The sequence below is a fragment of the Cupressus sempervirens genome, chromosome 10 (assembly GCF_028749045.1).
Source record: "Cupressus sempervirens isolate cs-2001-9-10 chromosome 10, ASM2874904v1, whole genome shotgun sequence".
NCBI classification, from domain to species: domain Eukaryota; kingdom Viridiplantae; phylum Streptophyta; class Pinopsida; order Cupressales; family Cupressaceae; genus Cupressus; species Cupressus sempervirens.
The window spans coordinates 734,289,639-734,433,817 of NC_143127.1; the positions used below are offsets into that span (position 1 = coordinate 734,289,639).

At 34.6% G+C, this 144,179-nt stretch overlaps 1 protein-coding gene across 1 annotated transcript; it reads left to right on the forward strand.

Annotated features, from left to right (window-relative positions):
• Positions 1 to 140,130: 140,130 nt before the first annotated feature.
• On the forward strand, positions 140,131 to 140,924 carry LOC149535943 (auxin-responsive protein SAUR78-like). The gene has a single exon (XM_089804403.1). It carries the CDS (start codon positions 140,355 to 140,357, stop codon positions 140,760 to 140,762), a length of 408 nt encoding a protein of 135 aa, XP_089660529.1. The 5' UTR covers positions 140,131 to 140,354; the 3' UTR covers positions 140,763 to 140,924.
• The last annotated feature ends 3,255 nt before the right edge of the window (positions 140,925 to 144,179 follow it).

A 144,179-nucleotide genomic window follows, 5' to 3' on the forward strand; every position in this document is an offset into this window, starting at 1 on the left:
TAGTACCAAAGTTAATAGCAAAAGATTGGGCCATTGATTGAAAGGTCATGGTGGAAAAAATGGTTTTTAGTCCAATTAAAATTGTTGATTTTGATGAGTATGACAAGGTAGATCAAGGAATGTGTGGAGACTTAAAGAGCTTGATTTCAAAAAAGCATGCTTTGATAACCCTCCATTTGCAAAGGTTATAAGTTTGTGGTGAAGAATTTGTTCATCAAATTCATTGATTGACAAATTTTATAAAGTCTAATACATGGGCAGAGGGTGCACCGATTAAGGGTGGATATGCATGATTATGTTGTGAATTTGAAGTTGGTTTCCTCAAGCAAATGCATTTAAATGTAAGCAATGTATCACTACCCTTTTCATAGACCATTTGTGAGACAATATATTGAGGGCACTTTATTGAGGGGATGAAATGGTAGACAGTCATGCATCACCTATATTAGAAATTTTCATGATGAAATTCTCTGTCAAGTTTCTTTGCAAGATCACCAAATTCAAAAAACATATTTTTTTCATTCTCTCCACTAATGGAGACTGCTTAGACCAAACTACCTGATACTCTCCCAACCTTGTACAAAATATGGAGATGTTGCATAATTGATGTTGAGAATTGTGTCTTAACCTTGCAAGCTTTTTTTGGAAAACTCTAGAAAAGTTTAGCCGAAAAACTCTAGAAATTTATAAGATAATTCTATAATTCATTTGTTGTAGTTTTCCACATGTTTATAAGTTGGAAAAAGGTGTATGAGTTGTTAAAAATGTGTCTAATCTCTAGAACAATGTAGAAAGGCTATTTTTAGAGTGTAAACAACTCATTATATGACTTTTATGAGGGTCTAAACTAGAGGACAGAATTATGGATGAAAATGATATTCTTGGAGTTACAAATTACAAGTGGGTAACATGTGACATGGTTGTTTTGCCCATGGTTTTGGCCCATGGTTTTGTAAAACCACAAATGGTTTCCAAGAGGCAAATCTCTATAAAAGGAGGGCTTGGGGAGATGTTCAAATCATCAAGTTTAGTTTGCAAGACTAGTGCTAGAAGGAGTCTCCCTAAGTCCAAGTCTGAGTTTCAGTTGTGGTGATGCACTCCTGTAAGAACTTACATTGCAAGTGTATTGTAATCTTCCAAATTTGAGATTACATTGTGTAGGTTTTGGAGGGTGGAGTTTTTCTCCCAAAAGGTTTCCCCAAAGTAATCATTGTGTTATGAGTTCATTATTATTTTAATTATGTTATTATGCATTTCTTGAGATCTCTGCAATAGTTAGTTGAATTTGCATAATCGTCCCCACAAAGACTAGTGTAGGAAGCTATTACACACACCTTAGCTTCCATACAATTGAGGGATTAAATAAAAAATGGATTGATATGGGTGTTGTTGAGTTTTTGTGATGACTTCTCATATGAGCATTCTACTACCACAATGAGAAAATTAGACCGGTGTTTCCAAATGATAAATACTTTGATTGGGTGTGCACTTTATGATGGACATATAAGTATTAAGGTGGAGCTTGATATGGAACACTCTTATAATGATTTCCACACACCTAATGTAAAGTTAGAATTGAGCGCAATGGAAGATGAAATCCCTCATCCATGGGTTGTGAAGTGAGATGTATTTTCATGGAAGATGTGAAGATTGAGGCCAATTAATAATTGGTGTAGTCTTGAGTTTGTTCTTAGATGGGGAAGGAACCAAATTAGAAGTTGATTACAAATTGGAATCCTTGTGCTAGTATTGATAAGATTCCCTTAGCCTGATTCATTGCATATGTTATAAGAAAGGTGTCACAATCATGATGATTTTATCTAAGCTTTTAAGAGCCACCATTATTGTGTTCTTTTCACGATCTGTACACACCAAAATCAAACAAATGGATCATTCTTTCCATCCTTTTCTATGCAAGCATTCCTACCCAATTTACCAATTTTAAACATAATTATTTGTAATTTTGATGAAAGAAATGCACTGAGAAATCATGAATGAGATCTCATGGAGCTATTGAGATATGATGAAGCATCATTCATGTGGTAAGATTTCTTGTTTCTAGTCCATACAAATGATATAAAGTAGATTGAGTTGAATGTATTTTCAACCCATTGTTTTGCAAAATTCAAGAACACAACCGAACTGCTCTACTTTTTCACCATTTTTCTCTAAACATATCCAACATCAATTATGAGGAGGTCTAAGTCACTTATATAGATGTGCATATGGAGTGTAGAAACTAAAGTTAAATATTTCTTGAATCCTATTGCCACCATTAAATGGTTTCTCACAACCTCATGAGAATGTATGTGGATACCTTTAAGAGGAATGGAGATGTAGTTTTCTCACATGGGAACTTGTTTCAAGTAATTGGTTTGTTGTGCTACAATGAACCATTGAGAGGTGCAAGAAGGTTGTAAAGGTTATTCATTTGTAAGGAAGAGGATTGACCTATAGAAATATGTCAAATTTTAATCCCACATTGGCAGCGTGAGAAGGTATTTAGTTGTTTTAAGAAATACTTCTCGTATAGCAAATGTATAAAGCATATGGTTTATGACGCAAGGCATTATTTACTTGAATGGGGCCCATGGGCTAGGTGGAAGATGAAGATTAAATTTTGTCCATCTGCCCAGGTGACAAAGCAATTAGGTGGATGAATCACAACACTCCATGTGGCACATGTATCAAGGAGGTGATATGGCTATGGGTGGCAAGCGATCGTGTTGTCACTGGTGATGTGATAGATTTTAGATTTTATAGAGAGGAAGTGATGAGTTGACAAATGGCATGCAAACCAAGTGACTTGGCAACCATGTGGCAAACAAAATGAAGCATGACAAGATGGCAGGATAGACATGTGGTGGAATGTCACAATGTCCCTTATGATGTAGTGATGTTTCAGTGGCTTTGTGATAAAACAACATCATAATACATGGAAGATGAGTTCTTTTAGATCAGATGCACGAGATTTTTCCATGTGGTAGATGATCAATGAATTTTGCTTGGTCAGCTTGGGAAGATGCTGAAAACATAAGAAATGTGACAAGGCGATCCAATCAGAAGATGACATGTGGCACCATGTAGCAGCGGTTCCAGTGTGATGCAGTAGAACATTGAACCAATCAAGAAGCATCATGTGGCACCTAGGTGGCACAGGGCCCTAGTAAATGCTAATGGGGTAGTTGACTATGTAGTGGGCAGTGAATGAAATGGTGCCACTTGCCAAGTTAGTCAACCAAGTTTGACCTAAAATTGCAAGAGGAGGGAAATTCAAAAAAAATAGAATAATATTTTAACTTCTCTTAAAAATTAGACGTGCATGCTAGCTTTAAATAAAAGGCGATTTTATTATAAAGTTTCAACTTTATAATGAAGTCAAATATTTTAAATGCAAAGGGTTTTGTCTTCATTTTAACCTTCGTCTTCAAATGGATGCCCAAGGCCTACTATTTAAGGCAACATATGACTATCACATATCAATGGAAAGGTCTCAAAGTCTAGTTTCCAATTCACTATTAGATCATGCGCAAGAATTGGTGGGTGAAATTTATTCTTGGATTTGTTTGGCATGCTTCATTTCTCAACTATATTCTGGTTTTCTCTTTCAGTTGTAGTTTGTGATACAATGGTGAAGTGGGTATCTACCAAACTTGGAGAGGGTCTAGTTGATGATGGTATTTTGTCTCCAAATCAATTTAATGAAACTTTTGGAAAAAATTTGGCATCATATCTGATAGTTCTTTCAAAAGGGGGTTTCTCATCATTCTTGAAGAGATATTTTTCAAAGTTTATTATTCATAATGATGGGACTTGATCCGGATTTTAATTGTAGATAGAGGAGAGAAGCTTTTATTTAGAAATGGATGATTATTTAAGTGGATATGTGACATTTCCATATTAGATCCAGGATTTTCATTTTTCTATCTCTTATTTTTCTCTTTCTTTGTACAAGCTCGGTTCCAATCTTTTGGACAAGTTTCCATAGTTGTGATTCTACCATTTTCTCAAAAATCTCTCTTGTATGAATAACACCAATGAAGTTATAGTTTTTAGTTTTGATCTATTTACCATTTCATGATTTTTTCCATGCATCTTGAATGTACTTGTTTTAAGGAAATGAATACAAAGCAGAAAAATCACTTGGTTTCATTTTGATTCTTGTCTCCCATCTCTCTTGTTTACAATTTTTTGGCAATTTGTGGGCAAATAAAATGGATCCCAGTTGCAATTCATTTTGGATTGTATGTTTTGATATGTTTTCTATTGATTGAAAGAATCAAATAAATGTTTGATATGTCTTGACAGGGTTGCAGATTCTATGGAAGGATCTGATGAGCATGAGATTCATTATAAACACTAATGTATGATTCACAAAGTGAATGGATGGATAATTCATATCTAGATGTATGTTGTGATTTATGAAACACCCAATGGATAGGGCACTGATCAGTCATAGGATCTACATTTTTCTTGTTGTTTCGTATGTGGGTTGTGTTGAAATCAATTCATAATCAAAATATTTTCTCTTTCATGTTGTAGAGCTAAAAAGGATACCCACACTTAGCTTGTGAATCTCATAGGTCATGTTAGTAGTTGTTTCATGCATTTTTCATTGCATAAGCATAGAAGGATTTAGGGGTTTTTATCTTCTTAATATAGATTTAGATTTATGTTTTTGCACTGGTAACATAATGGAATCTAAGGTCTACCAACCTAGGTTTTGTAGAGTCCGAAGTGAAGGAGTTTAGCCTTATAGTAGGCTTGGGTTCTAAAAAAAAGTGTATCCATCATAGGAGTTAGCTTCCCTTAGATTTATTTATTTTTAGCTTCCTGGTAGTTAAAATCATTGTTAAATCAAGAGCCAAAAAAATGGTAACTCTATTGGAGACTGTATTAAACTCTCTTAGTAGACAAACCTTAAGAATCTAAAAGGAGATTTAATACAATGAGAAGAAAGGCACAAAGAATTTGTTACAATAGTAGGGTTGTGATGTATGTTCCATTTCCTTGCTAAGAATTCATGTCCCCTAATAATTCTTTATTCATTTACAATAGTAGCTTTGAGAGTTGAATATAAATTGTATTATTTCCAATGAATTCATCATCAATCAGTTTAGTTGTGTGTAAAGTATTGTTGTAAAATCCAGAGTTAAGAATGATCAAATGTGTTTTTTCTCTTTTCCAAGCATGTAAATCTTCACATGAGGTTTGGTGATCTAAGTGTTTCCCACAAATTGAAGGTCTTGTTCAAATTTGTTAAGTAATACATTGTGTCTTAAAATCTTGTCTCACAAGTGTGAGTGTTGACTTTGAGATCTCTACACTAGTTGCTTTGTTTTATGTTAAAGACTTCAAGGACTTGGAATATTTTGTGAAGGGGATCTAAAGTTTTTGTGATTAGTTCTTGGGAAGATAAGAGAAGTTATGAATTCTTGATTTATAAGTCTAAGTGTTGTTTGCTCTTGTTGATCTTATGGAATTTAAGTGTTGAGAAATTCAATCATAGTAGTGATTTCATTGTCCTCATTCAAGGAAGTGATGACTCTACATAGTTCATCTATTTCAAATCTGCAACAGTGCCCAATCAATAGATCAAGTTTCAACATCAACAATTTTTTCTCTCTATGAGAATTGAGTGGTTGAAAATTGGTACCTCTATTTGGGGTTTCCAACACTAGGAAGAAGAGGTGTGTAAGTTTTGACAATGGAATTAGAGTCCAAATCTAAAAGTAGTCTTCCAAGCTATGAAAATGTTTGTGTAGGAATTATTATATTGAAAAGAGAAATCCATAAAAGGGTCATTGCATTCATAAAAATGAGGATAGGAGAAGTGAAGGATCAGGATGATATTCAATTTTATAAGAATTTTAAGTCAGCCTTGATGGAATTTCCTATTCAGGTAAGACCTCAAGAAGAATCATGGGCTAGTTTACTTTTGTGCATATACATACTTGATTCAATTAATTGACCAGCTGAAATGAGAATGGAAAAGATTCTCTACATTCATGAATTGATGCTCTTGTGCTTGAAGAAGATAGATATTTTGATTGTTTTGATGGTGAATGTGAAAGAGTTGAAAATTCTAGTGAATTTGATGGATCTTATGAAGACAATATATATCTTGATTGTGAAGATAAAGATTCCTAGCTTGTGAATTAGATGAATGTAATCAACAATTTCAAGATAAGCATGTGACTGATATTCCTTTATATGACAAGGTGTATGAGGAGGAAAAGTATTACAATAGTAAGGATTACTCTTCTTGTGATGAAAATGAATATACTCAGGTACCTCATGTTGAGGTATTGTGTAGAGAAGAATAAAGATGTTGTGTTAAAGCTTCTCATTTTTAAGACTACGCTACTAATGCTCTTATTCTTACCATCCAGATTATGTTCATAGCCAAGGAGAGAAGACTTGTGATGCAGTCATAATAAACACTGTGGAGATTTCAGCACTATTGGCCCGTGATTTTGAAAGTTATGCATCTAATGATCATTCAAAGTTGTTATTACCAACCCATGCAAATTCTACTAAGGACCAAAGTGATGTTAGAGCTGTAAGGTATAATGCATATCTGGATTTTTCTTCCTTTCATGACCAATATACATATTGTGAAAAGACAAAAAATGAATGTGAGGTACTACATAGTAACATTGCACATAGTGAAGACATATTTACTCTTAACTTATGTGATCAAGAGAGTATTGATGATGATATATCTAGTTCTAATTTTGATGTCCCTCATACTGACCATACTTTAGTGATTTGTAATGACTAAGATGATAGAGAAGTTGTTCCTTTATCAAATTTTGAGAAAGTTTTTTTATAGTGGTTTACATTCACATGTGATTGACTTTGAAAGCTCATGTGAAGAAGATGATGGTACTGAACATTATAATTCAAATTGTGAGTTGTCCTCTTGTGCCAATAAACCTTATTCCAGTATGATTGATGCATTCAAGGTTTTCCATAATAACCTTTATGATGATAAAGATGAGGTAAATCAAGCTTAAGAATGAAACTTATTTCATGACATTTCTTTTACCTTGGTGACTAATCCATTGTTTGAGTGTGAAAAAATTTCAACACATGTTAAATTTAATTGGATGAGTGAAAAGGTTTCAAATGGGGAGAAATCAAATTTCATATACCCTTCACATCTGGTTGCACAAAAGGAGTTTCAAATTCATGATGTATGTAACTCATTAGATCAAGTAGAGTATGAGGCCTTCATGTTTCCAATTAATAGCATGCATGAATCATATGTTGATGATGAATTTCAGTTTGATCTTAGAATCTAAGAGCATGCTGATCCATGTTTTCATAGTGAGAAAGTTGTAGATAATGATCCTAGCTTTTCTATGCACTATGAAAGCGAAGACATTGATTTGGTTTTGCCTAATGAGTTGGATGAAAATGTTGATATGGTTGGTGAAACTGATATGAATGACATTTTCAGCTTTCCTCAAGAAGAAAGAAATAAAAATCAGGTTTACGAAAGAGGTAAGTAGTTGTATTGAAGTTTTGGTGCCCTATGGCCATCATTTGTACAGTTAGAGAAGTAGTTTCTTGTTTTCAATAAAGTTATTCAAGAGAGAATTTTTGGAGCAGTCTACTTCATCCAAATATCTTAATCCTTGTCATTCCCACAAGGGACATGCATCCTTAGATAGAGCTAGTGTTGGGACTCAAAATTGCAACATTGATTTTGAGTACCAATCTAAGTCTAAAGTGAGACCCTATTAATCCTTTTCATGCATATGTACTCAACCATCAATTTGAGGCCTGTGATATGTTTCAAGTGTTTGACATATTTCATTTAGTATATGCATGCATCTCATAATGATAAATTTCCATTCCATGTCGTTTTGAGCATTTGAGAAATTTGCATTTTTGTCGTAGTGTCAAACAATGATGAGAAGCCAAGTTTGCAATCAAATATCTTGCACCCGGTTAAGTGCCATGACCTGCCATCTTTTTTGTGCCTAGCATGCCTATCAAAGAACCTATGTTTTATCTTTCAAGTCATTTTGACATGTTTTGACAAAGTTTTGAATCCCTCAAAGTTGGTTGTTCATTTGTTGTCATGTTGATGCACATTGTTTAGAATTATGAGAAGCCCTGTTTAACAGTGAATATTTTATGAACCATTAATCATTTTGAAGAAATGGTCATACCACTGCATTTTAGTCATAAAATACATCCTATGTTTGCATTTCAAGGTCTGATGAATCCGTTTGATTATTTTCCCAAGATGATTTGATTTACAAAAACTTAAAATTGTCGAGTTGTCTTTTTGACAATTTAGCAAGTAGCCCTTTTTGATTGATCACAACTTTGACCCATTTGAACAAAATATGAAAATGATTTTTTGATTGCATTCTAGGGGTTAGAGACATGTTTTGTTTGATATTTGAGCTTATAATGGATCCATTTGATTAGTTTTCAAATGTGATTCCAAATGAAATTTCTAAAGTTTTGCTAGTAACCAAATGTGTTGTTTTGTTGGGATCCCTATTCAGGATAATATAATTTTGAAACCATGATAGATGAGCCTAAATGGATTTTTCCATTGTAGTATGCTCTGAAATTACTTCCAATATGACAATTTGCATGTTTTCACAAATCCATATGCATACTTTCCCAGGTCCATTATGTTTGCAAAAAACTTTGTTGTGTCAGCATTCCTACTTTTGTGATTCCCAGGACCCAACTTTAGAGGGTTTCCAATTTTGCCCAATTAGTTGTGAAGAACCCAACTTGAACATTCATACTCTCCATATGAATGTCTGTCGATGCCCCAAGCTTCATATCCCTAAGTTGTTGTTTGATTAGTTTTCAAAGTCAAAACTGGATGTGTTTTATCATTTTCTAACATGTTTGATTGCAAACAATTTTGAAAGGGGCAACTTTGTCAGTCAATATCTTCTGATTGAATTATCATCATAAGGCAAGATTTTGCAAATTGAAAGAATATGCACCAAAGAACATAAATGCAAGGTTTTAGTGCCTGGTTGTTTGATTTGTCATTTTTTAAGGCTAGTTCCAGAGACTCCTAGTATAGAAATGAGACTTGATAAAAAGGTGAAAAATGAGTTTAAAACTATCAATTAGCATTTGATTTTGAATCCAACCAATAAGACAATCTCAGTGGGTTAGATCCAGGTATTTAGTTATTTGAGTTTGAATATTTTTTTAACCAAACTCGATTTGGGGCTTGACTGATTTTATTAGATTTAAAGTGTCTATAACTATTAAAATTTTATAAGAGCACCATGAAATGATTGCCAAGTTAGGTTATTTTGGTGAAGTATTAATTTCTAGTTCTTAACGATTTGGAGTCAATTTTTTTAACTAGAGGGAGTATACAAGTATATGACTGGGCGGGCAATGTTTAGGCTTTATGGTTATATTCCTAAGTTGGAAATTTCTGTTAAGTGGATTACCAAATGTGGAAGGCTCGATTCGGAACCAGTACCAAAGTTAATAGAAAGAGATGGGGCTATTGATTGAAAGTTCATGGTCGAGGAAATGGTTGTTAGTCCAATTAAAATTGTTGATTTTAGTGAGAATGACAAGGTAGATCGAGGAATGTGTGGAGACTTAAAGAGCTTGATTTTGACGAAGTTCATAAAGTCTAATCTGTACGCAGAGGGTGCACCGATTAATGGTGGATTTGCATGATTATGTTGCCAAGTTGTCGATTTCCTCAGCTTTTAAGAGCCACCATTATTGTGTTCTTTTCATGATCTGCGCACACCAAAATCAAACAATTGGATTGTTCTTACCCTCCTTTTCTACGCATAGCACTCCCGCCCAATTTTCCAGTTGTTAACATAATTATTTGTAAGGTTCGATGAAAGGAATGCACTGAGAAATCATGAATGAAATCTTAGGGAGCTGTCATTTGTATGGTAAGATTGCTTGTTTCCAGTCCACAGGAACGATATGAAGCAGATTGAGTTGAACTTATTGGTGGTCCATTGATTTGCAAAAAATAAAGAAGACAACTAGGCTGCTCTGTTTTTTCACCATTTTTCTCTAAACATATCCAACACCGATTATGAGGAGGCCTAAGTCACTGATATAGATGTGAGTATGGAGGGCAAAAACCAGAGTTAAATATTTCTTGAATCCTATCGCCACCATTAAATGGTTTCTCGCAGCCTTATGAGAATGTACGTGGATGCGTTTAAGAGGAATGGAGATATAGTTTTCTCACGTGGGACTTTTTTCGGGTAATTGATTTTGTGTGTTACAATGCACCAGTGAGAGGTGCAGGAAGGTTGCAGAGGTTATTCATTTGCAAGGAAGCAAATTGACATGTGGAAATATGTGAAACTTTAATCCCACATTGGCAGCGCGGGAAGATATCTGGTTGTTTTTAACCTAATACTTCCACACAATGTGTTTAATGCGTATGCTCTATGACGCGAGGCAGAAGTTACTTGAATGGAACTCATGGACTAGGTGGGCAATGAAGATTAAACTTTGATCAGCAACCTAGGTGACTAGACAATCAATGGACTAATCACAACACTCCACATGGCACGTGAATCAAGGAGGTGATACGGTTGATATGGTTGAGGGTGACACTTGGCAAACGGATGTGTTGTCATTGGTGATGTGGTGGTGGATTGTGCCACTTGTCCTCAAAATGAGGCATGATGCATTGATGATGAGCTAGTAGGATGGATAGCAAAATGCGAACGGCTTAAACATCACACACTAATGCTTCATTCCTAGAGTAAAAGTGTTAAATAGTCAAAGTTTGACTTACTTTTCCAAGCTTAATTTCTTGGTTAGTGTGTGATGTTTAAGGCTGGCTAGCAAAATGCTACTGATGATGTGGACAAGTGGTACGACATGTGGCAAGCACAATAAAATGACAAGTTGAAAAAGTGATGTGGTGGATTTCAAAGTTCATAGCGATAAAATGACAGGTTGAAAAAGTGATGTGGTGGATTTCAAAATTCATAGCGATAAGTTGAAAAAGTGATGTGGTGGATTTCAAAGATCACAGCGATAAAATGATAGGTTGAAAAAGTAATGTGGTGTATTTTAAAGTTTATAGTGATAAAATGACAGGTTGAAAAAGTGATGTGGTGGATTTCAAAGTTCATAGCAATAAAACGACAACTTAAAAAAGTGATGTGGTAGATTTCAAAGTTCATAGTGATAAAATGTTAGGTTGAAAGAGTGACACACAAACCGAATGAATTGGCAACAAGACGACCATGAGCATGTGCCACGTGGCCTCAAAATGAGGCATGATGAGGTGGTAGGATGGATAGTAGAATGTCACTGATGACATGGACAAGTGGTACGCAAACATAATGACTTAGCAACCAATGAGCATGTGCCATGTGGCACTCAAAATGAGGCATGACGAGCTGGGACGAGCTGACATGATGTACACGTGACAAAAGGTCGCTGATGACGTGGCAATGTTGACGTGGCTTGCAACAAAGAGACATCCTGACATGTGGTGGATGGGCACTTTTAGATTGAATGCACAAAATTTTTCCATGTGGCAGCCAATCAACAGTTGTCTCCTAGTCGGCTTGAGAAGATGGTCAGAAGATAACCAATGCAACAAGCAACCCAATCAAAAGGTGACATGTGGCACCATGTGGTAGCAGGGCCAGTGTGACTTCACATGGCTCATGAATCAAGGAGGTGATATTATTAAGGGCAACATGTGGCAAGCAGATGCATTGTTGCTAGTGATGTGGTGGATTTCAAAGTTCATAGTCATAAAATGATAGGTCGTTGGTGATGTGGTTGATTTCAAAGTTCATAGTGATAAAATGATAGGTTGAAAAAGTGGCAAACAAACTGAATGACTTGGCAACCAAAGGACCATAAGCATATGCCACGTGGCCTCAAAATGAGGCATGATGAGCTAGTAGATGGATAGCAAAATGTCATTGATGATGTGGACAAGTGGTACGCAAACAGAATGACTTGGGAATTAGAGAACCAATGAGCATGTGCCATGTGGCACTCAAAATGAGGCACAACGAGCGAAGACGAGCTGGCATGATAAACACGTGGCAGAGGGTCATTGATGACATGGCAATGTTGAGGTGGCTTGCAACAAAGAGACATCATGACATGTGGTGGATGGGCAGTTTCAGATCGATTGCACAAAATTTTGCCATGTGGAAGGCAATCAATGGTTGTCTCTTAGTTAGCTCGAGAAGATGGTCGGAAGATAAGCAATGCGACAAGGCAACCCAATCAGAAGGTGACACGTGGCACCATGTAGTAGCAGGTCTAGTGTGATGTGGCAGAGCGTTAAACCAATCAGGAAGCACTACGTGGTGCCTAAGTGGCAGAGGGCCCTAGTAGATGTTGTTGGGGCAGTTGATTGTGCAATGGGCAACAAATGAAATGGTGCCGCGTGTCAGATTGGTCAACCAAGTTTGACCAAAAATTGGAAGAGGAGGAATTTTTAAAAAAAATTCAAAATAATATTTTAGTTGATAGGCTATATGTGGGAACTTTTTCTTGTAAAATTACTTTTTTGGCCGGAAAATTGTTAGACTGGAAAACTATCAACCCTTGCCATTAATTATTTTTCAAATAGTTTTATCTCACTCCAACTTTAACTCTTGTTTTTTTCTATTTATTTAATTTAATTAGCTACTATCTACATTGTTAACTCTTGTTTTTTTTTCTTATTTATTTATTTATCTCCATGTTTAACTCTTGTATTTAATTTATACATTAATTTATCAATACTTTGAACTCTTATTGTTTTCTATTTATTTGGAAAACTAATTAGTTGTAATTTCCACTTTTAGCTCATTTTTTTTCATTTTATTTAATTTTAATTTTTGAAATTGATTAAAGTTTTAGTTTTAAAATTATTTTAGTTTTTTTGCTTCAAATATTAATCTTTAGTTTAGCCAATAGGATATTTGTGGGAGGAGTTTTTTTTTTTTTACTATTTTTTTTTATATTTCACATATTAATTTTTTATAATAAAGTTTGGAGATTTTTAAAAATAATTATTTTGTTCATATATTTAAGCCAATGGACCTTAAATTAGTTCAACTTTTAGCCTTTATAATTATTTTTTAAAAAATTAGTTATTTATTTATTTTTAAATTTTTTTTAGTTTTTTTACATTAAATATTGATTTTGAGTTTAGCAAATAGAATATTTGTACGATTGAAGTTTAGTTTTTAAATTGTTTTAATTTATTTTTTAAATTAGTATAGTTTTTTATTTAAATATTGATTTTTAGTTTAGCCAATATGATATGATATTTGTGGGAGTTGCTATTTTTAAAAATTTCTAATATTAATTTTTCATATAAAAAATTATGAAGATTGTTTTTAAATGATTTTTTTTTTCATATATTTAAGTTGGTAGATTTTAAATTAGTTTTTTAAAAAAAATTTAAATGATTTTATTCATATATTTAAGCTAATAGACTTTAACTTAATAAGTAGAAGATATTTTTCCACAAGTAAAATTGTGATATTGTAACTATGTAGTTTTTGAGTCAAACTTATTGACTCATGTTTAATGAGTAGTGATTTACAAGAATCTATCTCTCATGATAATAAATAGAACACTTAGTAGTCATTGGATCTAGGTGATGCTCACAGAGGTGAAGCACCAAGACTTCCCTTAGTTTAGTTTTTAGTTTTTATAATTATTTTAGTTTATATATTTTTCTCCACTTTATACTTGTTATTTTTTCATATTACTTTCTTGTTAGTTTTTCATAATAGATTTTAATAGGAATATTTTTTAGATGATAACTTATTAGTATATGATGAATTAATTAAGTAAATATTATTTATTGGATTTATTACAAAATTAAATTTTATTTTACTTAGACACTTATCAACTCATCATTGCAAGCATAAAAGCTTGTGACTGCTAGTTTAACCTCTATTAAAAATTGGACGTGTAGGCCAGTTTTAAATAAAAGGGGAGTTTATTATAAAGTTTCAACTTTATAATAAAGTCAAATATTTTAAATATAAAGGGTTTGTTCTTCATTTTTAACCTGCATCTTCAAATGGACGCCCAAGGCCTTGTTTTTAAGGCAACATATGACTATCATATATCAATAGAAAGGTCTCAGAGTCTAGTTTATATTTTTGTCATCAGATCATGTATAGATAGTAGTGGGTGAAAGTTATTCCTAGATTTTTCTGGAATGCTTTATTTCTTATCTATATTCTAGTTTGGTATTTTAGTTATAGTTTGTGATAAAATAGTTAAGTGGGTATCCGCCAAACTTGGAGAGGGTCTTGTTGGTGATGGTATTTTGTTGCCAAATTAGTTTGATGAGACTTTTGGCATCATGTCTGATAATCATTTCAAAAAGGGGTTTCTCATCATTCTTGAAGAGATATTTTTCAAAGTTTGTTATGCATAATGATGGGATTTGATCTAGACTTCAGTTGTAGAGAGAGGAGAGAAACTTTTCTCCAAAAATGGATGAGGATTCAAGTAGACAAGTGGCATTTCTAGATCAGATCCGAGATTTTCATTTTTCTATATCTTCTTTTTCTCTTTCTTTATAGAGGATTGGTTCTAGACTTTTGGACAAGTTTCCATTTTTCTCAACATTCTCTCTTTTATAAACAACAATAATAAAGTTATAGTATTTAATTCTAATCTATTTTGTGTTTTAAATATTTTTCATGCATCTTGAATGCACTTGTTTCAAAGAAATGAATACAAAATAGCAAAGTCTCTTAGTTTCATTCTTATTCTTGTCTCCTATCTTTGTTATTTACAATTTCTTGGAGATTTATGGGCAAAGAACATGGATCCTAGATGCAATTTGTTTTGTATGTTTTGATATATTTTTTAATTGATTCAAAGAATCAAGTAAATGCTTGATATGTGTTGAGAGGATTGCAAATTTCATGGAATGATCTAATGAGTATGAGATTCATTATGAACATTGATGTCTAATTCAAAAAATGAATGGATCGATCATTTATATCTTGATGTATGTTGTAACTTGTGGAATACCCAATGGATAGGGCACTAATTAGTCATAGTATCTATATGATTCTTATTTTTTCTTATGTGGATTGTGTTGAAATCAATTCATAATCAAAATATTTTTCCTTTCATGTTGTAGAGCTGAGAACGATATGACACTTACCTTATGAATCTCATACGTCATGTTAGTAATTGTTTCATGCCTTTGTCATTGCATAAGCATAAAAATATTTGGGGTTTTCATCTACTTAATATAGATTCAAATTTATTGTTTTGCACTGGTGACATAATGGAATCTAAGGTCTACTTGCCTAGGTTTTGTAGAGCCTGAAGTGAATAAGGAGTTTAACCTTATTGTTGGCCTAGGTTCTAACAAAAGTGTATCCATCATAGGAGTTAGATGCCCTTATATGCATTTTGTTTCAGCTTCCTAATAGTTAAAATCATTGTTAAATCAAGAGCAACACACTTTTCACAAAAAAAAATTGTTGACTCACCAAGAATTTTTGAGTTGACTTGTCAACCATTGCCCAAGGTTGACTCATTAAGTGTTTTTTAGGTTAACTTGTTAAGACAAAATAATTTAGCCCTCATTTTTTAAGTGACAAAAGTATATCTAAAATGGATTATGGTTAGGGATCTCACATTGTATGATGAGATAGTAGCTTCTTGCAATAGTAATGAGTTGTAAAGGATTATAAATTGTAGTTAGGTCGTAATCACTAGATACTAAGAATGTTGGACTCATTATTGGTGGATGTAGCCCAAGGATCGAGTGAACCATGTTAAATATTTGTGTCTTATGTTCTCTTCTATGTCCTTAATTATTTTCTAATATTGGTTATATTTTGTATGTAACTGTTATTTTTGTCTTGATTAATCTTAACAAGTAGTGTCAGGGTGAGGTTGTTTTAGTTATCCTCTATAGAAAAGTCTCACAATTGAGTGGGAGTCTCACATTTCAATGGGAGAGATGGGTGACAATGGTAATCTGAAGTTTGAGAAGTTTAACGAGAAGAACTTTTGGTTATGAAAAATGCAAATGAAGGTCTAATATCATATGGTCGCATGAAGCATTTATTTAATATGAAGATGGCAGAAAATAGATCTATTGTTGATTATTTAAATAGATTTAATACATTTACCAATCAACTATCTTCTATAAAAATCAATTTTGATGAAGAAATTAGAGCTCTCTTGATTTTGTGTTCTTTTCTTAAAAGTTGGAATGGCTTGGTAATGGTTGTGAGTAATTCTATTTTTGGATCTAATGCTCTAAAATTTAATAATGTGACTGATGTTATTCTAAGTGGTGAAACTTGTAGGAAAAGCTCAAGTGGATCTAAATTAAGAAGTGTCTCGAACACACAAAATAGAGGCAAAATGGATGAGAGAGGAAATAATTCTAGAAACCAAGAGAAATCAAAAGGAAAATCAAAGGGAAAGAGGTCTCAATCTAGACGACCAATAGATTATTGGTATTATGAGAAACTGGGGCACAAGATCAGATATTGTTGGACAAACAAGGAGGAAAATGTGATATTAATAAATATGAAGAGAATGATTTTCTTCTTTCATTAGAAAATGTTGACAATCCATGGGTCTTGATTTCAAGGGTTTGATTTCATGCTACTCCCATAGAGGTTATTTTCTTGATTATGTCCAGGGGGATTTTGGGAGATAATGAACCCTATCAGATTGTTGGAAAGGGGAAAATTAAGATTAATTTGAAGAATGAGAATCATTGGATACTGCAAGAGGTAATACATATTCCAAGGCTAACTAGGAATTTAATTTCAATAGGGCAACTAGGTGATGAGGGTTGAACAAATACTTTTAAAGATAAAAATTGGAAGCTTTCAAAAGTTTCCTTAGTAGTAAAAAAAGGTGTGAAAGTATTCACCTTATATCTTTGTACAGGTCATATTTTCGTTCTACTCTAATTATTTCAAAGGAAAATTAATATTTAGGAACAATTATTGTATGTTAGCCTGCTTTTAGTGCCCAAGTTTTGGATTTTTAATAAATGAGTCTTCTCAATTTCTTTCATCACATTTTTTTTTTTTTTTTTAGGATAATGACGTTTCTATAAATCATTTCTAATCCAGGAGCATATTGGGTCTTTGAGCAATCTTGCATCAACAAAAAATATTTCCAATTTTATGTACTAGTTTGTTGTTCGCAGAGTAATCATTTTTTTCATGTTGTGTGTAGTTGTCATCGTGTTGAGGACCTATCTTAGATCCTTGTCCTAAGTGAGAATTATTATGTTGGATATTTCTCGAGTTCTATGTTAAACTTTGCAGTCATGTTTCCTTGTTGTTTCCACCTTGCTTAATGTGATAATCTAATTAATGTGGTTTTGATTGTTTATGTGGCATCTTGTGTAGTTAAGAGCCAACTCCTAACATATATGTGGACCTATCTTCAAGTGTGCATGATTTTATATGATCATTAGCACGGGTTGTTTTGTTTACTCTTCCAAGTGTTTCCCTGAATTGTAATTAATGTTTGACTATCTGACTTGTGGCTTAGCTAGCTATAAAAGTAGCTTGGTTAGATGTAGGAGAATAGATAGGGAGAGGCAGTTAGAATATCACAATGGATAAGAAGATAAGAGAAGACATAATGTGCGAGATGAGGCTATGACTTTATATAATTATTATTTTGTTGAAGGCCACAACCCATAAGGCCTTATAGTCAAGCATGTTTTGGTTATTCAATATGTGAAGTGAAATAATTACACCTAAGATATGCTTCATCTAGCCGTGTGTTCTTTGTGGTTTTATTTATCAATCATGTAGCTTCCATGTGTAACTTTGAGTAGGTATAGAAGGTTGTAGGTTAAGTTTATTCCACATGTTGTTATATGACTCATCATGCACTCTCCTTGTGTCAATTGTAAAGAATAAGCATTAGAGAGGCTAACTCAACTTGAACTTTGAACCTCATAGTTTGGATTTAGAGGTCAAAGTTTGAATAGTCATGGTTCAAGATCGCATGTTTAATAGTATAGTTTTGGGTTCAATTTCAAAGTTCAAGGCTCAAGTTTGAAGGTCTAAGTTCAGGTTCAAAGTTGAGATTCAAAGTTCAAGAGTTCAACAATTCAAAAACTCAACCATGACTCAAAGTTCAAGTTCAAGTTCAAGTTCAAAGTTTAAGAGTTTACCAATTAAAAAACTCAACTAGTTCAATAGTTTAGAGTTATTCTTCAAACTTTCAATTCAGCAAGTTATCATATTGAACTTGAACCTCAAACCACACAATTCAAAGTTCAAAGTTCTAAGTGATGGTACAAATTCAAGTTTAGAGTTGCAAGAAACCCAATGGTTTAATTTCCAAGGGTCAACCAGTTCAAATGGTTCAACTAGTTCAAGTGTTTAAATAGTTTAGAAGCACCAAGGTTCAATGTTCAGGTTTGTGGTTCAAGAGTTTAGAGATTTAAAAACTCAGTTGGTCAAAAAAATTTGATTTTTTTTTCAAGTTGACAAGTTATCATATTAAAATTGAACCTTGACCCACATTATTCAAATTCAAAGTTCAAGATCACAGGTTCAGAAGTCTACATCTAAGTTTAGATTTAAAATCGAAATGTGACTCAAGATGTCCAAATCATGAATGCAGTGCAAAATCATCATAGTTCAAAAAGTTTAGGGTCACAGGTTTAGATTTGAAGGTTCAAAATGTGTAGGTTCAAGTTTGTGGGTACAACTATATAGTTTTAATAGTAGTAACACCTAATTACATATTTTCTAAAACTGAAAAAATGGGTTTTAATACAGGGAGAGTAAATTTAAGCTCCATTGTTGAATCTTTCTCATTTTTGGATTTTTTGTCCAAAATTCAATTTTCTAAATAATTAATGATGTGATTTGTGAATTATAGCCAAATTCGAAGGTTATAATGGATTGTATAAAGGTCTATCAAGTAGACCATGAACAACCATGAATTTTCTAAAGACAAAAAAAAGTCACGTTGTAGGGGGCATAACTTTTAATCCTTTTGTTGGACTGAGCTAAAATTTGGATATGTTTTGGAAAACCTAATTCTTTAAATCCTCTACAAACCATTTTGTAGAATTTATCACAAATCAAAAGTTATGAATTTTAGAATGAAACACTATATAAAATGCCAATGATAGTCATAAGATCATAACAACACTTTGTCACCAGCATATGCCACCTGCTCGAGAATACACATGGTATTCCTTTTAATTTGGTAGACACATTTCCTATTATCTATGTAACATTAAGATGGCTAAAATATTAAAGTTTTATAAATGGATAAGAGAAAGATTATTTATGGGAATCAATTTTTATAATTGAAGAACTTGTGAGAGGAGTTAAATATGCTAGAGAAAGATAGATTGGGGGTTCTTCTTATTCTTCTTTTGCAAGTTGTGTGGCTACATGAAAGGGGGAATTCCTTTTAAAATGTAAATGGTAGCAGATGGAAATAAGGGGATTGAGTTTACATTTTCTGCATTTTTTATTGTAATGATAGTAAAAAAAATGATCTTATGGTCACTTTGTGATATTCAAAAATACGGATGAATTTATATTACAAAATGTGTGGTTTGTATATTCATTTCTTCTAATTAGGGTTGATCGTATGGTTGTATTTTTCACATTTTTGAATGTCTTCTTCCATTGTTATCAAGTATATATTGTATGTAATCATGTGGTTCTTATATTCACATCTTGCAAAATACAATATTTAGTTTTACTCATTCCCCCTATAATGTGAAGGACCGAATAAGTAGCCTTGTGGCTATTTGTTCATCTTTTTGTTTGTCCAATTTCTAAATCTTATGATCACATTCATCCCATAGTGATGAGTGAATGTTAGAAAGCCTTGGTGTCTTTTGGTAAAAGACATAAATAGTTATTTAATTCATTGTAGTTTTTTCTAGAAGGAAGTTATACCTCACAATTCAAAGGAGGGTTATCAATCCAATGATAGATGTAATGCTCCACTTGGGAACCCAAAAAAAAAAAACCTAATATGTTACAAAGTTTACTAAACTTATTTTTTTTTAGTTTAAACAACATCAAAGTAACAATAATGCAGAAACAATATATACATACACATCAAGAACACATAATCAATTACAAATACAATTTCAATTCTTCAAGGGTTTCTTTAAGTTGAGTCACTTTTAAGAAAGTTTTATTAATAAGTTTAAGTCTCAATTACAATGTTTATAATCATAAAAATAAATAAACACATATGTAGTCATATAAGCAAATGCATAAGTACAACTAATAATATGAAAGCACTTCTAATGAATAACATACACTACACATGTCATAGGGTATGTGAAAATAGATACAAGTACATCAATATACAATACAATATCCCATAGGATCTCAAAACACATAACACATAGATACATCAAATAAATAGAGGTCTTCAAGATAAGGGGAAGAATGATAATGGTACCATTGTATTAATGAGCATCCAATAAGTAGTAATGTAAGGGGGACCCAAATGGTAGGAATAAACTACCTCCCAACTGTGTGGTCACCTAATCAGGCTCCCACTCTCACTATGTAGGAGAGATAGTATATGATCCACTCATAGATAATCAAATCATAAAATAATCCTAGGCAAGGAATCCTAATAGCCAAAGCTACCTCAAGGGTAACACGACTACTCAAGAAGTAGAGATAATCAAAATCAAAAGGACACTTTTTCCAATACTAACATCTCATACAAATTCAACATACAAATATCAAGACCAAAAATATACAACCATATTGAACTCAATATCAAGTGTCACAAGCACAATGACCAATAGATAACAATTGTCATCAATAAAAGTAAGCTACCAATCACTAACTCTAACAATAAAAACACCACCAATGAATAATTGATCATTTATTAATAAAAGTCAATTGTCAACAATAAATGACATCCAATTAATGAGTAAAAAATCACAATAAATGCACTATCAAAAGTAATATTCAACAAGTACACCACTAGAGGTAAATATATTAAAAAAATCATGAAGAAGACTCAGGCTAGATACTATGGAGTGTCATTAGATGAGTCAACTCTAAGGTTACCCTGGCAGTCTCTCAAGACCCTAGCCCCCTTGTGACTCTATGTGGAACTAGGATACCCTCTCGTGAAGATGAGCAAACTAGTCATACCTCTCAAGATATCATCTCCATCTCATCCTTAGTCTATACAAGCACTCAAGGCATGGACAAGGAAAAATCTCTAACTTGTCTTTTTAATGTATCTCAAGAAAAAGGGCTAGGTAAGATATTTTAATTACTATGTTATCACTTGTTACACAATTTACAATTAGTTATCTTGGCAGCCACTTTGGGCCTTAGCCCCCATTGCAAGTCACTCTCATAGACATGCACCTAGACTACCTTACCAAAAATCACAAACCACAATAGTGTACCATACCACAAGAGTAATATTGATTGAATTTGGTTTCTTAACAGGCAACCCAAAAAATAACACTGGTTCTTGATACTTAGGTTCTTACAAATGCTCAATAGTATAAAACTCATAAAACATAAATTTCAATTCAAATCATAAAGTTTATCATTACATCCAGTCAAATAATCATAAAAGAAATCTCAAAAATGCCTTTAATACACATCCTAACTTGGCCAACTAAACAACCCACAAAGAAAAACTATCAAGAAAATAAACATCACAAGACTATAAATAGAATATTAGAAAACACATAGTTTTCAGCCACATGATTTAATTTCACCAATTTCTCTTGTTTAGTTTGCGTCATAAGGATGTGTTTAGAAATAAAGTAAGAATATACAAGTTAATATAAATTGTTATGCTAATATACTTATTTAAAACAATAAGTATTTAAATATCTAATCTTTTTGTGTATAGAATTATAAATTTAATTAAATTATTTATAGTTTCTCTCATAAAGTTAAATAGATATTAACTAAATGATTACAAAGTGAACTCTACTACAACTTCTCTTAAAATATAATAAAAGTCTAAATATTTTTTTATTAACTTCTCTCTTGCATTAATAATTATAAAATTATTTATATGCAATTAAGAGTTTAATTAAACTTAAATAATCACTAATACTAACATTCACTTTATAACTAAATGAATAATATTTATTTAATTTAAAAATTAATAAATTATTATTATTATTTTTAAATAAATAAATCTTAAAATTAAATTATATTTTTATAAAATAAAATAAACATGCAATTAGTATTTTCGCATGTCTTTGATCTCTCAAATCATGTAAGCATACTATACTTAGTTTTTCTATTTTTAGCATATTTGTTTTCACATGTATGTAACTATAATTTAGTTTTCTAATTTTAGCATATTTGTTTTGACATGCATGTAACCATAATTTAGTTTTCTAATTTTAGCATATTTGTTTTCACATGCATGTAACCATATTATACTATTTTCACATGCATATAACAACATTATACTTAGCTTTCTATTTGTAGTATATTTGTTTTCACATGTATGTAACCTTACTATACTTAGCTTTCTATTTTTAGTGTATTTGTTTTCACATGCATGCATAAGCTTAGTTACAACATGCTTTTCTCTCAATTAATCTTTTTCTTTTTTCCAATAAATTTTGCAATTAAATTATATTAGATGTGAGAAGAATATTCATCTATATTTAAAAAATTTATGATAATCACATAGTTCTAATGAAAAATTTAAAGGTGAAACCCTAATTGTTCAATTTGTTATTTTCTTTCAATTTTTTGTAATCAAATTTTCCCTATATTAAAAGAGGTTTAAAAGAATACTGTCATAATAATTTTCTACAGTTTTTCCACAGTCAAGTTTTCTTGATTAATAAGTTTTTCCTTTTCAAAATATAAACATAATTCTTTATTCAACAATCACTACAGTAAATTAATAAGCAATATGCAAACACCTAAAAAGATACAAAGTAGACAGATCTTTCAATAAAATTCTACAATGGATTTTCAAACCTTACCTCAAAATCATAGCTAGAATTTGAGACAATCTGTGAATGTATACAAATCCAAACCCTCTAAAACTTTTAATAATTATTTTGATCCAATTCTAAATTTCGCTCCCAAAACCTCAAAACCACAACTAAAATCTAAGACAATCTGTGAATGCATGCAAATCCCCAAATCCTATAAAACTCTCAACAATTCTTTTGATCCAATTCTGAATTTTGCTCCCCAAAACTTGTGTAATTACAAAATGAGCTCTAGATCTCTGATAAAAAGTTCTCCTATAAATTGGGGCTCTAATTGTGCAATCACAAGAGGGAACTCACTAATCAATTACTGTTTATTACTTTATTACTTTTTTACCCTTTTCATATACAACTCTTTTAGATATTTAATTATAAAATATCTTAATTTAAGTAATTAGCTTTCTCTCTTTAATTATTTTTCGAAGCATTTTAAATAATATGTTTATTAATTTAATTAATAACATTATTTAGAGTTTATTATTAAAATAAAACTCTTAAATAATTATCATTAAATAAAATAAATATAACTACTCCACAATTAGAACTATAACTTTATCTTTAAATTTTATTATTTTATTTTTTATTTTTCTCTACTTTATTAATTAGTGCAAACACTAATTAAAGCATAGTTTATTATTTAAATTAATAATAATAATCAAAGCTTATTGTTTAAATGCAATTCTAATTTAATTATTATTAAATAAATAATTATAATAAAGTAATATCAAATCTTCAATATTTAATATTTTAATTGTCTTTTTGTCCAACTTCTAAAATTAGATTTTTAAATTAAATCTTTTAAACTAAAGTACATATTTAATTAATTAATAATTAATTAAATACCATCATATTTTAATTTCTCTTTAACCAATTTTTTAATTTAGACTTCTCAATTAAGACTTTCAAATTAGAGCACATATTTAATTAATTTTTTAATTAATTAAATATTTTCTTTTTATTTAAATAATTTTTAATAATTCTCATTATTATATGATTAACCCAAATATTATAATTAAATCAATTATCAAATAAATCACATAGCGGAATTCACATTAAAACAACATTATCAAAATAGACCAAAACTCAAAATCAAACAACACAAGCAAAGATAAACTCATGGGTTTAAAAAGGGTGAAAAGTCAAATACATGTCCTCCTTCTCAGGATAAGTAATTAGGCTATGGCTAGGATTGGACTTGAACATTATCTCCCCATTCTTACCATTGAGTTATTGTAATAGGGCACTAGCAATTCAGGGAAGTTGATGCATGGTACCTACATTTTGCATAAAAGATGAGCATGTACATGTATACAAATATATCTAAACTAAAAAAGCAATGGCAAGAGTAGTACATTGTTTAGATCCCACAAGCAGGTGACTATGATTCCCTCCCTTAACCATATTAGACATGTCAAATAGAAAAGTAAAAAAAATATGCATACCATACACATGCAAGTATGGGGTAAGTACTATAATAATTATAAGTCAAACATCAAATGCTCAAATAAAATAATGTATCATTATGAACATGAAGTAATCATCATTAAAGCATCATCTGACATTGCTATGAAAGAAATCACATTTATTATCTATGAATCATTAAAGCATCATTAATGCACTAGTAACTATAATCATTAAACAACACATAAAATATTGTCAACTAAGTAATCATCACTGATATATCTCTAGTGCAAGTTATGAAATAATATCCTTGAAACTAACACATCCATGAAATAAGCATAAAAGAGTTTGGTAAATATAATGGAAAAATAAACTATAGGTGAGCACTACAATAACTCATCTAACTATTAGTATTCTTTATTCTTTGTGTTGGATGTCTTGATTCATTCTTTTTATCCCTTTTTGAATGACAAATTTGTTTACTAATAAATTTTTGGCGACTCTATTAGGAAGGCAGAAATAAAGACTAGTCCTTAGTTTGTTTCCTCGATCATTTTTGAATACCCATGTGTATGTTAGATTGACGACTTTGCCAAATATCATGCTTAATACATAAAGTATGAGAAAGGGAAAATGACCAAACCTTAGCATTCCATAATTCTTGTGATGGATGATAAATAATTGCATGACATTCGAGACTACTACCAGACTAGTATTTCAAAGGTTGTTAGAATGAAAATTAGCATGGATGATGGTCATTTATCCATGCTCTTGTGGAGAAGTCTTTGTCTGAGGTTTCATAAGTTGAAGGATTTAGAAGAAGAAAATTTGTTGCATACTCACAATGAAACAATGTTTAATCTTAAACAAGAATTGCATGTTGATGATGAAGAAGTGATGATTGCCCATGAATCCTTTTTCTCTCAAAATCTTTCACTATTTAATGAGAAGGAAGTCCAACCAAGAAATTATTTTGGCAAAAATCCCACAAATGAAGAATTTAATGATGTAAAAGATCAAACATTCCAATACCTATGTGATGCTTTAAAGGGGAGTATATGTGAAGCTGAAGACAAAAAGTTGCACCCTTCTAAAGATCATTGCTCCTCTCTACTATTGAAATGTGTGCACAAAGGGTAATCTAACCTTAAAAACCTCAAACAAGAGACTCATGCTAGGGTCAGAAGAGTAAAGAAACAATCTGAAATGAATGAGTTAGCACCTTATATCTTCTCAATTTTTGGATAAAAGGATCTTAGGTTAGCATTGATTCAGCCATCTATGCCTTGGGATCACAATCAAAAGGAAAGAAACTTATATCATGCTAAAAGTTCAAATCTTGAATCTTTTTCATTGTGCATGGTGGTTGAGCAAGAAGAAGAATTAGTATCTTCTTTTGAAGAATCAAAACTTCCAAACAAACATAAAAATGATGAGTCTTAGCATGATATTGAGACTCGACATGACAATTTTGCTAGAATGGGGTCAAATGTATCCATTTGTGACATTGGAGGTATAAATGTACAAACATTTAAATCTTTTGATAAAAATTTTAACAAGATAGTGTCACAAGAAGAAGAAGATTACATGGAAATAGATAATTTCTTTGTTGTTGCTGATAAAGATATGGATAATCTATATTTCCAACCTACATATTCCCTCAATTAAGACTCTTTTCATATAAAAAATGAGGAGGCTTGTTCTTTTGAGTCTCATCCAATGGTAATAGAGAATAGCTTGCACAAGTCACAACCAATAACTATGCACTTTAAGTTGATTGTAAGACTAATCCACATAAAGGATTTCCTATCTTGGGTGATGCTCTTACATGTCCAATTGATGAAGGAACATTTAAACAAGATCTTACAATAGAAAATGAGATAGAAAAAGAGTTTAAAAATCTATTAAATAAGATTACTTGAGCTGATCTTAATGTATTATACCTACCTACAGGATTTTGTGAGGACATCACAATTATAGACAATCCTCTTTTCTAGCTATATGATTTTCCACCAAATTATGAAGATCCTATTTTGTCTCTTGGAATGGACAATGCTAAAATGAATATGGAGCAAGGAGAGGATCAAGTTTTCAATGTATTGCATCCCCAAGAACCATTAAAATTTTCATCAAACATATTGTCTTTAGATGAAGAGGTTGTGCCTTAGCTCTTACTAGCCATTGAAGAAAGAAATGCTCCTCTCAAAACCTCGAAGCATTGTTTTCTTTAATGAGAAGTGGAAAGTTTTAGTCTTGAAGATACTAAAGGTTATCTTAAAGATGAAATTTTTCAGATCAACATGCCACCAAGATATCAAAATTTTGGTTTTAATGAAAGAACACATAAAGATGATTATCTATACTTGGAAGTTTGTAACCAACCCATTCTAGAATCTCTTCATTTTAAAAATGGAACATTTGCTGATGATAAAGTGAAATCATGTTTGGACACAAATTTTTCTCATTCTAAGATTTTAGTTAAAGAAGAAAGCTCTGAAATAAAATTTCAGCACCATGATAGCTCATTCAAAGTGTTGTGTCCCCATGAAATATTGAACAATTTGTGTTATTATTTTCTTGATGAAGAAATTGTAAATTAGTTATTGTTATCCATTGAGAAAAATGGTTTCAACACAAAAAAATGAGGTAAAAATCTGTAGTGCCTCTCCCATTTGACTTCTATAAGTCATCCTGATGGATGCAACCTTGTTGAAATCTCCTTAAGAAGGGATCATATTGTGACCGTGAGTGGTCTACATCGTTGAGGTGATTGGATTTATGTTTTTGTATCAGTTTCTTTGATTATGCGTATGGTTGATTTATGAGATTATAAGGTGATTTATGGTTCAGTGAGGTTTGTGCCAAAGGTTACCAGGACCAATGTGGTATCATGATGTTGTTTCGTAATTTTCCTGAGATGTGTGCAGTGATTGCATTATGTACTATTAGCATACTACATTGGACTAGGTTCCTTTAACAGTGGTTAGTCATGTTTATATCTGTGTTCGCTTATGTGTTTTAAGTGCCTTTTCATGTTGTTTAAACAACCATTATTAAATGCTCAAATAGTTGGAAATGGATTGTCTAGGTTGGATTCATTGGTTATGGGTTACAGATATTTACCTCGATATATTTTGATCTGAGAGATATTTGTTACTTATGTTATGCATTACATTTGAGATGACCTGAGGGTCAAATGTTATACTTGGATTTTAGTATCATAGGTGTTAGACTATTATGTTGTTCAGTTGATCATATTTGCATGATGATGTCATTTTGAGATGACAGTGTGCTTTATGATGATATTTGGTGATCTGATATTTGGACATATCTCTAATTATGCCAGATATGGATTTAATGCTATGGTTATTTACTTCATTTCTGCATTGTTATGCTTTATGCGAACATGAGTGATGTAAATAGATTATTTTAGTATAATTAAATAAATGGTTAAATTAGGTGATTTAATGCATTTATTGTTTCGGCTATGTTATTATATGAAATTGCACTTGATCGTGTTGTTTAGTGTGCAGGATTTATATCCCTAGTAGTGGCACATGGAGTTAGTGATTCAACAATTCATATTTTACCAATGTCATGCTTGTATGGTTGATGTATCCTTATTTTAATTGTTTAATTAATCCTTTTAGTGATTATTAAATCTAAACTCATTTGCATTATGTGATTAGACTAGTAAGTGTTCTATGCATTTAGAGGTTCACATTGTCATTAGAGTTGTTAAGGAATTTTTTTTGTTTTTTGAGTTTTTAGGCTTTTAATTGATTTTTAAAAAAAATTTGGTAGCTTTTCCATAGATGAATTCCTATCACTCAGAATAGCCTATTTTTGTTTGGGTCGATTCAAAGTTTAACTAGATTGGCTGGTTATTTTCCCTAATCAATTATTCACTCGAAAAGTGAATAAATATCCAAAAAAAGAATTTAATTCCTGACTTCTCACTTTTGAATTAGAAAGTTTGAGAGTAAAACCCAAAATCCTCTTCATGAGGATTTACTATTTTGTTCGTTGTAGGAGCTATGGGCATGGGATCATCACAAGGTTGAGCTCATTGGATCCAGCTTGGGGAGACCTTGGATTGTCACAATTTTCAGCTACTTCTACAAGATTTTTATTTTATGGTTCAGATTCTCATTTTTCCCTTTTGGTTGTGAGGTAGGGCTCTTCCATTTTATTGTTTTTGATCTATTTTAGCTTCTATTTTTGGTAGTTGTTTGTTAGGAGGCTGAGAACTAGTGTTCCCCTTCATTTCTGTTTGTTGGTTTTGCCTTGTTAGTTGGGTATGAACATTTCCTTATTTTTTAGGATGAGGGTTTGGGGATTTGTGTTGTTATGCTAGCCATTTTTGCATATGGTGTCCAAACTTAATTATTTTTGAATTTTTGAGCTTTGTGTACCCAAAGGCCAAATGATTTTAATTTTGAAGTTTTCCAAAATTTGGATTTTTTTACCTCATTTTGTGTACTACCCTATTTTCTTGGCACAAGTTAGGTCTTGGACCTGGATTATCCATTTAGATGTTAGTCAGACTTTTATTGCACTTTTATGTTTGTATTGGTATGCATGTTTCATTCATACTCTTGACTTTGGGTTCAATTGAGTGATTTTATACCTACTGTTATGGTTTCTCATAGACCCTTGTTATTGTTTCGTGGACACTAGGATTCGTGTAGAATCCATACTCCTGGATTGAAGATAGTTGAGTGAGCTCATGATGTTTGTTTTTGTTGCATCATTGGGATTTGTGTAGAATCCATACTCTCAGATTGAGGCTAGTTGAGTGATTTCATAATGTATGATTTTATTGTTCTTTGGGGATTTGTGGAGAATCTATCCTCCCAAGTTGTTTTTGATTGAGTGATATTTTGCTTGTGTTCTCATCTAGTCCGTGTGTTATAATCTTCATGATGGAGGTGTGCTACACATGAGTACATGTGCATACATTTGTTGAGTGACTTGCAAGGCCAGATCTTCCGTGGTACTTCCAAAAGTTATTATCATTGAGGTTAGGTTGGGAATATGCATACCGATGGGCACTTGTCATAGGATGAGCATGGGTAGGGTAGGGTAGCATATGGAGGGGGCTTCTATCTCACAGCCTAGTGTCATAATGCCATAGGGTTGGCAGAGAAAGTTTTAATTAAGTGATAACTAAATAAAATATGTGAGTGGTAATAAAACTTAAGATAATAAAATTTTGTGTGATGGTTCCAAGGGAGTACCTTGAGAGGGAAGTACCTTGTGAGAGTTTCCACACATGATCTAAGCTTGGGCTTGTCGATTCCAAGTGACTCTCCATGATGTCAGCCCCCACTAGTAGCCTATTTAGTGTCTGACTAGGACCTGTACTACTTGCATTGTCTTAAATTTTTGGTTATGGTCATCATACTACCTGGCGTGAGTGTTAGCCTTGGATGTTGTATTTTTTGTGTGTTTTTAGTTGGATCATTATCTCCATCACCAAAGTGGGTGTGGACCTATAGTTTTCACATGGTTGGGAGGCATAGCTACTAAAATCGCTACTAGGGATCAGTGTAAAAAGATGATCTTTTGTCCTAGTGTGACCATTGCTGGATGTTTTCACTTGATACTTCAAGTTTTAGAGTATGCTTTCTTGTGATTTATGCTTTCATTCGAATGCTTGGGTATCATGTTTAGATGATGCTAGTTTATTTGATGCATTCCTTTATTATGATGTTTAGCATATGATTAGATGATGTGAATTGCTTTGTTGGCATATCTATTGCTTATTGGTTTAGCATGTTAGATTTTCTATTCCTATGATGTTTAGCATATGATAGATGATGTGGTTAACTTGTTGGATTATCTAATGCTTTACTGTTAACATGTTAGATTTCCTTTATCTTATGTTCTAGCACATTTAGTAGTGACATCATCATAAGATAACATCAACGATCTGGTTGGTAGTTTGGAATGTTATGTGCGGGGGATGTTTAGGGCCCATAATAGTCTTATAATGCTATTGCTGGTTGGGAATAATTGCATACTTAGTTTGGTTGTTTAGTTATTGCAATGTTATTTCTTTACATGTGATGTTGCTTCTGTTCACTATAATGTTGTTTACAGTACATTCTTTTACTACTATGGTTTAGATGGATAGATGTTCCTCTTTCCTTTTTCATGGAATCTTTTTGTTCATGCACTTGATTAGGATTGATCATATGGTTATCTTTTTTGTATTTACGAATGTCTTTTTCCATTATTATCAAGTATGTAGTATATGTAATTGTGTAGTTCACATATTCATATCTTGCAGAATAAACTATTTAGTTTCTTTCATTTCCTCTGTGATGTGAAGGATCAAATAGGGAGTCATGTTGCTATTTATCCATTTTTCTCTTTGTCTAGTTTGTAAATCTTATAATCGCATTCATCCCATAGTGATGGGTGAATGTTAGAAAGACTTTGAGCCTTCTCATAAAATACATAACCAGTTATTTAATTCATTCTAAATATTTCTAGAAGGGATTTGTACCTCACAATTTAGAGGGGTTTATCAAACCAATGATTACTTATCCAACTGTTAGTATTCTTTGTTCTTTGTGTTGGGCATCTTGAGTAATTCATTTCATCTCTTTTTGAAGAAAATTTTTCTTTACTAACATTGTAGTTGGGTAGGGAGAACAAATAGTTATACATTCTAAAACAACACTATGGCACAATAGAATTGGGCACATGAGTGAGAAATGTATGAGATTATTTCATTCAAATAAAGTTTTACTAGGTTTGAAATGTGTCAATATGGATTTATGTGAAATTTTTTTATATGGAAAGAAAAAGAGAGTGAATTTTGTGAAGAGTCGGAAGAAAAAAATAAAATAAATTAGAGCTTGTGCATACATATGTATCAGGACCATCTTAGATATCTTCCCCAGTGTCTCTCATTATTCCATTACATTCATTGATGATTGATGGAGACACAAAAAAAGACCTGAATGAACACATAGGAAAAGGGAAAATATTATTATTAATGAAAAATGCCCTATGGGCTTACAACAATATGATTCTAGAGAAAGAAATCCTCCACACAGTACTTTCTCTCTAACTCCACTAAGTGTTGCCTTTACAATGCCAAAAATGTTCTTAAATAAGCTCCAAATGGTTTAGGGTTAGGAATACCTTCTATAATATGCTATTTGGCATCTACCACCAAAACGGAAGGTTCTAGAAATCACATTAGAAGTCAGTGTTATATTAGAAGAATCCAGAAATGGTAGTCAAACTTTTGGGAGGCATAACTTTTGAACTGTAGCTCCGATTGATGAATTATTTACATTTTTGGAAAGCTCTCAAAGTTCTCTATAGAACTATGGACCAGCTTCACTCATCCACCATTTTTTGACCCTATAAAAAATTTTTTTAGTGCCCCATATCTGACTTTGAAGTGCTCTTAGGAGATCTCCAGGAATCAAAAAATTGCAATAACTTTCTAATCGTGAAGCCTTTTGACCTGATTCTTTTTCTAGAGTGTTCTAAATTAAAAATATAACCATCCCTCCAATTTACACCCTCTAACTCACCATAATTATGGCTCAATTACATAGTCCTATTTTTTTGACATTTACACATATCCCAAGGTGCTTAGAAACTCTAACCTAGAGCACTAATAGTGGAACTGTAAGAGTTGGAACCTTTATTTGACCCAAATGGGTATCTAGAAATGAAAACACATTAAATAGAAACTATTTCTAAGCATATTTTTGGGTGATATAGCATTGCCCTTACACCACTGGATGCTCCTACATCAGACACCCAGGGTAGATTGAAAAGTGACCTTGTCACTTTATGGTAGACGAAAACCCAAATGGGCAACCTCCACTGCTGATATCCAAGTTGATTCCTCTATTGGTCATCCTTTCCACTTCACCAAGTACTCCTCATATTACCTATTTCTAGTACTCCTACCCACACGAGTATCCAGAATCTCTTCTATCTCCTCCTTCGAACTAGGAGTTGGACATAGTTCTAGCATCAAACCCTCATCTACACCATCATCATGATATTCTATTAAGTTTGCAATGTTGAAGATAAGAGAAATATAAATCCCATCTGGCAACTCCACATCATATGCATTTCTCGAGTCATGTTTCTTCAAAAATTTTATAGGAGCTAAATTTCTTCATCTTCAGCTTGTTGTAAGTACCCACTGGAAACCGTTCCTTTCATAAGTGTACCATAGCCATATCCCCTACTTGAAAATCCTTATGTCTCCTCCTTTGATCAACCCTAGCTTTATACTATTGATTCATCTTGGTAATGTGTGGATGGACCTCCTCATGTAGGCTCTTGATATGTTCAACAAATTCTTCTTCCTCAGCACTTGTCCTCTCCCCTTGCTCCATCTTCCTCAATTTTGGTGCAATCCTTGGGCTACTTTCATACACAATTTGGAATGGTGATCTACCAGTACTCCTATTTATAGAGTTATTGTAAGAAAATTCTTCCTTTGGTAGAATCAAATCTCACCCCTTAGGCTTATCTCCCACTAAACACCTCAGCAAATTGCCCAAACTTCTATTTACCACTTTGGTCTGTCCATCAGACTATGGATGATGTTTGGAACTAAACCTCAACTCTATCCTCAATTTCTTCCATAAGGTCCTCCAAAAATACCCAAGAAATTTAGTATCTCTGTCGAAAACAATACTCTTTGGGAGACCATGTAGTCTCACCACCTCTCTAAAAAAACAAATCTGCAATATGTACAACATCATTAGTCTTGTGGCATGGGATGAAATGTGCCAACTTGGAGAACATATCAAACACCACAAATATTGAGTCATTACCCATTTGTGTCCTCGGTAATCCAAGAACAAAATCCATACTTATGTCCTCCCAAGGCTTTGATGGAACATGCAATGGCCGATAAAGTCTAGTATTGTGACTAAATCCTTTGGTTGCTTGACACACTTGACAACTCTATACAAATTTCTTCACATCTTGTGACAATTGAGGCCAAAAATAATCTTCTCTAATAATGGCAATGGTCTTATCTCAAACAAAGTGTCCTGCCATTCCCCCACTATGTTTCTCTTTGATTAGGTTTTCCCTCATGGAAATCCTTGGAATGCATAATTGACTGCCCTTGAACAACATACCATCCTGAATCAAATAGTCTAGCCACCTAGTTTTGTCTATAGTAATAGGTTCTCTACAAGCCTTCCATGCTTCAACAAAATCAAGATCCTCAGGGTACAGATGCTTGAGTTCATCAAACCCAACCACTTCAACTTGCATTACTCTAAGCAACAACTGTCTCCTACTCAATGCATTTGCAACCCTATTAGAATTTCCACTTCTATGTTTCAACACAAATGTATAGCTCTGCAAGAACTTTACCCACTTCATATGTCTCTGGTTCAATTTACCTTGGTAATTTAGGTACAACAATGCCTGGTGATCAGTATATAAGACAAATTATTTTGGCAATAAATAGTGCCTCCATTTCTTTAAGGCTTGAACTATAGCATAGAACTCCTGGTCATAAACAAAATAATTCTTTGCATCATTGAATTTTTCACTAAAACATGCAATAGACTTACCTTCTTGGCTCAATATAGCCCCAATAGCACTGCCACTAGCATCACAATCTACCTAGAACACTTTACTAAAATTTGGAAGTGCCAACATAGGTTTCTTTGTCACCTTCTTCTTCAACAATTCAAAACTCCTTGTAGCTATTGTAGTCCATTTAAACTCTTTTCTATCTCCTCTTATTGTTTCAGTTAGGGTTGCACATATGCCACTGCAATTCTTAATGAATTTTCTGTAAAAACTAAACAGACCATGAAATGATCTTACCTCAGTAGCAGACCTTGGAGTAGGCCATTCCAAGATGGCTTTTACCTTTTCTAGATCCATTTTGATACCCTCAAATGATACAAAAAACCCCAAGTAGACTAACTCCTTTTTTACAAAGCTACGCTTCTTCAAATTAATCAACATTTTCTCTTCCCTCAACCTTTCAAGGACACTACAAATGTGCAATAAATGTTCATCCAAAGTCTTGCTGAAAATTAAAATATCATCCAAATAGACAATAAGAAATTTTCCCGAGAATTTCTTTAGTACCTCATTCATAAGTTGGATGAAGGTGCTTAACACGTTGGTCAGTCGAAAAGGCATGACTAACCACTCATATAGACCATCCTTGCTCTTGAATGTAGTCTTCCACTCATCTCCTTCTCGGATCCATATCTAGTGATAGCCACTCTTGAAATCTATCTTTGTGAAGTACTGAGCTCCACTCAAGCAATCCATAAGATCATCTATTCTTGGAAAAGGAAACTGATACTTGATGGTTATCCTATTTATAGCTCGAGAGTCGGTGCACATTCTCCACTCTCCATCCTTCTTTGGTACCAGTACTGTAGGTACTACACATAGATACAGGCTCTCTTGAATCAAACCCTTCCTCAATAGCTCCTGAACCTATCTATTTAGCTCCTTGATTTTAGTAGGAGCCATCCTATGAGAAGCCTTGTTAGGAAAACTAGCTCCAAGGATTAAATCTATCTGATGACTGATCTACCTTATTGGTGGCAACCCTTCTAGAACATTATTAGAGATGGTATCTCCATACTCACTTAAGAGGCCTGAATATTTAGGTGGAATTTCACTACTACCTTCCTTATCTCTTCTAGGAATCAAAGCATAACACATACTCTGATGTTTCATACCATCCAAAAAAAAATTTCCATCAACAAGACATATCCTAGCACTTTTGCATACCTTTTCACCTTCCTTTATCATGGGCTTTAGTTTGTGGTGAACTCCATCCTTGGTTAGAGAGTATCTATTTGCATGATCATCATGTATAGCACACCTATCAAATTGCCACGGTCTTCCCAACAATAAATGGCAAGCATCCATTAGAATAATGTCACAAAGAACTTCATCATGGTAACTCCCAAACTTGAACTTCACCAAACACTATTTACTGAATAGGACTTTATGATCATCCTTCACCCAAGCAATCCGAAAGGGTTGGGGATGTTTCTCCCTTTTGAGCTTTATCTTAGAGACCATCTCTTTAGACACCAAGTTTTCAGTGCTGCCACCATCAATAATCATATCACAACACTTATCCTCGCACTTGCACCTGGTATGAAAAAAACTCCTCATTTTTCCAGGTTCAATCTCACCACTTAGTAAGATTCTTTCATTTACGAGAACCTCTCCTCTTTTTGCATCCTTAGAATGTGATGACTATGCATCTTCGTCCACAGGAGCAACCCTTGCTTGACCATTAGCCCTCCTATCTATCCTTCCTTGTCATTGAGGGAATTCAAAGGCACAATGACCTTCTTCATTGCAATGAAAATAGGTACCATAGAAGCCTCCTCTTCTTGATCCTTGTCCACATCCTCTATCTCTTCCTCTCTGATCTACAAAGTTTTGATCATGGGAGCAGTTGAAACTCTCATTTCTCTAGTTTCTACTAGTACCCACATCTTAATTTTTCTTTTGGGTCTCATTTCAACCTCTAGATGACCTACTACCACCCCTTCCTCCTTGACCACACCCTCTTTGCCTTCCTTCAAGTCTTTTATTTAGCTTCTCTTCAACTCGTAGGGCAAATAGGTATGCCTCTTCAATGCTAGTCATTCTAACCAGACTTAACTCCTCCTGAATGCTAGGTCATAACCCATTGAGGTAATGGGAAAACTTCTCCTCATTAGCTTCTACATGCCCTACCCTAATAAGAAGTCGATAAAATTCCTCTGTATATTCCTAGATAGATTTTCTTGCTTGTTTTAACCCTTTCATTTTCTTGAACAAATCAAGCTCGTAATCAACAGGAATGAACTACTTCTTTAGTTTGTCCACCATGCGATCCCACCTTGTGATTTTCTCCTTTCCTCTTATATTCCTTTCTAGCTGAACCTCTTGCCACCATATTTTGGCATGGCCTTTCATTTTTGCCTTCACAAATTTAACCCTGTCAGGGTCTCTAATATCCTCATACTCAAAATACTCCTCTAGTTCATTGATCCAATCGATCAACTCATCCAAGTTTAGGGTTCTCGAAAACATACCCATATCAATTTTAGGTCTTTTTCCAAGCTTATAAATGGCCTTAAAAAGTCTCTCCTCTACCTGATTTAGGACTTCCCCTTCCTGTCCAATTTTTCCTTCTTCATTTTCTTCCTCACTTTCAATGCCTATTGCAATATTCAGTCCTCTATAGATCTCTTCTTGCAATGCTTGAACCTACCTCTAGAGGGCTTTAACCTCCTCAAGATTAATAACTCTGGCCCTTCCACCATGTTCTCTTCATGGAGGCATCTTGTTGACTCAAACCCATAACCACACAGTCCTAGTGCAAACTGTCTCACAATTGGCACTCTGTCTACACACTCAGGAAAATCCGCTCTAATACCACTTGATGGAGACACAACCAAAGACTAGAATGAACACACATGAAAAGGGAAGATATTATTATCAATGAAAAATACCCTATGGGCTTATAACAATATGATTATGGAGAAAGAAATCCTCCACACAATACCTTCTCTCTAACTCCACTAAGTGTTGCCTTTACAATGTCAAAAATGTTCTTAAATAAGCCCCAAATGGTTTAGGCTTAGGAATACATTCTAGAATATGTTAGTTGGCATCCACCACCAAAATGGAAGGTTCTAAAAATCATGTTAGAAGTCGGTGTAAAATTAGAAGAATCTAGAAACGGTAGTCAAACTTTTGGGAGGCATAACTTTTGAACTGTAGCCCAAATTGACGAACTGTTGAAATTTTTGAAAAGCTCTCAAAGTGATCTATATACCTATGGACCAGCTTCACTCATCCCCAATTTTTTTGGCTTTGTACAATTCTATATAGTGCCCCATATCTAACTTTGAAGCACTCTTAGGAGGTCTCCGAAAATTAAAAAATTGCAATAACTTTCTAACTGTGAAGCCTTTTGACCTAATTCTTTTTTTGAAGTTTTCTATATTACAAATATAACCATCCCTCCAATTGAAATCCTCTAACTCACCATAATTATGGCTCAATTACATAGTCCTATTTTTCTACAATTACACGTATCCCAAGGTGCTTAAAAACTCTAACCCAGAACACTAATAGTGGAACTATGAGAGTTGAAACTTTTATTTGACCCAAATGGGTATATAGAAATGAAAACACATTAAACAAAAACTATTTCTAAGCATATTTTTGGGTGATACAGGATTGCCCTTACACTACTAAATGCTCCTGCATCAATGATGCAACTAGAAAACTATGGGTTTATTTCCTTAGACATAATTATGATGTATTTGTAACTTTTAAGAAATGGAAATGCTTAGTTGAGAATAAGACTAGTAAAAAGCTTAAATATCTCATATATGATAATGGTGGTGAGTATTGCAGAAATGATTTTGAAGATTATTGTTATACTAATGATATTTGTAGGAAGAAAACTATTCCAATGAATCCATAAGAAAATGGAGTGGTTGAATGCATGAACGGGACAATAATAGAACCTTCAAGGAGTATGAGGTTTCATTCTAGTGTACCCTTAAAAATGTGGGCAGAAGTTGTCAATGCTATTGTCTATTTGATCAATAGAGGTCCCTCTACTCCTTTGGGTTGTGTTATTCCAAAGGAAGCATGGATTGGTAAGATGGAAAACTATTCTTTTCTCAAAACTTTTAGTTGTGAAGAATTTTCACATATAGATTATAAAATAGGACCAAGATGGAAGATAAGTCAAAGAAATGTATTTTTTTGGATATGGCATTGATGAATTTGGTCATAGGCTTTGAGATTTTGAAAATTATTAAATTGTAAGAAGTGAGGATGTCATATTCAATGAGAAAGTGTTGTACAAAGATCTATTGCAACAACATGAGAATAAAGAAAATTATTATGTAGTACTAGATGGTACTCCAAAAGATGGTGTTCCAGTAGTTCTTCATGCTTCACAGCAATAACAAATATGATAAACCCCAGAAAATGTTAGATGATTAACAAGGAAAAGTTGACCTCCAGAAAGATTTTCTCCCTCTTCGTATTCTATTTTATTTATAGATTATGGTGAACCTAAATGTTATGTTGAAGTAGTGAATGTGGATACAAAGATTCAATGGGATTCTACTATGATAGAAGAAAAGGACTCTTTTCTAAAAAATCAGACTTAGGATTTATGCAATTTGTTTACAGATAAAAGGGCTTTACATAATAAATAGCTATATAGGATGAAAGAAGAGGATGGAGGTAAAAGCCATGTTAGTTGTAAAAGTATTTGTATAGAAAAATGGCATTGATTTGAATGATACATTTTCTCCAGTTGTTAAAATGACTTCTATTCATATTGTTTTAATTATTCTTGCTACTGAAGATTTGTATTTGGAGCAACTTGATATTAAAACAACCATTCTTCATGGTTATTTAGATGAAGGAATACTTATGGATTAGGTAGAGGGATTTTAGGTCAAAGGTAAGGAGAACATAATGTGGAAATTGAAGAAAAGTTTATATGGCTTGAAGCAAGCACCTTGGCAAAGGTATCTTAAATTTGACAAGTTTATGCATGAGCATGGATACACTAGGTGTCATTCAAACCATTGTATTTATTTTAATAGTTGAATGTTGACAACTACATTATTTTATATTTATATGTTGATGATATACTTGTAGATGGGTTTAATGTGGATCACATCATGGGATTAAAGAAATAGTTAGCACAAGCATTTACTATGAAGGGTTTGGGAGCAACAAAACAAATCCTTAGTGTAGACACCTAAAAATCCTTTAGAAAATAAAATATTTTTATTTTCTGAAAAAAGTCCCTGATGACATCATAATTAATTAATTAATTAATTAATTTTTTTATGCCATTAAATCCCTTTATCTTAATTAAAAATACTTAATTAAGGAATCCCTCCTGAAAATGTTTAAATCTTATTTAAACATTATTTTCTTATTTATTAATTATTTAATTAATAAACTGACCAAAAATTCCAAAATAAATAAATAATTTATTTTTTGCCCAAAACTTGGCCAATTTCCTTAAGACCACTAACCTCTTCTAAAATCTTCTAATCCTTCTTTAATTTTGATTAAAGGCTAATCCCATCATTTCCTATCCCTAATCCCAACTCAAAATATTTAATTAAGATTAAATATTAATCTTCATCTCCTCAACCCAAACCCTTGAAATAAATAAAACTTTATTTATTTTCTAAAAAACCTTTTTAATCCTCATCCTAGGAAGTTCTAGACTCTTCTAGAAAGTCTTCATCCTCATCCAAAGCCTAGACTCTTCTAGAAGATGTCAATCCTTATATTTAATCCTAATCCTAATCCCCTCCTAACCTTGTCACATTCCCTAAACATGGGTTAAGACTTGCTAACCCAAGCCAAAGTTAACAAATATCTCCTCCTTCACCCACCCTCCTTTATTGCCATCCACTTGCCTATCCCTAAGCTAATCCTAAACCATCCTAATCCATCCTCTAATCATTTGCACAATCCTAAGCAAGCTTAAAACCTTCCTAATCCAACCCAAGGCAAAATTCCTCACCCTCCAACATAAATGACCCTCAAATATCTCTTACACTCTCCTTCAGTGCTCTTACAAAGCACTTATGAAGGGTCTTTATGAAGATATTATCCCTTGAGCCTCCTTTGTTGACTCATCCTTGCTCTTTCCTCCATCCTCTCACCTTGTGACATGTGTCACTCTTTGATTGGCTGTAAAGAAGCACAATCCATGTGCTCTCCTCTCATTCAATCTGAGCCCTCCATAAGCTTTCTCTTCCATCTTAGCCCTCCATCCCTCAAGCCTCTTGCCTATAAATTGGATCCTTCCCCTTTGCAAAAAATAACACAATCTAGAAAGTAAAGCCATAATGCCATTTTGGGAAGCCATTTTTACATCAAATCCATTCACCAAAATCTATCCAAAATCCTCAATTGAAGCCCATTTGAGCATTTGAGCATACATACATAATCAAGCCATCTTAGCTATTAGACACACCTCTACATCAAGTGATCATCCTCATTGAGAGAGCCTATCCATGGCTCATATTCTCATTTCAGGACTTCACTTTGTCTCTCATGAAGTTATGTTAAATTAGTATGCAAATGCTTTTTGATTGTTTTAATTTAGTGTTTCTAACATACTAAAGTAGCATATACATTTTGGCATGCCCGGTGGTACCCCGCATGGGTCATCTTCATTAGCTTTTTTAGTCAAATTTTTTATATCATTTGCTAATTTTGGCTAATTTTTCTTGTGTTTGTGATTGGTAGGATTGTATATATTGGTTTTGCAGGTCCACATGAGCATGAAGAAGATAAAGGAACTCATAGTCTATCTCATAGTGTTTGCAGATTTCTCAAGCTTATAGGTGGACAGAGCACTTGGAATTCTTCTTCCTCTTCTTGTCTATATTCTTCTTCTATTTTGTCTACTTCTTCTTCTTCTTGAGGGATCTTGGCCTTTTTTTTTTTAAAGAAGTGAAATCATACACACTTTTTTTTAAGTGCTTAAAATGAACCCCCAAATCATACTTAAATCCATTAAAAACTAAAAATTTGCAAAAAAAATAAAAAAATTTAACAAGTGAAACTAAACCAATCCAATCATTTGCATCCTTGCAACATCAAGGTTTTAGATGCATTCATGCAAGGTTAGGAACACTTCATTTTTGGAAATTTAAAAAGAACTTCAAGTTTCCATTTCAAAAGGTTCAAAATCAACACTAAGTGCACACTAAAATCTAAATCAAACTCAAAGCATCAATCAAGGATAAAATGAATCTCATTTGCAAATATTTTAAATTTCTTTTAAAAATCTCATGAAAACTAAGAGTCCTAAATGGTTGCCAAAATTGTCCTTAAAAGCTTTGTTATTTGTTCCAAACAAATTTCTTGTTGCAAAATCTTGAATGTTTCCTAGGTTTTTTATGCATCAAAACAATCTAGGAATATTATTTTTTTAGGCTTAAAACATGCAAACTAGAACACAAAATCTTGAATGAAAACCAAAGTCCAAAAAGTCATTTTCACTTTTGAGTCCAAAATAATCTTGAATGATCTAAGGTTAAAACAAAGCACTTCAAAGTTCTTAAAACAACACGCAAAATCTCAATCTTGAATGCTCAAAAGAAAAAATTTGACTGTTTAATCACTTGTCTTTGAATGCATGTTGCTAAAATCACTCTTGAGTGCCATGGATTAAAATCAAGTTTGTTTGTTTTTTTTATGAATGCATGATTAAAACATCAAATCCAATCTTGAATGCCATAGATCAAATAATCATCTTTTGGGGCATAAAAAGAATCCACATTTTAGAATCTTTCTAAGTTATAAAAATAAATAAAGACACTTTGAGTGAATTTGTTGTTGGACTCACCCTCTTTAATCACCCATCATTCTAACTATTGGTTGCAATATCAGCGCCATATATGGGGATGGGTCTACCTAAGAAGGTGTTAAGTGCTCCACAAAAATCAAATTCTACTCACTTGAGTTTTTATTGGTTTTTCTAAGATAGAAAATTTCTTGAATGCACATTAGTGTCACTAACACTTCATTTGGGCATAAAAATTGAACAAATATTGATGTGGAGGGCCTCCGGGCACACGCTTGAAATTGAGCTTTACACACATCTTTGTTTTGGGCTAAAACAAACTCACACTCAATCTTGAATGCCTTAAAAAAAATCAATCGATACTTGACGTGGAGGGCCTCCCGGCACGTGAGTTTACTTTTTGTTGACCCTAAATCTTCTTGGTGTATTCATTCTTTGATCACTTCTCTTTTGTTGGCGCATTTCAAATTGGAATTGAACCTTTGTATCTTAAATCACGTGTGTTTTCAAAAGGTCTAAATCAGAAAACTTAAAGTGTCAGTTGGAAAAGAACTTTGTCTTTTAGCCCAAGATCATCCAAGTCTTCTCTCCCCTTATCATCTTTTGAGGCCATCTTGGGTGCATAAGATTAGGATCCAAAATCTTTTCTTAGCTTTTAGGAGGCCTGCTTGGGGATTTCATCACCCCTTGGGACGACCTCAACTCTAACATTTTGGCAGAGTATAAAGATCGGGAGGTGAATCCAAAGACATCTCTCTTGGGATCAAAATTCTGTCACTTGGGCTAAGCCTCAAGGAACTTTATACCCTTGAAAAGTGAAAGAGGAGAAGTGGGTTATCACTCCTCTCGACTGTGTGACATTTTTTTGGTTTCATCTACAGATTTGGGCCTCACGTACCTTGGGTATATCGAGGACTCCCTAGCTAAATCAACTGTCAACCTTCTAGACAACCATCTAGTATGTTAATGTGTTTGAAGTGACTGATTGAAACATTTGTAGAATATACACACTCCACAACACAGTTACTGTCTTCTGAGAATCAAAACTTCTATCTGGTTGTTTCTATCTATTGCTTGATCTTTTACTTGTTGAATGAATGTTTTCCAAACTCGGTCAATCCTAGCTTAGGGCACACTTAGTGTAGTCATTTCCTGTTTTAGAAGTTGAACATAGTTGAAGCAAAACAACCACAATCTCTCAAAGCCAAACAGATTCGAGAATTTATGTCAGAACAACCCAAACCCAAATAGAAGTTTCACAAAGCCAAAATCAAGCCATCTCAGGTATACCAAGAAATTTTAGCCAAGAGAAAGGACGTAACACCAAGCCCTCGAATTACCAAACTCCAAAAAGCAGAAGACAAAACTGCTGACGAAGCCCTTCAAGATGCCTGGTTAGATCGCACTACCAAATTTAGCAAACATCTAGGAGTTAACCCTGCTTATGTCTTACCAACTAGGCATGATTTCTATGATTAGGCCCCTTTTTTCTTCCACATCTTCTTACATAAGTTTCACTTTAGAGTCATCTTTGTAAGAAAGCCAGCCATTCTAGGTTATCCCTTTAAGCATTTTAGCTCATCCATCTCATCTAGTTCCTTGCCTTAGAATGAAATGTCCCTTTCTCTGATTTAATATGATATTTCAAGCCTCAAATCAGATCTTTAAAATCAAACAACCAATATTTCAAAGATCCACCAATTTCTCAATAAACCTCAAATCGGGTATGCCAGAAATAGTGCCAAAAGCTTCACAGCTTCACCTATTATTAATAAATCTGAAAGTGGAAATTTTTTATAGAAATTTGAGCAGCATAACAGCCTATAAAACGATATTTCTAGATCTGTATGACATGCACACAATAGCTCCCAAACAGAGGACAAAAACAATGCTCATCGGGCTCCTGAAAATAGCACAAAATAGCCTGGAATCACCACAAAAACTTAATAATCTATCATAGAAGTATAATCATATCCAAATAAATATATTCAGCTCTATTTTAACATTTAAAATTATGATATACAGCAGCAACCCAAACTGATATGAAATACTCAACCGGAAACATCAAACTCTTACAAAAAAATACCCGAAAACCCACAAATCTGCATTGTTCAACACAAAGGCAAACTCTGCATGAGCATGCACATGGAATGGCTTCAAACTCCCATTTTTAGCCTTCCTAAAAACCTGAAAACTCCTGTTCTTGGGTATTCTTCTTCACAGGTTTGGCAACCTCTAAAGAACAACAAAGCAATGCGCAAAAATCAAGTTCTGGAATGAACCCAAAATGCCTCCAAACCCTTTAAAAGAGAGCATAACCCTAACTCACGTCCAAGAGGGGCTAATAAAATATAATTTAATAATAATTTTTATTTATTAGTCCATTGGTTTCCAAAGATTAGCGCCTTTTGCCGAAACTTCAACTTTTTGAAGCTTACCTGCCTTAGCAAAGTTTATTATTTTTATTTATTTGAAAAGGGTACATGACATAGAACCAAACCATCTAGCCAGCAATAAAAATGTTCACATCCAAGCCTTCAAAATTGTTGTCACATTTCCGGAACTTTCTTTTCCTATCATCTTGTAAATCCACTAGTCTCACCAAGGTTATCCCTTTGACAGAGATTTGTTTAGGGTAATCTAGCTTTGTCACTTGTCATCCCTCATCACCTTGAGCTAAAGGTTGGGATCCACAAGTGGTCAATCTTGTGTTTTTCCTGAGGGATCATCAGTCTATCCTTAAGTTGACATAATCACCACCAAGCTTGCACATAGGAAAGCAGACCTTTCATGCTTTGGCAACATATCTTTGAAGTTAGAATCACCAACCCAATATTCCTTAGGTTTTTCATATAGCTTTGCCTTAGCCTAGGAAATCATTTGCATAAAAAAGCCTCCCCCCTTTGCATCCATCAACATTGTTGTACGTCATCCCTAGGAACATTTTCATGCCACCCGTCACTCGCTCAGCCAAGAAGAAGAAGGAAATAATGGAGCCCTATCATTTGGATCAGACAGCATCGCTCCCCTTGAGCACTCAACCATCCTTCAGCCCAGAGAACACTATACCATCACCTACTGACATTGAAGCTTTCATGAACCAACTAGGAAATGCAGTATTGGTGAACACCATTATAGACAAGAACAAAGAAACAATCATGGCAAACTTTCAAAGGGACAACGTAGGAGCCTTTGATTTTGGAAGACCTCTTCCCTTATTAGATCCTTCTCACCCTCTGTTTGGGCAGTTGCCACCATCCATAGGCTCTTACGATTCAAATCATCCTTTGTATATACCAAAAGAAGAGCCTCAACCCACCTCATATGATCCAATAGACCCAAACATAACAGCCTCCACTCAAGTTGAAATATCTATTCCGCAAGCCAATCTAGCTACCACCACTCCATCCCAAACCCCCTTCACCCAAAACACCTCATCATTCACTCCCTTCACTATTGTTGTTGCTGCTCTCCAACTCAGCCTTCCAAATCCACCCATCTCCCAAATTAGTGCTAGCATCTTTGGCCAACCTCAGTAATATACAACTGGGATGCCACCCATGGGGCCAAGTAATCAACCTTTCATCACCCCTAGCTTGTTTACCTTAGCTCAAAGCACAATTCCATCATTTCCACTAGGTCCTTGGAGCTCAGTGCCATCAGCCACAAATCCACAAGCTACTGCCCTAACTCCTCAAAGCTATCAAAACCCACAAGCTACTACCAATGTTCTACCAAGCTCTCAAGTGACCCAAGCTCCTGCCACCACTCTACCAAGGTTTCAAATCTAGCCACCAAGCTATCAAACCCCATCAGTTCCATTTCCAAGCTTTCAATTCCCACCACCTCTACCACCAACTAATCCATTACCTCCTATTACTAACTATTTTTCTATGCCACTTCTAGGAGGAAATCCACCACCACCAACCACCAATTACTTGGCCTCTTTTGCCATGCAGATACCCTCCCAAATGGGGGCACAACCCACATATATTAGTCAAACTCCTCAAATCCAAAGTCAAGTTCCACAAGCTCCCTGATCCTTTCCCCAAGCTTCACAACCATCTTATACTTTACCTCCATAAAGTAATCCATTTATCCCATAGCCAACTTATGTTCCTCAATCCCAACCTCAAATCCAATATCAACAGCAAGCCTCGCAACACATGCGACAATATGTACCACCTCCACCTCAGCAACCCATCGTCCACCATTCAGTTTCCTAAGCCATGTACAATCCCTACCAGCCCATACCTCAAAGCCGTCCATATTCAATTGCACCATTTAGTGCATATCTCCCTCAGAGTGCTCCTACAATAGAGGCACCATAGCCATCACCCATTAATTTAGAATGGGAAGCCATGAAGACAACTTTGAAGAACATCCAAGAGGGAAATGACCCAAAAACCTTCAAGTTTGAGAATGTGTGTCCTTACCCATTTGACAAAGCCATTGCCATGACACCATTTCTCAAACACTTTGAGATACCCAAGTTTGACAAATTTAGAGGAAAAGGAGACCCTGTCACACATATCAAATAATTTTACATGCATTGCCAAGAAGTGGCATATAGTGACGTCTTCCTTTTGCGCCTCTCCCTCAAAAGTTTGGCCGAACCAGCTCTTGAATGGTTATATAGAATCCCATATGGTACAATCAAAAACTTTGCTAAATTGTCTAAGGCATTTGTAGCCCAATATGCCCATCTTGTTGAGACAGAATTATCAATGGTTGATCTTGTCCACACCAAGAAAAAAGGTGGAGAAAGTCTTGGTGAATATATGCAAAGATGGCAAACCCTTACCACCTGCATATCTTGCACCCTACCAGAGCGCCATTTGGTGAAAATGTTTATTCATAATGCCCATCCCAACTTAGCTCACCACATGACCATGAACTATTTGTAGACCTACAAAGATATCAAAGAAAAAGGAATGATCCTTGAGCAAGGACTCATTAAAGATGGTGTGGTCAAGATTTACAAGGAAGCCAACCAAAATCAAACACATTCAAATGACAAGTCTAGGTATTGGAATAAAAATAAGCACGTTGCAACAGATGGGGTCACTGACACCAAACATGTGAATATTGTTGGTCCTTCCCAAAATTAGTCCAACCCACCTTATCAACCAAACAATCAACAAGCTATCAACAACCAACATTAGAATCAGCAAAGCTTTCAAAGCCACAATCCAAAGCCTAACTTTCAAGGGTCTGAAAATCAAGCTAATGCCATCAATGTAGCTACAGGACCAAAGCCCAAGTTCCAACCTACACCTCGAAACTATACACCCCTTGGTGAGCCATTGGATGTCATTTTTGAGAAATTAGTCAAGGAAAACCTCATCAAATTTCCTCCTACCCAACAAATTGACCTAGGCCAATCCAAAGCTGCATGGTATAGAGACAATGAGTATTGCAAGTTTCATAGGGTGAAAGGGCACACCACCCTTAGATGCATGAAGCTGAAAGATTATGTGCAAGACCTCATTGATCAGAAAGAAATCATAGTTGGAGCACAAACCTCTCCCAATGTAGGCTTGCAGATCTATCAAAATGCTTTTCCTCCTCACAACAACCAAAATCCTAGAAAAGCACCCATCCAAACCAACAAAAACAACACCAAAAACCACCAGCCAAACCAATAGCATAGGAAGAACAATGACCACACTTCATCCTACATATACTATGGTAGCCTCATAGGTTGTATATTTGAGAAAGAGTCTTCTATCAATGTTATCAATATCCAAGGCCCAAACAATGAGTGTGCAGTCACCACTTGAAGAGCATGATTGAACATCATAGCCCCATCAGTCCCATCAGCACTATCAACCTCAGCAACATCATTAGCTCCATCAAAAAGCCAATACAATATCTTGGAACACCTTGGGAACATGCTAGCCCAAATCTCCATTTTAGACCTTCTCCGCACTAGTCCTATGTACAAAAACATCCTTGATAGTGCTCTCATAGAATCCCATGTCCCTTCGAATATCAATGCGATTGATTTTCGTAATCTTGTTGGACACCTTTCATCCTCATGTGCCTTATCATTCAAGCCCATTTACATACCCATGGTCGAGCCAGATCACACCCTTCCACTTCACATAGCCATTATGGTATCCAATTTCACCGTAAAAAGAGTAATGATAGATAATGGATCAGCCTTGAATATTTGCACCCTAAAATTCATAAAACAAGCTGGGTATACTGAGGTAGATATCATCAATGAGGTTATCACCATTAAAGCTTATGATAATCTAGAGAGAACCATAGAGGGAACAGTTTTGCTACCCATCAAGGTTAGGCCGGTCATCTAGGAAATAATTTTTCATGTTGTTGATCTAAACCTACCATTTAACATCCTCCTTGGATGCCCATGGATCCATGCCATGAAGACTGTTCCATCCACATATCATCAGTGCCTCAAATTTCTACATCAGGGCATTGAAATGACCATCCATGTCGATCCAGAACCCTTTGCTTATTGCAATGTGATTGAAGCCTTATATACAAACCATTGCCCTGGCATTGAAATCAACCAATCCATTGCCAGTTCATCCAACACCTGTAATGACCCAAAAACCATCCTCGCCTCCACCCTATCTATCGTAAAGATCAACAACAAAGGTTGTGGAGAATATAGCCTGTCTGATGCATTTGCAGTTGGTGCATTACCACTTGATCCACACACCCATGGACAGCCCAAATATCATAACACCAAGGAGACTCCACCTCCTCGATACACATAGCTTGGCTCAACAACCTTTGTATCCCTGAGAATCCCTCATCATGAGGAGCTCACTCCAGATATCAACAATTGGTTACATAAGGATGCACATCCAAGAAATCAAGCATGCCTTGATCACTTTAGCCAGAAGTATCCCCAAGCACATAAGCTCATCACTGAAAAATGGAACTATCAGGGTGGTGGTCTAGGACCAAAGGAAAGAGGCATGCAATGCCCCATCAAAGCACACAAATGGGAAAAGAAGTTCGGTCTAGGCTTTGGCATACCCACAATTGGGGGCACCAATATGGATGGTCATGCTTTTTTGAACATCCACCATGACCTTGTAGAAATCAAAGACATTTCGAAGGAAGTTGAAAAGAGAACCTACGACGATATCCCAAACCAAATCTTCCTGGGAGACTCTGTTCTCCAAGAACTATCCATCCATTTCATCGATCTACCACTCACTCACCCTAAACTCATAGATTGGGACCAACCAAGCGTCATACACATTGATGAGTTCACATTAGAGGAAGCGCTTCTAAGATTCATGGGAGCCAAAACTCCTCAAAAGAAAACAAAGCCAGATTCTGCCTATATCTATAAGCTAGATCCTAAGGGGTATTTTGGAGAAAATCCCCAACCTAGTTTTGATACACCCAAAACTGGAACTAAGGCAAATTTGAGACTAGCTCAGGTAGCAAAGAGAGCCCCTTAGCAAGAAAATCTAGAGTTACAAGTAGAACATGAGGATTTAGCATTGCCTCCTCAAGATAATTGACCAAAGGTGTCTTCTATTCTAATTGAGGATACTAGAGAAGTCAACATCGGTTCTTTAGAGATCCCCAGACTTGTTCACATTGTTGCATCCCTATCGCAAGACCAAGCTGATCTCCTCTTTGAGGTCTTAAGAGAGAACATTGGCTAATTTGCATGGTCATATTAGGACATGCTAGGACTTGATCCAAAGCTTGTAGTTCATCATCTTGCAGTCGATCCAAAGATCAGGCCTGTCAGACAAAAGCTTAGAAAAATGCACCCCAAGGTGGCATTACTAGTCAAAGCTGAATTAGAAAGAATGTTAGCTGCTAAGGTTATCCAACCTATCGACTACTCAGAGTAGATCTCCAACATGGTCCCCATCACTAAGCCTTTTGGTGACATCTGAATTTGCACTAATTTCAAAGATCTTAACAAACCTTGTCCAAAATATGATTTTCCCTTACCCAACATAGATATGATTGTAGACCTTACAGCTGGACATGAAATTCTATCCCTCATGGATGGATTTTTTGGGTATAATCAAATCAAGATTTTAGAAGAGGATTAGCATAAGATAGCATTCACTACCCCTTGGGGAATCTTTTACTATAACATGATGCCTTTTGGCCTAAAGAATGCTGGGGCTACCTATCAAAGAGCTATGACAGCCATTTTCCATGATCTTATCCATAGCATTTTGGAGGATTATGTGGATGATATCTTGGTTAAATCTCACACCTTCATGGATCATCTTGCTGACCTAGAGAATGTCTTTGATAGGTTAGCCAAATATCATCTCATGTTGAAGCCCAAGAAATGTGTCTTTGGGGTCACATATGGCAAGTTTCTAGGCTTTATAGTTTCTAAACAAGGTATAGAGATTGACCCCAAGAAGGTCAAGGCTATCTTAGACATGCCTCCTCCCCATACACTGCGACAACTTCGTACTCTTCAGGGAAAGCTTCAATATGTATGGCACTTCATCTCCTAGCTTGTAGATAAGTGTACGCCATTTGCACATTTACTAAAGAAAGATGAGAACTTCAAGTGGGATTCTTTATGTCAACACAACTTCAATTAGCTCAAGCAATATCTCGCCAATCCCCCTATCTTGGTTCCAGCAATTCCTGGTCATCTCTTTATCTTGTACATATTAGCAATGCCTATTGCTCTAGGGGCACTTCTAGAACAACACGATGACTACGACAGAGAAAGAGCCATCTACTATATCAATAGAACCCTAGTTGGTTATGAACTCAATTACACTCCTATGGAAAAAGCTTGTTTGGCAGTTGTTTTCTCAACTCAAAAGCTTCACCACTACATGCTAAGTCATACCGTCTAGCTAGTATCCAAAATTGATCCTCTCAAGTATATGCTCTCTAGAACAACACTTACAGACCGTTTGGCCAAATGGGTTATGCTCCTTAGCGAATTTGACATCCAGTATGTGGAAAAAAAGGCAATCAAAGGGCAAGCTATAGCAGATCACCTAGCTGATGCACCTCTAGTAGATACATATCCTTTGATCACAAAATTTCTAGATGAACATATTTGTCTAATTGAAGAACACCCCCCATGGAAACTTTATTTTGATGGCTCATACACATCTCATGGATCAGGGGCAGGAATATTGTTGGTCACACCTCAAGGAGATTACATTCCAAAAGCTTTTAAGCTATAATTCCCTAGCACCAATAATATAGCTGAATATGAGGCTCTCATAGCAGGATTAAAGATAGTCACAGAATGGAACATCACTGAGTTACAAATCTTTGGTGATTCTTAGCTCATCATCAAGCAAGTCCTAAATGAATATCAAACCAAAGATGAAAAGCTATTACCCTACAAAGAGCTAGTTGATCAGCTAACCTAGCATTTTACAAAGCTTCAGTTTATACAAGTGCCTCGAATGTAGAACAAAGTAGTGGATGCTATGGCTACTATCGGCTCGCTCTTGGAAATTCCCCAAGCGGCTACACAGTATGAGTTTTTAGTCGAGTAGCTCCTCACACCCACCTATGTGAATGAGGATTCAAATCGTGTTTGCATCTTGGTTGGTCCTCAATCCCCTTGGTACCATGAAATCCACGCTTACCTTAAAGATGGTATCATATCCCCTCACCTCACATGAACCCAACGCCAAAACCTCATCCAAAAATCATCCAGCTATGTCATCATAGCCAATATCCTATATCGTCAGGGTTATCACAATACTCTCTCTAGGTGTTTAGACCAAAATGAGGCCGCGATGGCGTTAAAAGAAGTACACTCCAGACTTTGTGGTGCCCACATGAGTGGTATTGTCCTAGCATGACAAATCCCTAGAGTAGGCTACTATTGGCCTACCATTGAAGAAGACTCTTGTGACTTTGTCAGAAAATGTCTCCCATGTCAACAACATGCCAATCTTGTGCATGCTCTAGCACAAGATCTATAGCCTATTGCACCACCTTGGACCTTTGCATGTTGGGGCCTTGATCTAGTTGTAACTATCACACCTCTCTCATTTGATGGACATAAATGGATAATAACAACTACAGACTATTTCACTAAATGGGTGAAAGTAGTCCCCCTAATCTCAACTACAAGAGTTCAGGTCTCCAAGTTCATCTTGTACCACATTGTTTGCTGCTTCGGCATCCCATCCACCATCTTCACCTACCATGGAGATAACTTTGAAAATCTCAACATGGAAGAATTATGCACTTCCCTCTACATCCATCACTGCTTTTCTAGCCCATATTTTCCACAAGGTAACAGCTAGGCAGAGGCAACTAACAAAACCCTCCTCAAAATCCTAAAGAAAGTTGTCAATGATTCCAGCCACGATTGGCACCTACAAATAAATCCAGCCCTATGGGCCTATCAAACCTCATTCTGTACATCCACAGTCACAACTCCATACTTCCTAGTTTATGATGCCAAAGTGGTACTACCTATAGAGGTTGAACTTCCCTCCTTGCACATATCTTTGCAAGGGAAAATATTAGATGAAGAATACAGAGTAGCTTGAATCACCTAGCTAGATCTCCTAGACAAGAAGTGGCAACACACCTATGATCACCTCACCATTTATCAAACTCATCTTAAAAGGAATTTCAATAAGAAGGTGCTTCCATGAAACTTTCAGCCGGGCGACATGGTCCTCAAAGAAAACATGAAAGTCCAAGCAGATCGAGAAAAGAAAGGTAAGTTTAAACCTACATGGCTTGGCCTTTATGTTGTCACTGCTTCCTTCAGCTCTAGAGCCTATCAGCTATCTACACTAGAAGGAGAACTCTTGAATGATCCTACTAACATCATTCATATCAAGAAGTTCTATGCTTGAAGATCCTTGGTATACCCAGCTTTTGAAAAATATAAAAATAATAAAAAGAAATAAACATCCAAGGGTGAAAACTTGGCAATTCAAGTGCCTTGGATAGGTACCTTTGTGAAAACCTAGTAATTCATGTGCTTTGTGTACTAAGACCAATCCATTATCTATCACTACCCTATCTCTCATCCTTCCAGTCACAATCTAATAAAACACCTGCTTGTTTCCTTGGTGTTCCAACCAAATATCCAACATCTAATGAAGCTTGTAAGTACCTCTTGTACAACTTGTAAATCTTGTACCTTACCTTGTAAATCTTGTACCAAAGCTTGTATCATACCTTGTAAATCTTGTATCATCCCTTGTATCATAGCTTTTATATCCAAATCTTGTCCAAAACTTGTACCATATTCCAGCTTGTAAATAATCTTGTATCCTAGTTTGTATCTTATCACATGCCCAAAAAGAATCTCATTTTCCTTAAGCTTTTCAAAAAACCCTCAAATTATCCAACTATCCATCCAACAAACTCTAAAATATTTCAATCTCACAAAACCCAAACATGAACAACCTTGTACATTTTTAACATATCTTGGTCTGTCAGCTTGTACATCCTTTTTAGCTTAGTACCATTGTATCTATCTAGCTTTCATGTTAGTTCATCCTTGATCAGCATCTTGCAGACATTGCACAACCCTTGGTTAGCTATTCCAATGCATCCTTTAGCTAGATCTCCTATCACCAAAGTGTTATCCTTCTTAGTTCAACTTGCCAGATGCATCACTCATCCAGATCCATCAGCTTAGGTAATCTCCGATAGATCCTTGTAGGATATAGCTTTCCTCATGTCTGATCTTGGTCCATTAGTGCCTAGTCCTACCCATCTCATTGGAAAATGGTTCTCTTTTGGATTTTCACTTTCTTTTGATTTGGAATCTTCCCTTTGGGTCTTGAAGTATCTTTTTCAAGAAATCTTTTTGTTCCCTCCTCAAAGTTGCCATGATCTTCCATATCATGGTATACTGTGAATGGGGCAATTTGAGCATAAGGTTTTGATTAGGTCTTTTGTTTGTTTTTCTTTTTTGCTTGTGGGTTACCCAGTGTTAGTTCCATGCTACTTCCTCTGGGATTCATGTGTGCTACTGGAGCAATCCTTGTGTGTTTGTTTTGAGTCAAGTCTGTCAGTCCTCTGGACAATTGGTGAAAAGGCCTTGATGTTCTTGGTAACCTTGGCAATTAACCAACAGTCCTAGAGAAAATCTAGTGCTCAACTACATGGTGGTACTTCTCTTTGAAGTATCGCCCCGCTCAAAAAGCTTCAATAGAATCCCTTCATCTCCATTATTCTGCATCCATATCTAGCATCTGTCTCTCCTACCCCATCTTATGCATCAGTATCTCTTTGAATCAATCATCACTCTTAGCTGTAGGGATCCACAATCCTAATCTTAGGATCCACCAATCAAATCAATCCACCAAGCCTCATCTTTCGAGATCCATAATCCTAGTCCTAGGGATCTCTGAAACCCATCTCTCACCAATCTAGCTCTTTGAAATCCTGTTGCATCAGCTTTATCATCCCATCATCCATCTCCCTATCCTGGATTCCTTTTTATAGCACTTTGCTCCTTCATCCTCCCCAATCCTAAAAGTCTTAAGCTTATTTACTCTTGTGCCTTTGATTTTCCCCTTTATCATTCTCCCATAGTGAGAGTTTGAGCTAACTAAACCACTTCTCTTAAGCCACTCTTCGTCCTCCCACCCACCAAGATTCTTGTAATTTTCAAGAAGCTGTCGAGCCTCGCTTTCTCTCCTCACCACCTTCTTGAGGAGGCATCTCGTAGTCCATTCTCTCCTCTTCTACTCTAGCCTTGGGCATCTTATTTTCTTATCTTTGATGCCATGCCACTTGCAGCATCACATCAAAGAGGGGCAAAATGTAGACACCTAAAAATCCTTTAGAAAATAAAATATTTTTATTTTTTGAAAAAAGTCCCTAATGACATCATCATTTATTAATTATTTAAGTAATTAATTAATTAATTAATTTTTTTATGCCATTAAATCCCTTTATCTTAATTAAAAATACTTAATTAAGGAATCCCTCCCAAAAATGTTTAAATCTTATTTAAACATTATTTCCTTATTTATTAATTATTTAATTAATAAACTGACCAAAAATCCCAAAATAAATAAATAATTTATTTTTTGCCCAAAACTTGGCCAATTTCCTTAAGACCACTAACCTCTTCCAAAATCTTCTAATCCTTCTTTAATTTCGATTAAAGGCTAATCTCATCATTTCCTATCCCTAATCCCAACTCAAAATATTTAATTAAGATTAAATATTAATCCTCATGTTTATTAAATTTTTTTTAATAAATATCTCCTCAACCCAAACCCTTGAAATAAATAAAACTTTATTTATTTTCTAAAAAACCTTTTTTATCCTCATCCTAGGAAGTTCTAGACTCTTCTAGAAGATGCCAATCCTTATCTTTAATCCTAATCCTAATCCCCTCCTAATCTTGTCACATTCCCTAAACATGGGTTAAGACTTGCTAACCCAAGCCAAAGTTAACAAATATCTCCTCCTTCACCCACCCTCATTTATTGCCATCCACTTGCCTATCCCTAAGCTAATCCTAAACCATCCTAATCCATCCTCTAATCATTTGCACAATCCTAAGCAAGCTTAAAACCTTCTAATCCAACCCCAATCGAAATTCCTCACCCTCCAACATAAATGACCCTCAAATATCTCTTACACTCTCCTTCAATGCTCTTACAAAGAACTTATGAAGGGTCTTTATGAAGATATTATCCCTTGAGCCTCATTTGTTAACTCATCCTTTCCCTTTCCTCCATCCTCTCACCCTATGACATGTGTCACTTCTTGATTGGCTGTAAGGAAGCACAATCCATGTGCTCTCCTCTCATTCAATCTGAGCCCTCCATAAGCTTTCTCCTTTCCTTCTATCTTAGCCCTCCATCCCTCAAGCCTCTTGCCTATAAATTGGATCCTTCCCCTTTGCAAAAACAACACAATCTAGAAAGTAAAGCCATAGTGCCATTTTGAGAAGCCATTTTTACATCAAATCCATTCACCAAAATCTATCAAAAATCTTCCATTGAAGCCCATTTGAGCATTTGAGCATACATACATAATTAAGCCATCTTAGCTATTAGACACACCTCTACATCAAGTGATTATCCTCATTGAGAGAGCCTATCCATGGCTCATATTCTCATTTGAGGACTTCACTTTGTCTCTCATGAAGTTATGTTAAATTAATATGCAAATGCTTTTTGATTGTTTTAATTTAGTGTTTCTAACATACTAAAGTAGCATATACACTTAGTATGAAAATTTGCAAAGATAGGAAAAATAGAAAATTGACTCTATTTTGAGTTTATTATATTGAGAAGGTTTTGCACAATTCTCTATGGAGAATGCCAAATATGTCAACACACCTTTACGTATTCATTTGAAATTGACTAACGAGATGTGTCCCAAGACATAAGAAGAGGAGGATAAAATGTCTAAGGTACCTTATTCTTTAGTTGTAAGAAGTTTAATGTATGTTATGGTATGTACTAGGCTAGATATTGGACATCCAATGGGAGTTGTTAGTAGGTCTATGAGTCATCCTAGAATTGAGGATTGCAATATAGTCAAATGGATTCTTAGATATTTGAGAGGAACATCTAGTAAATGTTTACATTTTGGGGGCTCTACTACTTATTTGCATGGCTATATTGACTCTGATTTGGTAGGAGATCTCAATGCTAGATGGATATTACAGGATATATGTTTACTCTTGGTGAGACAACAATGAGTTGGGCTTTTCAGTTGCATAAGGTGAATGCTTTATCCACTACAAAGGAAATGTATGTTGTTGCTACAGAGGTAGGCAAGGAGATGGTATGGCTTGAGTTCTTCATGGAAGAATTGAGACACCCATAGAGGGAAAATTATTTGTTTATAGATATCCAGAGTGTCATTCATCTTATAAGGAATTCTTCTCCACATTCAAAGACAAAACACATACAGTTGTGCTACCATTTTATTCTGTTAGTTTTGGATGATGGATAGTTGAAATTGGACAAGGTACATACATAGAATAATCCAATATTTATATTTACAAAGCTAGTGAAAAGGGAGAAGCTAAAATCATCTTCAGCTTTGATTGATCTTCTAGACTAAATAGAATAAAGGAATAACTGAATCTAGGGTGGTTCAACCTAGTGGGAGCCTCATTTAGTAGTGATATTGCTATAGGATCAATCTCCAAGTGGGAAATTGTTATTTAATATGGATCTTGATTAGTTCCCAAGTGGGAGTTTTTTGATATGTGGTGAGTGGTCAGCAAAGTACTATACACTTTTCTATATAAAAAAATTGGCTGACTCATCAAGGGTTTTTGAGTTGACTTGTCAACCATTTCCCAAGGTCGAGTCATCAAGTGTTTTTTAGGTTAACTCGTTAAGAAAAAAAATAGCATATCCCTAATTTTGTAAGTGGAAAAACCATGTATGAAATGGCTTAGGGATAGGGATTCTATAATGTATGTTGAGATAGTAGATTCTTGTTGTGGTATTGAGTTGTAAGGGATTGCAAATTATAATCAAGTTGTTAGTGGACATAGCCCAAGGTTTGGGTGAACCACATTAAATGTTTTCATCGTGTGTTCTCTCTCGTGTTCTTTATTATTTTTTGATATTGGTTATATTTTGCATGTAACTTTATTTTATGTCTCAATTAATCCTAACACCACATCCTACCCCTAGTTCCCCTTCAAAAGCTATGAAAACATTGAATTGCAATCTTGATACCTTTGAATAATTTTTTGCATAAAATTTCATAAAGTTACGTCACTTTCTTTCTCTTCCCATTGTAAGCTCAGAACATTTTTTTTGTTAAGTTGCAACCTGGTGAGATGTTACCCTCACAACCCAATACTCGTATCGAGACTTTGGAACCATTTCTCACTACATGCTCTTAACCAATTAAAAATTATGCTATAGTTAAGCTAACTATTAAAGTTTATATATACATCATGAGGTATAATTATATGTATGTTTCTTATATGAGATAAATTAATATAGTAATAATATATATAACTATGATTATATTTATTATAATTATATAATAATATTATTATAATTATGTTAAAATATTAATTATTAATTATCAAATAGACATGTCCCTTAAAGGACTATGTCTATTCATGGCTTATGCTTATTAATATGAGGACAACTTCCTTTGGGACACACATAACACATATTATGGCAGTGTTAGTACATTCGCAGTGATCCAAAAATTTTACATGGTATTAGAGAAATTGACTCCTAGATTTACTAATAGTAAGAGATATACAATGATAGAAAATATATGATAATATATACACTGAAATGAGATCATAAAACATTAATGTAGAATACATGAAATTGATAATATTGTTGGAATTATGATATATTTGTCATTAGTGCAAACACTTATTCAATTTTGAATTCTTATCTAGCTCATCACTTAGTTTACAGTGTATACCGAGCATTGAGTGGTTACCTTACAAGTTCAACAGGTAAACAGTTGTCACCGAGCATTCCAGAGCAGACCAAGTGAATGAGAAGTTCAGCAGTGTTTACTAAGTGAAAAAGGTAAACAAAGGACTTAGTGTTTACTGAGTAAAAAAAGTAAACAAAGGACTCAGTGTTTATCGAGTGAAGAAGGTAAACAAAGGACTCAGTGTTTACTGAGTGAAAAAGGTAAATGAAGGACTCAGTGTTCACTGAGCACAGCAAGGTAAACGAAGATGTTAGTTTCTACCGAGTGATACTATATCTATCGAGTCACCAATGGTTACCAAGTTCCAAGCAATGTTGTGTGGAAAGTATGAACTGAGCCTTTACTCCTATGGAGTGCATGATGATGCCGAGTAATGTAGTGGATGCCGAGTATCAAAAGGTCACTAAGTCAGCTTGAGGAATCCGAGTTTTTTACTATCTGGCCGTCTCAATAATGTTTTGTTCACTTGTGTTTGGGCTGACCTTGTAATTGTAAATATTGGAATGGTATATATGTAATGTATGATATCATTTTTAGTATGAGGGGTATGAAGAAAGTGAATTTTGCATGTGAAGAAGGTGTATTTGAGATAAGTGAAAGCGAATCAACAACAGAGTAAAAGGAATACAACAAGGTCAACATAGGAGCAGAAAAGTTATATCTATCACATTAGGTGATCAATACAAAAAGGATCTTATCAGCAAATAGTTGTAAGCAGATCCACTGCTTCATCCTAACAGATGAATTAGTTTATAAATCCTTTAATAGGGTAGACCTAACAATCTTTTGTAAATCTCCTAACAGAGTGCATGCTTTACTGTATGTTTGTAAATCCTCTAACAAGGTGGATCTAGCAGTCCTAATTGCTCCTAATAGTGCAGATCACTAGAAGTGATCATTATAAGCCTTAACAGGCCAACTTTATACTGCAGTATTGAAGTTTTGTGGGCATCATCCCCAACCTAGTGTTACTTTATATTTGGAAGGTTTTTGGGTCACCAAATCTCTGGGTACATGTGCAATGAATGCTTGATCTTTCATTTATGCAGTAGATTAGATGAATGAATGATGAATGGCTAAAATGTTGAATTGTTTAAATGTTTTATAGATTATTGATTCACCCCTCCCCTCTTAGTAATCTATCTTATCCTGAATATTTCCAACAATTGGTATCAGAGCTTTGTGGTTCTCAGGATAAAGTTTGACATCTTGAGCAAAGATCAAGGACTATGGAGATATTCAAACTTGACAAATCCATTGAAAATAAAAAGCTAGATCTAGAAATGGCCATGACTCAACTCAAAGAAGAAAAGGAGCATCTTTCTCAATCTCTAAAAAGAAGGAAGGAACTTGCAAGACAAATGAATGATCATCAGTATGTTGAAGAAAAGATTGAAGACCTTTAACCATCAAGTAGTTCAAATGAAGCTAATAAAGCAATCAAGGAACTCCTAGCAAAGAATGGTTCTCTACAGGAAGAAGTAAGAAAGCTTAAAAGAGAGCAAGAAATCCAATCAATTAGGCTATGTGAAGTTTTGGAACAAAAAAAAAAGGCAAATGAAGACTTAGAGGCAAGAAATAATCAATCCCTTCAGCATGAAGATCTTGTAGGTCAACTGTCTAATGCAAATGAAGAAATTATGAATCTAAAATCTGAGAATGAAAGTTTGAGAAATGATTTAATCTCTAAAGGACAAATCAATGCAAGCTTACAACGTGATCTGAGATCTGAAAGACAAATCAATGAAAGTTTGGAAAATGGCTTGATCACTAAAAGGAAAGTCAATGAAAGGATGATGAAATCTCAAGTAGACATGAATCAATTGAATCAACAAAATGAGTAGAATCTTCATAAACAAAAAGGTAAAGCTGGTCTTGGATATAAGGAAGAAGGTGAAACCTCCAAACAAAGTGCACAAAGGAATCAAAGACCCACTTTCAATCACTATGGCAAGATAGGTCATACATCAAACAAATGTTGGAGTAATGGAAAAGAAAAATTCAATAGTAAATGCTTCAACTACAATCAGCATGGTCAAAAAGCTAATGAATGCAAAGAAAAACAAAAATTTGAAGGCAAATGTCACAAATGCAAGAAACAAGGTCACAAGGCATCTGAATGCAAATAAAAAACATTCAATCTAGTAGAATAAATTGTCAAAGCAATATTTGGTTGGGACTACAATACTTGGTGTAGGTGTCACTTTTGTGGAGAATATGGACACATTGGGATAAACTGTGCAAGACATCACCTAAGAAAGAAGGATACAACCATAAGATGTTACACATGTACTAAACTTGGTCATATAGCCAAGAATTGCATGAAAATTGAAAGAATTGAAGATGAAAAGAAAGCTAAAACTAATAACATTCAAAAGAAGATGAGAGAATAGTGGATTCGTAAATCTACTGAGTAAGACAGTTCAAATAATGGTCATGTCACTCAAGAAGTGGGTGACTCCACCATTTCCAATTAGATTTAAGAAGAATCAAGAACTGCATCTTCTAGCCGTATCTTAAGCAGTTCTAGAGTGAAAGAGTGCAAATAATAAAATCAGTATTTCAGATACAAGGATCAAAGAAAAGTTATCATTCACTGTGTTGCATCTACTGAGCAAGGCTGGCTAAAGACATTATCGAGCTAGGTCGAGAATATCAAAGATTTTGTTCAACCACCGAGTTGCAAGGTTTTACCAAGTAGATCGATGATAGACTAGCAAGCACTATGTCATCTTATCTACCTTCATATCGAGCATTAATGATAGTATTTCCATCAAAAGGGTAGAATTCAATTTCATTTTTCACCGTGACTTTAGAATACTCAGAGCTAAAAGATTTCCAGTAGCACGCTAGTGATTCCAAGCAATTTGAAGCGAATTAGTTGCGAAGAATTTGTTTGAAGAATTTATCATCCACTGAGCAACAATGGCATCCACAAGCACCAACACCAACAAGGCAAAGAGGGGTTTTGAAATGCTCATGAAAGGAGTCAAATGAAAATCCCCAAAATTCAAACTAGTGCCCGCAATTGCTGAATCACTTGACCCACATGGAGATCAATTGCAAATTCCACCTAAGGTACTTCTTTTTAATGATTTTCATGCTCATTTCAAATACACTATGCAAGAAATTGATACATTAGATATGGACAATGCCCTAGGACAATTGTGTGTTGATGAAGCCCTAAAACCTGAGCATAAACACTTAGAAGAAAAAGGCTTGACCCACATTCTGCACCTACCAAGGAATTTTCAAGTTAAATGGGTGAGATATGTTTTGAGCCGTGTAGATAATGGTCAGTTGTGGTTGGAGCAACCTGTATTGATAATCAAGAACATGATTCATAAGATCACGGGTTTGCCTATGCTCAGCAAAGCCAAAACCACTAAAACCCTAGGTCGGGATGAGTTGCAAAAGAAAACCCTAACAGAATGGGATGGAAGAGGACTAAAGCTTAACAATATATCTGACATGGAACTCAAGTTTGGCATTCATGTAATTGCATATAAACTATACAGTTCCAGCAGATTGAATAGTGTACCGTGTGAGGCTGTGGATTTAGCATTTAAGATAGTAAAGAAAAATTTGGAATATGACTTGGTAGACTTACTGTTGAAACAATTAAACACGAATATGGAAAGTATTAGGACTTCAAAGAATAAACCTTGTAAATTTGGCTCATTGTTAATTTGCTTGTTCTTTTATGTGCAAAAATTATTTCCATCAAAAGGAATAGTACTATGGAGAAAAGACATTTCAATTCTATATCAGATTAATGAGTTTATAGCAAAAATGGGTGAAAATTTTGACAAAGTCATGGATAACTATTTTGAAGACTTCAAGGAGAGGATGAATAATAGGTTCATAATTCCTCCTAAGCTTGTTGAGGATTATAAAGATGATACATGTTTCATGGTTGACTATGATAAAGTGTACATACAGGCAGTCATACCCCGAGTGGCATGGGTAAAACCATTACCTTATGAATTAAATATTGATGAAGCAAGAAACATCATTGAGGCACTGGTGAATGAACTAGCTATTCCTAACATCCCTACCTTTGGAACTTATGATGAAGCCAAAGCTAGAATTGAGCTTGAAATCAAGCTACCACAGGCCATAAGCAAAGGCAAGAGGAAGATAGCTAAATTGAAAACCACAACCAGTCCTCTCATGCTAATAGAAGGAAAAGGTGAGGATGAAGAAGATGATGAAGAAGGAGGAGAAAGAAGGAAAAGATGAACAAGAATCTGAAGAAGAACCTCTAAAGAAGAAAGGTAAGGCAATCATTACCAAACCTAAGAAGAAGCCTACTACATTATTCACCAGAAGAACCAGAAAAGGCAAACAAGAAGCTATACTGGTCAGGCCTCCACCCACATTTGTGGAAAGGCTCAAACAATTGGAAGAAGGAGCAGGCATCACAAATTTCAAGGCATTGAAATTTGAAACAAGAATAGATGCTGAGAAAATGCAGATTGAGGAACTGGTACTCTCCAAGATGGGTAAATGGAAATACTCCCCGGACCAGCTTGCCTCTCAAATCTCAAAAGAACTACTAGAGAGATTGAAACCGAGATGGGAATCAGCCACCCAAATGGTAAAAGACATCTATGAGAAATCTCTGAAGAATCTTAGACCAAGTCTCACTGGAGCAGAGATAAAGACTGAAATAAAAAACCATGAAGGTAAAATGATGATCAGATTTCACACCTGTTTGATTTTAATCAAAGACATTGAGCATGTGGTAAATGATGCAAAAAAAATGTGGAAAAACATCTATCATTTGCATAAGCCCAGTGAAGACCCAGTAGAAATCAAGGATGATGACAACAGTGATAGTGATGATATTAATGGCACTCCATCCATCACAATCTCACCAAGAGAGTTCAATGCACTAATGGAAGAAGACAAGGAGGAAGAAGGAATGGAGGAAGAAGTTGAAGAGGAAGATAAGGAGGAAGATGATCCAGTAAAAATTATAGCAGCAGTTATTGCATCCCTTCCTCACTCTCCACCTAAAACTATCACATCATCAAGGTTGGAGTTAGCTTCAGCAGATTTGATAGCATCTACATCAGATTTATCATCTGCACCTGCCACATCACAGTTCCAGGTATCATCAATGGAAGTGTCTACCACTTCATCTACCGAGTTGCAACCCTCTCCTTCAGCTACCAAGCCAACCTCCTCAACTCCATCATCATCAATCAATATAATAGTAAGTTCCACAATTTTATTAGTTCCAACTGGTTCTAAAATTTTGTCAGCATTATCTGCATCTACTTCAAATCCAATTAGTTCAGATACTGCTATACTGAGTGTATCATCATTTTTGGGAAGTATTCTAGTTTTTGATCTGGTAAATACTTCTATTGGCATTCAATCCCCAAGTCCTATCCCAGTTTTTACTACTAGTCCTTCCATCTCCACTATTGTGTCTATTCCTAAGATCAAACTAGTCATCACAGAAGTCAAACAAAAGCATCCATTAAGACTTCTGATCACTGGAAAGGAAATTCCAAAAGATATTGACCTAGACACAGAGATAGTAATTCCAAAGATTGACTATGAAAATGCTACCATTGAAGAGATGAGATTTGCTAGTCAACTAATTGAGATGAAAGCTACGCAGAAGCAGTTAAGGTTTGAAAGGGATAAGGAATACAAAATAATTGAGAATGCCAAAAATATAATTACATATGCTATAGGTGTTGAAGTAGATTCTACTCAACATATTTTGATTCAGTTAGAAGATGCTATAAATAAATTCAATGAGGACACCTCTAGTCAAGAAAAATTGATTGAAAAGGCTGAAAGGAAATTTGATAATAAGGTGCTTGAGCACATTGCAATAAAATAGGTAGAATTATCCACAATTTTGGTCAATCTTGAAAATTCCTTTAATAACGTAACTTCACTTTTTGCCAAACTTTGTGATGTTATGAGTACACCAAGGAGATGAAAGAAAAATTGAATAAAATTGATGAGGATATGAAGGTCAGTGCCCAAATGCTGCAACTTGACCCCAATTCAAGTTCATCCCATCATCTCAAAATGCATAAAAGTAGGCAGAATTGTTGAGAGAGGAAGCAAGGATCAGGTCTACCTTGATTGACATTCAGAATATGATCCTTCCTATCATGGACACAATTTAGAAACACATTGTCTACTCCAAAACATTGATCCATGACAACAATTTTTCAGTTGCAGATCATGTGATTGAACTTTTAGCTGAAGTTCAAATAGCACTCTCCACCTACACAATTTTGCAAGAAAATTGGGATAAGACTTTGGCTCTTATTCTCAAGGAACACTCTGAGTTTATCTCTCATTTTGGTGTCTCTGTGTAAATACATATTGTGTAATTTGGCATTATTGTCAAAAAGGGGGAGATATATGTAAATAAGTAAGTAATGTGTAAAGATAGAGATATTTGTAAATACTCTGTGCATATTGTATGGGGGAGATATATGTAAATCAGTACGCAAAAGTTTGCACATAAGTTTTGGCTCATAAGTGTTTTTGTCACTAATGCCAAAGGGGGAGATTATTGAAATTATGATATATTTGTCATTAGTGCAAACAATTATTAAATTCTGAATGCTTATCTAGCTCATCATTTAGTCTATAGTGTATACCAAGCATTTAGTGGTTACCTTATAAGTTCAGTAGGTAAACAGTTCTCACTGAGCATTCTAGAGCGGATCGAGTGAATGAGAAGTTTAGCAGTGTTTATCGAGTGAAAAAGGTAAACAAAGGACTCAGTGTTTACCAAGTGAAAAAGGTAAACAAAGGACTCAATGTTTACCAAGTGAAGAAGGTAAACAAAGGACTCAGTGTTTACCGAGTGAAAAAGGTAAATGAAGGACTCAGTGTTCACCGAGCATAGCAAGGTAAACGAAGAAGTTAGTTTCTACCGAGTGAAACTATATCTATCGAGTCACCAATGGTTACCAAGTTCCAAGCAATGTTGTGTGACAAGTATGAACTGAGCCTCTACTCCTACCGAGTGTATGATCATGCCAAGTATCAGAAGGTCACTGAGTCAGCTTGAGGAACCCAAGTTTTCTACTATTTGGCTGACTCAGTAATGTTTTGTTCACTTGTGTTTTGGCCGACCTTGTAATTGTAAATATTGGAATGGTATATATGTAATGTATGATATCATTTGCAGTATGAGGGGTATAAAGAAAGTGAAGTTTGAATGTGAAGAAGGTGTATTTGAGATAAGTGAAAGCGAATCAGTAGCAGAGTAAATGGAATACAACAAGGTCAACATAGGAGCAAAAAAGTTATATCTATCACATCAGGTGATCAATACAAAAAGGATCTTATCAGCACATAGTTGTAAGTAGATCCAGTGCTTCATCCTAATAGATGAATTGGTTTATAAATCCTTTAATAGGGTAGACCTAATAGTCTTTTTCTAAATCTCCTAACAGAGTGCATACTTTACTGTATGTTTGTAAATCCTCTAACAAGGTGGATCTAGCAGTCCTACTTGCTCCTAATAGGGCAGATCACCAGAAGTGATCATTGTAAGCCTTAACATGCCAACTTTATATTGCATTATTGAATTTTTGTGGGCATCATCCCCACCCCAATTTTACTTTCTATTTGGAAGGTTTTTGGGTCACCAAATCTCTAGGTACATGTGCAATGAATGCTTGATCTTTCATTTATGCAGTAGATTAGATGAATGAATGATGAATGGTTAAAATGTTAAATTGTTTAAAAGTTTTATAGATTACCGATTCACCCCTCCCCTCTCAGTAATCTGTCTTATCCTGAATATTTCAAACAAATATGCAGCCTACAATATTATTTCTTGGAGTAAATATCATTATCAATGCTTATTTTATTTAGTGGATGTAAAACCTATGTGAGTCCTATCTAATTTCAAGGAGCTTTGGAGTTAATAATCAGTGATTCCAGAGTTGTGGAAGGTGGACTTTACTGACCATATTGAATAAATATTTTCCATCAAACATATGAGTGTCTAATGTTTTCCCCAAAATTATATTTGTCATGGCATGATAATAGTTTACAATGATGAAATACTTGTTAAGAATAAATGATCGCAAATTGTAAAGCCTCTTAATTTAAAGGATTTTTAGAGGGATTTGTACTCTTAAGAATAAAGGACATTGTTCTAAGGGTCTATTTGAAAATAATTTTAGGCCTCTACTACATGTATTTGCAAAGCCGGTAGACCTTTCTCTTGAGACCTCAAAGTGACTTGATCGATTCCACAACTTTTGCACAAACCAGATTTTGATATATCAAGACCAAATCCTAAAGAAGAGGATGATGATCTACAACCACTAGAGGTAGTGCACATTCTAGATATGACAAGGCCTCAAACATTTGAGTCTGCTAATCCTACATAGAGGTATTATTATCTCAATACTCCCAGTCAATTTCTTGTCAGACCAGTTCTAGACATAAATGGTTGGGACCATAATACTATCTCTGATGAAGTAAATGTGGAGAGTATTTTTTTTATGAAAAGATATCACCCTCATTTTTTGGGCAACTTTAGAAGGATAAAGAGGAAGCAATTTTCAAATAGAGTATGTTGCCTCTGTAAAACATGGAGAACATAATAATACATAAGAAAGCTTTGATGTACAAAGTGTTGGTTCCTATTCACCATTTTTTCCCCTCCTTCCAAAATCCAATTTTTAGGGTGGTAGCCATGTTCATGTCCTTTGGGTTATTCATTATTTACCATGCAATCCAATGTTATATGACAAATTCTTTTGAATTTTCTTTTCATCTTAAGTCTCTTAAGACCTTCATATTGAATGAGCATTTATAAGCTATGATGATGCAATCATTCTTCTTCATACAAATGTAGGCATGTAAGGAGTAACTATCAATCAAGTCACAAAGGTGTGAAACAATCAACTCAAACCATCAACATAGTTTCTCAAGTTAGAAGGCTAACTTCATTTTTAGGGTGTGATGTTGTAATCTCTAACTCCAACATTTCACAATAGAAGTCATTGCATGGTCGTAGGTGGTTAAGCCTAACCCATGGTCAGGTCCAAAATGCAATGATTCCCTTTATCACTCATTTTCATGCTTAACATCTAAGTTAACATTTCAAGTGGTGACATTGTGATCTTCCTCGTATTCATATAGTCACAGATAGTTAAGGTCAACCCTAGGTCAAGGTCATGAAGTGGCAAAAGCCTACTATCACATGTTCATGGAGTTAAGAGATGGATTGATAGTTTAGGCCACAATTTTGTGAATGGTTATGAGTCGCACAGTCACAAGGAGTTAAGGGTAAATTGGACTTAGAGCTATGAAGCAATAAAGTGCCCTTATTGTAGCATTGTTGAGTTAGTTAATAAATCAAGTCGCAATAGTGAAATTTTGATTAAATGGTGGTCTTTGCTAGGTCACAGGTGTCCAAGTTGTAGTTCATTTTAAGTCACGGCCATGCAAAAAGGCAACACATGTAATGAAGGTAGCATCGGTCATAAGGTCACAAGCATTTGATGGCAGCCAAGAAATAGACTGCGAAGGAGTGACTAAGGGAAAACTAATTATTTTCACACCATCACATGGTTAGAAGGTTGTTAAGTCTAAATTATGACAATGGTGTGAAGATCTAATTATAAATTACTCACATGGTCACAATAGTTAAGGGAATTTAGAGGAGGAAACCTGCAACACAACTGTCAAACATAAAATGAAGCAATTTGCAGTTTCATAGGGTCAGATAGCTAATGAAGGAAATAAGTCATGAAGTTGTGAAACAAGGTGATGAGCATGGGTCAATAGATAGTTGAATTTCTAAAAAAGGTGGGAAAATTCTTCAGTATTATTGGGCCACATGGAAGGTTTGATGGTCAAATTGATGCCATATCTAATTTGGCACATTGAAAACACTCTTAGAGGTAGCTCTTTAATGGCTAACTATTTTCTTGATTTTCAGCAACTACTTTTTGATAACCTCATACCTATTTGATACAAAGGACACCCCATCACTACTCTGAGTTAGCTTTATTAGCTAGCTATGTAGTTATCACTTGTTGGAAATGATTGAAATAATTATAAGAAAAGTTGAGGGAGATTGCTGGAATAAAATATGGAACTAGTAAAGAATGTCCTCAATCATTGTTTTGTCATTGATGTCAAACTTGCTACTTACAGGGATGACAACTGCTTTAGTGATCCAAATACTATCAATTAGTTGATTGTCAAGGTGGAGGCAATTAATAAGATGTAACCAAAATACCTAGAGAAAGGTTGAAGTTATGATGTTGGAATAAAGTACAAGGATCAGCTAAGCCATTGATGAAAGAATGTATTTGATGACACACTACAAAGAATGGGCACATTGAAACATATCAAAGATTTAAGGTTTTAACTAAGTCTTTTGTAAAGCTCAAGCTAAGTTCATTAGAGAGAAGGAGTCGGGAAAGCTAGTAAGAGTCAAGCATGTTCAAGTGCCGAGTAAGCTCAAGTGCCGAGCAAGTTCAAGTGCCGAGTAAGTTCAAGTGCCGAGTAAGTTCAAGTGCTGAGTAAGTTCAAGTGCCAAGTAAGTTCAAGTGTTGAGAAAGTTCAAGTGTCAAGCTGGTATAGGTGTCGAGTAACACAGAGGTGCCGAGCACCAGTAACTCAATAATGCTGAGTTGCTGCATTATTTAGGAAATCAAAGATTTGCCAGATCTAAGCCAACAAGGTTGTTATCTAGAAATCTGTGAATTAAAAGGAAGATAAGAATGATGAGTTGGTGGCATAGAACACCATGTAGAATGTTTTTAAGATACAACTGGCGAAGTTTCAAGAAGAAAACAAGATATGAGGTAGATACATTGTATCCTACCTAATCAATTTTGAAACCTTAAAATCGAAGAGGGAGAATTGAGCGGTAAAGGAAAATCAGACTTCTATATAAGAAGACATAAGTTAATGAAAAAAAGAGAGAGCGAGAGGGGATAGAAGGAAAAGAGACAGTGGTCAAGCATAAAAGCATGAAATGCTAAAGAATGTGCCTAGGAGAAGATAGCGCAGAAATTCTATTTGTATAGATGACCACAAAGATGATTGCATTGGCAGAATAAGTGAGAAGACTCAAGAAGACGAAGCTTGAGAGGAAGACAAGCTGTCAGAGCTAAAGAGATTAAAGCCAAGCATAAGGATAGAACCGAAAGTGTGATCTGAAATCTGCAAAGCATATTGTAAGTTATATCAGATCAAAAGACCGTTATTGTTACTTTCTAGCAATTGTAACTGTAAGTCTAGGTTGGTTTAACAACCAGTAGAAAAATCCTTTGACAGGGTGACATTCCAAGTGAATGTTCTAAAGACCTTTAACCAGGCCCATTCCTAACAATTTGGTGAAATCCTCTAACAAGGTCACATTTAACAGTGTGTTGTAAGCCTTTAACAAGGAAGGCTTTTAACAGGGCATCACTTCAGAAGAGTGAGAATCAGGTAGCATGTTACTGGTGGTTTTTCCCAAATTGGGTTTCCACGTAAATCATTGTGTCATGTGTTGATCTTGAGTGTTTTATCTTTGCATGATGTTTTATTATAACTTGCTTATATGATTGATTTAAGTTTGATGAAAAGGATATGGTTTCATTAAAAGTAAGAAAAATGTATTAATAAGGCATTTGGACCTTGAATAACTGATTCACCCCCCCTCTTAGTTATTCCCAAGAATTCTAACAATTGGTATCAGAGTCGAACTGCTGATTCAGTTTAAAGGGACTACTAACAGAAAATATCAAAATGCCAAAAAGAGAAGTTCCCAAGCTCAACAAAGACAACTTTGTTGCATGGAAAAGTTTGATGAAGCTACATCTTGGATCCATAGGAGATTATGCCCAAAATTCAATTGTCACTGAACATGTAGATCCAACAGGTGCTCCTACTATAGAAGACATGAAAAACAAACAAGAACACAATCAGACAATGCTGGAAATTGCATCTGCACTCAGCTATGCTGAATTTGATGATATCAAAGGATGTGACACTGCATTCAAAATGTGGAAAGCACTATCAAACATCTATGGAGGAGATCAGAATCTACAAAGAGAAAAAAGAGAAAGTCTCAGAGGAAAGTTTGACGAGATGAAAATGGAGGAAAATGAGAATGCTGCTTAGTATGGTGCAAGAATAAAGGAAGTGGTAAGTGCAATAAGATGCCTGAATGGTCAACTAGATGAGGATACTATTAATAGTAAGTTCTTAAGAACCCTGCTCCCTATCTATGCTATTAGAGTATCAGCAATACAAGAACTAAGATGTATACCAGGAAATAATCTAAGCTTTGAAGGTATAATAGGTAGACTCACAACATTTGAGTTATCTAACTTTGACAACTACAAACTTGAAAATGTTGAATCTGCTTTTAAGGAAAATTTATCACTGAAAGATGTCGAACAGGTAAAATCAAAGAAAGGAAGAAAAATGAAGTATGTATCTAGTGACAGTAGCACTGATGAGGAAGATGTGGAACAATTGGAAGCATTGCTTGCTAGAAGATTTCACAGGGGCAAAGGAAAATTCAAAGGTAAGATTCCTATCATCTATTTCAATTGCAATGAAGTAGGTCATATTGCTGCAAGATGTCCATAGAAAAAGGATTCCAAGGAAAGCAATAAATACAAGAACAGAAGAGATGATGACAAAAGAGATTACAAAGAAAAAGGAAAGAAGTGTTAAATTGTTGAAGAAAATTCTGATGACAATGATGATGAAGTTGTTTATGTAGCCATGAAGGACAAATCTGACGAAGAAGAAGCCACAGCACTGGTGACTTGTATAAACAAGAATGACAGATGGATCATAGACAGTGTATGCTCACATCACATGATAGGAGACAAAAGTAAGTTTGTCAACTTTACTTAGTATGATGGAAATAGTGTTAGATTTGGTAATGATGCTCCATGTCAAATCAAAGGAAAAGGTTCCATTAAGCTCATAGAACAAATTTCATGTGATAATGCATACTATGTTGAAGGATTAAACTACAATTTATTGAGTGTCTCATAGTTAGGCAATATAGGTTGCAAAGTGGAATTTGGAAACAAAACTGCAAAAATCTATGATACTGATGGTAAACTAATAGGAAAAGGAGATCAAACAAAGAGTAATTTGTCTATTTGCAAAATTTGATGATGAATGGTTATGGCATAGAATATTATGTCATGTCAATTTTGATAATCTAGTCAACATCAGTAAAATGAAGAAAGTCAGAGGTCTACCAAAACTGAAAAAGCCTGATAATATCATGTGCAAACAATGTCAGCTAGGAAAGATGACAAAATCAAGTTTCAAAAGCAAGAACTATACATCTAAAGATATACTTGAGTTAGTTCACACTGACTTATGTGGCCAAATGGAAATACAAAGCTATAGAGGAGATAAATACATAATGCTATTTGTTGATGACTATTCCAGGATGATGACTGTTATGTTCTTAAAACAAAAATCTGATGCTTTTCAAATGTTTAAGTGGTATGTGGCTAGAATTGAAAAGGAAACTGGAAAAAGCCTAAAATGTCTAAGATCAGATAGAGGTGGTGAGTTTACATCAAAAGAATTTGAGATATTTTTTAATGATAATGGAATCAAAAGACAAACGTTAGCTCCTAGAACTCCCCCACAGAATGGAATTGCTGAGAGAAGAAACAACTCTGTGATTGACTATGCCAGAACATTAATGATGGAAAAGAATGTTGCTCTAAAATACTGGAGAGAAGCTATAAGTATAGTTGTTCATACACTGAACTGAGTACAAGTCAAGAAAGGTACAAATACAACACCTTTTGAATTATGGTATGGTTACTCACCCAATGTAAAAAATTTCAAAGTGTTTGGTTGCAAATGTTTTATCCTGAAGGATACTAGAAATGGAAAATTTGATGCAAAAAGTGATGAAGGTATATTTCTTGGTTACTCCACTAGAAGTAAGGCATATAAGTGTTTGAATGTTAACACTAACAAAATTGGGGAAAGTGCAAATGTAAATTTTGATGAGCACACAGAAGTCCAAGCTGAAGAACCAAAGAAAATGGAAGAATACAGAACCTTTGTATATTCTTATGAAGGAATGACTACTGATGAGGATGATGACAATCAAATTGAAAATCAACAACAAGTGTCAGTTTCAGCTAATTCACAACCAATGAATGCCGAGTTGCATTCAAAAGCCGAGTTACAAAATGAAGAAAATGCACAATCTGATTCAAAAGATAGTACACATAATGAAGAACAACTTGACAATGAAGTGCATAGTGATCATGAATCCGAAAGATCAAACATGGAAACAAGGACAGAGCCAAGATTATCCAAATATGTAAAAAGACATCACCTTGCTGAACAAATAATTGGTGACAAAGATGCAAGACCAATGACAAGGAATAGACTAAGACATTAATCATGTCTGATTAGCAAATCTAAACCCAAGACAGTATATGGTGCATTACAAGATGATGACTGGCATAAAGCTATGGAAGAAGAAATTAATCAAATAAGGAGAAACAAAACCTGGAGTTTGGTTCCTAGACCAATTGAAAAGAATGTGATTGGTACCAAATGGGTATTCAGAAACAAACTAGATGAGAATGGTGAGATTACCAGAAATAAAGCCAGATTAGTATGCAAGGGTTATGCTCAAGAAGAAGGAATATATTATGGAGAAACATTCACTCCTGTTGCCAAAATGGAAGGAGTAAGAACTTTACTTGCATATGTTGCCTACAAAGATTTCAAAGTCTATCAGATGGATGTAAAATTTTCCTTCTTAAATGGTATACTAGAAGAAGAAGTCTACATTGAACAACTAGAAGGATTTGTTGATGAGAACAATAGGGATATGGTGTGTAAGCTAAATAAAGCACTCTATGGTTTGAAACAAGCACCTAGAGCATGGTATGAGAGACTTCACAAGTATCTAGTGCAAATTGGATTTGAAAGAACTGATGATAAAAGCAACATGTACATCAAAGCTGAAGAAGGTAAAGACATTATTGTATCTGAAATTTTTGTGAATGACATAGTATTTGGTGGTACGGAAGTACTTTGCAAAAGTTTTGCTGACAAAATGAAACATGAATTTGAAATGTCTATGTTTGGAGAAATCAAATTTTTTGTTGGATTGCAAGTACACCAACTTAAACGTGGAATATTTATTACACAATCAAAGTACATCAAAGAAATTCTTAAAACGTTTGGATTGGAGGAATCCAAACCAGTCAGCACACCAATGGCCACAAGAAATAAGCTGTCCAAAAATGATGAGTCAACTGAAGTCAATCAAACAATGTACAGATCCATGATTGGAAAACTACAATATGTTGTGCATAGTAGACCAGACATAGCATTAGTAGTTGGAATAGTGGCTAGGTTTTCTGCTAATCCTAAAGAAAATCATCTCATAGCAGTAAAAAGAATAATGAGATATCTCAAAGGGACTAATGATTTTGGTCTATACTACAAAAAGAATGGAAAATTTGAACTCAATGCATATACAGATGTAGACTGGGGAGGAAACATTGATGACAGAAAAAGCACAAGTGGAGGTACATTATTTCTAGGCAAAAGGCTGGTTACCTGGACTAGCAAGAAACAAACATGTATATCCCAATCCACTGCAGAATCGGAATATATGGTAGCTACAGTCAATTGTACAAACATTGTATGGCTCACACATCTATTGAATGGAATGAAAGAAGAAGTAACAAAACCATTGATATTGTATTGTGATAATACAAGTGCTATAAACATATCCAAAAATCTAGTGATGCATGCAAAAACCAAGCATATCGCAATCAAGTATCATTATGTCAGAGAATTGGTAGAAGAAAAACAAGTGAAGTTGGAATACATTCACACAAAGGAACAAATTGTAGATATCTTCACCAAACCATTTCCCAAGGATGCCTATGAATATCTTAGAGGAAAATTGGGGGTCATACCCCTAACCCAAGTAGTTTAAAGCAACAAGGAAGCTGCCTTGCATCAACAGGAATAAATCATTGAAATATTAATAGGTTGATGCAAAGGATGACAACAGGTATAGAAACTCCAAATCAGTCACAAGCATGGTGACAGAGGGAGAAAAACAACAAGAAGCCAAAGCTTATATTTTACATGATAAAAATGCTACATCTTTGGCATTTATGTCAAAAAGGGAGAAATATGCAGGAAAACTGATCAATGCAAAGAAAGAGGGAGATATATATATGAAAGAGGGAGATATATGAGATCAGTATTGAAATAAAACAAGACAACGTATACAATCTTGGTGGTAATTGAATTGATTACTTGATCAGTTTGGTTTGCCATCAATGCCAAAGAGGGAGATTATTGGAAATGATTGAAATAATTATAAGAAAAGTTGAGGGAGATTGTTGGAATAAAATATGGAACTAGTAAAGAATATCCTCAATCATTATTTTGTCATTGATGTCAAACTTTCTACTTGCAGGGATGACAACTGCGTTAGTGATCCAAATACTATCAATTAGTTGATTGTTAAGGTGGAGGCAATTAATAAGATGTAACCAAAATACCTAGAGAAAGGTTGAAGTTATGATGTTGGAAGTACAAGGATCAGCTAAGCCATTGATGAAAGAATGTATTTGACGACACACTACAAAGAATGGGCACACTGAAACATATCAAATATTTAAGGTTTTAACTAAGTCTTTTGTAAAGCTCAAACTAAGTTCATTAGAGAGAAGGAGCCGAGCAAGCTAGTAAGAGTCGAGCAAGTTCAAGTGCCAAGTAAGCTCAAGTGTCGAGCAAGTTCAAGTGTCGAGTAAGTTCAAGTGCCGAGTAAGTTCAAGTGCCGAGTAAGTTCAAGTGTCGAGCAAGTTCAAGTGCCGAGCTGGTATAGGTGCCGAGTAACACAGAGGTGTTGAGCACCAGTAACTCAATAATATCGAGTTGCTGCATTATTTAGGAAATCGAAGATTCACCAGATCTAAGCCGACAAGGTTGTTATCTAGAAATCTATGAATTAAAAGGAAGATAAGAATGATGAGTTGGTGGCATAGAACACCATGTAGAATGTTTTAAAGATACAACTGGCAACTTTTCAAGAAGAAAACAAGATATGAGGTAGATACATTGTATCCTACCTAATCAATTTTGAAACCCTAAAATCAAAGAGGGAGAATTGAGCGGTAAAGGAAAATCAGACTTCTATATAAGAAGACATAAGTTAATGAAAAAAAGAGAGAGCAAGAGGGGATAGAAGGAAAAGAGACAGTGGTCAAGCATAAAAGCATGAAATGCTAAAGAATGTGCCTAGGAGAAGATAGCGCAAAAATTCTATTTGTATAGATGACCACAAAGATGATTGCATTGGCAGAATGAGTGAGAAGACTCAAGAAGATGAAGCTTGAGAGGAAGACAAGCCGTTAGAGCTAAAGAGATTAAAGCCAAGCATAAGGATTGAACTAAAAGCGTGATCTGAAATCTGCAAAGCATGTTGTAAGTTATATCAGATCAAAAGACCATTATTGTTACTTTCTAAAAATTGTAACTATAAGTCTAAATCCTATGGACTTAGGTTGGTTTAACAGCCATTAGAAAAATCCTTTAACAGGGTGACATTCCAAGTGAATGTTCTAAAGACCTTTAACCAGGCTCATTCCTAACAGTTTGGTGAAATCCTCTAACAAGGTCACATTTAACAGTGTGTTGTAAGCCTTTAACAGGGCATCACTTCAGAAGAGTGAGAATCAAGTAGCATGTTACTGGTGGTTTTTCCCAAATTGGGTTTCCACGTAAATCATTGTGTCATGTGTTGATCTTGAGTGTTTTATCTTTGCATGTTGTTTTACTGTAACTTGCTTATATGATTGATTTAAGTTTGATCAGATGAAAAGGATATGGTTTCATTAAAAGTAAGAAAAAGGTATTAAAAGGGCATTTGGACCTTGAATAACTGATTCACCCCCCCTCTCAGTTATTCTAAAGAATTCTAAAAATAACTATCATTTTAGTCCCTTTGAGGTCAGAATTAGTATGAAGACATGATTTTCTGCATAGGGACACGTACTCAATCAAATCTTCTTTGGATCAGCAATGGTTTTTGTTTGGAATTTAATGGCAATAGTTGATCTTTGACTTAAGGAAAAAGTTTCTTAGTTATGCTTGACCTATAAAAGAAAGTTTTGTAAACCCTACAAGGGTTGGTCATTTCTTTGATTCTATAGAAATAGTATTCTATGCTTTATTATTATAATTCTCCTTTTTCCTATGAATGAATATAATTCTTGATTGTATCTCCTTCTTCCATTAATATATCATGCAACATATTTTCCTTATATTGATGTATTGGTTTCATTCTTTGGTTATATAATGTGTCTATTATCTTTGAATGATATAGAGTGAAGTCCCTTCCTTATACCATTTCATTGATTTCTAATTTGTGCATGATTGTTGAGTCAAAGCTAAGATATAATCTATGTATCTAAGAATTATATTGATGAATTGTGCTTCTCTGGGTAGGGATGAGATTGAACAATACTATTTGGTGTATCACCCACTCTAGATTACAATAGATAGTTTTCTTTCATGCATTCCTTTTCCCTTTTCCTCTCAAGAAATAGTTAGGTTCACCCTGATAGTAAGGAAGTTGGCCTTCTTCAAAGGCTTGATCTCTAATTGTGAAGTCCCACACTTTTTAGATTGTTTCCATGTTACACGAGGTTTCCTTTAGGTAAAAAATTTAGGCAAGGGTAAAAAATTCTTGTTGATCTCAGATTGGTTTTGACAATTGAGTGTGAACACACTTAAACTATGTTCTAAGTTGATGCTAAGTATAGTGTAGACGTTGAGTTACAATATGTGTCAAGCAAGAAATTCAACAAGTTTTGATTCATTTAGATGTCAATCAATCAAATAGTGCCGAGAAAGTTTTAAGTGCCTAGTGACTAATAGATGCCAAGAAAGTTCAAGTGTCGAGCATTAGTAATCAGCAAGTGTCGAGCAACACAGAATTGGCATAAGAGTTTGTGACCTCACAAACCAAGATGTAAACAATTTTTGAGCTGACATATGGATAAATCTTGAAGGATTAAATAAAAGATTGAATCTATTTGGATTCCCTATGCAATCAACATGCAACCAATCAGAAAAATGGAAAGATTTGAGTAGGAAAGATGGATGAATCTCAATCATAGATTCATACCTAACCCAAACCATGAAATCTTTTTAAAGGAGGCGAAGCCCAATAATTCAAAGATAGATAGAGAGTGTGAGATAGAATGCATGCAAGAAGATAATGCTAGCAAAGATTTGAAGGAAGTGAAAGGGGTGAATTGATCAAGTTGAAGGTGACTTAGAAGAAGGAAAAAATTGCATAATCAGTTACCAGAAAAAAAAGGATCAAGGTTACAACATTTTCATACCAGATTAGTGAGGATCAAATTGGATAGAGAAGGGATCTAAAATCAGCAATAGCAAAGTGCAAGTAATCTGGTCAAACATTCTACTATACTTTCTAATAATTGTATTAGCAGAATGAAATCCTATGGAGATAGGTTGGTTTAATAGACATTGCATAAAGCCTTTAACACAGTGACATTCCAAGTGAATGTTTTGTAAATCCTTTAGCCAGGTACACTTTTGATAGAGTGTTAAAATCCTTTAATAGGGTAGGATCTAACAATCCTTCTAAGCTTCTAACAAGGAAGGCCTTTCACAAGGCAAATCATGAGAATGGTCAAAATATGTAACCTTAATAGGTGAACTTTATTGCTATAGTAGTGAAGAGTTGTGGGTGTCATCCCCACCCCAGTTTTACCTTCTCATTGGAGGGTTTCTAGGTAATCACATTTGGTGTCAAATGTTTATGTAGATGCATTTTATTTACATGTTATTTCCATATATTTATGCATACAATGTTTTAAAGTTAAAAGTTTTATTGGTTAAAATTTAGTACTTTTGATTCACCCCACTCTCAAAAGTATACTTTCCACTTGTAAATCTCAACAATTGGTATCAAAGCTAAGTTCTCATTAGCAGAAGCCTTACAACTTGGAGAAAAGATCTTGGGGTGGAAGTCTACAAGTTGGGAAAGACCATTGAGAATCAAGAGATTGAGATACACCTCTTACTGCAACAATTGGATGAAGCCAGAAATGCTTTGAGGAGTTTGCTAAAGAGAAGGAAAGAGATTGCCATAGCTAAGAATGACACCCAATACAAGGAGATTGACACCACAAAATTATTTGCAGATGGTAAGTCATGTGAGTTTGATGTAGCAATTGTAGATCTTGTGGACAAGAACAGAGCACAAGTTGAAGAAATTAGAAATCTCAAATTGGAACAAGAGTAACAAGCAATACTATTATGTGAAGTGACTAAACAAAAGAAGAAAGCCATAGAGGACAAAGCTATGATTGAAGAAGACAAAAGAATCTTGTCAAACCGATTAGAAGAAAAATTAGTAGAGATGTCTAGAATCTCAAACATGCAGTTGGATACCCTAAGTCAAATGGTGAATGCCCATCATGAGTTGAATTTCAAGGACATTGAGATAACTACATTGAAGTTACAAAATGAGCAATTGTAGAATGACCTGAAAAGAGAGAAGGAGTTTTTTGAAAGCTTCAACAAGCCAAATGAAGCCATAAAGTACTTTGAGAAACTACTGAAATCCCCTAGATCTACTAAAGACACATTAGGTTTCAGCTATACAAGCATTGAAGAAGAAGAGTCATCTAAGACTGCTCAACAAAGGAATAACAAAGGTAAGAACTCCAAAGGAATAACAAAGGTAAGAACTCCAAACCCACTTGTCATCATTACATGGAAAGAAATGACATACAAATAATGTTTGTAGGAACAAGAATGCTAGTTAGAATGCCAAGACAAAGAATCTAACACATTGTTACATGTGCAACAAATAAGGTCATCAGGCAGATGAATGTAGAACTAGGACTATGCATGCACCAAGATTTAAAAGATGTTGCTACAATTGTCAAAAGTTTGGACACAAAGCCTTTGAGTGCAAATCCAAGACTACATGGTCATCAAACAAGAGAAGAAGTCATAAAAATTCCTATAATTGGGACTACAATACAAGACATAGCTATTAGTATTGTCAAGAGTATGGGCACATCCCTGAGAATTGCATAAGAACACATTTCAGTGGAAGCTACAGTAGATGGTTAAGCCAAACTACATGCTTTAGTTGTTTGAAGACTGCTCATATCAAAAAGCACTGTCTAACAAGATCAAAGGCACCTAACTCAGAGTCAAACAAGGGAAAAGGCAAGGTAGATGTTGAGCACATTAGAGGAGAGATGAATAAAACATGGAAGAAGAAAGATGGATGGAACACATAAAATGAAGGGATCACTTCACCTAAAGGGTCAAGTGGTCATACTTCATCAAACTAAGCAAAAGAAGGTATGCAAGATTGATATTTAAATATTTCATAATACATCAGTTCCTAGAATAAGCTAACCTAAAAAAGGATAGATCAACATGAATAAAGATGCAAGGCTAAATCTTCAAAGTTTTCACATTGTTTCTAAATAAGGAAAGTTGCCTTCAGATGTCGAGTAAAATCCTAGTATATGCCAAATTTTCTTCCAAAGCTAGTTGAAGCCAAGTTCTTCTTGGCTATCAAGTAAAAGGGAAATTCTTATTGAAGCCGAGTAAGGGAAACTCTAGTGGATTCCAAGTGTAGGATAATAAATGGAAGTCGAGTGAAATAGAAATTGCATAAGGAGTCAAGTAGACAACTGTATACACACTAAGCACTAAATGCTATGTAATGAAGGGTATAAGGTTGAGTTTTTGACCATTTTTCATCATTGCAAACATAGAGTGAGAGTGACAAGAGCATAGAAGAGGTTTCAAGCAAGGACAAAGAATTCAAGCATATTCAGATAGTGATTCAGAGTGATATCATTGATTCAAGGTATTTACTCAAGTGTCAAGCTATGCAGTTACACAATTTTTACATCTTGAAACCCTAGTTTTCAAAAATGGCATCGAGCTCTAAGAATCCCAAGGACAAGGAACCGTTTGAGGCTTAATTGGTCAGCAATGAAGTTAAACAGCCAGATTTTAGGCCAATTCCTGAAGTCACATACAAGAACAACCCCGTTGGTGCACTATCTATAATTCCACCTAAGGTTGTTATGGTGCAAGATGTCAGAAAGTGTTATAACTATAAGGTTGGAGCAATTGGTGACATGGAGATTCAACAAGCCTATGATAATATTTGTGAGAATGGGGTATTAAAGGAAAAAATTTAGATTGTTGAAAGGAAGGGCTTAACCTGTGCCCTAGATTTCCCTACAATTTTCAAGACTGAATGTATAGGAATAGTTTTGAGCCAGATTCATGATGGATGCTTATGGTTGGAAGATGGACCTATTAAATTATTAAAAGGAATCATACATACGATAATAGGATACCCAACCCTAGAATGGCCAAAGACCCTGAGGAGTGATTCAAAAGAACCCATAGAGAAGAACATTAGGGAAAAGTGGAATAAAAGAGGCACGACCATTGACACAATCATAGATCCACTTGTAGAATTTTCTATTAGGGTTATATCTCATAAATTCTACCAGTCAAGCTGACTGAACAATGTACCTTGCATTACAATTGATGTGGGATACAAACTTGTCAAGAAGGATCATACATATGATCTAGCAAAACTACAACTACAACAAATTATAGAGAATTTGGGAGCAATATGGAGATCCAACAGTGCTTAGTGTAAGTTTGGATCAATTTTGATATGCATATTTTTCTATGTTTAGAATGAATTCCCCTCTTTTGGTAAGATAAGTTGGAAGACCAATAAGTCTACAACAATATAAGTAAATGAGTACATAGAGTAGATGGGAGCCAATTTTGAAACCTTAATGACAAGCTATTTTGAAGACTTCAAAAAGTCTATGAAGAAAAGGCTCAGAATACTAGTTTCTCTTGTTGATCAGCATATTAATGACATTTGTTTCTTAGCGAACTACACTTATATCCAAGTAGCAATACCAAGGGTGACATGGCTAAGGCCACTTAGATATGAGATAAACATAGAAGAGGCCTCAACAATAATCACGACATTGCTTGCAAAAGACATTGCTAAAAGTGCAAAACCTTTTGGCACTTTTGATCTTTTAAAGTCTAAGGTAGAGATGGAGTTGAAAATTGCTTCAACCCTAAAGAAAAAGGACAAGTTGGTCAAAAATCTTAAGGCCAAATTTGGTGAAGGGACAACAGAAGAAAAAGAAGAAGATGATGAAGATGAAGAATAAGAAGAATAGGGCCAAGAGCCACTTGCCTTGACACAAGGCATGGAAAAATATGCTAAAGAGGAAGAAGGTGTCAAGGAGGAAGAGAAAGTCGAGGAAGCACCAACCAAACCAGAGCCCAAAAAGAGAAAAGCTCAGAAAAAAACTACAGCACAACCCAAGGGTAAGAAAATTGCCAAGCCAAGTCCAACTAAGCCTACTACAAGGGAAAGTACAAGAGCCACAACTAAAGAGACTAAGGAGCAAGAGAAGAAGAAGGCTATCGAGAAGAAAGGTCCAACCAAGAAGAAATTGAGAAGGAAATATGTTGCTCAACCTGACTCAGATGAAGAGAGAATAGAAGTAGAAGACACAAACCAATTTAGAGTGGTAAGTCACACCACCAAGTCTAATTTAGAAAATATATGTGATAATATTAGAGATAATGTAGACTTAACTAGCTTAAAGAGAATTGATTTTAATAAGTTAAGTAGAGGAGAACAAAACATGGTTAAAGAATTAGTCTGCACCATGATGGAAATGTTCAAGAAAACCCCACTTAAACTTGACAATTCAATGCCCAAAGAGTTATATTTTTTGTTGAAAATAAATGGCATTAATTCCTTAATATGGAGAAAGAAATAAGAGAGTCAACATTGGCTGTAGTAATGCCTAAGCTCACAAAAGGGCAAACAACCAAGGCTAATAAGAAGCATGGGAGAAAATTTGTACCCAAATATAGAGCCTTTAGCATTCTTTAGAATAAGATTGAAGATGTTGTTAAGAAGTCCACTCAAATGTGGAAATTAATCTGTGGCCTAACAACTATAAAAGAAGGAGAGGAAGATCCCTTTGAAGGGAGAAATAATGGAGAAGAAGATGACAATGATAAGGAAGGTGAAGGTGAAAAAAAAAAAGGCAAATGATATAGTGGAGAAGGAAACTTAAAAAGATGATATGGAAACTACTAAAGAGTGGCAAATAGAATAGAGTGTGCAAGACACACAATTGCCACCTCCAAGTCCTCCACATGATACTTCTACACTTGTAGAAACAATAAAAGTAAAGTATGTTCCTAACAATACTGGTTAGAACATAAACCCATTGATTGCAGAGGATCTCAAGAAGATCCTTGACCAATCGACTCTATAAGCTTAGTTATGTAGTAATCTACTGTTGATCAATGTAGGTGAGTTGCAAAAAGAAATAGCTAACTTGACTAGGGATAAGATGGAAACACAAGAAACATCTTTTTTCATCCCTACAACTATAGGTGGACAACCTAAAGAGAAAGCTTCACAAGATACATTAGCTAAGGTTGATTCCATAGATAATGTCACTACAACTACTGAGGAGCTAGCAAAAGACCAAATAGGACAGATGGATACTTATGCTCCTACTACAAAAGTACAAGGTGCACCACCATAGATAATAGTAATTGACCAAGGAAGATGAGAGGAGGAGAAGGAGATCCCAAAGGAAAAGGAGCAAGAAGTAATTCAAACTTTGGTTAATCTACCAACTACTAGGACTCTAACAAGAATACCTCAAAAGCCAAGCACTGAACCAATACCACTTCAAATTTCAGCACCAGGCTAGAGCTCTACAAAGGTTGCAAGGGTAATTCACTATGGAGACCCTATACTAAATGAAGAAATAGTCATTCCTAAGTATGACTCTGCAACCATGAACACTAATTAGATAAATGAAGTGCCGAGTATCAACAAACTTAAACTATTTTCTAAGTTGATGCCGAGTATAGTGTAGATGTCGAATTACAATATGTGCTGAGCAAGAAATTTAACAAGTGTTTATCATTCAGATGCCAAGAAAATATATAGTGCTGAGCAAGTTTCAAGTGCTAAGTGACTAATAGATACCAAGAAAGTTCAAATGTTGAACAAGACAAAATTTAGTATGTATTAAGCATTAGTAATCAACAAGTGTTGAGCAACATAGAATCATCATAAGAGTTTGTGCCCTCACAAACTAAGATGTAAAGCATTTTTGAGCTGACATATGGATAAATCTCAAACGATTAAAGATAAGATCAAATCTATTTGGATTCTCTATGCAATCAACATGCAACCAATAAGAAAAATAGAAAGATTTGAGTAGGAAAGATGGATGGATCTCAATTGTAGATTCATACTTAACCCTAAGTCACAAAATCTTTTTAAAGTAGGAAATGCCCCATAGTTCAAAGACAAATAAAGAGTGTGAGAGAGAATGCATGTGAGAAGATAATGCTAGCAAATATTTGAAGGAAGTGAAAGGGGTGAATTTTTCAAGTTGAAGGTGACTTAGAAGAAGGACAGAATTGTAGAATTAGTTATCAGAACAAAAGGATCAAGGTTACAACATTTTCATACCAAATTAGTGAGGATCAGATTGGAAAAAACAAGGATCTAAAATCAACAATAGCAGAGTGCAAGTAATTAGCTCAAACATTCTACTATACTTTCTAATAATTGTATTAGCAGAATGAAATCCTATGTAGATAGGTTGGTTTAACAACCATTATATAAAAGCCTTTACCAAGGTGACATTCCAAGTGAATGTTTTGTAAATCATTTAGCCAAGTACACTTTTGATAGAGTGTTAAAATCCTTTGATAGGGTAGGATCTAACAATCCTTCTAAGCTTCTAATAGGGCAGGCCTTTCACATGGCAGATCATGAGAATGGTCAAAATATGTAACCTTAATAGGTGAACTTTATTGCTACAGTAGTGAAGAGGGTTTCTGGGTAATCACATCTGGTGTCAAATGTTTATGTGGATGTATTTTCTTTACATGTTATTTCCATATGTTTATGCATGCAATATTTTAAAGTTAAAATTTTTATTGGTTAAAGTTTAGTACTTTTGATTCACCTCCCCCCCCCCCCCCTCAGAAGTATACTTCTCACTTGTAAATCCCAATAATTCTGTGTCAATAGTTTTTGGCACATCTAGTGGGACTCTCATATTAAAGGATTCTAAAGTCTACTAGTTCACTAGTGTCAAAGAGAAGAACTTCAAATTATACTAAGGAGATAGTGTTTTCCTTAGCATTCTAGGCCTTCAAGAAGCTCACTTTAAAGCACTTGGCAACTCTACTCTACTTCTACATCTTGGTTTTAGACTAGAATTTTTGTTATTCATGCCCAAAGCTCATACAAGGGCATCTTCTAGAGGTAAATTTCAATATATTGAGCTTTTATTTTCAAATCCTAGAAGAATGAGAAATAGATTATCTCTATCACCAGTTAGGAGTGTAGAAGTAATACATACACTTGCAAGATCTCTCTCTACTCCTCTTGTTGGTAGGCCATAGCCTAGGATACCATATGTCCATTTAAATAGATCATTATTCCAAATGGCACAGCCTAGAGCCCATGCTTTTTCCACCTTCAATGGTGGAAGTCCCCTCATTCTAGCCTAGAGACATAATATTTTAGTTGTTGCTCTTAAAATCCTTCTTGACTTTATTGGTGAAACTTCCATCTCCCTTATAGAACAGATTCAAGAGATTTCAAATATTTTCAATTTACATGGTATTACAAAGGATGATGTTGTTGTTAGACTATTAGCTTCATCTCTAAAAGGAAAGGCCTTATAGTGGTATAGGGGATTACCACATAATTCAATCACTAACTGGGATGAGTTAGGCGAAAGGCTTTATAATTTTTTTGAAGAGTGATCATTTATCATGTTTGGAGTAGCTAACTACCATTAAAAGGGCACCCCATGAATATATGACTTTTTTTTAATTATAGATTTCAAAATACCTATTACAGTGAAGCGTACTCCTAGTAATCTCTTTTTGTATTTACCTCAGTGCCTTTAATAGTGATATTGCTAGTACTTTATAATCCATGGGAGGGGACACCTTGCCAGTTGCCTATGAAATTTCCATAAGGGTAGAGAATATCCTAATTCAAGGAGGGAAGTTAGCTCCAAGGCATCCAATACCTTTCTTTCTAGACATGCCTAATCATTAACCTATAGTAGCCCCCATTCCTACCACTTCCATAAGTCAGCCTCTTGCTATTTTTCCTTCAACTTCCATATCTTCGAATGGGATGGATGAAATTAAATTTATGATGTAGTCCATGATGCAAAATATGGATAAAATCAAGGATCATAACTCTGATATGGATAAGAGCTTTTAGGATCAAAATGCAGTGATGCAAAAATGAACAACAAGTTGGTGACTTTAGAAAGAGAATAAGCTCAAAATGTTGGGCCATTCCAACCTCATTATCAAGGCCCCATATATAATAGACTACCAAATCAAGGATAGGGTTATGCTCCATACAATTATAATAGATCCTTGGGTAATGCCCATGCTACAAATGCAAGCACAAATCCAAATAGGGCACTAGTTCCTCATAACAACCTTGCTTAAGAGAAATATTTATGTCCCTTTTTCAACTATTCCTATGGATTTTGTATGTACCAAAGGGTAGAATAATCTCAAGCATTGGTCACACAAGATCAAGTAGTAGAACAAAAATGTAGTGCTCACCAATCTACTAATGCTTCTCATGTACAATAGTAGGGTGATTGTTCTTTTATGAACCATCAACCAGAAGATCATTGTCATACCAATCATGATGCCATAGCTCACAACATTAGGAGTAAAAGAAGAGCTACTAAGGATGCTATACCTCCTCCACCAAAATAGGCTTCAACTTTAGGTATTATCTCTCATATACCAGTGATGAATGCACAACCAAATGTGGCTACCCAACAGATGAAAAATACAAGAAAGGGGAAGTCTACTAAATCTCAGACTATTCAAAGTCAGCCATGAATCCCTACAACTCCCAAAGCCCTAATCAAAATAGTTGGCACTCCTCTTAACATTTTTTATCAAATGAAGAGTACCAACATCAGTGTTCCTATGTGGTATGTTGTTGACACTATGCCATCATATTTGGAGCTACTATAAGAAGGATTGGAGAATACAAAGATCACAAGTCAACCAATCAGATAGGATAATGCAACAAGCTTGGTGTAGCCAATAAAATAAGAAGAATCAAGTAAGAAAAATATACCTCCTCCTTTTTATGTCTCTTTGATCATAGGGGACAAGCTAGTCCATAATTGCATGATTGATTCAAGGGCTACTAGTTTTGTAATGCCTAAGTGTATAGCTAATCTCCTTGATATTAAATATGAGCCAATGGTTAGGGATGCACTCCAGTTGGATGGTAGCTCTATCAAAATACTAGGAATCTTAAAGAATGTGGAAATGGAATTGCATGATGGCCTTGGTTGTACTATCACACAAGACATATCAGTAACTAAGGTCAAGCCACATTTTTCCATCTACCTTTCTATGGATTTCTCTACACAAATAGGTGGATATATTACATCTCACCAGTCTTACATGTTTTTTTTAGAATAAGATCTTCCATAAGGGTGAAACCTCTAGCCCTCAGTCATATAGAGACCTATACTCCTAGCCCCATAAATATGAATGCACAATTTGGGAGGAAGATTAAGGATGCATAGCCCATGATCATGTCACTTCCTTAGCATAGGTATCTAATTATCTTTTAGATGAGTGGGCCACGACCTATCAATTTGACCCAATACAAGAAGTTAGGGAGACAAATCTTTGAACCTATTACATATTTGAAGAGAATGCTCCTATTCCCAATCTTATAAAAACAAAAAAAGATAATAATGGATTGTGGAATATGTTCTTTGATGGCTCAATGAACAAAAATGGCATAGGGGCTCGTGTTATGCTTGTTTCTCTTGAGTTGGATAAGTGTTACTTTTCTTATAGGCTCCAATTTAGCTATACTAATAATGTGGTAGAGAATGAAGCCTTGACCCAAGGTCTCCAACTTGAACAAAGTAGAGGCATCAAGCTCTTGAAGGTATTTGGGGATAGTGAGTTGGTTTTTAATCAAATTAGAAATCAAAAAGTCACAAACAAAAACCTTCTCAAATCATACAAGCATAGAGTGTGGGATATACTTGAAGGCTTTTAGGATTTTAATATTCAAAGTGTCCCAAGAAATAAAAGTAAACATGTTGATAGGATTGAATCCATTGGTTCTCATTATGATATACCAGAGCATGTTGCTGATGAAAAGAAGCAACAAGTCAAAAATTGTGTAAGCCTTGTTGTCCCAAACAATTGCACAAATTGCCAAGTGTTTGATTTTGATGTGCAAATTATCAATTTCTTGCAAAATGAAGCAAATTTTTTTGCTAGAAACCACTCCAAGCTACAAAGTTAGTATGGGGAGTAGATTATGAACTTGAACTCCAAAAAATTTCCCAAAGGTCTAGTCACCATGGAAGGCATTTTCAACTCTAATGATCAAGCAAGAGACAAATGTTAAAATCTGACTATAACGAAGGATGACTATACACCTATCACTATTGCTGATGGAAGGACTCTAACCTTGGGAAAGGTATGGACTAATATTGGGCAAGAAGTCTTTGTTAAATTATGTCAATAATTTAATGATGTCATTGCTTAGACATATGAAGACTTAAAGGGTTTTGATCCAAGTTTATTTCATCATACCATCGATTTAAACCATGATACTAAGCCTATTAGGAAGAAAAAAAGGCTAGTTAACCCCAAGGTTGAACCATTAATGAGAAAGGAATTATCAAAGCTTGTAGAGGCTAACATTATTTTCCCTATCAAGAACTCCTCATGGGTGGCTAATCTAGTTCCTGTTACGAAGAAAAGTGGAGAAATTAGACTATGTGTAGATTTTTGGGACCTTAGTAAGGCTTCTCTTAAAGATCACCATCCTGCTCTTTCTATGGAACAAATTTTATCCAAGGTTAGTGGTCCAAAAATATTTTCTTTCCTAGATGGTTTTTTAGGCTACAATCAGGAGTTAGTCTAGGAGTCAGACAGATATAAGACAAAATTCACTACCAAGTGGGGTACCTATGCTTGTTGTAAGATGTCATTTGGAGTAACCAATGTAGGTGCCACATTTTAGAAAGCAATGGAGATGGCCTTCAAAGGTGTGTTGGAAAATCTTGTGTTGGTTTACCTTGATGATATAATTTCCTTCTCAAAAAATGTAGCAAATCATTTTGATCATTTGAGATAGGTATTTTAAAGATACAGAGAGTATGGTCTTATTGAGTGATCCAAAGTTAGATACTTGGATTTGAAGTTTGTCACTTGGTCTACAAGGTTTGATAGTGATTGGTTTGATTGAAAAAACATAGGAAAGAGGAAATTAACATTAAATTACTTGTTTGTGTAGTGATCTCTTCTTGTAATTAAAATTGCATGTTTGGGTAGTGGGATCTTCTTGCATACATTGTACCACAACTCCTAACATGGTTGGCACAACTCCTCACAGGGTTGGAATCTCCTAGCAAGGATTCAAAGTCTCCTAATAGGGACTCATATATACTAAATATTGTAATAGACTCCTAATAACATCCATCTTCTAACAAGGAATATTTATATTAGTACATCATAATATGGGCATCATTCCCACTAGGGTTTTCCCTCTAATCAGGGTTTCCCTAGTTAACATATCTAGTGTAATTGTGTATGTGCATCTTTGTATGGTTGTTGTTTAATTTAGTTGATTGGTTAAGATTTTTTAAAGTCGATGGATGTTTTAATCATTGGATAAGTGATTCACCCCCCTCCCCCCTCTCAGTTATCTTTATGGACTATTGTTTCTAATAGAGGAAATGTGAGAAATGTGCTTTCTTCTCAAGAAAGAAAAGTTTAGTTGACCTTCCTCTCCATCTCATCCAAGTTGAATAACCCTTTTCTCAATGGGGTTTCAATTTTATTGGCCCAATAAATCCACCCTCTAGTGTTGGACACAAACGGATCTTGGCAACCATAGATTACTTCACAAGGTGGATAGAGGTAGTGGCTTTGAAAGATGCAATAGAAGCTTTAGTGGTTGAATTCCTTGGTGGAACTGTGACCAGATTTAGTGTTCCATCAACTATCATATCTGATACTACCAAATCTTTTATTAGAGCTCATATATGCCCTTGGGCTCTAAAACATGGTATATATTTGAGCACTTCCTCAAACTACTATCCCCAAGGGAATGGCTTGGTTGGATCCTCTAATAAGAATCTCATCAAAATCATGAAGAGAACAATTGAAGATAACCCAAGGTGTTGGCATTCAAAGCTAAGAATTTCCCTTTCGAATGACAAAATTACACCCAAGAGAGAAATTGGGAACTCACCTTTCATGCTAGTATATGGAAGGGAACCCCAACTTCCTATTTCACTTGAGTTCCCCTCTCTTGAGATGGCTCATCAATTGGAGCTAGAGGAGAATGATCCCATGGCAATCAGGTTAACAGAACTGATTGAATTAGAAGAAAAGATACAACAGGCTATGGATACACTTGAGGCTCACCAGTAATAGGTCAAAATAAATTTTTTCAGCAGGGCTATAGCCAAAGTTTATAGAGAAGGAGACCATGTTCTCAAGTGGGATGCAAATAGAGCTAATATTGGTAGGCACTCCAAGTTTGATGCTACGTGGAGTGGTCCTTATGTTATCACCAGTTGTAAAAGGCCAACACTTTCTAGCTATCCAGGCCTAATGGTGATATTCTACCAATTCTAGTCAATGGAATTCACCTTAAACCTTGCTTCTAGAGAAGGTTAAGGTTTTATACATATAGTAGATTAGCTTTTCAGTATTCAATAACTATGAAGGCACAAGCCTTCTTTGTAGGAGAGAACAAAGTTTTGAAGTTTTGTAGCTGCAGAGAAGTGTTAGAAATAGGAATTACTGAGTTGGGGGGTGAATCAGTAATCTACAATTTTAGTCACCAACTAGATATTGTTTATTACTTTAAACCATACATAACAAAGTAACCAAGTAATGATGAATAGTAATAGTAACCATGCACAAAGATAACTCATAAAACCATATTTTGTTAACTACGAAAACCCTAGCCAAGGGAAAACCCCAATGAGGATGATACCTACTAGATAAATTATGGATATATAAGTTCCTTGTTAGAGGATGGACCCTATTAGGAGTCAATGAGAAAATTTAGTATAGTGAGTTCTTGTTAGGAGTTATAGTATAGTAGATGCAAGATGAACCCTCTACCCAAACATGCACTTCTAATTACAAGAAGAGCTCACTACCCAAACAAGTAATCAGACTTCTAGAATATAGATTCTATAAGTTCTTTCTTGAATGATCTTTGATCTTTAGCTTGATCTTGGATCCCAAAATATCTTTACAAAACTTCGCATATATTTCTTTCATAAAAGTTCACATACAATTGCTCGACACAACATATCACAACTTCTTCATTTGAATTTGCAAGATGTCCTTTGCATAAATACCATGCCTTTACACAATATTTTGCTAGGTCAACTAGGATCATAATACACTTTTCCAACTTAGAGTAAGTATCTAGGATGTCAGCCCTAATTGGTCAAGTAATTATTTTGTAAATAAAATAGTTTATTTCCTTTAATTTTGCTATCTTGTTTCATTGGTAAAATATGAATATTTCTTTTCCATATAGTCTTTACTGACTTCTAAGGTTATACATGTCATCATCAACATGTATGAAATCTTCATCTAACTTTTCTAGTCATAATTTGACGTCAGTAACAAGTTATATGCAAAACAATACACTGTTGTAAACCAAATTCATACTTAGACAATTGTTAAGTACCAAAAGCTAAGTATCTTTTTTTCTGAGATTTCCTATAAGCATGTACATAATGTGTTTCCATAAATGACAAAAATCACATATATTCATTAGCCAATTATTATCAATCTTCCCCTTTTCATTAATGGCAACAAAATAGGAAAAATTGGCTAAGTATCAAAAACTTGTCAAAAATAATAAAGTAATACTACATTAATCAACTATTACTTGTCCAATTTACATATGCTCCCCCTTACAATATTTCTTCATACTTTACAATATTATCTTGTCCTCTTTACCTAATTTACAATTTTCTTATGTATTTTCACCCCCTTTGACATCAATGACAAAGGTTAAAATGTCAAAAACCACTGTAAAAAATGTTGCTCTTTTGCCTTAAGCTGATAGTATCTTCATGCAATCATCAAATGTTGCCTTAAGACTATTTATACCTTTTGTCCATGTATCCTTGGCTGATTCAATAGAGGTGAGAATTTCACATAGGGCATATGATGCATTCTAAATTGTATTACGATCAGAGTATAAATAGTTAGAATAAGTGTCTTTGGCTTTGACACATTCTTCCAACTGTCTCTCAATAATAGATATTTTCAAAGCAATAGACTCTCTAAAATCCAAAAATATTTTTAAAATTTGTTCCTTCCAAAGTTCAATTTTCCTGATATTGCAATGAATACTGGCCACTTGTCCTTCACAGTAATCAACTTTACTGAAATGTTGTTGTACCTGGTTAGATAGAGCCTCTAGCTCACACAACTTACCTTCAATCTAACTATCAATATCCTTACTTAACTTGTGATATAAGACACACTTAATGTACACTACCTTGTCATCCTATTGACATTTCCAAAGTTCCTTGATATAAGTATCAAGACCTATCAAATCATTCTTCATATTCTGAAAAATAGTGTTAAACAAGTTAGCATCATGTGAGATATGTGCCTTAGATTCTACAAAATTTAGTAAATTTGTGAATTCTTCAACAAAAGATTTTAGCATTTCCTATGCCCTCTATTCAGGATCTACTTCTATATGCTACACTGTTAGAGTACTATGTCATCTATCAGTAACCTACACCAAGGTTCTCTACATGCTTTTCACTACCCTATTCTTCTCAATAAGTTTTGACAAAGATGAGATCAAGTCAATTTGATCATCATCATCATCAGTTGTCAAGCTAGCAAGAAAAAGTGGAGTAGATGAACTAGAAGGTTTAGTTTCATCTTCCCTTTGCTTCTTTTTAGCTACCTCTTTGACTCTTCTTTGTTCTTCCTCTTTCTCTTCTCTTTCTTTTCTTTATTTTTCTCTCTTTTCTTCCTCCTATAATCTATTCTTCTTATCTTCCTCTAACTTCCTCATCTTTTCTTCTTCAACTAATCTTTTCTTTTCTTCTTCAACTTTTCTTTTCATCTCATCATCAAGCAATTTTTTCTAGGCCTCTTCTATTTTCCTTTTCTTTTCCTCTAATAGCCTCTTTTCCTCTTCAATTTGTTTCAATTTTCTTCAATATCCTCGGTGTGAGGCTCATTATGTTCTAAACTCTCAAAAGGGTTAGTATCATCAATGTTAATAGTAACATTGGTCTGATCTATCTACATTATGTCACCACTTACTGATACTTCTAAGGTTTTGGGTGCTAGTGAAGATGTTGCCTTGGACTTTGTCATCACCTGACTTATAGCTATTGCAGTTTCACTTCTTATCTTATCTTTCTCAACCACCATAAATAGAAATGGTCTTACTTTGTTTCTCAAGTAAGGTGCTGGATTGTTCGTTCTATCATAGACTTCCAAAGTTCTATGTCCTTTTCTCAAGCTGGTGTCTTCTTTTCAATGAGTTTGTCATAGAGTTTTTGGTCTATCATGCCTTTAATATCTTTAAGTTTTATATTGTTGGCTATCATGTATCTCAAAGTAGAGATATCAATCTAATCTTTCTCAAAGTTATTATACAAGTCATAAAATTAGTTCATCTGAACAAAATTGCCTTCATTAGCAATGGTTGAATTAATCTTCTCTATCTTTGAATTCTAGGGTTGTCAAGATTTTTCTATAGACTATTTAGAAGTGATTACCTTCTCTACTTGTTTGGATTCTTGTAACATTCTTCTTCTTCTTCACTAGACTCAACAACGTCTGTTGTCTCTTTCCTAGTCTAGTGGCTTATTTCTTGACCCTTTTTGTCTTGGTGGTTATAGCTTCCACTAATCTTTCTAATTTTCTCTTCAGTTCACTTGGATATACATTTGATACTACTACATAGGGAATTCTTTGTTTTGAAGATTTCTGTGCAATAAAAACTTAAAAAGGTTGCACATTCATCATACCTTATTTCATAGTCTACTTGACTACTTGTGACTCAATCTCAGTCATACTAGACTTTGATAAAGCTTTCTTCATTATTGTTTCTATCTTCTTGTGAGATGCCTTCTCCAAGGATTCATGGTGAGCTAATTGGGTAATCTTATCATAAGTTCCAAAGCTATATTCGGCTTAGTCCTTCTCAGATTTCAATAATAGATCAATTTATCTAGTTGTTGTTTCATCACTAAATTCATAACCTCAGGGGTCAAGAAATGTTTCTTGAGGTTCTACTACTTGAATATAAGTAAAGTATATATCAACCATAACACATATATCTTCTTTAAATCTATCTACAATTGTGAGTGCAATTTTGAATCTTTGTCTTATCTCATTCTGAAATGTTTTCATTATCAAGTTCCCAATATCCAATATTTTATCTACTAGATGTCTTCTACATACATCTGTGATCTTTTCCATTATACACCTCTCACTGCTCATAATCTCAATGACTAACAAATATGGAAAACTTTTAAGTACATGAAAGAATATGTGATTGATTAGTGACTGAAATCTAAACACACCATTCTTAGTCCTCTTGATATTCTACAAGTTTTCAAGAAGTTGCATTCTTAGAATTTCACTAAGATTAACTTCTTCCTTCTCAACACATATCTTGTAGGCTACATAGATGAATCTAACTGATAATTCATCAATCTTAGAACTTGCACATATAGAGTAGGAAATGATTCTACTTAGGAATCTTACATAATCTTGTTTAATGGTGTTGATCACCATAGCCTTTCCATTATAAATTGCTTTTATGTAGCTCTCAACTTTCTTATTAACCAGTTTCTCACCTATAGGTACACTGCCTTATTTTCTAAGACTAGTTACCTCATGAATAACGTCAACTAAAATATCAACTACACTATCTTCCATCCATAGTCTTCCCTCATGTATTCTACTTAGTATTATCTGTGTCTAGTCATCAGTGTCCAATTCTTGATAGAAATGATATTTGAATAGGTCTAGTTGCTTCAAATGTTCAAATCTAGCTTTCATAGTCATATCATGATTAAAGACTAATTCCATATCCTTGTTCATTTACTCACTCCCAATAGATTAAAACTTACTAGTAAGAGAACTTCTTATATCTTCCAAATGCACTACATTTTTTAGAGCAATGGATAGTTCTAAATTAGGGTTTCCTTCTACGAGTTTCACGGAAACAATCATCAATTTTAGTGTCTCCTCATTCTTAACATTGTGAACTACTAACATATCCATGATTCTATCAAATATAAAATTTTATCAAATAAATTATGTGAATAAATGATAAAATAATTTTTTTCAAAAATATGGTTTGCTTTGAAATCACCTTGTCAAGTCACTTCTAAGTGCTCTATGCTTCTAATATGATTGTAATGAAGTGAAAATCAAGTCTGTACTCCATTTATTCCTTCAACTCAAACTTGCATTAATTGTGTTCTTGGTAAACACAAAAAAGTTTTCAATTACATTTTTAAATCAAATATCTTCTCAAGATCTTCTATCTGATCTTCAAATTCTACCTGAGGTTTACCATAGCTTCCTTTCATCATGAAAATGCTCCACAAAACTTTACTTCATGAAATTCTCTACAAAAATGTTGTTTTCATCTTCTGCTATAGAATTAACTTTCTCTGTAATAATAGTAACTCTTAATTCTTTCATAACTAGTTTAGATAAGCTCCAAATTACAAGTGAACCTTGGCACTATCTAAATCTATCTTGATGCACCTTTTCCCAACTTTGCTACCCATAAGTTGATATTTAAGTGAAGTTTCAAATTCTAGTGTTGTGAACAAACTTAATTCAACTTACTTAAATCAACCTTGATTACTAACTTCAATCTTCTTGTCTCATCATCTTCTAACTTTTCTTTTGAGATATCTAATCCTTTTACAAATGCCTCTTTGAGTTCTTGAACTTCACTAACTATATTTCTTTGTTCCTCATTATCTTTGTTAGTTCTAGAGTTCCTTTCATGGTTCCTTCTATCATTTCTAACATTGCTTCCATCATTCCTTTTGACTTTTTAGTTTCTTCCATTGTTCCTTCTATCTCCTAAGTTTCTATCCATTCTACAATGCTTTGTTGTATGTCTAAAGTTGTTGCATAACTGACATACTAGAGTTCTACTTCTAGGATTCTATTGATCATCAGCTGCATGAAAATTTTGAGCTATGTGTCCAAAGTTTTTACATTTATAACACATGATCTATCTTCTATCTTCATAAGGTCTTCCTTCTCTCGATGTCCTTTCATTAGATCTTCTTTTATCTAGAGGGTTAGTATTTCTAGACATTTTACTATTCCTTCTATCATTATCATACTTAGGTTTCCTACAATCAATTTCTTTATGACCCATACCATGAAAATTATGACAATAAAAATCCTTAACATGATTAAATGACTTATTTGTACAATCTCTTTTCATATAACCTATTTCATTATGTGAAAAATACTTACCTTTAAATTCATACCTAGTTTCCTTAGGAGATTCCACTTGCTTTGGTTCATCCAAAATCTCAACTTCCTTGTCTTGTCCAACTTCTTTAGGTTTATCAGAAGATTGAGTAGATTCTATCTTATCATTAGATTTGGCTTTTGTCTTTTAGATCTGATCTAATCTCAAGTTTCTTTGCAAACATGTTTAATAGATAACCAAGACCATTCTTATCATAAGTAGGTCTCTGTATTGACATTGAATCATCAAGCTTCTCAATTTGCTACTTGCATTGAGCTAGTTCACCTTTCACAATAGTGTTGTACTTATGAAGTTTTCGTGATCTTCTTTCAATGTTTCAAACTTGGATGTCTTGTTTGCTAGACTTGCTCTAAGATTTGTATTCTCAATCTTCAAATTAGTTTCAACTTTGATAGGACCACTCTTCAAAATCAACTTTGGATTTGTAATCTTCAATTCATGGTTCAAGATCTTGTACTCTATTTTCAACTTTGAATAATCATCATCACTAGTTTTCGATTCAGTAGATTCAGTCTTGGATTTGAGATGTTCAATATTTTCCGTCAATTGTCCAATGTATATTTTGGAGTCTTCATATCTATCCTTCAGCTTATCTCTTTCTTCAATAAGGAGATCAATTTGCTCAAGTGTTTCCTCAAGGTTCTTCATCAACTGTTCCATATCCATAGGGATCTTACTCAAGATATTATGCCTCTTCTAAGTAATTGTGCTCTGATACCAATTACTAGAAATTGGAATTATTGAGATGGGGGATTAATCATTAATCTAAAAACTTTAGTTTCCAAGTGGATATTTTTTATTACTTTAAACCACACATAACAAAGTAAACAAATAATGTTGAATAGTAACAATAACCATGCACAAAGATAACTCATAACACCATATTTTGTTAACTAGGGAAACACTAGCCAAGGGAAAATCCCAGTGGGGATGATACCCACTAGATAATATACTGATATATAAGTTCCTTGTTAGAGGATGGACACTATTAGGAGTCAATGAGCAAATTCAGTATAGAGTGTCCTTGGTAGGAGACTTTGAATCCCTGTTAGGAGATCCCAACCTTGTTAGGAGTTGTAGTACAATAGATGCAAGATGATCCCACTGTCCAAACATGCACTTCTAATTACAAGAAAAGCTCACAACCCAAACAAGTAATTAGACTTCTGGAGTATAGATTTTTTAATTTCCTCCTTGACTGATCTCTGATCTTTAGCTTGATCTCAGATCACAAAATAAATTTACAAAGCTTCACATATATCATTTTCACAAAAGTTCACATACAATTTCTCAACACAACATATCACAACTTCTTCATTTGAATTTTAACGATGTCCTTTTCATAAATATCATGCCTTTACACAAATTGTTGCTAGGTCAGCTAAGACCATAATACACTTTTCCAACTTAGAGTAAACATCTAGGATGTCGGCCCTAATTGGTCAAGTAATTTTTTTGTAAACAAAATAAATCCTTTCCTTTAAATTTGATGTCCTATTTCATTGGTAAAACATGAATATCTCTTTTCTATACAATCTGTACTGACTTCCAAGGTTATACATTTCATCATCAAAATGTATACAATCTCCATCTAGCGTTGCTACTCATAATATGATGTCAATAACAAGTTACATACAAAGCAATACACTATTGTAAGCTAATTTCATATTTAGACAACTTCTGAGTATCAAAAGCTAAGTATATTTATTTCTAAGGTTTCCTTTAAGCATGTACATCATGTGTTTTCATAAATGAAAGCTATTAAATATCTTCATTAGCCAATTTTCAACAAGAAGAAGCAAAGGTTGTGGTTTCAAACAAAATGTAAGGTTTTTTTTGGTGACTCCAACCCAATGGTTGCTTAAGGCCACTGATCTCATGCTTAGCAACAAGCATCCTCTCTGAGTCACTAGAAATGTTCACCATTTTTGCCCCTCCTTCCAAAATCCAATTTTTAGCCTGGCAATCATGTTCACATCCTTTGGATTATTCACTATTTACCATGCAAGTCAATGGGATATGACAAAGTCTTTTGACTTTTCTTTTAGTCTTAGGTCTATTAAGCCCTTCATATTGAATGAGCATTTCTGAGTTGAGACAATGTGATCATTACTCTTCGCATGGTCATAGGAAATGAAGGAGTAACTATCAATCAAGTCATAAAGGCATGAAACCATCAGCTCAAACCATTACTGCAACTTTGCAAGTTAGAACGCTAAATTCATTTTTAGGGTGCAATGTCACAATCTCTAACTCTAGCAATTCATGGTGGTAGTCATTGCATGGTTGCAGGTGGTTAAGCCTAACCCATAGTTAGAATTGTGATGTAGTGATTACATTTATCTATCATTCATAGGCTTAACATTTGAGTTAACATTTTAAGTCGTGACGTTGTGATCTTCCTCCTATTCACATAGTTGTGAATGGTTTAGGTCAACCCTGGGTCAATGTCATGGAGTGGAGAAATCCTACTATCACATGTTTGTAGAGTTAAGAGATGGATTGATAGTTTAGGCATGATGCTATAAATGGTTATGAGTCACACAATCCTAAGGAGTTAAGGGTTAACTAGAGTTAGCGCTGTGAAGTTGCGAAACTCCCTTATCATAGTGTTGCTGAGTTAGAATTTAATAGATCAAGTCATGATGGTACGATTATGGTTAAATGGTAGTCTTTGCTAGGTTTTAGGTGCCTAAACTATGGTTCATTTTGAGACATGACTGTATGAAAGTAGCACATGCAATGAAAGTAGCATTACTCATAGAGTCACAAGTATTTGATGACAGATAGGAAATAGACTGTGAAGGAGTGACTAAGGGAAAAATAACTATTTTTGTGTCATCACATGGTTAGAAGGCTATTAATTCTAAACTATGGTAATGATGCAAAGAGATAATTACACATTACTCACAGGGTCACAATAGTTAAGGGAATAAAGAGGAGGTAAGTTGTGATGCAATGCTCAAACATAAAATGAAGCAGTTTGTGGTTTCATAGGGTCAGACAACTGATGAAGGAAATAAGTCGTAAAGCTATGAAACAAGGTGATGAAGACAAGTCAATAGGCAGTTGAATGTCTAAACAAGGTGGCATAATGTTTAAGTATTATTGGGCCAGGTGACAAGTTTGATGGTCGAATTGATGGCATATATGATCTAACGCATCGAAAAAAGTCTCAAAGGTAGCTCTTTAATGGCTAACTATTTCCTTGATCATCTACAACTAATTTTTGATAGTCTCCATGCCTATTTAACATAAAGGACACCCCATCATCACTCTAAGTTAGCTTTCTTAGCTAGCAATGCAATTATGACCATTGTTTCTATCCCTTTGAGGTCAAAATTAGTATGAAGACATGATTTTTTAGATAGGGGCACACACTCAACCAAATCTTCTTTAGATCAATAGTGATTGTTCTCTAGGAATTTAATGGTATTAGTTGAGCTTTTTCTTAAGGAAGAAGTTTCTTAGTTATGCTTGAGCTATAAAAGAAATTTTTTTAAACCCTCCAAGGGCTGGTCTTTTCTTTGATTCTACAATAGTAGTATTTTATTCTTTGCTACTATAATTTGCCTTTTGCCTGTGAATGAATATAATTCTCAACTATATCTCCTTCTTCCATTAATATATCGTACAACATCTTTTCCTTATAGTTATGTATTGCTTTCATTCTTTGGTCACATGATGTGTCTATTATGTTTGAATGATATAGAGTGAATTCCCTTCCTTGTACCATTTCATTGATTTCTGATCTGTGCATGATTTTTGAGTTAAAGCTAAGATAGAATCTATGTATCTAAGGATTATATTGATGAACCATGCTTCCTTTGGTAAGGATAAGATTGAACAATACTATTTGGTGTATCACTAGCTCTAGATTAGAATAGGTAGTTTGCTTTCATGCATTCCTTCTCCCTTTTCCTCTCAAGAAATAATTAGGTGCACCTTGATAGTAAGGAAGTCGGCCTTCTGCTGATCATAAGAAATGTATGACTATGTAATGGATGCTTAATTTTGATGAAGACTACAAACTCAAATGAATGCTTGGAAGACCATTGGTGACTGTGTATGCTTAATTTTGATGAAGACTACAAACTCAAATGAATGCTTGGAAGACCATTGGTTACTATGTCAACAATTGGAACAAATCGAATATGACATTAAAGACCTTATGGATGGTTTTTATGTGTGTAGAATGACACTATGTATGTAAAGTGATAATGTCAGAAAATTACATCTTTTGTTCACATATAAATAGCATAGAGGTCATGAATAGTTTCTTTCGTAATTTGATGATTGCATATGTCGTGAAGGAAATGGGGGACCAACCATAAGGTACATAGGAATATGTTAAATAATATAAAATGTTAGCATGATTATAAATGTCCAATAATGTTATTTAACAATATTAAAATAGGATGAGAATTAATATTGAATTTCTAGGAGCATATGTCATCTAAAATGGAGTCAAATATATAGAAATTGTGTTATCTTAATTGAGAGATGCTATAATTATTTATGTTGTTAATAATAGATATGCATTAAATTACTAACATCCTAATTAGTGTTAAAATTCTTATTTTTATTTCTACTCATTAAAGTCATTCTCTTATTTCTATGTACTGTAAGAGATATTTTCCTTGATCTTTTTTGAGGATGTTACTACAGGAAAAAGAAGATTGAGATTCAGAGGGAGCCTAACATTTCATTAGAGACAACCTTGAAAGAGAGGGAGTAGATAGAGGACATGAATCAGTCAACCTTTGGTAATCTCAATCATATTGATTCAAAGGGAGTAAACCATGTTGTGATGAATTCTCCGGTGATCATTAAATTGTAGTAGTCAAGAGGATTGTGATTCACCTATGTAGTTTTAGTGGGCCTAGCCCTTGTGTAAATCATGAGGAAGTGACAACTTCCAAATGGTGTTGCTTTTATTTGTAGAAGTTATTGAAAGATGATGATCTTACAATAACTTTATTTTCTATTATGATGGGTATCTTATGATATCAATGCAGATCATGATAGATTATACTGTACATGGTGAATGTAATACAAATTTGTTGATGTGTGGTAGCTTTAGTTGGCTAAATTTTGTGCTAAACATTTTAATTAAGTGTTTTACATAAATCATAAGAATATTTATTTTGTGAGACCTATAACTATGTGCTTAGATGTCATTAAATTGACTATCTTTGAGTTGTTTGTATAAATACATCTTAGAGTTATTGGTAAGTATGCATTTTGTGAGACTTATGACTAAGAGATCAGACATTAATTATAATGTCTTTGACTTATTTGTATAAATGCATACTAAGTGTTTTATCAACTAAGAGCTTAGATATCATTAAATTGAATGTCTATGGATTGAGTAAAATAGTGATAGATTATTATCCTTGATTATCAAATCATATTTATCCTTCTTCACCAAGAGGGAGTGTTAAAGTTTTTAGTCAATTTGGATGTCTTTATCTTATATATATATAACATGAGGTATAATTATATATGTATTTTTGTTATATCAGATAAATTAATATAGTAATAATATATAGCTATGGTTATATTTATTATAATTATTTTATAATAATATTATAATTATGTTATAATATTAATTATTAATTATCGAATAGAAATGTCCCTTAAACGGACATGTCTATTCATGGCTTATGCTTTTTTTTTTATAGGTAACATTGTGATTGTTTATTACTATTGAAAAGAGGAATCACAAATATTGTCATATGAAAAGTTTGGCCAAAGTCCTTACAAACTTATATCTACCCAACCCCAAGGCCATACATATTCATTTGTACAAAAAATTGGGCATTAACACCCTACTACTAACACTCGCCTCCTAAACCCACTTAACCACCAAAAAGAAAACATTTAGGTGCCCAAAGACCTAACACCATCCACCTCCACCAACATCTTGTGGCTAGTCCTTGACCCAATGAGACACATCCTCCTGTATGAAGGTTGGAGTGGATCAATCATCTAGCACAAACCTTGGCCTTGGCTTCCCATGTGAAATGGCATCTTTACAACACTTGTTGCTTCTTGTTCCCACCTCTTATGTCAAGGAAACATCCACCCACATACCTTTTACCATGGATTCACCCTATTCCTTTTGATTCTTCCTCACAAGATAATGATGAAGTGGATATCCTAGAACTAAAATAGTCTTGCACGGTGTTGGCTTCTTAAATCCATGCTTGTCCTCAGCTGACACCCAAATCCTCCCCTATAGGAAGTCCACTATCTTCCTCCATCCTTACTCTTCCTTGGGGATGTGCACCCCTTTTGGGCTTTTCGAAGACCAAACAACCAAGGATTGTACAGAAGAATCCCCACCTCTAATCAATCTCCATAGCTCTTGTCCCATCTCTATGCCCACACCCAACACAGGGTGTTCCACAATCTCTTCCAACCCCAATAGCCATTGTGGGTTAACACAAGCTGCTATGACCCAACATACTTTCATCTTCAATTCACCCACCATCAATGCCAACACCATGAAAAGTGAAGCCACATCCAGATTCAAGTGTCACTTCAAGTAATTGTCTAGGTACTCCACACCTTACACCTTTTGTATGCCCTCAAAATATTCTAGATCTTCGAACATAAAAATTTTCTTCAAGCATCAGATTGTAATCTTTCCTTCATAATTTTGCCTCTAGTTCTCTAATCCCAGCATAAAATTTGCCTCCATTTTTGTCTCCCTTGTTTAAAACTTTGTGTAGTGCCCTGCCTTTCCTCCTTATATTCACTTGCTCCAAACACTCTAGAAGCAAGCATACATCGGGGTGCCAAATAATTATATCAAAATTTGACACATGTTGGAGATTGTGATCTGTGAATACTATAATTTCATGAATTTCATCAAGGGATAATATCATGATGAAAGTTGCACTCCCTCAATGATCAACAGAAATACTTTTTTATCTTTGGCCTCTTCTTAATAACTTCCTCTCTTTAATCTAAAATGAGAAGTCAAAGATCTTCATATATTTCATTCTGAATCCCCAAAGTTACATTCATGCCCATATTGGCTAGCTTGTCTGCCACCCTATTTTCTTCTTAATAAATATGGGAAACCTTAAAATCTTCAAATTCCATTAGTAGTCCTCTGATCTATTGAATGTATTTGTTGAGTTGCCACGCTTTCAACTTTCCTTTCTTTATTCTATTAGTGATTATCTCTGAGTCCCCTTCAAGATGGACTCTTCAAATACCTAATTTAGCTCCTAATACTAGAGCCTCTTTTTCTACACAACATTCTGTCACATTATTCATGTCATCACTCATTTTTTTGGCCACAAAATCTACAATGTTGACCTTATGATCTCTCACTACACAACCCCACCCAAAACCCCCAGATTTCCCTTGGCAACCCCATCAAATTTTATTTTAACCCATCCTTCCTCTAGTGGTGTCCTACATATCTTATCCCTTTTTAAATTAGGATTAACCCTACCAAGCCAATTAACAGGTTTTAAAGGCTGAAGCCAATAATGTTCTTTAACCCTTGGTTGTAAGCACTATGGGCAAGAAGCCTCATTATTTCACCAAGGGTCAAAAGAAACTCTCAATTAAGAACCATGGTAGAGAGTGACCCTATGGAGAATTGAACCTTGGTTGTAGGAATTATGTGCAAGAAGCCCCGCCATTTCACCAAAGGTAAAAGCCTCATTTATGGCTTATGCTTATTAATATGAGGAGAGTTGCCTCTAGAACACACATGCCACATATTATGGTAGTGTTAGTACATTTTCAATGATCCAAAAATTTAACACTAACCTATCTCATCACTTCAGAATATTTCATTTCATCTACTCCTTAATTGTTGTGAACTTCCACAATGCCTTTGTCATAACTTCAGGCCCATTTGTATCACATAAGAAAAGAACCCACAAATCTACATTGACCTTTACACTGTAAGACCATAACAGTTTCATGAGGCTAGGGAATGAGACTTGAGATGGTATGATTAATGTGAACACCATAACTTTGGAACACTAATGGTGATGTAATCATAACAATAGATGAAGTCATGAACACAAGTAGGCCAAAAAATTTCAATACCATGAGTCAAAAGGACATGAAATAAAATTGAGAGACCTTGGAAAATTACAAAAAGACTTAGGGTTATAAATTTAAAATAATTTATTTTTAAACCCTATCAACACCAGATACATGGAATGATTCTAAGATATATGTTTAAACAAACTTTCAAAAGAAAAAAAGGTATCAAGATACTAACTAACATAATAAAAAATAAATTTACTTATATCTATTTTAATTTTATACAGAGCATGTATGACCTCATAATAGATATATCATTGATATTCTCAAAAATATACGTAATCTTCTTAGAGGTCAAAATTTGATCAACAAAAAAAACCCATTCTTGCGAATTCTTCAAATTCCCTTCTAAATCTACAATGAGAGAAAGAATTCCTTCAATACCATCAACAAAAAAATTCAACCTATTTTGTACAACCTGTAATTTTCCTAAGAAAATACATATAACTCCCTCCCTATAGCCAACATATTTTTGATACAAATAATTTTATTAGGCAATACTTCATTCTTAACCATCAACATTATAAACTTATCAAAGTATTATGTGTAAGGGATCCATTTATTAAATAAGTGAGTTTAAATGGATATATCATTTGAGCAATGATGCTCTTCCCCTTACAATGAAATTTATATTTATTGTATTCATCTTTACTTTATTTATTTATTTCTTATTTGTATAATTACGAGAAGTTATACAGTTATGAAATCTTGAAGAAAAAAAAGGAACGACTCAACTATTCAAACCACTCCCCAATCCTTCATCATGATCATTATCTTAGATTAGGCTCACTTAAAAATTTACTACACCAAAATGAGAATAGTACTTACCAATTGCATTCACATATTGAGATAAATTATTTGATCATAAAAAAGGTATATGGATTTTCTTATAAATGAAAGGAAAATGATCATTTTTATTTATATCAAAATTATTTACATTTGACCTCGTTCAAGTGTAGGCACTAGGGAAAAAGAATAGGGTTAAGAAAACCCCCAATGTAGCACAAGATTGAAGTCTTGTAACATAAGTACAATTTCCCTATAAAGAGTCTGTAAGAAGCCATGCTTTCTTTTACTGGAGATCTAGATATACATAAATGAGATTAAAATATTTTATCTTTTGTAGGTTTGAGATTAACATTACAAAGAGATTATAGAGAGATTACATAAAAATTTGAGGTTAAACTTACATTGAGAGTACAAACTTTTACTATCATAGATAATCTTACAGAAAGATTACATAAAATAGAAGCCAATCTTTCCTAAACATCTAAAACCTCTACCAGCTAGAGTAAGGACACATAGCTTAGTAGAACATCCAAACTTGGGGAAACTTGTTAGAAAAACTTCTATCCACAAACTTCATTAACATGTTAGAGATAAAAACATTCTATCATATAATTATGCCTAACTCAAACATATGACAAAGATACAAAAATTCTTTATGCATAGAGGTTGTATTAAAGGACATCAATTCATGGAAACTAGAAACTGTAAACTCAGGAAATAATTTTGAATTATTGAGTCTTAGAGCTATTCTTTTGAAGTTAAACCTCTGGTTCATCCCCAAGGATTATGATGTAAAAATATTATATATATTACTAAAAGGTTTCTTATAAGTATTAGCTAAAATCTTATCTGGGAGCCCCTCACCACCCCCAACCCCCCAAAAAAAATTTATATATATATATATAATAGGGCTAATATTCCTACTATAATATAATGATATTATTATTGATGAAAATTGATTTTATAATATAAAAAATATGCTAAGTCTTCTACCCACACTAGAATAAGCTCAAGGATATTCTTGAAATCATGCAAAAGAGACAATGAAAACTCATAGATCCATTAAAGATGGTCCCTGAAGTAGTAAACTTATAGAAGCCAATAGGCATGTCATAAGTTAACCAAGTTTTCTCTTTAGAGTTTAGAAATATTAAAATCCTACCAATTATTATAATAGGAAGAAAAGCACCAAAACATTTCAAAAATTATGCCACCCTTATAGTCAAAGATTATTCTCATAATTTTAATGGTAGAAACTTGATAAGCCATTGCTTCAAATAACCATTATTTAAGCTAAAACATAATGATTTTGTCAATTCTAAAAGCATATTCTTCCATAGATCAAAAGTCCCACTATAATGAAAAAAACCTAGGATAAAGTTTCTAAAAAAATCAATAGAAACTTTAGAGAACAAAGAATCACATATAAAGATGGCCCATGAAGTAAAATATAGCTAGAAAAACCCATAAAGAATCACTTTAAATGTACTAGGTTCATTGTGGTCATCAAGAGTAGGAAAATTTAAAAGTCTAAAGTTCAAGTTTTTTTCTCTATTTTAAAAGTTTAAATCGCTAAACTAGTTTTATATCTAAAAGTATCAAAAAATTAAAAGTTTATCATTATTCTTCCTTAATGTAATCTCTTAGGTCCTCAATGGCATCATGCATGGGCTTCTCATGCAAAATGCCTTCTTCTTCAAAGTAAGCTTCAAGCTAGTCCTCATCGCTTACATGATCCAATAGAGCAAAAAAGAATAGAAGGAAGTTCAATTTCATTTCATAAACCACCCTATCCTCTCAAAAACCTACAGGATCTTCGTTAAAAATAATGGGATAAATCAAGTTCATCTCTCCTCTGATATACACAACGTTATAATTTGTAGCTAGAGCGATAATGAGATCCCCTCTAATACTCATCAATATCGTATCAATCCCTCCTAAACAACTCATTGTTGAATAATTCCCTATATAACCTAGCAATGAGATTATTATCCATGTAAAAGTGTTTTGAAATTGCAATGAATATCACCACTATGTTAACATAAGAGTGGAGTCTATTAGGGTTGTTGATATACTAGACTCCAATGCAGTGGAGGACAACTCTCCAAAGAACACTATTTCTCATAGGGACAAACTGCTTAATCATATCTATAGTAATGGGAGCATCAAATGCCATCAGTGAGGAGTTTGAAGTTCAATGGCCATATCCATGAAACAAGAGTGCCAAACTAAGACATTAACCACATTTAAATAGAAAAAAACACTTAAAGTGAGAGTAGAAATAATAAAAATGAAGACATCAAGAGAAGCTAACAAAAGGAGATGCAATAAATTAAATTAATTGGTAGAAGGACAACCCAAAAGATCGATGATAATTCCAAGTGTGGGGAAAATATTTTGATAGGTCATAGGGGAATAAATTTTCACATCGAACAAAAAATAATGAAAGTACAAAAATGATAAACAAAGGGAGTTAATATTGATCTACAGATGGGCATATTAAAAAATAAAAGATTAATTTAAGGGGGATAAAGGTTAGAAGAGAAATTAGTCACATGAAATCCATTTTCCTCTTCAAAATATCAATTAGAATCCCAAGTGTGAGAAAAAGATTTTGACAAGGGAATAAATGATCATATCACACAAGAAAGAATGAAATTAAAAATATATATAAACAAAGGGAGTTAATATCTATATATAGATTGGCATGTTAAAAAATAGTTTAAGGGGGATAACTGTTAGAGGAAAAGTGTTTGAAGGAACTTTCATTTTAAATTGGTCCTCTATGATTATTCAATTTGATAATCAATATAGTATAAAGATATACTTCTTGTGTGGATTCTTGGAAGGTTACTTTTACTATACAACTTGTGTTATAGTGTGTGTGACCTCTTTCTATACAATGATGTTATGACATTTTTGTAGATGGAAGAAATGTGTGTAGTAGATGATACATCAAAGTGGTCACATCTTTGTTAGGCAGTATGTGAGTACTAGGAAATTAAACAATTTAGAATCGATTGTATGGGTGGGAAATCACCCCTAAATCTTTTCAAAAGACTACAATAAATACTAAATAGAAGAACATTAATTGAAGATTATTGAATCAATGACATGTAAAGGTGGTGAACTGGAAATTATCATTTCGAAGGATGAATGCCTAGTGTAAAATGTCTTTGCATTTATGATAAGAAAAATCTAGTAGGAAGACATTCTTTATATTTGTAGATATTCTTGTTTATTTCTCAAATGGATAATCTTAAAATAAGAATGGGGTTGCATATAGTTGAAGGTTCTTCTAATGGTAATCCAAACCCAGTCATTGAGACTGACTTAAATAAGGATGAAGAAGAAGAGAATAATGATAACCTCACTAGTCTTAGGTTAACATACCTGAATGTTTGTGCTAATTCTATGGAGGATATGATTGTGTTGCAAAAGGAATGGGAGAAGGCAAACCTCTAAGATCTTTTCATCAACTTCAGGATGGACTCGACTAATTATAAAGAGAAGATAGTAGATGAGTTGGAGAACTAGGATCTAGATAATTTTTGGATGTTTTGATAGTTGGAAGCTTTTTGCTTCCTATTCGAGCTATTGTCATAGGTATATATGTAGGTAGTCTACTAAGAAGAAACCATGATGGAATGTAAAGAATAATATTAATGTAAACATGCTAACCCTTTTTAATCATTTTGGATGATTTTATGTTGAGCAAATAGAGGAAGGACAATTATCATTATAGAGTATCTTGATCTTGCATGTATTTATTGTGGATACTTATGCATAACAACTTTGGAGTTGCAATTTAAGAAGAGATTGCCAATTTTCTATCTATACAGTTTGAGTTCCATGTCTATGTATCACTTTATGGTTAAGTTTTTGTTATTTTGTACCCTTAAGTGCTCACTATCCTATTTCAATCCTATTCAATGAAGGGATTCCAATATCACTTCAAGAAGGTCTAAGTAATTTTTGAAAAATAGCAATAGGGTATCTCTATTCTCAATCAGATAGAATACGTAATATAAGTTAGAATTGTTTGTAATATTTCCTTGAAAAAACAATACAAAGAGTGATTATATTGTCTAATTTATGGAAGTAATCCTTTGGTTCTATTGATTGTATGAAACTCAAAAAGAAATGATAATGAAAGCAACTATTTTTATGGCTCTCTCCATTTTTAATTGTTAATTGACTAGAAATTAGGCTTTTATCAACTAGGGCCCTAGTTTTATCTAAATCTTTTTTAAAAATCATTGCAAAGATGTGACCGCTTCAATGTATCATGTAGTACACACATTTATTTTATTTGCAAAATTCCATAACATCATTGTATAGAAAGATTTCACATACTTTAACATGAGTAACATACTGAAAGTAACCTTCCAAGAATCCAAGCAAGTATTTCTTAATATTAATTTATTACCAAATTATGTAATCACAAAAGAAAAATTTAAAATGAAACTTTCTTCAAATATCATGTATTTTTATTGATTCAAAACTTCAAAAAGAGTACATAAGAGTTCATGGTTCTATCACCAAGTGTATAGTCCTAGTTTCCCTTTAATGCAAAATCAAGGGAAGAAAAACTAGCTTACTTTGTACTTAATAGGGTATTTACTACTTATAGGGTACATAACCAAGCTATAATAAAAGGCTATTTATCCTTACTAAAATTAGAAGTTTTTATCCTTACTTAAAACTTGATACCATTGTATGTTTCTATTTATGCCCATTTCCTTTTCAATTTCCATCCTTTGATTCATTGTTACTATTCCCTACTTTGTGAGCTTTCCTTTACCATTCTATTCCTTTCCAATTTGCCCATGGTCTTACATTCATTCTAGTTAATATGAAGGCCCAATTTCTCTTAATTATGGGAACATCTTGAAGAAAGTAGTGATATTGTAAATAAATAGAATTGGTGAGCGTCTACTCAAAAATTCCAAACTCTATGTTCTCTTCATTTTGAAATGCATATATTTTTATCTATGTTTTCCAAAACAAGTTCTTATTCTTTACTGATGATTTTCACCGTTGCTTGTATAATGAAGAAGTCCCTAGCATTAGTGTTAAGCACGAGCCTCAACCGGTGTTCGAAAATAGCTCCCCAAAAGTTCATTTTCAGTTTAGTTGCCTTCATCTTAATAGGAGTATCCATGTCAATCATGAATCCACCCCACCCACAAACCAGATCCTTGAGGTAATGAAGAAGGGAAGGTCTAAGAGATACTTATAAATCCATATCTCATACAAGTTACTCAAAGAATTTTCGGAAAAAGAAATCTAAAGAAAGTTTCTTCCTTCTTAGAGTGGTCAGAATTGAAACATGTGGTAGGCTCTTTTTTATGTCATGAAAAAATAATCAGGAATGAAATAATGCTATGTAACCCAATAATGAAAAAGTCAAATTCAAAAAATGTGTTAGAACTCAAACAATGAATTAAAGACATGTTGAATCAGTCAAATTAAGGTAATATTGTGAAACTATGAAATGTGAATACCTATCAAATCATAAATCCTTTAATACGTATTAATTACAAAACAACTAAATGAGAGTTTGGGGGAATTAAAATAAACCATTTTTGGCAAAAATTTCTAGAGAAACTTTCTATCCTCTCAAAGTGACCAAAATTGTGACATGTAGTAGTCTCTTTCTTTTTTTATGTTGTTAAAAAAAATAAATGTGAATGACTAATACTATCACACACCCCCATAAATAAAACAAGTACAATTTGTGAAACTGCATGCGAGGTGCAAATGGAAAAACTGTGAATTGCGAACATTTGTCAAGACTCAATTATGTTGAAATCAAATAAATTACATGTACTAGTCTGATACAATGAATTGATCTCATATGAATTAATAGTAGTATTATGAAACTATTAAATTCTAAATTTATTAATTAAATTTTTTTTTAATTCCAAATATTAGGAAACTACCAAATATGAATGGATGATTGGAGTCACATCAAATCAATTAATAGTACTGCAAAACTGTGTAATGGTGCATTTATCATTTAGAATTTCCTTTAACTCTGAATGTTAGGAAACTACCAAATGTGAATGCATGACTAGAGTCACATTAAGGTACTATGTCATTGAATGAACTTATTTGTATAAAATTTGATCCATATTAACATCATTTTATTGGCTCATTTTAACATCATTGGCTTGGTGTAAGGTCTGATCAAATGGAATTAATGCTATTTCACAAACAAGGGTAGATCCCCCCTACTATTTTATGGCAGTTCCAATACCAGATGCATATCCCTAGCTAGTTTATTAATTAATTATTTGTTGTGCAATGCTTGAGAGTTTCATTAACACAAGGCAACAAGTATTTGTCTCTTATAGAGAATAATAGAGTCCTATTTCTCCTTAACATTCATAAAATAAAAAAATCCATTTTGTGTATAGGTAAAAAAACAAAGGTGGGATCAACTATTCAATTTCCATCATGAACATCTTCAAGAAGTAATTGAATTGTTGCTAGGAAAGATGTTTTTAAAAGTAAAAGATCAATATGAGACAAACACAAATATCTATTCAATGATCATGGCATGGGGTTTTTATTTGGGAGATTCCAAATCCAGAGTAATATTTATCATGGAAAGGTTTCTCGTAATAAAATTGAGGATTGACATGTAGGAAATATTGTAATTGTTTGCTCCAAAGGTGGGTGTGTGGCTTTGAGATGAGGAGATAGGAATTAAAAAAGTAGTAGGGACTACACTAACACCTTTTGTATGGAATTTTCCTAAGCATCAATTCCATGAGAGGCTTAAACAAGATTGACATGGCTCATATCTACTTAAATTACTTGTTATAGTGAATGTTTATGATGTGGACATCCACAAAATGAAAGCTTAAGCAAATTGGAGTCTAACTAATCAAGAAAATTTGGTATTTAGCATGCTTAACAAGGTTCAAAACCCTTGTACTCATAGGCAAGAGGATTCGTGGCCATAATGGATGATAAATGCAGTTATGGATGAATGTATTTGTGACATCATGTTGAGGTCCCTTAAAGAAGATGTATGGGTAAAAGTACAAAGTTGTGTCACCTTTCAAGCTGACTTATCAGAATGACTGAATTTGAGTATTTCTATCTAAAAATAAATTTTGTTCAAATATATGATATAGACAAATTCACTCTAGCTAAGTTATATATGGTCTCACACTTTTCCAATTGGAAATGTCTATTAAATGCATGTATTATACTACCTTGTATCCAATTACTAAAGCAATAAAATTATTTCAGAAAATTGATGTTTCAATAACTCTTGCTATTTTTTATGATATTTTTTAAATAATAACATATAAACACCATTTTATGGAGTTCAAAGTCAAGAATATTCTCATATAGAGTCTATAATGTTTTAATTCGATATAGTATATTGTAATTAAAAAATTCTACAAGTATTTTAACACTTGAGAATATGTCAAGTTTGGGAAAGGAAAAAAAATTAAATCATATCAAAAAAATTTAAAAATCACATGACATTCTAGAGGAGAGAGTCTTCTTCAAGGATGTGTAATTTTTCTTTTGGTTAGAAAAGATTTTTTTTTTTAAATGTGGTGGGACATGAAAACCATCAATTTGAGATTAGTTAATTTTGAATCATTATAAAAGATAAAATATAGGTCTAAAGACAATTTTTATTTTTGATTGTTCTAGCTATATATGTTATCTATAACATAATCTAAGATCGAAGGGAAATAAGTTTATTTCTACATTATTTTGTGGTGGGAACTAGACCCCTAATTTTTAGCATTTTTCAGCAAGTAAAAAATTATCTTTAAAAATTTGAAAAATATAATAATTCTTATTCCAAATAATTATTAAAAATTATAATCCTAAAATTCATCTATTTCTACACACTTCATTAGTTCACTTCATTATCAAAATTTAAATAATACTACCATTTTTATGTCATTGAAGATGAACAGTTATACTTTTGTGAGCCTTTTCCTTTATAAAAGGGTGACACAGATTTGTGCTTTTACCCATAAATTTATGGAAGCTTACTCAGGTCTCTGGTTTTTTTAAGTTGATTAATGTATCATTACTATGAAAAGGCAACATCGGATAGTGTAACTCTGGGAAACACTTTTTGGGATTTTATTTCTACTTTGCATATTTTTGAATGTTGGGAAAGAGATTTTCAAATGTAAAATCTCTAGTTTAAGGAAGAAAAAGCCCCATGTCTAGAGTAAGGGAACTTGGTTTGTGGGATTTATTTCCATGTTGCTTTGGAGGTGAGATTGGCTAGTTCCAAGTTGTGCCTCATGTAATTTTACTATTGAGTGAGTTCTAGGGATTTTTGGGTGGTGTTTATTTAAGCTTTTTGGTTTGGGTCAATTTGGCTATGAGTCACGCAATTATTGTAAGAAAGATCATAGACTTTGAGCTTTGTGGAGGGACTTTGGAAAGTTTTTGTTTGTAAAAGACAAAAAAACATCACATAAATAGTATGAGGTGATGTAATGTAATGTCATTTTTTAAAAAATCAATAAAATACAAAATTACTACCAAAATATTGAAATTTAGTAGATTAAATATTCAACACAATTCGCCATTATTTTTGCATAGTTTTGTGCAAACCAAGGAAAAATCATAATAGATTTCTATATTTTTGTGTGAGCTAGGGAAAAATCACCCATTTTTTGAATTTTTTTTCTATACACTAAGAAAAATAGTCCAAAAAAACTTGCAAAAGGGACCAACAATGAAAGAACTATGGTTGAAATCACCAATTTTTTCTCATTTTTATTTGACTTTTTAGTGAGATCACTAATAATTTTGCACTAATTTTGACTAATTACCAATGATTTTCCTACCAAATTTTTTTTTCCTTTGCACGAAAATCACAATTCTTGCCACTATAACTACATACAATTTTTATGGGTATCAAAAAAATTTCCAAGGAAATGCTACTATTCCCGAGGAAGGCCCATCTTAAAGTTATCACTGGTTTGAGTCATGTCCAAAAGCTATTTAGGATGTGGATCATGGATTTTTGAGCCAACTCTCAATTTAAGAACATCTATTGAATTAGGTGATGTTCTTGTATTATCATGCCAGAAAAATTCAATCAAAGTTTTGACTTCACTAGTATGTTTCATATCAAATTTTGAGAGTCTACTACTAGAAGACCACAAACTATTGGTTGCATCACTTTCAAAGTTAAACCTTCTCTTTATAGCTCTTTATAAAATTTTGCAAGTTGACTACATTAAGATGTTTACTTATGTTACTGATCATTCTTTTGTTAGAAGTTGATTCATTAACTAAAGCTATTTTTGTTTCTTTTGCGTTGCATTCTTATCTTTAGAGAAAATTTTATTTATGATAACATCAAAGGCACTAGAAATAGTGGATACAACTTATTTTAAAGACTCTTTTATTTTATTTTTTGGTTTCACAAAAACTCCTAACATTTCATCACTTTTTACATTTTAGCCATTTGGATTAGTAGTAACATTAATTGACATTAAAACCCAAATTTTCTATTATAAAAAAATTGTCTGAATAATTTACTAACATGTGCCCTAATCTAACACCATGAAACCAATCCACAAAGATTATCTATCACATCACTACTAATTTGAAATTTTTTATGCACATCACTATCATTCAAACATGTTTCTTCATTGGTTGGTGTTTCTATGTCTACATTCATATTATTGTTTTCAATTGGAGTTTGATTTTCAATGTTAATTGAAACTTGAATGTCATTTTCATTTTTTGTTTGACTTTCATTTATGGTTTGAAATTTAAGTAGAGTTCATTGTGCATGACCATTTGTTACTCTATTATCATGAAGAAAATCTAAATTATTTAAAATGTAACCTACTTCTACAAAATCATCAATTTCATTATGAGAAAAAAATTGGTGTTTGTGGAGACACACATGTATTGGATACTTGATTAGAATGAGCACCTAAATATCCTCGTATTAGATTCTCTTCTTTGACCTCTGCATCCATTATGGTATCCTCAATGTTATTCTCTTCCAAAATGATTTTTGAACTTGAAGCCCCAACATTATTCAACTTTCTAATTCTTTTTCTTCTCTCTTGTTGACTTGTTTTTCCTTCTCTCTATTTGTTGTAATCTCCTCATTTGTCAGAACATTCCATTTCTTCTTTCTTCATTAATTTGATACAGTGTTTGCACCAAATTTTAATTCAAATGAATCTAAACTTATCAAATGCAAAAGAAGAAAAGAAAATAGAATAATATGATAGAAGTATGTTGTTGCAGCTCAAGACTATCGAACAATGATTGAAATTATTGACTTTTCCCCTATGGGCTAGTTTATGGGGCCCATCATATATATTAGAATTAGATACCCATTTTATGAATTAGGTGCCCATTATTTAAATAATTGGGTGCCCAATTCCAAAACTTGGCACTTGATTTGGGTTCAATGGGAAAATACAAATCGAGAACCCAATTTTTTAACTTCAAAAAATAGGCACTCAATTCTTAAGACATGGAGGGGAATCACTGCTCAGCCATAAATTTTGGATTGGGAAAGGCTTCAAATAGGCTTGGTGGGACCAAACCTAGGCCTTGACATCTCAAGATTTGGTTAAGGTAATTAATTGGCAAATTTAGGCCTTGCCATAATTTTTAGAGGGTCTTCTCGATCAATTCTTTTGATGAAACAAAAACCCATTAGAGTTCTCACTGTCTTGATTTTAGAAGTGTAAATTATATAGTGTTACTATTTTATTTACTATTTTTTCATTATTTATTAATCAAAAGTGTCAACTGAATCTAAAATAATGAGGTTCACTAAAACTTTAACAACTATTTTTATTTTATTTTTTTGTTCAATTAATTTATATGTCATCAATATGCATACAATTCTTTTGAAGTTAAAAAAAAGTTTTGAAAAAAGTGAAATTTTGATCAAATTATGGTGTTTATACATGAGAGATTTTAAAAATTAGCTTAGTAGCTAACAAAAATTTATTCAATAAAAAATTAAGGAAATATGTTCTCATGATTCTTTGTTGTGTTTGGTAACTTTCTTTAAAATAATTCACAAAGTGTCAAATTGTGGCATCCATACACGAGTGTGGTATGGTCTTGAAAAGTGCATTTTGAGAAAATGGTTTTTAAAGATCCACACCCAAAAAAATTATCATATGGCTATTCAAATAAATTGCATATTCAAAAAATAGACTCTGAGCACTACAATTTCTATTGCTAGAATTTTCTAATATTCAATCTCTAAAAGGCTCAAAGTTTGATATCAGTTGACAAGAAATTCCAAAAATAGAAAAGAAAAAAAACCTTCCACTTTTTTCCAAAATGTGAGACCCAACTTCTTTCACTAGTCCATTGTTTGGGTCATCCCCTCTCACTTGTCCTTATGAGATGCATGAGAGGAAATCCCTTTAAAGATTGATACAAATTTCTCGTACACAAAAGATCCATGAAGGAGAGGGGAGAGGATACATTTGTATCAACCTTGTGTTACAAAAAAAATGCCTAGTGCACAAAAACACAATAAACACTTAATATATTCTATTGAAAAAGCATGAAATTTAAATTACATGTCTTGTTTTAAGCCCAAATTGAGATGTGTATGTTTCAAAAATAACCCCTTAAGATTCTAAGGAATGTGTAAACAAAGGATTAGTAAAGTGGAAGCCTTTAATAGTATGAGCTGCAAAACAACCTAAATTCTACCACCAAGAGACACAAACTTGTTAAGATGTTAAAAAAACTCTAAAATGCAGTTTTAATCTAATAAAAAACTACAAACTAAAATTAATGCAAACATAGAGATATGAAAATGAAAATAAATAAATAAATGTGTAACAATAATATGTAAAAGCATAATTATGTGGAACAAATGTGCAAAAGTAATGAAAGTGTAGTAAAAGTGAATGTACGCACAACTTTAAGGCGCAAATGTACAAAAAGAAAAGAAGTTGTAGAAAGATGAAAATGATAGAAGGTGGAAATGTCTATTAGAAACATAAGCATAACTATAACGAATGTGTAGTTCTACAAAAATCAATGGGTAGAATGGCTTGGAAATAGCTACACGTGTAAAACTTACAAAATTTATTAAATTTTGGGGGTTAGATCCAACAGTGGGTGTAAAAATTGTATGTAAAAATATGTTCTAATGCCTAAAACTCTACAAACATATAACTTTAAGGTAATTATGCATACACAATGAAGATTACATAAAATTGGATCTTTACCTCAACTTACCCATTACAACTTGTCTCCATTGTCCTCCTAGTTTTAATGGCTTGATTTGGTGAGCCATCATATTTAACCAGCTCCTTCTTCAAGATGATTAACAGTGTTGGAGATTATGTTATTCCAAATGCAAAACTAATATGATTCTTAGAATGCTCAAATATAAAAATAAATGGACGATTGCAAGAATGTTAAATCTAATGATATGCTAGTGTTGACAGAATGATGGGCATATGCATCGAGTTGTGGTGCCAAAAAGGTGACAAGGAAATTTTTTTTCCTATTTTAAAAAGTAGCGCGTATGCGCTTTAAAAAAATAAAAAGTATATATGATGGGCTGCAAACTCACAGCCCATCATTTTCATCAACATTTTCTTCTACTCCTACAGCGAGCAGCGCGTACGCGAGTTGAAGACTCAACATTTGCACCACCATTTGCCAAAATGCCTCCTCGTCGACGAAATCCAAGACCACAAGCGCACCCATGATAATGTCGTAAGTGATATAAACCTAACTTTGCATTGTTTGATATATTTTTCATATTGTTTTGTAAGTTTTTTATATTCTTTTGTAGGGTTTTTACAAATTTCATTTAGATTTGTTTATTTATTTGAATTTTAATTGATTTTTTATCAGGAAATGTTCATAATCAACCAAAAAATCCACAAGAACATCAAAACGCTCAAGAACCCCAAAACCAAAACCCTCCTCAAGAAGAAGAACAAATTCCACAACCCGAACCAATTGCAAGACCTCCACCAGGCACACAAGAAAATATAAGAAATGAAATAGAGAGAGGCAAAACTGAATTAGAAGGAATCATTGCTTGGTTGAAAGAATCCAGACAAACCAATCCAATGAGGGCTCAATTGGCATCATCACTCGAATCCATTAACACTCAGATAGCCTCAATTAGTGGTCACTTAGATATTTGGCGGGCTAAGAGGGATGAACAAAAAAGATTTTATGCAAATAAATTGTCATATGAAGATGTTAGAAAAAAGGAAATACCAAAAGGTAGTATATGTGCATTATTTAGAAAACCCGGTGAGCAAAATACTGTTAGAGAGGGTGCTAAAAAATTCCCCATCCATTGGTGCATACATGATGCTATTAGAAATAATTTTTGGGATAGATGGTGGATGGTTTTTGATGCCCCTCCTTGTAACAATCGCAAGGTCCCCATGTATTTTTTGAAGAAATTATATTGTGAGTTTGTCCTTGGGGAGATCCCCAATTATTTTGATATGTTAGACTCCCAGGGTAGAGGTGGGGGGTCATCATTTGAGAGGTCAGGAGCACGTCATGACCCTAATGTAGTTAGGGTAGCCGTGGTCCATCCACAGCGTGAGCATGTGATTATTCCTTCAGTTGTGAAGGAACATGTAGAGGCTAGCACTCTAGGGACCATTAATGCTTTGACGCAGACCCTCATCCATTCCATGAGCCCATTAGTTGAGGGGGAGCCTTCTATACATCATGGTCACATGTGCACTTCATGCGGATCCCTATGCACATTTGGCACTCATGTCGGAGATGGTGCAGATGATGGGCTTGTCACTTATCAGTTCCTAAATGAGACATTTGGCATTGACACACAGGTAAATTACTAATTTGATCACATTTCATACGTATAGTGAATGATTAATTAATTAGGATTTATTAACATTGTTCAAAATTTAGGGTCAAAGTGTTCCTGGGCCTAGCAGCGATCCTCCAGGCCCATTTTTTGTCCCTTCGACGAGTCCTAAGGTATGTATCAATTTAATCATTTTAATTAATACATATATTTATTACGTAATCATATTAAGGATTGACCAAAAAAAATATGCATGTGCATCAGTTCTCCACAGGACCCTCAACCTTTACCACAGACGCAGAGCAGAGACATCATACGAGCTTCACACAGGTGCAGTTGTTTCATGTTAATTTAGTTCATTTGATTATATTTATTCCATGTTTCATGTTAGATATAACGTGTATTGTATGACATGCAGCTCATGATTTCAGACACACCTCCTCATCTACGACAGTCTGTTGATAGTGGAGTGGCCGCAGCTATGGCTAGCTCACAGCCACTGACAAAGGTATGAAAGAATTTTCTTCATTTTAGTTGTTGTTTATAATAGTTAATCTCAAAATTTCTAATGTTATTTATAAGTGATTATATTTATTGAATTGTTGTAGGGTCTTGTCACGCCTGATCGTCCACGAGCATTTGAGGTGGACTTATAGAGTGACTATTTGTTGGCGGTAAGAAAATAATTGATTTTGTGAGTACATATATTTGATTTCAATGTATAATAAATATTGATTCATATCTACTTTCTTTGTATCAGTTGGACCTGGAGAAGAGCCTCAACAAGAGGTCAAGTGAGCGTGTCAGGAGGGCCCCGTCATCTCCACTGTCTCCCTCCACACGACGGTAGAGGACGTCGAGAGACTTGTTTCCTTCCCCTCATGGGAAGGAAAAGATGTAGTTGAGATATTTGATACATATATATAGAGACTTGTTTCCTTCCCCATGTATATATATAGGCATCTGAGAGACATATTCGATACACATTTGATGTACATATGACATTCTATATTTGATGTATGACATATTTGATGTATGAAATTATTGGTTAAAATATGATATGTTTGTTCATATACGACATTAATGGTTATCATAATATATTATGTGTTTGTTAATGTATATGACATTATTGGTTATCATTTTATATTATATGTTTGTTCATGTATGACGTTAAATTAGATATGTTTGTGTATGACATTAAATTAGATATGTGCATGTATGAAATTAAATTCAATTTCTAGAGAGTTGCCATTATGTCTACCAACTAGTAGATGTTCTTTTTTGATTTATTAGTATTTCTCAAAAATTGCAAAGAAGTTTTTTTTGGTGAATAGTTGTAAACAATTGTGATCATCGACTTCATGTACTCATGGCTTTGGCTGCGAACACTTGTAACTTTGGCTATAAGCATCCATGGCTTTGGCTATGTGCACTAGTGGCTTTGGCTGTGAGCATTTATGGCTTTGGTTGTAGGCACAATATAGCCTTGGCTGTAGGTTGTCTTTCTTGCTGCATGTCAAAGTTACCTTCAAGAATATCATTAGTCTAAGATCATTACAATTAAAATACTATGACATAATACCTTGGAAATAATAGTCTTTAACCCATTACTTTATTTGTTAAAACATCATGTAGTATCTACTGTAGTCCTTCTACTCAAATATGTTTTCAAAAATACTTAGTATGGCAAAGAAATGTCTATGGAAAGCTTGTCAAATAGGATATTGAAGAACTAAATGTGGATAGTCATTAGTACCCATCAATAAGAAAACGGACATCTTTCTCAAGCAAGCCATATGAAATTAGCAAGTAATTTATAAATTTCCTTTGCAAATAACTAGAAGATGCTATGAATCTTAATACAGAGTTAATCACAAACTCATTATTCCATCCAAGAAGCATATATCACCCTAAGCCAATTAACCGCTAGGATAAAAATTAATTCAATTTCAACAAAATTTTGAGTATAACAAGCATCTTAGGGATTCTTACAAGAATTAACATGATGTTCACAAGAGCATTACAAGTTCTTGTAATGCTATTTCACATATTGTAATCATATTCAGTTTTGAATGGCCATTTGTGTTACAAGCATAAATGTTCTTTAAGGTCTTTTAATTCTAGACATGAATTTTATTATGAATCTTTTTTATGACAACCCACTCAATGCATATATTGTTGTTCCAAATTATGCTAATTTGACTTTCATTGGTTGATTTGGGTCTAGACATGACGTTATTCACTATCTTTTTTATATATTATTTTTTTGTAGTGAGGTTCTGGCCTGAATGAATGTATTAATCATTGAAGTTGTGAACCTTGGTCGAGATCCTTACAAATATATTTTCAAATTGGACCTCAAATAGTTTTCTCAGTCACCCCCTGTACACAGATACTGAAATTGTAGTTAATTACAAAATTAATACTGAATTAACACATTTTAATTGAGAAGTATTATGTACCTCAATAGGCTAGATTATTATTGACCGGGAAGCTTTATCTTAGAGTAGTTGGTTTCCTAAATCTTTAGTGCAATGACAGTCTTATGGAATGTGGAATTAGGTTTGCTAGCTAAGGAACGTTCTTTAAAAGGTAGAGGAAACTCAAGACTCACATGTTTCCAATCAATATAAATGTTTAAATCGCTTCTCTAATGTTTTCTATTTATGATCTTCTTAAAACTTAACTTTCTAAATGCATTGATGGGGAAATAAAGATCTTCTAGGAACTAAAGGATAATCATGTTTAATACTTACAATTCTTTGTTTTTATCTAATAATTTAAAAAAGATTGTACAAGTGTTTTCAAAGAGCAACACTTGTCACTAACATCATAAGAAGGAATATCCAAGGAGACTTACCACTGATCCCCCACCACCAAATTCAAGAGAAAACAAAATTCCACTACTAAAGAGATAGTAACAATGATTATCCCTAGTCTCTCCCTTATCACAAAATGATTACCATCAAAATTTGCATTTCTAATTGCGTCATGTGCGTTGAAGCGATAGTAACATTTTCACTCTCTTACCTAATGTCTCCCATTTCTGAAACTCTTGGGGAAGGGCAAGGCCATCTTCTTAGTACTTAAAAATACAATGAGTTCCATTTTTTCACATATTGATAATCATTGACTTAAACTATAGTCAAAGTATTGACAGCCCATAGATATGCCCCGTCAAAGATCGCAGCCCTGTGGCATTTAGTGACCCTTAGGGACATTCTGGTTCAGCGTGCCTGAGAATGTTCGAGCACTAAAGGGGACAAGAAGAGGTTGGGGATAGGGTTTACCCAGCCACTCAGAGCTAATGGAGCAGACAGTTTGATCCCACGACGAAAGATGAGAGAGATTTGGCAGTTGGCAACTTTGTACTGGCCAACACTACAAGTTTTAGCATCACCCGAGATGGCATTGTAGAATGAAAATAGAATGTGATCTCCAAAAAGAGAGAGAGTTTATTGTAGGTCTCTACAACACGGTCCTGTAGGAATTGGAATCTCATCCATATCTCGCACGAGCTCCGAGATATGCCCCGTCAAAGATCGAAACCCTGTGGCATTTAGTGACCCTTAGGGACATTCTGGTTCAGCGTGCCTGAGAACGTTCGAGCACTGAAGGGGATAAGAAAAGGTTGGGGATAGGGTTTACCCAGCCACTCGAAGCTAATGGAGTAGATAGTTTGATCCCACGATGAAAGATGAGAGAGATTTGGCAGTTGGCAACTTTGTACTGGCCAACACTACAAGTTTCGGCATCACCCGAGATGGCATTGTAAAATGAAAACGGAATGTGATCTCCAAAAAGTGAGAGATTTTATTGTAGGTCTCTACAACACGGTCCTGTAGGAACTAGAATCGCATCCATACCTCGTACGAGCTCTGAGATATGCCCCATCAAAGATCGTAGCCCTATGGCATTTAGTGACCCTTAGGGTCATTCTGGTTTAGCGTGCTTGAGAACGTTCGAGCACTGAAGGGGATAGGAAGAGGTTGGGGATAGGGTTTACCAGGCCACTTGGAGCTAATGGAGTAGATAGTTTGATCCCACAATGAAATATGAGAGAGATTTGGCAGTTGGCAACTTTGTACTGGCCAACACTACAAGTTTCAGCATCACCCGAGATGGCATTGTAGATTGAAAACAGAATGTGATCTCCAAAAAGTGAGAGAGGTTATTGTAGGTCTCTTCAACATGGTCCTGTAGGAATTGGAATCTCATCCATATCTTGCATGAGCTTCAAGATATGCCTCGTCAAAGATTGCAGCCCTGTGGCATTTAGTGACCCTTAGGGACATTCGGGTTCGGCGTGCCTGAGAACGTTCAAGCATTGAAGGGGACAAGACAAGATTGGGGATAGGGTTTACTCGGCCACCCAGAGCTAATGGAGTAGACATTTTGATCCCACGACGAAAGATGAGAGAGATTTGGCAGTTGGCAACTTTGTACTGACCAACACTACAAGTTTCAGCATCACCCGAGATGGCATTGTAAAATGAAAACAGAATGTGATCTCCAAAAAGTGAGAGAGGTTATTATAGGTCTCTACAACACAGTCTTGTAGGAACTAGAATCACATCCATACCTCGCACAAGCTCTGAGATATGCCCTGTCAAAGATCGCAGCCCTATGGCATTTAGTGACCCTTGGGGACATTTTGGATTGGCGTGCCCGAGAACGTTCGAGCACTGAAGGGGATAGGATGAGGTTGGGGATAGGGTTTACTCGGCCACCTAGAGCTAACAGAGTAGACAGTTCGATCCCACGACAAAAGGTGAGAGAGATTTGGCAGTTGGCAACTTTGTACTGGCCTACACTGCAAGTTTCAGCATCACCCGAGATGGCGTTGTAAAACAAAAATGGAGTGTGATCTCCAAAAAGTGTGAGAGGTTATTGTAGGTCTCTACAACATGGTCCTGTAGGAACTAGAATTGCATCCATACCTCGTACGAGCTCTGAGATATGCCACATCAAATATCGCAGCCCTATGGCATTTAGTGACCCTTGGGGACATTCTGGATTGGCGTGCCTGAGAACGTTCAAGCGCTGAAGGGGATAGGAAAAGGTTGGGGATAGGGTTTACTCGACCACACGGAGCTAACGGAGCAGACAGTTCAATCCCACGAGGAAAGGTGAGAGAGATTTGGCAGTTGGCAACTTTGTACTAGCTGACATTGCAAGTTTCACTATCACCCGAGATGGCGTCGTAAAATGAAAACGTAGTGTGATCTCCAAAAAGTGAGAGAGGTTATTGTAGGTCTCCAAAAAGAGTGTTTAAAAATGCAAAACCAGCAGGGGGTCCTTTGTATTTACAACACTAGTGGAAGGAGATGTAATTGCACTAGCCCTAGAATCAATTAGTATGCCCAACATACCTCTTCTCCCATAGCATAAATCACATTCTAATATGTTCAATGCTCTAATCCCTAGATTAGGAAATATTCTTACTTAATAAGTGTAACCCCAAGCATTGTCACCATAGTTGGAAACAAATGGTGAGAGTCCCAATCAACTAGTGAAAAAAATGACTAAGTTGATGGAGCTGAATCCTACATTACACACATCTCCTAGTAGTGGACAGGAGGATGTTGGGATTGGGAGCATAGCACCTATCCCCTTTCCTAGTTTTATGGACAATTGATAGGAACTCAAGTAGATGGGAGAAATTCCAATTTTTTTGAAGTGATAAAGTTTTGTGATGTATTTAGAATATCTAAGATAGACTTATTTTTTATGTGAACTAAACCATTCTTACATTACTTTTTAAATGTATTTGTATTGTTATAATAGTTTGATTGTTGGTCATGGTGTAATACTAGCATACCTAAAATTTTAATTAATTTTTTTGGTAAATTAAGTCGAGAGATATCTAATTTAAAATATGTAAAGTTTAGAAATATAAATAGTTCATCATAGAGATATTATAGAATTAATTTATTTTAAATAATAGAAATAATCATAACAAATAGATAGAAATAAAAAATAATAATTTTATACAAAAAGTTTTAATTTATTTTAAATAATTAAATAATAGAAACATCATAGAATTAATAATTCAGTATAATCATAACAAATAAACACTAAACAATCCCAAATTCAAACATACGAAGGTCCAACTAGAATAATGACTTTAAATAACCAAATACCAAAGCCAAACAAAGGAAATGGGACTTTTACCTTAAATGAATAAATTACATGAAGAAGGGTGGCTAGCTATTTGGAAATCTACTTATTTTTCTTCTCTCCCTCCTGTCATCCAAGAGAACATGCAATGAAAGAAAAATATCATCACAATAAGAAAATATGAAAAATATTGTTCTAGTTTTAAAAAAATTGGAGACATCAAAACATAAAATCTAGATTCTAAACAAATCAAAACATAAAATCTATGATTTAAACTAAATCTCATCACTTACGCATCATAACAATACGGTCCACCTCAGTCATGTGGACAGTCTTGGGGAAGAGGTTGCAACAATGTATTTGGATCCAGTTGATCACTCTTTCTCTCTCTCCCTCTCTCTATATTCAAATTAATGAGCCAACTGGATCTGCTTGACATTTTAATGTCTCAAGTATTGCCTTGTGGTCTGACTCATGAACTTTCCAAAGATTCTTATTATGTGGTTTTCCACCATATTTTATCAAGTGGACATTTGATGCGACAAAAAGATTTGAATAATGAAGAATCTTCCTCTCTGTTTGCCAATCCTCAAATAACCACAAGTTAGGGTTCTTCATAGAATATCATCTAAGCCATGTGTCGGTTACAACCACCGCACCGACATGGTACTCTAAACCTTCACCATCTATAACCGAGTGATCCAATTTTTGTTTGGCTTGAACACAATGACACAAATAATAATCTATCCCTTCTTCATTGTCTTCAAGTGCAATAATAGCAAAAACATGGCCTACAGTGACAAATGTACAAAATGCGATCATTAATTCAGAAAATACTTGCGTAAAAGTTATAAAGTTACATATTGAAATTACAAAGATATATAAATATATATATTACTAGGTTGCACTAGATCAGACAAGCGATCAAAGTCAATAGACGATTCCATCTGTACCATTTCCAGTGCTTGTGGGGGATGATAGGTGTCAATTGGGTCCAAAACCCGTATATCCCATTTGTCCACCCATTCAGTCGACTCACAGTCATCCCAATTTTCCTCTGCACACGATGGACAATAGCATGCCATTTTTCGTGTGTGGATACTCCATGAACCTACATCAGAGCTTCTAAAAGAGTGCAACTCACTGGATCCTATTAGTGTGCAACAATCCTGATATGGTGCAATGTTAGTATTATCTATCAACCAAAAAAATCTATGAACCGTAGACTCACCTTCCTTACCTGGACCCATTGTAGCGTTACACCACTGGACGATGGATTTTGCATCTATCAATATTGCTCCATCTTTGTACTTTAGTACTTCACGAGCTAAGGATCTTTTGATGCATGCGCCTGCACCATCATGCTCTCCCTTTCCATGACCAGCCTTTGTGAAATTCCACATGTATTGAATTCTACACAACTTGTGCATCCTGCTCAACCAATACAACATCCGTGCATTCTTGAATTGAGATGCACAATTGTCTGACCAAATAATGTGCTGACGATATGTGATGCCCCTGTTAGCCAAATCTCCATAAAATAGTTGAAAACAACCATGTACGAACTCCATAGAATGTGATCGATCATCGGTGATGTAAAAATGGTACTCCCTCAAAATCTTCCTGTCATCCTCTGTACTTGTAGGTGAATGCATAAATGTTATGTGAACAAATATGGAAACCTGTTGAGAAGTATAATACTTTGCTTGCACCTCATTTTGTGGTTGTAGTGTGTAGTTCTCTGCGAAATCTACAACCAAAACAATGGTATCCAGTGGAAATGTATCCTTGCACAACTTGAATTGCAAATCCAGCCATCGAGCTCTATGGGTATGCCTTGCATACTCATAAATAATGTTTTCACAAAAAATCTTCATGAACTCATACACTGAAATCTTTTCAATGACTAAATCACATCTTTTACCATGTTTCCCATCTTTTAGAGCATATGTCACTGTCTTAAATTTTTCGTAATCTACTATTTCATTTCCAATTGCATGTGTACTATCCATTGGTTGACAAGTTGATAAAAGTTGCAAAGAACCACAAAATAAGCACGTACCATCCAAGCATGATGTCTTGTAAAATTGTTGGCCGTCCCTTATTTCACATAAAATGTTGGATATGAATTCCCTTGAAGATCTTGGTGGCTCATTTATGTCACAATCTTGCAAAACAAACTGAGAATGCAAAATTACACATATATGCCTAAAAATATCAAAATGGTTTACCCATCTCAAAAAATCTTTGACTTATTCAAATTTGATGATACATACCAATAAATTTTGCAAAAAATTGTGTCTGAGTTGTGTCCAAAAAATGTTTCGCATGTGGCTCGCGATTTTGGCTACCAATCCTCCTTCTTACAACATCTCTTTGATTAGGGGAAACACGTGTGTTATTTTTCCAAAAATCTTCGATCAATGATTTCAAGGCTTCACTAATTTCTTTATCCTTTCGCAGTAGTCTACCACTAAATGCCCATAACTCATTTTTTGTTGGATCTTCCAATCTCTCACGCCTTAGCATGGCTCTCCTTAGAGTGCCTCTACCAATTTTTAATGTTTTGCTTGTCTTTCTCATGAGTCGAGCTTTCTTCATTTGGCTACTTACTATTGTCGATGTAAGTACTTGTTTTGCGATATTACTATCTTTGGTGTGTGATTTAGAACTCACTTTTTCATAAGCATTCATTAGATTCTTTACAATGTTTTTTTCATTTGAATCATCCATCGTTCTTAGCCCAAGAATCTTCATGATAGGCCTAAATTTTAAATTCCTCATCATTTCAACAAATAATTGGCATTGACCTGTAATATTTAATTCATCAAAAAATAATCTCCACATACAATTAACTTTTCTTTGACAAGTACGCTTGCTAATCTTGTCAGGCATTGATTTCAAAATGTTACTATCAATATCAATCAAATATTTTGATCTTCTAAAACAAATTCTAGAAGGTGTTATAATCTCTTCAATTCTTTCAACATTTTGAACATCAACATAAGGTTGAGTGTATTGCGTACCTTGAATCGAAGATGATGTGCCTTGGCAATAAGATGCAAAAGATGGAATATCACCTACTTGATGTGTTGATGCTATGCCTTCAACATAACATGATGGAGTGTGTATATCGTCGGATCTACAAATCGGTGTCTCTTCAACATGAGAGGATGATATGACTTCAACATTGGAAGATGGTGTAGCGGACAATATGACTCCAACATTAGAAGATGGTGTAGCTTCACAATTCAATTGTCTTCTTGAGCGTAACAGTCTCATTCGTTCTCTGTGTCTTTCCAATTCTTCCTCTTTGTTTCTTGGTACCGTGGTTCTTGATCCTCTTCGAAATTCAATTCTTCATTATTGCTTTGCAATTTTCTTTGCTCACGTAGTAATTTCATTTTATCTCTTTTAATTGCCAAATCTCTCTCCCTATCTTCATTTGTTTGATTTTTTGGTTTCTTCCTTGGCATGATGATGATTTCTACATGTCAAATTATTCAAACATTTGAATTACTTAAAATTTGTAAATTACAAATTATTCAAATACATATAAAAATTATAATTATTTGAATGAATACACAATATATATATAAAACGACTTGTCAAATTTCTAACCATTTCAAAATAACATTTCATTGAAACATACAAATTTCAATGAAAACACTATATATTAAACAACATGTCAAATTATAATCAAATTTGTATCTATATATCAACAAACAATATTTAAAATAGATTGCACTAACCTTTTCTATACAAGGAATATTCAAAAAGTCTTCAAATTGTGTATCCAATGATTGAATTTGGTGTTTGCTAGCTTCCAAAAGTGTTTGCCACCTTGAAATAGTGTTTGTTAGCTTGAAATAGTGTTTGCCTCCTTGAAAGAGTGTTTGCTATGTTGAAACCCGCAATTTCTATCGGGATAACAGAGTGCAGAACAGAACAAAAGCAGAGAATGAATGAAACGAGCCCCAAAGTTGCTTTTTGACCATTTTTAGGTGATTTCACATAGTGTGTATGCGCTATAGTGCGTACGCACTATGTGAGAACACATCACTCTCCACCCTCCCTACTCTCTCTCTCCCTACTCTCTCTCTCTTCCTACTCTCTCTCCCCTCTCCCATCTTTTTCGCTCTCCCTCTCCCACCGCCTACTCTCTCTATCTCTCTCACCCTTTCTCCTCTCCCATCCCCTACTCTTTAGATCTCTCACACACACTCCCATCCTCCCTCTCCCACTTCTTACTCTCTCTCTCTCTCCCCCATCTCCTTACTCTCTCTCACACTCTCACATCTTCTACTCTCTCTCCCATCCCCTAAACTCTCTCTTTTACAGATACACAATCCCATCCCCCTCTCTCTCTCCTCTCCCATCCCCTACTCTCTACTCTATCTCTCCCATCCCCTACTCTCTCTCACACACTCTCTCCCATCCCCTACTCTCACTCTCTCTCTCTCTCTCCCATCCCATTCTCTCTCTCTACCACCTCCTACTCTCTCTCACACTCTCTCCCATCCCCTACTTTCTCTTACACACACTCCCATCCGCTACTCTCTCTCTCTCTCTTGGGCTGCTCTCTCTCTCTCTCTCCCCTCTCCCACCACCTACTATCTCTCTCTCTCCCCCTCTCTACTCTCTCTCTCCCATCCCCTACTCTTACTCTCTCTCTCTCCAATCCCCAACTCTCTCACACTCTCTTCCATCCCCAACTCTCTCTCACACTCTCTCTCATAATTTCACTCTGTCTCTCTCATCTCATACTCTCTTTCTCTCTCTGCCACCTCCTACTCTCTCTCACACTCTTTCCCATCCTTCACTCTAGCTCTCCCATCTCGTACTCTCTCTTTGCCACCCCCTACTCTCTCTCACACTCTCACACTCTCTCCCATCCCCTACTCTCTCTCTTTCATAGACACACACACACACACACACACACACACACACACACACACACACACACTCCCATCCCCCCTCTCTCTTCTCTCCCATCCCCTACTCTCTAGATTTGTCACATGCACTCCTATCCCCCTCTCTCTATCTCCCTCTCCCTACTCTCTCACACTCTCTCCCATCCCCTACTCTCTCTCTCTCACTCTCTCCCATCCCCTACTCTCACTCTCTCTCTCTCCCCCCCATCCCATTCTCTCTCTCTGCCACCTCCTACTCTCTCTCACACTCTCTCCCATCCCCTACTCTCTCTTACACACACTCCCATTTGCCCCTCTCTCACATCCGCTACTCTCTCTCTCTCTCTCTCTCTCTCTCTCTCTCTCTCTCTCTCTCTCTCTCTCTCTCTCTCTCTCTCTCGGGCTACTCTCTCTCTCCCCTCTCCTATCCCCTAAACTCTCTCTTTTGCAGATACACACTCCCATCCCCCTCTCTCTCTCCCCTCTCCCATCCCTTACTCTCTAGATCGCTCACACGCACTCCCATCCCTCTCTCTCCTCCTCTCCCACTCCCTCTCCCACCACCTACTATCTCTCTCTCTCTCTCGTTCTCTCTCTCCCTCTCTACTCTCTCTCTCTCCCATCCCCTACTCTTACTCTCTCTCTCTCCAATCCCCAACTCTCTCTCACACTCTCTCCCATCCCCTACTCTCTCTGACACTCTCTCTCATCCTTTCACTCTGTCTCTCTCATCTTGTACTCTCTCTCTCACTCTTTCCCATCCTTTCACTTTGTCTCTCCCATCTCGTACTCTCTCTTTGCCACCCCCTACTCTCTCTCACACTCTCACACTCTCTCCTATCCCCTACTCTCTCTCTTTCACAAACACACACACACACACACACACACACACTCACACTCCCATCCCCCCTCTCTCTTCTCTCCCATCCCCTACTCTCTAGATTTGTCACATGCACTCCCATCTGTCTCTCTCCTCCTCTCCCATTCCCTCTCCCAGGTCACCTACTATCTCTCTCTCTCAAGTTCTCTCTCTCCCTCTCTACTCTCTCTCTCCCATCCCCTACTCTTACTCTCTCTCTCTCCCATTCCCAACTCTCTCTCACACTCTCTCCCATCCCCTACTCTCTCTCACACTCTCTCCCATCCTTTCACTCTGTCTCTCCCATCCCGTACTCTCTTTCTCTCTGCCACCCCCTACTCTCTCTCTCACTCTCTCCCATCCTTTCACTCTATCTCTCCCATCCTTTCACTCTGTCTCTCCCATCCCGTACTCTCTCTTTGCCACCCCCTACTCTCTCTCACACTCTCTCCCATCCCCTACTCTCTCTCTTTCATAGACACACACACTCTTATCCCCCCACTCTCTTCTCTCCCATCCCCTACTCTCTACATCTATCACACACACTCCCATCCCCCCTATCTCTCTCCCTCGCCCTCTCCTACCGCCTACTAGATCTCTCTCTCTCAAGTTCTCTCTCTCCCTCTCTACTCTCTCTCTCTCTCCCAACCCATCCCTTACTCTCACTCTCTGTCTCTCCCATCCCCTACTCTCTCTCACACTCCCATCCCCTAATCTCACTCTCTCTCTCCCATCTTGTACGAGCTCTCTCCGCCACCACCTACTCTCTCTCACACTCTCACACTCTCTCCCATCCCCTACTCTGTCTCTCTTACACACATTCCCATTCCCCCTCTCTCTCTCCCTCTCCCACTGCCTACTTTCTCTCCCCCATCCCCTACTCTCTCTCTCTCCCCTCTCCCATCCCCTACTCTCTCTCTTTCATAGACACACACTCCCATCTCCCCCTATCTCTCTCTCCTCTCCCATCCCCTACTCTCTAGATTTGTCACACACACTCCCATCCCCCCTCTCTCTCCCTCTCCCACTCCCTCTTGCACCACCTACTATCTCTCTCTCTCTGTCAAGTACTCTCTTTCCCTCTTTACTTTCTCTCTCCCATCCCCTACTTTCACTCTCTCTCTTCCATCCCCTACTCTCTCTCACACTCTCTCCCATCCCCTACTCTCTCTCTCTCTCTCTCTCTCTCTCTCTCTCTCTCACCCCCATCCTATACAAGCTCTCTCTACCACCCCCTACTCTCTCTCAAACTCTCACACTCTCTCCCATCCCCTACTCTATCTCTCTTATACACATTCCCATTCCCCCCCTCTCTCTCTCTCTCCCACTCCCTCTCCCATTGCCTACTCTCTCCCATCCCCAACTCTATCTCTCTTACACACTTCCATTCCCCCTCTCTCTCTCCCTCCCACTCCCTCTCCCATCGCCTACTATCTCTCCCTCTCTCTCCCATCCCCTACTCTCACTGTCTCTCTTTGCCACCCCTACTCTCTCTCACACTCTCACACTCTCTCCCATCCCCTACTTTCTCTCTTACACACACTTCCATCCCCCCTCTCTCTCCCTCTCCCACTCCCTCTGCCATTGCCTAATCTCTTTCTCTTCCATCCACCCTCTCTCTCCCTCTCCCACTCCCTCTGCCATTGCCTACTCTCTTTCTATCCCATCCCCTACTCTATCTCTCTCTCTCTCCCCTCTCTCATTCCCTACTCTCTCTCTTTCACACACACCCATCCCCCCTCTCTCCTCTCCCATCCTCTACTTTTTCTCTCACTCGCTCTCCCTCTCCCACTGCCTACTCTCTCTCTCTCTCTCTCTCTCTCTCTCTCTCTCTCTCTCTCCCTCTCTACTCTCTCTCTGCTACCCCCTACCCTCTCTCACATTTTCACACTCTCTCTCTTTCTCTCTTACACACATTTCCATCCCCCCTCTCTCTCTCCCTCTCCCACTCCCTCTCCCATTTCCTACTCTCTCTTCCATCCCCTACTCTCTCTCAAGCTACTCTATCTTCCCCCTCTCCCATTCCCTACTCTCTCTCTTTCACACACATGCACTCCCATCCTCCTCTCTCTCGCTCTTCCTCTCCCACTCCGTCTCCCACCACCTACTCTCTCTCTCTCCCCCATCCCCTACTCTCAATCTCTCTCTTCCAACTTGTACTCTCTCTCACACTTCCTCTCTCTCCCATCCCCTACTTTCAATCTCTCTCTCCCATCCCGTACTCTCTCTTTGCCACCTCTACTCTCTCTCACACTTCCTCTCTCTTGCATCTTGTACTCTCTTTGCCACCCCTACTCTCTCACATTTCCTCTATCTCCCATCCTATACTCTCTCTGCCACCCCTACTCTTTCTCACTTCCTCTCTCCCCTCTCCCATACCCTACTTTCTCTCTATCTCTCACACACACACAAATAGCCATTCCCTCGCCCCACCCCCCTAGCTCTCTCTTGGTTTTGGTTTGAAATTTAGGTCTCAATAGTGCGTGCGCACTATACCATGTGCACACTACCTCGAATTCAATAGCATTTTAATAGCGCGTGCACACTATAGGGCGCACGCGCTATTCAAAGCTTTGCATTAAAACCAAGCCTAAGGCTTGGTTTTGCCTTGGAGATCCAACCCAAAGGTTTGGAGTTTATAAATAGGTCTAAGACATGTTTTCCAGCAAACATACAAAAAATGATTGATTTTTCTTGTGTGCTCCCCTTCAAGATTCCTCATGGTTGGGTATCGATAAGATCAGGTTACATAACATGTAATGCCCCGCCCGGAGATCCTTGGAAACAAGGATTCAAATCAAGCCAAGATATATATATATATTTTTTTACAAGTATGAATGCACAAGACAACATCATACAGGGATCACAAAGATCGCAACGGAAGACTTCAACACAATCCCGGCAACCAACGAATCTCCGAATGCCACTACCAAACTAACACACACAAACAAAGCCAACAAAGACAACGCACATGATGAGGGCACAAGAAACAACCACTCATCAACAAAACACCAAACTGGGGTAAAATGCAGAATCCTGAAATTTGGCTAAGCCTGAAATCCTGAAGCCTTGAAAATTGGCTAAGTCTGGATTTCTGAAGCCCTGAAATTTCCTAGAATCCATAACATATCTCTGAGAGGTCTGAAACCTATCTCAAACGATTTGTCACATATATTAAAATATATCTTAAGTATAAGAAATTAAACGATATATTTTAAACACTTAAACGATATATTTTAAACCCCAAGAGACAAAAATAGAAACATGAAAACTGAATTCAAAGAAAACCTCCTGAATTCAAAATGCAACAACATAGGCTCGAAGAACGCCCAAAAGGGTATCCAGATCAACTCTCAAAAAGATCGGATCACGAAGAAAAGTGCCCGTTGATGGCACGCGCAGGTTTTTCACAAAAACCGTGCGACACTTTTTACTACGGGAGGGTGATACTTCTCCTTAAGGCGTGCGACACTCTTCCAGTGTCGTACGACATATCTCAAGAAGGCATGCGACACTTTTCAGCATCGTACGAAATTTCTCAAGAAGGCGTGCGACACTCTTCCAATGTCGTACGACATTTCTCAAGAAGCCGTGCGATACTTTACAGTGTCGTACGACATATTTTGCATGGGCGTGCGATACTTTTCAAAGTGTCGCACCATGCTGAACAAATGTCGCCCATAGAAACATGAAAACACTCCCAGAAGCAAAAAGGATCAAAATAGAGCAAAGAACCTCCACACCAGGGAGTACCGGATCCACCAAGGCTCGAGGAATGAACACTCGAGTGCAAGAACAACACAGAAAGAAGAACACCAAACCATCTAAACTACAGCAGCAAAGAACACACTGAAAATAAGCATTGCAGAGAACAAAAGCAACATCGCAATGTACATAAATACATCTTAAGAACAAAACAACCAAACTAAGTACGCGGTTCCTCCCAACCATCAATAGCATCATAAGACCATCGTGGATCCTAGCCATCCCCCGCGCGTAACATCCCAAGCCACCGACCAAATCGTCGGTACTATCGTAATAGGGATGTCACTACTAAAAACATGCAATAATAACAGCATAAGAAAATCTAACATGCTAGTGATAATGCATAAGATAATCCTACAATAGATAACATCACCTATCACATGCTAAACAGCAGTAAGCAACATATATACTACTAAAGCAAATCACATCATCTAATCATATGCTAAACATCATAATAAGGGAATGCGCCAAATAAAATAACATCATCTAAACATGATATACAAGCATCCCAATGAAAGCATAAATCACAAGAAAGCATACTCCAGAACCCGAAGTACCAAGTGAAAACATCTAGCAATGGTCGCACTAGGACAAAGATCGTCTCTGTACACCGATCCCTAGCAGTGGTGAAGGTAGCTACGCCTCCCAACCACGTGGCACCCGTAGGTCCAAACCCGCCGTGCTGATGGAGATAATGATCCAACCACAAACACACAAAAGCACAACATCCAAGGCTAACACTCACGCCAGACAGTATGATGGCTGAACCAAGAACCTAAGACAATGCAAGGAGTACAGGTCCTGGTCAGACACTCAAAAGGCTACTAAGTAGGGGCTGATATCATGGAGAGTCGCTTGGCATCGAAAAGCCCAAGCTTGGATCATGCGTTTCAACTCCTCAACGGAGGGCCCCGCACACACATTTTATTATCTTAAGTTTTATTATCAGTCACACATTTTCTTTAATTATCACTTATTTAAAACTTCCTCTGCCAACCCTATGGGACTAAGGTCACCAGGCTGCAAGATAGAAGCCCCCTCCATATGCTACCCTACCCTACCCATGCTCATCCTACGACAAGTGCCCGTGGGAATGCATACTCCCATCCCAACCCCAATGATCATAACTTCTGGCAAATCCATGGAAGATCGGGCCTCGCAAGTCACCCAACAAATGTACGCGTACGTACTCGTGTGTGGCACACCACCATCACAAAGATCATAACACAAGGACAGGAATGAGAACACAATGCAAAGAAAACACCCCACTAAAAGAAACATGGGAAGGATGGATTCTACACGAATCCCAAATCCAATAAAACCATACATCATTAAATCACTCAATCGGCCTCAATCCGAGAGTATGGATTCTACACGAATCCCAATGATGCAACAAGACCAAACATCATGAACTCACTCAACCGGCCTCAATTCGAGAGTATGGATTCTACACGAATCCTAATGTTCACGAACAAAAGCAAAGGTCCAATAGAAACCATAACACCAGGTATAAAATCACTCAACCGAACACAACGTCGGGACTACGGATGTGACACGCATCCCAATGCAACATAAAACTGCAAAAGTGGTCTGACTGATATCCAAACAGATCATCAAGGTCCATGACCCACATTGTGCCAAGAAAACTCGAGAAAATAGGGTGGCATGCAAAACGAGGTAAAAACTCCAAAAATTTGAAAAACTTCAAAATTAAAACCCATTTGGCCTTTGGGTTCAAAAACCCCAAAAATTCAAAAATAAATGAAATCGGACACCGTATGCAAAAACGGCCAGCATAACGGCGTAAAATCCCAAACCCTCATCTGAAAAAACAGAGAAATGTTCATACCCACCCAACCGGGTAGAACTAGCATATAGAAACGGAGGGGAACACTAGTTCTTAGCCTCCAAACAAACAGCTACCAAAAATAAAAGCTGAAATGGAGCAGAAACAATAAAACGGGAAAGCCCTACCTCACAGCGAAAAGGGCAAAACGAGAATCTGAACCATAAAATAAATATCCCGCAGAAGTAGCTAAAAATTGCGACAATCCAAGGTTTCCCTGAGCTGGATCCAACGAGCCCAACCTCACGACGATCCCACGCCCGTAGCTCCCACAATGAACAAAACAGTAAATCCTCATGAAGAGGATTTTGGGTTTTACTCTCCAACTTTCCAATTTGAAAGTGAGAAGTGAGGAATTAAATTCCTCTTTGGATACTTATTCACTTTTTGGGTGAATAATCGATTAGGGCATTTAACCAGCCAATCCAGTTAAACCCCGCATTGACCCAAACAAAAACAGGCTATTCCTATAAATAGGAATTCATCTATGGAAAAGGTGCCAAAAATATAAAATAAATCAATTAAAAAGCCCGAAAACCCAAAAAAACATAAACCTCTTTAATAACTTTTCGCGACAATGCGAACCTCTAAATGCACAGACACGCTTACTGGTCTAATCACATAATGCAAATGAGTTCGGATTTAATAATCACCGAAAGGTTTAATTTAAACATTTAATTAGAGATACGTCGACCATATAAGGACGACATTGGTAAAATATGAAAAGTTGAATCACTAACTCCATGTGCCACTGCTAGGGATATAATCCTGCACACTAAACAACACGATCAAGTGCAATTGCATATAATAATATAGCCCAAGCAATAAATGCATTAAATCACCTAATTTAACCATTTATTTAATTATATTAAAATAATCTATTTACATCACTCACGTTCGCATAAAGCATAACAACGCAGGAATGAAGTAAATAACCATAGCATTAAATCCATCACACAACATAATAAGAGATATGTCCAAATACCAAATAACATCACAAAACACACTGTCATCTCAAAATGGCATCATCATGCAATATTATTAACTGAACAGCATAGTAGTCTAATATCTATGATACTGGAATCAAAGTATAACATCTGACCCTCGATTCCTCTCAAATGTAAACATAACATGAGTAACGAATATCTCTCAGATCAGAAATATAACCAGGTAAATGTCCGCAACACATAACCAAATAAATCAACATGGACAATCCATTTCTAATCATTAATGCATTTAATAAAGATTGATTACTCTACAATAAAAAGGCATTTAAAACACATAAACAACCATAGTCATAAACATGACTAACCACTACTACAGGAACCTAGTCCAGTGTAGCATGGTAATGGTACATAGTGCAATCTCTGTACAAATCTCAAGGTAATCACGGAACAACCTCATGATACCACATCGATCCTGGTAACCACTGGCAAAAACCTCAGTGAACCAAAAATCACATCATAATCTCAAAGATCAGTCAAAAGCATAAATAAGGCAACTGATAAAGAAACATAAATCCAAACACCTCAATGGTATAGACCACTCTGGGTCACAATCATGATCCATCACAACAAAAGATCAGCAAGGGTGCATCCATCAGGACGACTTACAAAAGTCAAATGGGAGAGGCACTACATAACATTATAGGTCTCTGTGTTAGCTATCTAACCATATAATTTATTTTTAATTTGAACTATTTTAAGTCTTTCATCTATAATTTCTTTTGAATGTATGTTCATTTTTTGTCAAAAACCACCATGTACTAATTGGGCTGTAGATTTTAGCTCATTCATCGAATTTTGTAACAACTTAGTTTTTTAGAAACTAGACTCCATTCTACACACTTTGAAAAAAAGAAGTTTTGATTTTAGATTAGTTTTCAATCATTTCTAGGGGGAGCACACAGATATTTCACATTTTTGGGATGAGTCTAATTAAAAAATTCATTAAAAAAAAAATACACATTATAAAATTACCCGAAAAATTTGGGATAAACTACATAGTGTTAAGTAACTTTTGACTGGAGCAATTAAAGAATTTCAAAAAAAAAGTTAAAATTTTAGGGGGGCCACACTTTGTACTATGTTATGTTTTTTTGGAATAAACAGTATCACTTTCTGTGGCCCCCTTCGTTGAGGACCTAAAACTAAACCATTTTGAAAAAAAATTAGTAGTTTAGAAACTAGATTCAAAGGACTACGACTTTTGTTTTTGTCATATCTTAAAATTTTGAGCGTAACTATCTTCAAATTCTTGTTGAAGTCTAGAATTTGTTGATTTCAGGAAAAAGGTGTCCACTTATACCCCCCTTTTGGCACCACAACTTTGTGCACTTACCCTGTCAATATTTTGATATTTTGTTTTCTATGATAAAGTATTCAAGATGGCTAAATTGATTACTAATTTCTGAAGATTGCTAAAAATTCTAATTAGCCAAAATGGTTGAAATGGAGCTCCTTGTATTGATTTTAGGGACCATTAGCCTAGGTGGCACAATTTAACAATGGAGATTGAATGGAGGAAACATGAAGGTTTGAAATTTAATTGGTCAAAAGAGTTAGAGGAAGAAAAGGTTATGTTCCTCTCACATTGACAAAGAAGAGGCTAATGTGGAAAGGAGAGACATGTGTCATGTGTCTCACAAACACCCTTGAGAATAAGGCAGTGAGAATCACTTCTCATCGAGACTCTTTTTACAAGTATCCCATGAGTCACCATTGACCATATGAGGTGGCATGACCAAAAACTAGATTGTAGGCAAGGTGGCATGAACTTTGTCGCATAAAGACAAGTGTATGTAGGACTAAGTTTCATAAAAATAAGTGTTCATAGAACTAAGTCACATTAAGACACATAACTCTGTTGACCCCTTAAGAATAGGACTTGTGGGTGATGGTAAATAGGGTTAATAAAAAAAAATATTTAATTTAAATATTGGAGCAAGGGTGATGTGTCACATGGCTTGGACAAGTGAGGTGAACTAGAAGACTTAGTCACAAGACAAGTGTATAATTAAGTAATTAAATAGATCACATAAAATGGACAATTAGGAGACCTAGGATAAGATGAATAGACTATTAAGTGAATTAACCAAATATATTAAATATTTTATCTAGCCAATACAAGAAATAACCATTGATTAAATAATAAATATTTAATTAATTTACTAAGCTCATATTAAGTGTATACGACTATATGTGAATGTAGCATACAAATGATATTGTGTTTGTTCCATTCTAAGAAGTATATCTAACATAGGTCCACTAATTGATATTATTAGAGTTTTAAATCTAAGATGCTATATATTTTACAAACTAACTTATTATAATGATACCATGTATACATGATTCACAAACATAATTTCTTCTATTTTACATGTATCTTATATTCATATAAACTAGAATTCTATAATTTCTCTATTGACCTACATTATTTAGGACACTAGTTTTTGTTTTGAAACAACTAAATAATAATAATAATAATAATAACAACTAACAAAAAGACAATTGGTAACAATTATATAATGAGACATAAAAAGAAAGGAACAAACCGAGGGGGTTCCCTTGAACTTGTTAGTGATGAAAAGGAATCCCCTTATTTCATGGATCAAGTAAGGCCTGTCCTTTTATATCGTTCTTTATCTCTCTTCCAAGTTAAGGCCTTCCTCTTCGTGTCTTTGTTTATGAATAAAGTCAAAACAGACGAGAACAAATTGGTGAACTAATATGTAGCTTTAATTGATAGGCTCCAAGATATCTAAAACAAATTTGCTCATCTGTTTCAGCATTTTAAAAGAGTTGAAAGCAGTTTGCATACTTTTCAAACAAATCTGTCCATATACAAATCATTCCGTTCACCAACCCACATAGAAAATGTGTACAAAGACTTTATTTTTAAAATGAGATGTCAATGTAATCCAACAGAACCGTGTTGTGAGATTTAACTTTTCTCATTGTCTCTTTCTTGATATCACATCCTACATTTCCTTCAATTCTAAGACTACCATTTGGTAGGTGTTGTAGGGAAAAAACAAGATGAACAGCCAGACCGTAGTTTAAGGCAGGTACAGATTATGTTTTGCATGGTATTATTTAACACACAAGCCGTGAACTACGAGGGAGTCACTAACCATAATGTGGTTGGCCTGCTCCCAATGTTATTGATGAGATTTGTATTCATTCATTCCCTTTCATCTCTGTAACAGCAAATCTCCAACTATATAGGCAAGGAGATAGCTAGAGGGATATATTTTGTGTGTATACCGCGTCAGGAGATCTGATATCTTCTTGTGGACATATACACATGGATTGTGGTGTTATTGCAGCAAACAGGATTCTTCTGAAGAAGGTGACAAGGAGATGGAGAAGGGGAGCCATGGATGTGCCTTATCAAGAACTTTCAGCACTGAGATTCAAGGAAGATCATGAGGATGATGATGAAGAGGAGATTCATCGTGTCACCGTGGTGGCAGGGAAAGAAAGAAGGGTTTTTAAGGTGGATCCTGAGATTCTTCAGGATGGTTTTTTTAGGGTTTTGCTGAAGAAGGGCACCATGAGAGAGGAGGACAAGAACAGCTGCATCATATTGTTAGAGCATTGTGATTCAATTCTGTTTGAGCACATCCTTTGGCTTGTGTGTAATCATGATCCTTCTCTTCTTAGTGTCAATCTTGAAGAACTCATTGAGTTCTATGCCCAAGATGCTCCCTGAGATCAGATTATGAAAGACAGCTATAATACAGATCTGAATGTTATGTTGTCTTTCCATTTCTCTGATTGGGTCTGACTATAAATTTTGTGTATTCTCATATATACTATGTTCATAATTATTCAATTGGGTTTTAAGTCAATATAGTTTTATTTTTTGCATCAACATTTCGAATCACATTTAATGATCCATCATCAGAATAAGAACATCATACAAATGCTTGGATCGTATATTGGATTATTGGATCATCCTCGGATAAGGTTACTGTAATGGAGAAAATTGATCTTACGGTCATACATCCAACTCAATATCCATTGCAGATTTTCTTGGAATTGTTTGTTGGTAAATACCCAACTCAATTCATTGCAAATTTTATTCTGTAACGGTGTTTATGCTGTAATTATCTATAACCATGATCCTTAAAAGCCTCCCTTTTTAACTTCTTGCAACGCCAATAAATGTGATGACGCATTTTTTGCCTTTTTAACCTTTCTTCAACATGTGAAGATTGATAACAGTTTCTCCCAATTTACATTTTTGATGTTAAAGACCGATGGAAAGTCCTTGTTTTGGCTGTTCGTAAACATGATATTTTGATTGGCACTCAAAAGATTAATTTTAGTCTCGTTTGGAGTAGATGAGTTGTCAAATTGATATTAGGTGTTTGACTATTGAATTGATGGTGTTTAATTAGAATGTAAGGTGTATCTTTCATTTAGCAGGAAGTAATTTTGGAAAATTTAATATGATGTTTCAATTTTAAGGGAGTAATACGCTGTTAATCAATTCTACTAATTTTTATTTTTATTTTTATTTATCTAATTGTAATGATGAGATTTATATATTAATGTCAATTTTTATTTTGAAAACAAATTTACAATATAATGATACAATTTTGTTGTAATTGTGTAGTTTATATATTCATGTTAGATTTTTAGTTAGATACAATGGTTTATAATATGTATACTAATAATTCTATTTGAACTGAGACATTCTCTTGAAGTAATATTACTAATATTTTTCTCAATGTTTAATTTGAAAAAAAATCTAGTTGATATGCACACTTCTTAAGTTACTATATTGTAAAAAGTATTTATTGATGATATGATTGGTTTAAATCTATGAAGTCTTATACACAATTTCAAAATATAAAAACAATAACTTTAATGTCACTTTTTAAGGTGTATTACATAAATTTAGCCTTTTAAGTCCTGATTTATAACGTTGAAATTTATTTAATATAACTTACCATAGTAAAAACTATCACTTCCATATAAAATCTTTAATAAATATTACTTGTTATTGTACTTGTTGTATGTAGGCAATACTATTGCATTCAATTAGTGTATTAGTTTGGACCAATCAAAACACTTTATTACTTTTATTATTAAATTTATTATAGTTTTTATAAAGTTTGAATTTATATGTATTTTTTTTTTTAACTTAGCTCAAACAAATTGGTGTTATAGGGACGATTTTTTCAAACACTAGTTACTCTCTCTACATTGCACCATGTTTGGCTATATTTTAGGACAACTTAATTTTTCAAAATATTTACACATACCAATGTTTATTGTTCTTCGAACAAGATTCATTTTTTGTGTGGAATTATGGTTTACTTAATAATTTTTGAGCTTACAAACCATTTATAATTTTTAACATTAGTTAATATTAAAAGTATTAGGGTTTATAATATAAATATAAATATACATAACTAATTATAACTTTAACATTAAGACTTTAAAATATATTTATTTAGATATTGTTGTAAACTAATGTTATCAAAATTAGAAGTATGTTCAATCTCAATATTATTATTATAGGTCAAAGTGGAACATAAATTTATTTATTTTTAAAAAAATTAAAATTCTTTAAATTCAAGAAATTAGGTTACAATATAATTCTATTTATACAATTAATGTGCAATGTCTAAGTACAAAGGTTGTTACTATTAATAGTAAATAATTAGCTTATATTATCAATCTATTTGTATTACATAATATGCTTCTATTATCAATCTTATCTTACTATTTATACATGCCACTACGTGGCACTTGTTATTCTTTCTACCACCTGTGCTCTTAAATTATTTAATATATCATTATATAACTTCTATTATACTATTCACAATATATTAAATTTATAAATTTTATAACAATATTAGCAAAACTATGCTAATACTATTATATTTCTTACTGTATTTGTATTTGTCATAGGCAATATACTATTGCAATCAATTCTATTAAGTTGTGATTAATTTTATTTATTTCAACCAATTACATTTCAGTATTTTGATTTTGAAGTTTCTTTTTAAATTTTTGTAATGTATATATGAGAGATTTTTAATTTCTATAATTCATAACATTATTTTACTTCAATTTTATTGGCTCATACCTTTGGGGTCTTATAGGGTGGATTTCCAGGAAGCATACCCATATTATGATGCGATATTTTCGGTAAGAATATATGAAAATATCAAATAGATCAAACATATTTTAATATATTTTCAAAACATTAATACTTTAAATGCTAATAATTGAATGATTAATTTTTAAAATTATAAATTGAATATAAGAATTTTTAACATCACAAAAATATTAAAATTATAATTAAACTATATTATACATTATCATTACCAATCGATAATTATAATTATTAGGTTTAACGTACTACTCTATAATTATAATTATTAGGTTTAATCTACTACTCTATCTGATTAATCTATTATCTAATTAAACTATTATAACTTGATGACAAATACAAGCCACTATGTGGCACTCTCCTCTACCAATTAAAATTCATCTTATTTAATGTTTTCCTATAAGTATTATGTTTCTTTAAAACTACAATGCCAACTTTTAAACTCTAAAATGTGTATATATATTATTTTTTGAGATTTTGATTGGATGAATGATTTGACCTCTTATATGTGAATTTCTGAATTGGTAAGATACAATTTTTTTTAATAAAATATTTAAATTAGTTTCTCATATCCCTATTTTTTAGCACATTTCTTTGATGGGCATTATTGTCTCTCTATTATCTATTAATTGAAAAATACATTAAAATTATATTTTTACACTTTATTTGTTTTACTCTTGTATTTATAGAACCATTATAAATATGTTAAACTATATTAGAATTAAATTAGTTAATTAAAAATTTATACTAACATTACATGTATTAAATATTACATATGAAGGAAGTCATATAATATGGATAAGTGTATTCATTACATTCCAATAAAATAATTGATTTATAGATCAATTTCAGTTAATACCTAATGATGTGAATAGTTATCTCTTGTATATGTATAATCACAAAAATATATGAAAAAAATTAATTTATTAAATTATATTGTCTAGGACTTATATCTTCACACATTTAAAGCTATTACCATACTTATTCACACTTTTTCTA

What these genes read in the sequence shown, in the direction of transcription:
- LOC149535943 (XM_089804403.1), top strand. Translation starts at nt 140,355, where the DNA reads ATGGATTGTGGTGTTATTGCAGCAAACAGGATTCTTCTGAAGAAGGTG.